This window comes from Corylus avellana, chromosome 8 (genome assembly GCF_965113065.1).
Source record: "Corylus avellana chromosome 8, dhCorAvel1.hap1.2, whole genome shotgun sequence".
NCBI lineage: Eukaryota > Viridiplantae > Streptophyta > Magnoliopsida > Fagales > Betulaceae > Corylus > Corylus avellana.
In genome coordinates, this window is record NC_142497.1 from 23,020,048 (window position 1) to 23,161,275 (window position 141,228).

General features: G+C 35.7%; 16 protein-coding genes and 3 pseudogenes across 19 annotated transcripts in view; 7 read left to right on the forward strand and 12 right to left on the reverse strand.

Moving 5' to 3' along the window:
* The first annotated feature begins 782 nt into the window (after window positions 1-782).
* Window positions 783-5,779, forward strand: LOC132163751 (mitochondrial 28S ribosomal protein S29-like protein). Its single transcript, XM_059574122.2, has 7 exons — window positions 783-1,222; window positions 1,308-1,474; window positions 2,957-3,168; window positions 3,661-3,915; window positions 4,142-4,228; window positions 4,629-4,801; window positions 5,204-5,779. The coding sequence occupies exons 1-7, from the start codon at window positions 855-857 to the stop codon at window positions 5,322-5,324; spliced, it is 1,383 nt and encodes a 460-aa protein (XP_059430105.1). The 5' UTR covers window positions 783-854; the 3' UTR covers window positions 5,325-5,779.
* A 1,923-nt stretch (window positions 5,780-7,702) lies between these two features.
* On the forward strand, window positions 7,703-10,669 carry LOC132163183 (cation/H(+) antiporter 4 pseudogene; annotated as a pseudogene).
* A 756-nt stretch (window positions 10,670-11,425) lies between these two features.
* LOC132163282 (HEAT/U-box domain-containing protein) lies at window positions 11,426-26,997 on the reverse strand. Its single transcript, XM_059573510.2, has 17 exons — window positions 26,801-26,997; window positions 26,596-26,710; window positions 26,320-26,382; window positions 26,054-26,131; window positions 25,671-25,762; window positions 25,084-25,186; window positions 24,082-24,234; window positions 21,934-22,592; window positions 21,266-21,758; window positions 19,927-20,456; window positions 18,483-19,215; window positions 16,074-16,773; window positions 14,772-15,790; window positions 14,215-14,673; window positions 13,588-13,818; window positions 12,752-13,158; window positions 11,426-11,772 (listed from the first exon to the last, which is right to left on the reverse strand). The coding sequence occupies exons 1-16, from the start codon at window positions 26,854-26,856 to the stop codon at window positions 12,931-12,933; spliced, it is 5,712 nt and encodes a 1,903-aa protein (XP_059429493.2). The 5' UTR covers window positions 26,857-26,997; the 3' UTR covers window positions 11,426-11,772; window positions 12,752-12,930.
* Window positions 26,998-28,042: 1,045 nt separating this feature from the next.
* Window positions 28,043-32,024, reverse strand: LOC132163764 (LURP-one-like protein (DUF567)). Its single transcript, XM_059574136.2, has 3 exons — window positions 31,017-32,024; window positions 30,725-30,907; window positions 28,043-28,567 (listed from the first exon to the last, which is right to left on the reverse strand). Exons 1-3 carry the CDS (start codon window positions 31,239-31,241, stop codon window positions 28,445-28,447), a joined length of 531 nt encoding a protein of 176 aa, XP_059430119.1. The 5' UTR covers window positions 31,242-32,024; the 3' UTR covers window positions 28,043-28,444.
* A 610-nt stretch (window positions 32,025-32,634) lies between these two features.
* On the reverse strand, window positions 32,635-34,567 carry LOC132164280 (pentatricopeptide repeat-containing protein ELI1, chloroplastic). Its single transcript, XM_059574766.2, has one exon. The coding sequence runs from the start codon at window positions 34,472-34,474 to the stop codon at window positions 32,840-32,842; it is 1,635 nt and encodes a 544-aa protein (XP_059430749.2). The 5' UTR covers window positions 34,475-34,567; the 3' UTR covers window positions 32,635-32,839.
* A 3,311-nt stretch (window positions 34,568-37,878) lies between these two features.
* Window positions 37,879-40,233, reverse strand: LOC132164633 (tetrahydroanabasine acetyltransferase-like). The gene is made up of 2 exons (XM_059575173.2): window positions 39,753-40,233; window positions 37,879-38,922 (listed from the first exon to the last, which is right to left on the reverse strand). Exons 1-2 carry the CDS (start codon window positions 40,186-40,188, stop codon window positions 37,964-37,966), a joined length of 1,395 nt encoding a protein of 464 aa, XP_059431156.2. The 5' UTR covers window positions 40,189-40,233; the 3' UTR covers window positions 37,879-37,963.
* A 5,164-nt stretch (window positions 40,234-45,397) lies between these two features.
* On the reverse strand, window positions 45,398-47,738 carry LOC132164543 (tetrahydroanabasine acetyltransferase-like). Its single transcript, XM_059575074.2, has 2 exons — window positions 47,252-47,738; window positions 45,398-46,456 (listed from the first exon to the last, which is right to left on the reverse strand). Exons 1-2 carry the CDS (start codon window positions 47,685-47,687, stop codon window positions 45,498-45,500), a joined length of 1,395 nt encoding a protein of 464 aa, XP_059431057.2. The 5' UTR covers window positions 47,688-47,738; the 3' UTR covers window positions 45,398-45,497.
* Window positions 47,739-54,804: 7,066 nt separating this feature from the next.
* LOC132164676 (tetrahydroanabasine acetyltransferase pseudogene) lies at window positions 54,805-56,998 on the reverse strand (annotated as a pseudogene).
* Window positions 56,999-65,002: 8,004 nt separating this feature from the next.
* On the forward strand, window positions 65,003-73,902 carry LOC132163184 (linoleate 13S-lipoxygenase 2-1, chloroplastic-like). The gene is made up of 9 exons (XM_059573370.2): window positions 65,003-65,351; window positions 66,163-66,431; window positions 67,552-67,789; window positions 68,836-69,162; window positions 69,264-69,349; window positions 69,681-69,791; window positions 70,050-70,351; window positions 72,443-72,709; window positions 73,065-73,902. Exons 1-9 carry the CDS (start codon window positions 65,003-65,005, stop codon window positions 73,822-73,824), a joined length of 2,709 nt encoding a protein of 902 aa, XP_059429353.1. The 3' UTR covers window positions 73,825-73,902.
* An 885-nt stretch (window positions 73,903-74,787) lies between these two features.
* Window positions 74,788-78,526, reverse strand: LOC132164578 (alanine--glyoxylate aminotransferase 2 homolog 2, mitochondrial-like). Of its 3 annotated transcripts, none has more exons than XM_059575110.2 (10): window positions 78,456-78,526; window positions 78,069-78,338; window positions 77,432-77,662; window positions 77,173-77,343; window positions 76,872-77,015; window positions 76,573-76,752; window positions 75,616-75,841; window positions 75,395-75,508; window positions 75,222-75,308; window positions 74,788-75,114 (listed from the first exon to the last, which is right to left on the reverse strand). In XM_059575110.2, the coding sequence occupies exons 2-10, from the start codon at window positions 78,318-78,320 to the stop codon at window positions 75,071-75,073; spliced, it is 1,449 nt and encodes a 482-aa protein (XP_059431093.2). In that variant the 5' UTR covers window positions 78,321-78,338; window positions 78,456-78,526; the 3' UTR covers window positions 74,788-75,070. The 3 variants fall into 3 exon arrangements, with proteins under 3 accessions (XP_059431093.2, XP_059431092.2, XP_059431091.2); XM_059575109.2 differs by having other exon boundaries at window positions 78,069-78,344; window positions 78,456-78,508; XM_059575108.2 differs by lacking the exon at window positions 78,456-78,526 and having other exon boundaries at window positions 78,069-78,448.
* A 1,154-nt stretch (window positions 78,527-79,680) lies between these two features.
* Window positions 79,681-84,565, reverse strand: RDM4 (RNA-directed DNA methylation 4). 2 transcript variants are annotated; one of them, XM_059575179.2, is made up of 10 exons: window positions 84,371-84,565; window positions 84,186-84,266; window positions 83,790-83,878; window positions 83,035-83,109; window positions 82,855-82,896; window positions 81,271-81,425; window positions 81,066-81,184; window positions 80,637-80,709; window positions 80,487-80,557; window positions 79,681-80,390 (listed from the first exon to the last, which is right to left on the reverse strand). In XM_059575179.2, exons 1-10 carry the CDS (start codon window positions 84,480-84,482, stop codon window positions 80,050-80,052), a joined length of 1,158 nt encoding a protein of 385 aa, XP_059431162.2. In that variant the 5' UTR covers window positions 84,483-84,565; the 3' UTR covers window positions 79,681-80,049. The 2 variants fall into 2 exon arrangements, with proteins under 2 accessions (XP_059431162.2, XP_059431161.2); XM_059575178.2 differs by having other exon boundaries at window positions 82,855-82,899.
* A 1,970-nt stretch (window positions 84,566-86,535) lies between these two features.
* Window positions 86,536-88,480, reverse strand: LOC132163187 (uncharacterized; annotated as a pseudogene).
* Window positions 88,481-89,412: 932 nt separating this feature from the next.
* Window positions 89,413-92,110, forward strand: LOC132164102 (Major facilitator superfamily protein). Its single transcript, XM_059574521.2, has 2 exons — window positions 89,413-90,844; window positions 91,488-92,110. The coding sequence occupies exons 1-2, from the start codon at window positions 89,685-89,687 to the stop codon at window positions 91,906-91,908; spliced, it is 1,581 nt and encodes a 526-aa protein (XP_059430504.1). The 5' UTR covers window positions 89,413-89,684; the 3' UTR covers window positions 91,909-92,110.
* An 11,364-nt stretch (window positions 92,111-103,474) lies between these two features.
* On the forward strand, window positions 103,475-104,741 carry LOC132164431 (uncharacterized). Its single transcript, XM_059574944.2, has 4 exons — window positions 103,475-103,602; window positions 103,885-103,998; window positions 104,111-104,284; window positions 104,436-104,741. Exons 1-4 carry the CDS (start codon window positions 103,525-103,527, stop codon window positions 104,538-104,540), a joined length of 471 nt encoding a protein of 156 aa, XP_059430927.2. The 5' UTR covers window positions 103,475-103,524; the 3' UTR covers window positions 104,541-104,741.
* A 2,966-nt stretch (window positions 104,742-107,707) lies between these two features.
* Window positions 107,708-112,674, reverse strand: LOC132163946 (Pseudouridine synthase family protein). Its single transcript, XM_059574332.2, is given in 8 exon segments — window positions 107,708-107,900; window positions 107,903-108,299; window positions 109,428-109,883; window positions 110,543-110,687; window positions 111,351-111,499; window positions 111,625-111,737; window positions 112,258-112,293; window positions 112,422-112,674. Coding segments are annotated over 8 exon segments (1,548 nt in total). The 5' UTR covers window positions 112,645-112,674; the 3' UTR covers window positions 107,708-107,871.
* A 953-nt stretch (window positions 112,675-113,627) lies between these two features.
* Window positions 113,628-122,013, forward strand: TIC110 (translocon at the inner envelope membrane of chloroplasts 110). The gene is made up of 15 exons (XM_059573546.2): window positions 113,628-114,299; window positions 114,514-114,573; window positions 114,761-114,884; window positions 114,997-115,065; window positions 115,163-115,261; window positions 115,351-115,417; window positions 115,766-115,830; window positions 115,917-116,011; window positions 116,453-116,580; window positions 116,670-116,770; window positions 118,425-118,641; window positions 118,826-118,980; window positions 120,054-120,179; window positions 120,281-121,276; window positions 121,440-122,013. The coding sequence occupies exons 1-15, from the start codon at window positions 113,782-113,784 to the stop codon at window positions 121,680-121,682; spliced, it is 3,063 nt and encodes a 1,020-aa protein (XP_059429529.2). The 5' UTR covers window positions 113,628-113,781; the 3' UTR covers window positions 121,683-122,013.
* Window positions 122,014-125,309: 3,296 nt separating this feature from the next.
* LOC132163307 (cationic peroxidase 1) lies at window positions 125,310-127,405 on the forward strand. The gene is made up of 4 exons (XM_059573547.2): window positions 125,310-125,559; window positions 125,798-125,989; window positions 126,676-126,841; window positions 126,938-127,405. Exons 1-4 carry the CDS (start codon window positions 125,344-125,346, stop codon window positions 127,321-127,323), a joined length of 960 nt encoding a protein of 319 aa, XP_059429530.1. The 5' UTR covers window positions 125,310-125,343; the 3' UTR covers window positions 127,324-127,405.
* A 5,698-nt stretch (window positions 127,406-133,103) lies between these two features.
* On the reverse strand, window positions 133,104-134,355 carry LOC132164282 (peroxidase RIP1-like). Its single transcript, XM_059574768.2, has 3 exons — window positions 134,143-134,355; window positions 133,747-133,941; window positions 133,104-133,664 (listed from the first exon to the last, which is right to left on the reverse strand). The coding sequence occupies exons 1-3, from the start codon at window positions 134,353-134,355 to the stop codon at window positions 133,104-133,106; spliced, it is 969 nt and encodes a 322-aa protein (XP_059430751.2).
* Window positions 134,356-140,421: 6,066 nt separating this feature from the next.
* Window positions 140,422-141,228, reverse strand: part of LOC132164284 (peroxidase RIP1-like) — a 1,333-nt gene continuing 526 nt past the window's right edge. The window contains exons 2-3 of the mRNA XM_059574770.2: window positions 141,067-141,228; window positions 140,422-140,982 (exon numbers count right to left, since the gene is read on the reverse strand). The exon at window positions 141,067-141,228 is cut by the window's right edge and continues 33 nt beyond it. Of these exons, the coding sequence (XP_059430753.2) occupies window positions 140,422-140,982; window positions 141,067-141,228 (723 nt within the window). The remainder of the gene's footprint in view (window positions 140,983-141,066) is intronic.

The window sequence follows — 141,228 nt, forward strand, 5'->3', positions numbered from 1 at the left end:
GTTTCGGTTTAGGTCAAGTTTCAATTGAAAAGAGACATTCTTTGTGTTATGTTACAGAATGTATTCCAATTTCAACTGTTCAGTCTCAATTAAAACTAAACTCAAGCCAAACCCTAAGGTTTAGAAACACAATTTTAATGTAAGAGTTTAAGCCATACAAGCTACATGCTCTTAATCACACTATATGATTCATAGGTAAAAACAATTTTATTTTATTTTATTTTTAAATAAAAGCTCCATAAAACTCTACTATAACTATCCAATCAATCTTGATATATATTGGAAAAATATTGATTCTGATGCTACTTGTTACAAAGATAAGTAAATATGAAACCTACAATCTTGATATTACATTAACCACTTGTCTTACTTATATTTTTTTATTGTTATGAAATTTAGTGACACAAAAACTTATATTATAATGTGGTGTTAGAAATATTACAACTTTTATTATAGTTTCGTTACATGACACTTGTCACGTGTGTCACTGAACGATTAAATTTGATTGAAATTGACGTGACAGTGTCACGTGGGCGGCCACGTTATATACTAAACAATTAAATTTGATTGTGATTAATATGATAGTGTAACTAAATTGTCATGTCAATTTATAAAATAATTGTAATAAAAATCGTATTCCTTGGAGCATTGGACCTATTACAATTCTAAACTACTTTTACGGGCCCTCAGCCCACACAAAATGGGCCGAATTCATCATTAAACTCTCTCACCCAAATGTAGCCAATACCAATAATACCCTCAAAATCATCAAAATCTACTCTCACAGTGGTGCTCACTTCTAGTCCTTCCCATTTTCACCAAAACCCCCCAAAACCTCACTCCAAGGAAGAGAAATGTTGCGGTCTATTCTGAGAACCTCAGCGTCGGGCACGAGCTCGATCAAGCCCTCGCCAATTCCAATTTCTTTGTCGTGGGCTCAGAATTACTCTTCCAAGAACACGAATACAAATGTCACCAAGGGCAAGCAGACAAAGTCCAAGGGCGACGCCAAAAGATCTGGCGCCGACGAGCACTCCTCGTCCGCCGGCGGAAAAGAAGTCGACAAGGCGCTGTCCGACGCGCAGGCCCGCGCGCGTCAACTCGCAGCAGACGAGAAGGACCCCTCGCTCGACGTTGGCCCCAACGGCCGCCGCCTCTTCACCTCCACCTCCTCCCTCTCCCTCCTCTCCCACAAAGACGCCTGCTCCTACTGCAAGTTCAGGTATACGACAATGAATACTTAATACGTATAAAACTACGCGTATATGTATAATCCTTTGTATGTGATTGGGAAATTGGTTGTGTAGTATGAAGGGATTGAACGCGGTGTTGCCGGAGGGGTTGCCGGAGGGGATGGTGAAGGAGTTCGAGGACTCGTTGCGACCGGCGCTTCTGGTTCGGCCGAGCTTTTTGGATCTTCGCGATCATTTTCGGCGCATAGTTGATCCGCCATTGAGATTCACTGATGAGAAAGGTGTGAAAGGGTTTTGATTTTCAAGTTTAGATGATTTATTAAGTTTGTTTGCAAATTTTCTTTTTAAATTCAAATGCAATGACAAATTTCAAATTATGTGTGAATTTTGAACTGATGCTGTTGTGCACAATTTGGGATTTCAAATGTTATTTCAATTTGAAGAACGGGAAATGACATAATTGCGATGATTAGAATGCTGCAAGAGTTCAATATATATATATATATATATATATACACACACACACACACAAAAATATAAAAGGATGCTATAGAGTTAATGAAGTCTTAATTATTATTTTTGGCACTGCGATTCCACAAACCAAAAGTGAGATTTTAAACCAAATTACAAAAATGTATTGTTTGTGATCATTTTTTTTAAAAAAAAAGTTGTTATTTGAAAACGTAAAAGAATCTGCATTTTAAAATCGCTCGCAAGTGGCGTGTTTTAAAAAATGCATATAATTTCAAAGGTAAAACTGCAATTTTACTAAATGCTTAACTTTATTTTTTTATAAATCACGATTTCAAATTGCTCATTTAAAATCTCTGTTTTTAAAACGCACTTTCTGAAATCTTAAACCCAAACGGACCCTTAATTAATTTGTTTAGGCTTTTCCATGTTAATGTTTACAACATGTAGAGGATCACTAATTTTCCTTAATTCATTTTATCTCACTAAGTTTTCATCTGAGATGGCAAAATCTGAATTGTTCGATTAAAAATAATACTCGGGACTTTAAGGACTCCACTGCTGTGGATTTGCCGTAGGAGAATTTTGATCCTCATTAGAAACTTTTGGAGGTTGGATTTGTTGTATGCGTGGGTTCCTTTTCTCAACAGTTAAGCTGAGCTACCATGAATCCTGATTCATGGAAATTAATTTCTTCTGAACTTCTCACCTGTTGTATACATTGGCCATCAAAGAAAAGTGTATTTGTTTGAGTTGGCATGTCTCTTTATTGGTCTTTTTGATATAAAAAATTATAAGATTATGTGTTAGGGATTCGTTACAATTTCAAAATATAGTTAATAAAAATGTAATGTACTTATCAACAAAAAAAGATTATGTGTTAGGGATGTGTAATTATGCACTGATTGATGAGAAAGATGGTGATGTGTACTTTTTTCTTTCCAAACCATGTTTGAACCGGTAATTAGTTGTTTCCATAACTACTAGGAGCGCATTACCTGCACTTAAAATAAACTTATGCATAGTTGAGAATTGAAGCTATCCAACTCTTTTGAGATATAAATTAATAATCTATTTTGATTAAGTAAATGGAAAATATAGTTACTTCCAGAAGATATTATGTGTCATTTTTTTATTTTACCTTTCTTCCTTTTGAAATTTATTCTCATAAGCTCCAAATATTGATTTTATTCTCGCTTGCATGTGAATCATAAGATGAAGATATGAGCATGTGAAATATATGATAGGTCACATTCACGAGACCCACTTATGCTGGTAAATAATTTGTTTAGGTCCCAAAGTTAGAAAGCAGATTGTCTTGGATGGTCCTGCTAGCTGTGGGAAGAGTATTGCACTTGCGATGCTTGTTCATTGGGCTCGTGATGAAGGTTGGCTGGTTTTTTATGTCCCCAGGGGTCGAGAGTGGACTCATGGAGGATTTTTCACTAAGAACCCAGATACAGGTCTTTGGGACACACCTCTTCAAGCTACAAATGTTCTCAAGGCAAGATTACATCCCCTGGCCCCTTCTTTTTTCTCTTCTCTTTTAGTGATACATAGGTGTATGTCAATCTCTTGAACTTATTCTTTGTTGGGCAGAATTAAGATAAATATAAAGATCCCTGTTCCATTTCTTATGTTTTCAACATCAATGATAAGCTCTAAATTTTAGTTGTAAAGTTTGTTGATGCGATGTGGCATATGGACCTTGGTCCATTAGTTCATTGATTTTTATACTCACTTATTATGGTTATGTTAACCATGAAACTGGGTTTTTGGATTATAGATTCTTGATAAATACTATTAAGAAAACATTTGGAAAATGTTCTTACCCCCCTCCCCCTCCGAAAAGGGAAAAAAGTTCCTGTTCCTGATATTTCTTCCACAATGGTACCTTAGAATACGTTAGCTGTTCTTGTGATTTGTTTCTTAGATGATTTTTTTAACTGTGCCATGCAGTGAGTCTGTAAATTCCTTATGAGTTATTTCTTTCCAGGACTTTCTGAAATGCAATGAATCCCACTTAAAACAATTACCTTGCCAAATCGATGATCCGATTCCATTGAGTGAGGGTGCTGGTGTTGGACGGTTGAAAGATGCTGACAGCATGGCAATGCCTGAAGGTTCAACGCTGTATGACCTGGTTAACACAGGAATCAAATACTCACAAGCAGCTGTTGCAGTGGTAGTTCGTTTGAGGAGAGAGTTATCCCTTGTGAAAAGTATCCCTGTGCTTATAGCAATTGATCAGGTGAGACACACTTTCTTGCATCAACTTCAAATGATGTATAGTTTTCAGTTCTTTGGGTATTTTTATAACTCTTGTATTCTTCAATCCTTCTTTTCTCTTTTCCTGTCTTTCTTTTCCTTTCCTTTGATTCTGTTTCCTCAAAGAGGTAGGCAGGCCTACTATGGATTTCAGGGTTTTCCCCTATGGATTGTCGTTTAAACTATACATTGCTGTTACTTGTCTCCAGTATAACAGCTGGTTTACATTCAGTGAGTATGAGGAAGCGGTCACTCTTCGTTCTCGCCGACCAGTACATGCTAGAGAAGTTGCAATGGTTAGTGCCAACTGTTTTGTTCAGATATATATTGTGTAGTAATGTGTGCAAATTTTAAGTGATTCCTTTATTTTTTTTTTTGGTTTTACATTTGGCTTTATGGTTATTTTGACTCTTTCTGGTGGACCTAGCACATGTATACATTATGGCTTACCATTTGTAGCGAACTCACTCCTTTCTCCTAAGAATGTTGGTTGTATGCTTCATCATGCAAATAAAAGTTGGGTAAGTGGTTGGTATTGATCATAGTCTCAGGAATGAAGGAGCTGGCTTTTGATTCTTAAGATTTAATCCCTTTTGGCTTGCCCATCTTATATACGTGCTAATCTCCCTTACTGATACTTCAACTCACTGTCAGAGATATGTGCATTATGTGAGAAAATTCCTCTGTAATTTGCAGGTGAATGCTTTTAGATCTATGATGCATGATGACATGATGGTTGGTGCTTTCTCGCATTCAACAGCAGTTGGAAAGCTACGTAAGGACTTGCCAGATGTTCCTGTGGATGCTCGGCTTAATCTTCCTCGCTACACCTTAGACGAAGCAGCAACTGTTTGCCATTATTACCTTAGGTATGCTAAAGATATCGATATGCTTGCTAGGATTGTTCTGTTGCTAATAGTATTATGTTTAATTATCTTTCAATTTACTTCAGCCATGATAGGTGACTGTATTTTGTTGTGTTCAAGCCGCAACCTCTCTTTGTCATATGGCCTATAAATATATCACACTTCCTTCAAGATCCTGACGTGATTTTTCTCAAATTAACTGGGTTCATTATGTTTCACTCATTGTTCGGGAAAAAACACTATTAAAAAAATAAGGGAAAATGATTTTGTATAGACTTTGTTGAGAAAGCAGAATACTTCTTTCTGGCCTTATTATACTACCTAAACAGTAAAATGCTTCCAAAATGCTTTTCTTCTGGGCCCATGTTTCAGATTCTCAGCTTTGTTTATTGTTATCTCTGGTAGGCAAAGATTAGTAGGTCATGAAGTATTCTCGGAAGAAAACTGGAAGAAGGTATACTACTTGTCCAATGGAAATGGAGCAGAGATGAGGGGGTTGGTTCCTTTCATGCGGTCATCAGCATAAGATAACTTCTCATTTCACTTCATTTTTTTTAATTGATGTGCATTAGCAGAGGTCTCATTTTGCTCTCATTGCCTCTGGTTTTTTGATCTCCTCAACGAAAATTTATGCAATACTGCTATCATTGGATTTTTGCTCTAATGCTGCCAGTGAGATAGGAATTTCCATTAACCCATGACTTGTTTGGCCAGGATCATCTTTCCTTGCCCATGGATCAGTTCCCAAAGACAATGTACCATATATAGATCAGTTAGCATTTTGTAGTTTGGTCTTGGAAGTTGATCTTGTTGTACGATTTTTTTTTTTTTTTTTTTGAGCCAGGTTTTTGGTTCACCTATTTATCTTTCTATCACAGTCTAGAGGCCGATGATCATGTTCGTCGCCACGGAATAACAAAGTTTTCTTCTAAATGGTGTTAAAGAAATTTTCTTTTAATTCAGTATTTTAAATTGACGTGTCTTGAGAGCATATGATCTTTATGTGTTTATATGTTTATATGTTTTTTTTTTTTTTTTTAATGCATGAAAAAATCACATTTTTTTTTAGACATGTCAATTTAATAGATTCTGCTAACCCATTTTCGAGCAAAACTTTATCTTTATAGAAATTGCTTTCACATATTAAGATATTTGTAGCAAGGCTGGTGGCAATTGCAAAACTGGCATTACTGTTTGAAATACATGCTACATAGCATTTGAATCTCTAATAACTACTAAAGCTGGAAGTTAACATTTCATGTAAAACTATCTACATTAAACTTGCATACATAATTTACACTAAAACATTGAAATTGAAATACTTATTTAGGTGTACCAGTCTTGTTCTTAGGCTTGGTGCTGATCCCATGACTCCATTGACTCCTATCGACTCTCAAGTTATTAAAGGTATCTACCCCCTTGACCCTCAGTGGATTATTGACAAAGGTATCCTCGGACCTTCGGTTTATTTTATAGATATCCATCCCTTAACCATTGTTGGTCTAACAAATTAAGGTATCCACCCTTTTGTCCCTCGATACTTTTAAAGGTACTCACCCTTTTAACCCCCCAATGCACGTTAAAGGTATCCACCTCCTAAACTCTCTTCAACTTTCCTTTCTTAATCTGCTTAAAAATTATTTCTTGAAACTGTTTAAAAATCTTCATCTAAAACTGAACTTAAAGGTTTCAATTTTAAATTGGATGTGAAAACTGATCTTGAAAGCTAAGATTGAAATCCTTTGTGGAATCATTTTTTTTTTCCTACTAATCATGAAATTCACTTGAATATAATAATATCATGTGAAACTATTATAAATATTATAAATATGGGCTTATGTCAATTAAATAACAGATGCCATTTCGTTTGAACATAGCATTTGTCTTGACACGTTTGAACTTAGTGATATATGTATATGGAGATTCCTCTCATTCGAGCGCGGTCCCAACAACACGATTGAACGTGACTTCCTTGACATGAATATTTTGAGCTTTTTAACTAAGAAATTTTCTGATGCTTTGATTATTCCTACAAGCCTAACGTGCTCAAATCTATTTCCATAAAAATATATCTTTAGTTTATTATTTTATCTATTATTTCCTTATTCCCATATATTTTTTCAAGCATTCATTTATCCTGGGCATTACAAATTGGGAGTAGGAGTAATTTTCAGGCCCTACGATCGGTTGTTAGGATTATGTGCAATTTGAACAGCCTCATATAAAAGAGACTATATGTGAAGCCCACCGATCTTGAACAGTTGGGTCGTACAACCGGGCTACCCAGGCAGGTGAGTCCATTAATTGTGGGTATCCTTGCTCCTAAAAATAGTCCACGATTGTAACCAACAAACCCAGAAAACAGTGACCCCAACAATTAAGAATTTAAGAAATTAACATTATTGCAGTTGTAAAACAAGAAATCTATATAAAAAGCAATGGCTTTAGAGAGGTATGATCATCTTCAATACCGTACGTTGCGTACGATTTTGTTTGTATGGTTAAGTTGCGTTAGATTTTGTTTGTATATATGGTTAAGCCAGCTCAAAACCCTTATGACTTCACAACCCACTCCCTTCTCCGATCTGCCTGACCTCCTTGCAGAATATTTATACTAATTAAGTGAATTAACCCATTATTAGAAGGTGATTAATGTTAAGCACATAAATAACCAGATTACAACCATAAGATGATTTTCTACATGCAATATGAACTTATTTAACCGCCCATGTTCTGAGAATAGATATCAGTGAACAAAATAGGCAATTATGAGTTCATGCATTAAAGGGCAAAATTTTACACAGGAAAAGACCCCAACTTGCTTGGTCTTTCCTTGTTTCTTTCTTTCTCTTTTACAATATCAAACTTTTTTGTGTGAAAACACTAAAAGAGGCAGACACAGGCATGGAAGGACGACAGGTTTTGTCAAATGCAAGCAGCATTATCTCCATATGTACAGAGTTACCTCCGATGGTCCACTCGGAAGGCTTTTGGAGCTACTTTCATTCTGGGACTATGCCCTACACGTTGCCACTGCTTCTTCTGCAGATGGCTCTCATTTTCACCCTCACCCAAGCCTTCCATTACGTTCTTAAGCGTTATGGAGTTCCCCGGTTCCCCACACAACTTCTCGTACGTGCATGCTAATCTCTCTTTGTTTCTCTTTTCTGATATGGAGACTCTCTTTATAGTAACTGAACAAATTGGGTTGATTTTATATATGTGAACCAGGTTGGAATAATCCTTGGTCCGTCTCTTCTGGGTCGCTTAAGTATATTCAACAATATTGTATTCTCGATTAAAGGTCAAGAAATACTAGGCATGCTGTCTCTTATGAGTTACATGCTCTTCAATTTTGTGAATACGGTAAAAATGGATGTAGGAATGATAAAAAGAACCGGAAAAAAAGCCTTTTTTATGGGTGTTGCATGCATATTGTCGCCTTTCCTAATTGGCTTCTCAGTCCAAGTGAAACTTGGAAGGTCTTGGCTAAATAAAGAAGAAGCAGATGTGCTTTCATTTATAACAATAGGGCATTGCATAACTCCATTTCCAGTGGTTGCTTGGCTTCTTGAGGACCTTGACATCCTGAATTCCGAACTGGGTCGATTAGGCCTATCTGCTGCATTGGTAAGCGATATGTTAAGCGTGTTTATTACCGTCACTTTCACCTTGACTAGAATTAGCCAGGATGAAGGGAGTATGCTCGCCGCTATAGATTTAGGAGCAATCGTCATCTATCTTATCGTCATTGTATTTGCAATTCGACCGGCAATGCTTTGGGTAATCAGGCAAACACCGAAAGGCAGGCATGTTGAAAACACCTACATTCATGGCATCATGTTAATGGTACTTGGCTCTGGTTTGCTTTCTCATGCATTTGGTCAAACTTTACTCTTTGGACCTTTCTTTCTCGGTTTGGCAGTACCAGATGGACCACCTTTAGGATCGGCTATTGTCAACAAGCTCAAGTTCTTTATTTGGGAGGTGTTTCTGCCAATCTTCGTGACTACTTGTGGGATGAGGATAGATCTGAGTTTAATCAAATTCGATAGCAGTTTCATGACAATCAACGGAATCCTTATTATTTTGACTTTTGTGGCCAAATTGGCGGCTTGTTTGACCCATTCCTTGTACTCCAAAATGCCCTTAAATGATGCTATGACACTCACTCTCATATTGAGTTGCAAAGGTGTAGTCCAACTTTGCATCTATACATACTATAGAGATACCGAGGTGACTATCTTTTTTCTCCATTTTTTTCTTTACAAGCAGAGTTGCCTCTTCTTTATGGTTCCGCTATGGGTGCCTCTTATATGCATTATAGCTTAATTTTTGTATGGAGTGAACATATATCCTTTTTAATTCATTCCTACGGTTCAATTCATTCCTTTCACACTAGCAGGATAGGGGGACAAAAATAAAAGAAAAATAAAATTGCCTATTGGATTTTTCTTTCTTTTTTCCTTCCTTAATTTTCAAACACCCAGTACTTACCCTGAAGAAAAATCAACATGCAGATGTAAAGAAAAGGAACAAAGCATTATAGTAAATCAAAAGGTAGATGAGTTGGTATTTCATGGTTAGAAGTATTTTAAGCATAAGCCCTAGAATTAAGAATGAAATAAAGTATTGATCTTCTGGAAACATCATTCTATATTGCAAAATACATTTTCTAGCACATAATCTTTAGTAGTACAAAACCCTGTTTTCTTGAACAATGTCACTTGATGGTGTTCTCCAACATTTTTTACTTGATTGCAGATCCTAACGGACCAGGTGTACGCTTTGTTATCTGTTGACATCTTATTGATTGCAATTTTCGTGCCACTCCTGGTAAAGTTCTTGTACAATCCTACAAGGCAATATGCAAGTTACCAAAAAAGGAATATTATGCATTGCATAGGCAACACAGAGCTTCGAATTCTAGTATGCATCCACAAGCCAGATAACATTGCTGCTATAACCAAACTACTTGAAGTCGTGTGCTCATCTAGAGAAAGGCCTGTTTTTATTTATGTCCTTCATCTTATTGAATTAATTGGTCGAGCCTCTCCTATTTTTATTTCCCACCAAATGCAGAAAAAGATTTTGTTCAACAGTTCCTATTCAGAGAATGTCATTCTTGCCTTCAATCACTTTGAACAAGACAATCAGGGTGCTCTATTAGTAGACATCTTCACAATAATCTCTCCATTCAAGCACATGCACGACGACATATGCATCCTTGGAATGGACAAACTCACATCCCTCATAGTACTACCTTTCCATCGAAAATGGTCTATTGATGGTTTTGTTGAATCAGAGGACAGTACCATAAGGACCTTAAACTGCAACGTGCTTGAACTAGCTCCATGTTCTGTTGGGATCCTAGTTGACCGTGGTCATTTAGGCTGCCCAACGGTTTCATCAAAGTCATCTTGTTCTGTTGCCATGATCTTCTTAGGAGGTAATGATGATCGAGAGGCATTGACTTTTGCCAAACGCATGGCCAATAACTCGAAAATTATCTTGACTGTGTTTCACTTTGTTGCCACTAGCAATGATGGTAATACCCACTTGGACAAATTGCTTGACTATGAGATACTAAATGATGTTAAACTTAATAGTGTGGATGATGAATATGTGGTATTTATAGAAGAGATTGTGAAAGATGGGGCTCAGACAGCATCAATAGTTCGGTGTACGATGAAGGAATATGACCTTATTATTGTTGGTAGACGGCATAATGTAGTCTCTCCACAAACATCAGGGCTTGCAGAATGGAGTGAATTTCCAGAGTTAGGGATTATTGGAGACTTGCTCACCTCATCAGATCTTAATAGTGGAACTTCTGTTTTGGTGGTTCAACAACAAAAAAATAAGACCTAGTCCTCAGCTGGGGAGGCTGGTGGAGCTCTTATCCTTCTAACCTTTATGAATATGAACATTCATCTTCTTGTGGTATAAGTATAAAATTTCACTCGAGTGAAATAGGTTGTTTATTGTTAGGTCTTTTAGGTTGTAATATGAGAGGTCTGAGACAACGGGTTTGGAGCTCTTAATATTTGCTTTACCGCATAGAGATGTAAGTTGTAACATGGTCAAAACAAATGAAGGCAGCTACAACAACATAAACTCAAGAGCAAGCAAAAGACTAAAGAGGTCAAGAAAAGTAAAAAAAAAAAAGACTAGTCTTTTGTTTACCAAGTCAACCATGCATAGTTAACTCTTTGCTTTCATCAAAAGCACTTGATTTCTCTAAAATGAAAAGAATGTGGCACACATAATTCTTAGATTCAACAGATCAAAGACTATTGCCTTGTAGGGAAGAAGAGCACCATAAGAATTAGGTTACAGAAATTAATGCCCAAGAAATATGACATTTCTGTTAAAAAAAAGGTAGCAAATAATTGACACTTATCTAAATCCAAATGCAATACAAGTAGAAGGAATGGGTCCATTGATCATTTTATCTTGGCATGAGCCATCTGCTTTTGGAGCACCTCCAAAATAACGATCATGCAAGCTTTCAACTCTTTTCATTCCAAGAAGATAAATGTCTACACATATGAAGTGACATGAGGGAAAAATTGCAAGAAAAATGCAACTAGCATTATGTTCCTTTGAATCAATGCCAAAGTTACGTAATCTTCCAAGAAATAATGAGCATTTCCTCATTTGATAGAAATTAAATTAAAAGACACATACAGAACAAGGACTAAGTTGTCAGGATTAGTGGTTAAATTCTACAAAGCACTAACATTCCTTTGTGCTTCTCACAAATGATAGAGAAGAGAATATCTAGGAACCCTATCATTTACTTTCTATTGATCTGTTGAACTTTTAACAATACTTGCAAGGACTTTCTTATCTGGCACTATCATCTTCTAAATGTGTAATATCATTACAAGTAATAACGGAGAACAAGAAGCAGGGGGAAGAGATCAAAGCTCTGATGACCATGGATTGATCCAGTATATGTCCATGCTAATCTGCACGGATTAATATGAATGTCAAAGTATTGATAATAGAACCAACCAAACATATGATGTAACAACTTGTTAATGCTTTTTAGAAGGTGTATTTTGTTTTTTGTTTGAAGTGTTAAGATGTGACATAAAGGTGAAAGTAGTTTTTGAGTATTTTGTGTTTTTGATTGTTAATGTTTTTGTTTTGAAAAGAGAAGATAGAAGAGAATGAAAAAGCGTTAATAAACAAACTCAGTTATCTCCAAATCAACAAAGCAGGTACCAATGATAAACTACTGCATAAGCACACATGGAAAATTTAATCTGTTGCGGATTTTCCTTCTTTATTTACTTGTATAAATAGTCTCTATCGTTTACCCTTTTCCTACCTCAAAATTGGGGTACAAGCTAAATTGGAGGGAATATAGAATGAGCATTTAGCAAAGGAACACTCAAATATACTTTTAAGGCTGAGCAAATGATTATAAAATAAACAATTCAGATGGTGGTGTAATTATTTCAAACTTTCAAGATTGCAGAGATTCTAAAAGGAAGCACATTTGGCTTCCATTAGCTTCACAGACCTAATCTATGTAATTAAAAGAGTGCCAAAAAATCTGGGATTTTTCTCTGTATCTGAGATCGGGGCTCAGAACTGACATTCAAAACCTCAATAAAAGTATTGTAGTTACAGTTACTGGGAGACAACATCCAACTTCATCTGAACTCGGTAAGAGTTGACAAAAGCTGAAATGCATATGCAGGTATTAAGTCCAACCACTTTCAAAGGGATTTTTATATTGCCCAGATATACAAAATCCTGCAAAACTACAAAGTACCATTTTGATTTGGTTCATGCAGAGGTGATAGATCAATGTATCTTATCTATGCTCTTGAAGGAAGCTTTAGTTACTGGCACTGAGCAAGACAAAAACCATAATCATCAATACCTGGAGCACTAAAATATTCCAATTTGAAAGCAAGAGAGAGAGAGAGAGCTCACAATTTTGCCTTCTATACTATGCTTCCCCGTTTTTTCTACTTCTTTTGCACAAAAATTTGAGTCTTTTTCTTTAGATGCACGCGTCCACGCTTCTACTCTACATTCAACCACTTCTTTTCTCCATGTGATATAGACAAGTAAATTTTGTTAAAGCTTGTGACTCCAGGCTGATGTCTAGATCAGAATAGAGACTGGCACAGAGGGCAAGTTGATTTGTGAGAAGTTGAGAACCACTTGTAGAGACAGGCTGAATGGAACTTGTGTTTGCAGGTCTTGCAAGCAAGGCGAGGAAGGCTGTGGTTGACAGTGTGAATGACACTGTAACAGATAGGGCACTCCTCAACGCCTTCGAATTCTTTGTCAAAGTTGCACTTCCATATTCCGATGGCTTCTGCTAAAGCTCCGTTCTGCATCACAGAAGCAAAGCATATTAAAATAAAAAATAAAAAATAAAAACTTATTATCTACTATGCCTCATACTAATCCTATTCATGTTATTATTAGCTTCCTCTCACAGCTGTCCATTTCAATGGAACACTAGTTTATCTTATTGTCTCATTTTGTCCCTTCTTGTCTGCAGGCAGCCCAACCCCCCATTTCTTTCCCTTCCATAGGAACTGCTTATAGAGTATCCAGTCGCAGGCAACGCTTCTTGCGTCTGATCAAGCTGCCCAACTTCACATCCGCTGCTAGGTCCGTATATAGTCAGATGACTCCATTGATCAAATCATGTCCACCAATAGCATAAAGAACAATTACATGTCTTGAACCCTCTATCAGTAGACAGAAATAAGATCAGAAATTATGAAAGGTGAACCAATATGCCTAACAGGTACCTGATTACGGACAAATGACATCATAGACATTAACCATTTCCTCTGCTTCACTTCACTAATCCCTAGGCTCCTTGTACAATCAACATCCACAGGGCGTAAAGGGTAAGATGCAGGAAGAAGGATGACTAGATCCATTCCTGTTTCATCCTTTGTATAGGTTGCAACAACTTCATTTGCTGATTTACTTACGCTAACTGAAAAATTCTCATTAGCAAATTTTGCTTTCTTAATCTGCATTGCAAAGCAATAATGTCAGAGCTATCCAGTGGTTCTCTAATAATTAAAAACCACAATGGAAAGAAGTTATTTTCATTATCAGAGAGCTGTAAACAGTCAAATCAGGGTGGCCCCTTATAATAGAACAATAATTGGGAGCCAATGTAACTTTAACATTTATTAAATGAAGTTACACAATAACTTTCCATCATGTCCAGGTAAATAGAGCCCACCCCTTATAATAGAACAATAATTGGGAGCCAGTGTAGCTTTAACATTTATTAAATGAAGTTAAACAATCACTTTCCATCATATCCAGGTAAATAGAGCCCACCAAAATAAATAGATTTACTTGAAAATCAGTGCTAATGCCATTTCCTACAAATAAAAACATGTGTCAAACAAACACACCTGGGATAGTTCATTTGCAATCAGAGGGGGGCTGCACCACGCTCTTGTAAAGGATTCAATTGCAGATGATGTAGAACGATCACGTAAATCACTAAACCACCCTCGAACATAAGCAGGAAGAAGACGAAGCATCAGACCAAATATTGCTCCAGCAAGCGAAGCTATTTTCACTTCTTCAACAGGCCAAAGGGATTCCACAAAGCACAACAATGAACCCGTTGAAATGGCACGTGTTGCTGCACTTGCAACTTCTGATATCTCAGCAGGAAGCTCTATGTCTTTCTTCTTCAGGCTATGTACCATATACAGTTCTACAGGAATGTGCTGGAAGAGGCAATCTAAAATCACTGAATTCACGGAATCTTGTATATACTGGACCAGTCTATCCCTTGCATTTGATGATGGTGGTAATGACCATAAATGTGATAGCAACAAAGACCAAGCAAGGAAGACATTTACCTGAAAATATCATCAAACGCTGACATTAGTCCTATGAAAAATGAGATTGGTGAAAAGACAGCAGGGATTATATAAAGTATGCAATCAAGCAAACTTACCCGTTGTTGTGCCACCAAATCCATTTCAAGAACCTCATAAGGTAACTTCTCAATCATGCAAGATATTTCTTCCTTCAAATGGATATCTTGTTTTGATGACAAATCCAGGCGGCTCGAATCCTGGTCACCAGTAGTATTGCTATCCAGGTAACATGCAGTGTCTTCTCCAATGATAGCCAAGTTTAAAACAGGTTCAGTTGAAAGCATAACATAAGCAGCAAACTGCAACAAATGAACTGGTCTGGAGGAAAAAAGAATAGCATACAAAGAGCTAATAGGCCCTTTGCTTAGTCCCCAAAACTCAACCGACTTCACTGCTTTATCTCTAACATGTGACGAAGAACTAACAACACTTGAAGCTATTAACTCCCAGAAGTAGGGATGTTGAAGCCGGTAAGATGCTACAATAGATGCAGCCTCATGACTACAGGAACTCGCGATAGCCTCAGCGATTCCTGTGCAAAAAAATAAGCGAAGAATACCTTCTAGAATCCGGTCTTTAATGGGGTCCAATCTTTCTGTTCTCTCTGCTTGTTGATTAACAAGAGGCCCAGAAAACAGAGAAAATGATAAGAGGGCACTTGTAGCAATATCTATAGGAAAAGGATCCGAAACCAAAACAATTTGCTCAAGTTTTTCAAAAATAACATCCAAGTTATCAGAAGTAGAGACGTTAATGATAGCGTTGTTCACGTTTTCAGCTATTTCCTCCATCATTATGACTGCTGATTGAATCCAACGCCTTAAATGAGACAACAAAAACTCCCAATCTTCCTCATTAAACTCCTTCCAGCAGTAACCAACTGAAATTACCATTAGCTCTGATAGCAACATCTGCACCTCTGGCAGCTTATTAACTGCAGCTGATGCACCAGCGCCATGTCTCTGCTTCCTAAATAATTCAAGCAAAAAAGTTTGCTCCGCAGCACCGACGTTTCTCTCCTGCTTTAGCGCTTGCATACCTTCCATTGCACTAAAAGGATAACAGGATAAAACCAACTGAAACCAATCTTCCATATCTACAACAAAACAAAGATTGGTAGAATTAACAAGCAAATACTATAAACATCACCAAAATGAACTGTTAGCACAACTAAATGACCCTTCATTGCATAGAGAACATGAGGAAGGTGGGACCTGCCACTTGATGGTCCCAACTCCAAAGTAGGATATTGCCATGAATCAAAAGGTCTTAGAACATCATATATTCTATGAACCCTTTCAATGATCCATATTACCTCTCCGCCCCTGCCCTTTCAATGATAACTTATATTTATTGATTAAAAAGAAACATGCATTTACCTTCTCCTGTTTGCCACAAAACCAAAGGTGGGAACAATAGTGTTCTTTGGAGCCAGCCTTCAATAGTATCCTGCATATGATTTTCCTCAGACAAATCAAGTTTAGCGTCTGTAGCAGATTCACCAGATCCAATGTGTCTTCGACATGATGTTCGTACAAGAATGTTCACAAGAGGAGGAAGAATTCTCAAACAGTTTCTGTTTATTTCTTCACCAATAAAAAGTTTATTCACAAGAAATTCAAACAGTGCCATAGCTTTCTCTGTTTCCCATATACCATCTGTGAACAAAGTAAAAAGAAAAGATACAAGAGCTCTCAAGAAGGGTTCTTCAATTTCCTTGACTTCATCACCTGAAGCAGGCCACACATACGAAAAACTATGTGCACTTTTTCCTCCACAAACAAGAGCACCACCAAGTAATATGTTGAAAATGGAATCCAACAAGCTTTCCTGGAAACAACAACTTCTACACTTGGCATATGAACTCAGTAAAGGCAAGAAAGAAGCTACAGCACTGCCTCCTGGCCATTTCCATGTGCACAATATTTCAGCAGCGAGCCAGGCTTTAGAAGTAACCTCTTCCTTAGTTGCTTCCTCGGGTGAAGATGGAATATGTTCAACCAAACCAAAAACTCTATCTACACCAATTTTCAAGATAAGTTTGTTGATAAAAGAAACAAACTTGTTACTCCCAGAAGCCTGCAGTTGGCATATATTGCAATTTGTTGGTCATACCGTTCTTATATCTGAATGAAAGATTTCACACAATTTACACAACTAAAAAAGTGACTTTTAACAAAATCAACTACTCTTTTTTCATGGTGCCAGGGGCTGGTATTAAGAAAACTTTGAAGCTTAGCCTAATATCAAACCCCTTTTCCATTGTTACGGGGGCTGTTATCAGAAAAATTGTGAGAAGTATAACCTAAACACAACCGTTTCCTTATTGGGTTGACAATACCTCTTATGGATCAAGCTGATAAATAAAAAAATATCTATAGTGCTTACTGGCAACTATTGGCTTGCCCAGGCAATGTATATTATTTGGCAAGTAAAAGGAGGGATTCAATATCAACTACACACAGATGTATATTATTTAAGCTACAAAAATGGACAATTGTTTAAAATGGGCATAGCTAGCAATGGTGGCATATCAAGTCAGGCAACTAGCTAACATATTTCTATCAGGTAGTCTATTTTAAATCAGGAGGGCCTCTGGATGTGTGAAGAGCTAAAATTTGTGCTTTGTTATCTGTCAGCGCTGGACAAAGGCCTGCAACAGAGGCCTATTTTTGAAGAACTTTGTCTAAAGAAATGCCTTGACAAAGGGCAGATGTACAGAACCTTTCAACGAGATAGTGCTAGCTCATAAGATTTGCATCCATACTAGATGGATCACATTAAATTCGATTAGTGCTAGTGGGCATAACTAATAACTAGAGTAATAGAAATAGCAATAAGAATGATATCCGTGCTAGAGGCATAAATGGGCTTTCATTACCTGTTTGTCCAACAATCTACTGAGATGGATTCTACGTAGGCCATAGAGTCCATGCATCAGGATTACCCTTAGAACTAGTAAAGAACTATGATCATACTTGTGAATTAACATTTTCTGGAAGAAATATGAAAGAAAAGTAGAGCATTTATAATTATCACGCAAAATGTGAACTGCATACCACAGTGGTAAAAAAGAGATAAGTCCAATAGCTCTAAGCATGCTACCATGCTCCAACTGACAGACCAAGAACCAAAAGCAGAAGACTATCATAGAGGTACTTTCAAGAACAAATTGATAATGCCAAAAGGCATCTGAGGGCTTGTTATATCACCTAGGATAGGTTGGGAATTCAGGTAAATATGTGGGGCAAGCTAGTGCTCTATGGCATTCGATTTTTAGTCGGTTTGGCTTGCATTGGGTCATGCCTTGCAGGGTGAGAGCTTTGTTCGAGAGTTGGTGGTCGGGAGGACGATCCCGGAGCGCAGTTGTGTGGAAGATGATCCCTCTGTGTCTTATGTGGTGTATATGGAATGAAAGAAATGCTAGATGTTTTGATAATTCCACTAGGACTATAGAGGAACTGACCCATTTTTTCCTCTTTACTCTTTACTCTTGGACGGCCGCTTGGCTAGCTCCTATAGAGATTAGCTTTTCTAATTTTCTTTTTCATTTCTCTCCCTCTTAGGCGCTCTCTTTTTATACCGCCCGTGTAAATGGGTTGCGCCCCTTTGCGCCTTTTCTTTATAATACATTTACTTATCAAAAAAAAAAAGATGCGGCATGTTGCATAATGTTCTTTCATGTAAAATAAATAAAACAAAACAAAAACAACAATAAGGCATCAATAACACATAACTGTCCTAATCAGATCAAGCAAGCAGAAAAAGTTCTTCAAAATTCCACTCACATGAATATCAATGGGTGCATTTTCGACATCCAGCGCAGCTGCTACCTTGGGGGTGTTAAGATCAGGATTGATCCACAATGGCCACGTATCACTCTTGCTCAGAAGCTGATCTAAAAGATTTTGTTCCTCATCTCGATCTTGGCAAAGAAATTCAAGAACCTCAAGCATCCACAAACAGCACAAAGAGGTGATTTTATCGGCATTTAGTCTATCTTCACTGAAGATGGCAGAACGAATAGACTGAATCAAGATACTCCCTAATCTCCTTCTATTGTGTATACTGAGGCTTTTCCAGAATTGATTACTTATCTTACAATAAAACCCATGCAGTGACTCACCAAAATCCAACCTGGCCTTGATTATTTCTTTGGAGTCATCATCAATTGCATCATCTATAGCTGTCCCAATGCTAAACTCCCAGTCCATAAAAAATATTGCAGCTGAAATACCTGGCAGTAGCCCATTTTCCTCTCCGAGTGTCTTTAAGCAAAAGAAGCTACCATCAAGTACTTCAAGAGCAAACTGAGCCATCTCACACACATTGAAAGAGCTTTTCAGTTCCACCCCATAACTCTTTGCCCCAGCAGCTAACATAGAACCTGCATCCCTAACCCAACTCAAAGATGACTCCAGAACAAAAGAGAGTAACTTTCTGAAAACCTCCTCAAATATCATGATCAATGTATTTCTGGACACAAAGGAAGTTTCATCCCCTTCTTTACCAAGAACAGCACTGCGGGAAAGGGCAGATGCTTAAGGTCGCAATATGTAATAATCAGAATCAAACACTCAAGTCATCAATTTCAATTTTTTCTCGTATAAGCACCAAGAACTCAAATGCAAGACAATCACCATTGAAAGAATCAAAATTCATTCAAATATCCAGTCAAATGCAAGATAATCAAAGCTTTCCTACAAATAGAACATAGTCAACTCCAAGGAAAGGGCGACTACTAAACAGAGAAGTGATTTTGGTGAAAAACAATTATGAAGAGGAGCCAGATAGTATCCATTCTTTGGCTAGGGGATTCTTTTGGAAGCAATACCTCAAAGTAGTGTTTGTGTCATTATATAAAATTCAACCAAAGGGCCGATAGGGAAGTAACAGACCATGATAGGAGCATCATATTGGTAAACCAGAAGAGATTAAGGTAAAGCAAGGGTTGATGCAGAATGTGCAAGTAAAAGAGTTACTTCGTATATGGAAACCTCAAAATGAGTGAACTACCAAAGTACCGCAGTACAGCAAGTTATGAATATGATGCATTACGAAGAGTCTATATATGATTTTTTCATAATTTTTTGTGCTATGCTTATGGTTGAAGTATAATATCAAATTAAATATTTACAGTTCATTTACTTCGCCATAAGCCATGATGTCAATTCCAGATTAAGAGTCAGACATGATCGAAACACATCATTACAAAAGTCTTGATTCACATACCACAGAAACTGAGAATCAGAACTTCTGAAGGGAGGAAGTGAACGGGCAATAGCAAGAGCAGCCAGTTCTAAATGCTCATGATGCCAGTGATCTGGTTTGACACCTTTTCGAGAACAAAAATCTTCTCCCGCTTTCCTCATTGTAATTTTATCTCTTGCTTTCTCTAACAGCACTGCCAACACTGCTATTTGGTTGGAGACTCGGTAGTCAGGCACAGCTCCAGAATGCTTTAAGTCAATTGCATATGTTATAACAGAAGCCCACTGCTCAGAGAAATATTCATCATCAAGCAAGGCAAGCAATAAATCTAGTCGAGCACTGGTAGAGCAATCATCTCCACGCAAACACCAAGGAACAAAAATTTCACTGAACATTTGTATAAACTGCTCTTCCTTCAATTGCTTATCCCTTCCATCAGACAGATAACTACAGGAGTGACCTTTATCGTGAATAAAAAGTTCTTGGAGTATCTTGCGTGGTCCAAATACAGAAACAGCAACTGATAGAAGTCTCACACTCTCTGGTGAGTCCTGTCATAAAAAAACATAGAATTCAAGAGTGAATATGTAAATAAAGAGAACATATAAAAATCACATCATGGATTCTAACAAGAATACTCAATGTATAAGACCTCTGAAATCTCAATTACCAATTGAACTCCATAAAATTAATGGATAACTAAAAGAAATAAGTTCCTCACAGAAATTAGTTTTCCTTGCATAGTTGTATGTCATGTAGAATTGCTCAAACTATAGTGTATATAGAGATTAAGAAATCACTGTTTTAAGGCCTTCCCCAAAATCAGATGCTATTGCTCCTTTATATTTCTGTTTTTTTAGATGAGTACTCCTTTATATTTCTCAAAACCTTCATAAAGTAAAATAATACATTAGAATGCAAAAACTTCAATGTTCTCATGAACACCAGCTTCTTTTCATTTCACATGACATGGATTTTCATTTCCCTTTTTTTCTTTTTTTTTGATGGCCTGGTGGGCCACCTGAGTATCACATGAATCATTCTGAGGCAGACACCAGGAAAACTGTCCCCATTAGCTAAAGATGCCATGAGGATAAGTTTTCTAATACACGACTGGTAGGACGGACAATGCTCACAGACGGCCCCCATTTGATGAAATACGACTCAGCATGGAACTCAATTGGCAGACAATGAGCACACAAGTGGTACAGTGTGCATTTCTCATGTGCCTTTTTGCGTCAATGACGTAGAAAAGTGAGATATCTTTAAAAAATAAAAATAAAATCCCACAAAAGTAGAATAAATCAACAGTACTTTCAATCTTACTCCAATCAGAAGAGTTTGCGCAGTAATAACTTACTATTGATCTTATCAACGGGAAAGACTTCACCAACATTGGTCCCACCAAATCAACCAAAAGCCAATTTTCACCTCTATGAACTGCATGTTGCTCCATTAATGAGATAAAATGAGTGACCCGCTCTAAATGTTCAGTAGCTCTTTCTTTGTCCTCTGTTTGCTGCAGCATAACCAGGCAAGTTTCCTGAAATTCAACAGCGAAACCCGAGAGCAGATCATGTTCCACTAAACTTATGCCTGAAAGAATTTCAATAATACACTCTCCCAAGTCTCTAAAATAGCTCATTGGATACTTAATAGTCGATGTTTCCACTTTCTTCTCATTAGAAGGTGAATCATTGTTCTCAGATGAATCTGCTGATATTCTGGAGAAGACTTTGTCCTGGTTATTTAAGCTGACAAAAAACATGTAGTCTTGCCACAAAAGCTTTACAAGGATATTGTCAATCAGAGTGACCTGAAAATGACGGATGGAATCCACTCCCTCACAGTATCTGCTATCAAACAGAAGACCACAATCACAAAAGCAAGGAAAAAAAACAGAATAAACCTGACAGCAAAAGAAGAATATGATAATAACAAAAATAAACTCAAGCTCCACTGAATGCACATGCAACTAGATCTACAAAATATAGGATGCCACAAGAAAAATAAGAAAGAAAAGCCAACCTTGATGCATTACGTAATCCCCAAAGAAAACATTCTTTAAATGCCCGGAAGAATGCTAGTCTATTGGCATTTGAGGAATGGGACGGATTCCTTCCTGCCCATAGGCTCTGGAAAAAGTCAAGAAAAAACTTCTCTCCCACTATTGCTTTAGGCGGCAGAGTGTCTAAGAATAGAACCAAAGCTGGGTAAGAAACCTGCTGAGATCCAAAGCAACCATTCTTGAGAAAATGCCAAAACCGATTGAGAACGATTTTTTGAACATTCAAGGACGTCCAACTGTCAGGGAATCTTTTAGAAAATAGTAACACTGCATCCCACATTGATGAATGACAAGCAGGATCCTTCTCCTGGAAAGCACCAAGTATTGTGCCAGAAAGAGTTTTTATACTTCCTTCATTAAAAGTGTGAGGAATGTTTTTTATAAAACTCCTTAACACAGAAAATGCAGCTGACCGGATAGAAGAGCTTTGAGACTTCAAAAAGTCAACAAAATATTTATTAGCACTAAACAACTTTTCAGCAAACAAAATAGCAATTTCCCTAGCCTTTGAAGCATGTTTTGGTTCGGGAGCTACGTTTTCAGAACCAGGTCTTTCTAACTGCATGCTAACCAACACATCGAGTAGTGTGGCCAGTGCCAGTAACGATCCAGATATCACCTGCAATTCAAGAATATAAGGGACAAAATTCAGAGACGATATAATAGCAAACCACCTTATCGAAAAATAATAAAGAGTAAATATTGAACACAGAGATATAATGACACTTGTACACAGTTAGAAACGTACTCCCGCCCGCACCCAACTTGGTTATCATTAGGCAACAATTACTCTTTCTCTAGCATGAATGAAACCTCAACCTTCTTATCTCTGAAACGGAAATGTTCAAAGAGAAATGTTCTAACCAATATACCACAGAGGCTACACTCTTTCAACCATTAAGGAGCAAAGCTTCATACAAAAAACTCCCATGAATCAACCGTAAACAATGTGGCATCAATTTCATCCGAATCAAACCCCACCAAGCCCATGACCAAAGAAGAACCTTTCAATTGTGTGGCCCAGATTGGAAGCAACAACTGGATACTTTTTGGTTAAACAACCAAATTTCCTAGTATGGCGACTGAATCAGAAATCCACAATGAGATTTCAATGCTTAAAGTGGTAATCTAGTTGGCAACTTCTCAAGGAAATGAAGCTTTGGGGTTCTAAAAAAAGAGTGGTGCATGATTCAGAAACATCGATAGGTTCAAATTAGTTCAAGAGTTGGGAGTGTTGGCCGATGGAATGAAAAAATACATAAAATGTCTGGTGTTTTTAGCCTCATGGTCCACAACCTTCACTTGCAGCCTGCAAGCTTTGATTCATTTGGACTTTGCTGTCAATTTTCCTTTTGACCAATAAGAAGAATGACCATACTATGAGAAACCCATCAAATTTAGAATGCTTCATTAACCATGAAGCTGTAGGCGTGTCTTCTAGTCGTCGTAAAGGAAAGGCTCACATTTTTTTAGCGTTGAGCGCTTCGTGTGGGCTTAAGGTGTTTGTGGGTTTAGGGCTTTAGGTGTTTTGTGGGTCTTTGGCAGTTTGGTGTTGGGGTGTTTGGGGGTTTTTTTGAACGTTCTAGTTAGGTATTTTCTGTTGTATACTATCTGTGTACATAGGGGCGCCTTTTGCTTTTAATAAAATTTACGATTACTTGTCAAAAAAAATTTCCTGAGGTTTTGATTGAGCTGTTAATTCAAAAGACAAAAGGGGCTAAAGTGCATGTCATGTATAGTAACTAAAGAGATCCAAGAAACTTCTAGAAGTGCGAGGGAAGCCCGTGTGGTTATAATAAAACCTGAGAGAGGTTGGAGTATTTTACCCTATCTTTCTCCTTTTGTGGTCTGAGCAGTGAGAGAGATGAGAAGGGGGTTACCAAGGAATAGAGTTGGAAGAGTAACACTAAAGGATATGTTGGAAGCTGAGTGAGAAGGAATTTACTATTCTTCCCCTTTTTTCTATGTTAGGAACCATTTATTTACACATTTTATATCTTTTTATTTTTTTATTTTTTTATTTTTATTATTATTATTTTTTTTTAAGTTTTCACCTTCACGATAAAATAATAGTAAGGGGGGTATCTTTTGCTCAAGCAAATGTTTACCTGCTGATGCATCTCTTTCAACTCGTCCGAAGCAACTGCTTTATCAGACATATTTTCTGGTGAGAGCTTTAAATTTTCTTCCAGATACATAAATATCTCATTTGTGCAAAGCATTAAAGCATCTAATCTCTTCTCCTGTGCTTGAAAGGCTGCCTGTTGTTCACAATTTACGTAAGATTAAAACCTAAACTGAATTCATAAATACAACTTGGCCGTTGATTGAATAATTGACCAGATTCTATAAATGCATTGAAAAGCTGCTTAAGAGGCTCACTTAACAGGATGAGATGAACATATTTACACTACAGAAACAGATTTGAATCTCCAAAAAGAAAGAAGAAGAAGAAGATCTGAAATGCATAGAAGGAAAAAGTTTATGACAAATTTGGCAACATTATCAGATTGACATATTGAAATTGTATAGATAGGCATTTAAATGTATTTCATCTGTAAAAGTTTATGAAAAATTTGGCAACATTATCAAATTGACATATTGAAATTGTATAGATAGACATTTAAATGTACAATTTCATCTGTAAAAAAAAAGCTAATAAACAAAAATTTATGATGAACATATCTCATATTCAACAAATTAAATGTTCATCATACGCACTCTTCTAAGCATACCCTGCATTATAAATTTCAATTCACTGGCAATTGTCAGCACCATTCACACCCAGCCCAATGCTGGAAAAGACCATCTAGACAAATGTCAGGAAATTACTCAAGGTTGACTTCAAAGTAGACGACATTCAGGCCCTGCATGTTAAATGATAATCTAGGTCAACAGGCCCAAATTGCACCTGTAGCCAATATTTTTTAACATCCAAGGCTAATATACCACCAAATAAATTATTCCAAAAAGCACAATTGAGAAATCAATAAATTGCATTACATCCTCCTGTTTCTTTTATAGTTAGGCAGACTATCATTTTTGGCAATATCCCACTACAAGACATGTAAAATTAACATTTAAAACATGGTAATTTTTATGAAACGGACCTGTAATGATCTTTTTGCAGCTTGAGAAACTTCAAAAACGGGATCAAATTGAGAAAACCACCATGGCCCCATCAAAGACTTCAGATGTGGAGCTAAATCTCTCCTGTGAAACAAAAACAAGAGTTCCACAAGCAAATTATCAATGCACTTGGGCAAAATACGGGTAATCACGGACAAGTAAAAATGATGAAAAGTGCTGCAGAAATTAATTCTATTAAATGGCAAGCTTGAATATGCTACCACTATACGGAAATCCTTCAAAAACATATAAATTCATGAATTCGAGACAAGAGATCCTTGCTGAAAACAATATAAGATCTTATTAACTTGCCGCATTGATCAGATCAGACTACCATCAGCAAACAAAAAAAAATGATAAGGAGATATTCACTCATGTTACAGCCTGCATTAGTAACAAATTGGCAGCAACCTAGTAATGTAGAGGCTGAAACATGCAGAAAAGCTACCACTATGGTAGCTCAAGCAAAAGCAATGGCTTTGTCAAGATATAACCTAAAATCAATTTCCAAACAGGTATCACAAGAAGCTGAAAAAAAAAAAAAAAAAAAAAGAAGATAAGTTCACACCCGACAGCAACTACAAGATTAGTCATTGTGTCATGAGTGGCTCGTCGAACTTCCCTATTATAGTCCTGCAACAGCCTCTTGTATTCGAATGCCTGCCCAAAAAAAAAAAAAAACACAGGGTACTCAAAAGTCTAAAATAAATAAACAATTGCCAGAAGTACCAGCTTATATAAATATTAGCCGGGCATCATGCATGACAAACTACAGTGCCAATGATTTCGATTAAAATGTTAATTAGCAATGAAATATCCAAGTCGTTACTGAGAGATGCTGATGCTGATTGCTGCATCTATAGAATGGTTAGATGTGAATCATCCCCTTTGAGTGCACTATGACCAACACATGTGACCAAAATCTAAATGGAGAGAGATGAAAAGCAATACCCATTGTGGAATAATCGGTACTATGTCCCTCGCAGGCTTCTCCTTGAGCAGCACAGATAGAGATTGCAAAGCTTTAAGCTGTTGAAGAAAAAGAAAAAGCCAATTAGTTCTTACTTCTTACCATATAGCAAAAATTAACATCGTCCTACACTTAAGTAATATTAACATCGTCCTACACTTAAGCGTGTTCGGAGAAACTTAATTTGAGAGGTAAAGTATTTCAGAGCCTTGAAAATTGGTAGATAATCAACAAAAAAAATAATAACCTTTGTAGTGGGATCCTTCCTTCCAAGCCTCTTCAAGTGCTGTGCAACTTCACCATCTATGTCCTGCAAACCCGAAAACATAAAACACAGAGAAAATGCAGAATTATCACATAGACACCATAATTCACAACGCAATTAGACTCTAATCCATGACATAAAATTCAAAGTACAGCGGTTTAACGCGAAATTCTCCAACTTTTGCATGAAAGATTACAGGTTCAACTTCTATTTTCTTCAAATTTCTTTTAGGAAAAAATCAAACTTGAGGAAGCGTACAACAAACGGGATTGAGTCGTCGCTAGCGAGAGAAGAATCGAGACGGGAGCCGCCGACATAGCCGCCGAATCCAACGGTGGCTGTGGAACCCGCCGGCACAAGCGACGCCGCCAAACTGAATAATAATAAATAAATAAATAAATTGAATTTTAATGCATAGAATAACAAAATTAGCGATTTATATTGAAGAATTCAAAAATTTTACCTGCTGCTTGAAGGTCTTGCCTTGCCCTTAGCTCCTTCTCCTTTCTGTCTTCCCATTCTGTATCTCTCTCAAAAACGGTGAGAGAGCTTTGTCTATTTACAGTGATAGCTGCGGAAGAGTTCAGAAAACCTTTCTGTGATCGGAAGCCGTTGATTGTTTCGGCTGCTCTCTCCTGCCCCAAAAGGAATTACGAGAGGTTTAGTTTAGTCTCTGCTGGCCGCCTTTGATGTTATTAAGGCTAGATCGAGCTCGTTATCACAATTACCTGTTAGGACGATATTTCAGCTGTTAAGGCGAATTGTTTCAACACCTGAAATATCAAAAAGAATTTTAAAATTTGTCTTTGAAAAAAATATAATAATAAGAATAATAATAATTTTGTGTATTTCTATTTAATCTAACTTTTAATGGCCTTTGATATATATATATATATATATATATATAAAGAAATAAGATGAAAAAAATGTAAGTGAATTTTAAAATTTAAAGTCATAGTTTTGTGTTTAATTATTCGTTTGAAATTATTTTTTGATTGTACAGAATTCTTTAGACATCAAAATATAAACCAAGTTAAAATTAAATAAATAATAAATGTTGTAATATTTCGTTGAAAACTTTTATAATTTTAGTTATAACTTTTTGATGGAATTAGATAAAGTGATTTTGGGAAGGAAAATAGATAGTTTATATCATTTATTTTCCATTAAAGCTATTGGGAATTTAAAAAATAAAATAAAAAAAAATTAAAGTGTACGTGAGAGTTATGCCTAAAGAATTTGATATTAACTGAAAAAATACATAGCCAATCTATAACATTTTGCAACCGACGCAGTCAAGCAGGTCTCTTGGGTTTGGGCTTATGGGTTTTCACCATTTACAAACTTTCTATTATCCCAAACCAACAAAATCTTATTGTTAATTTTCTTGATATTTTATCTTCTATCTACTTTGCAATTTACTATGGAGTAGTGCAAGAGATATCTATTCCCCTCTCCCCCTGTTCTTTATTGAAAAATCCCAACAAAATGAAAGGGAAGTATTTCATCTCCTTTTATCTCTTCTTTTCAAATCCCCTCTTCCACTTGTCTTCTCCTTTCCTCTCCCTCCAGACTCCCAAATATAGTCCAAGAGATAAAGGTGAACAAAGAGAGCATAAAAGCAAAACTCATGAACCTTGTTTATGACTACGGATGTCTCTGCAATTTCATAGGCGAAAAGCACAGTTTTAAACAAAATGGGCAATGGCAAGGAATCCCAATCCTAGCTCGAATTAGAAATACAAATAATTACACCATTAAGAAATTGTCTAAAGAAGCCGGATGTGGAAAATATCTAGAAGAAACTAATTTTACAGACCATAATCTTACATCATCAGTTAATGGGCTTCGAAAAAATGATTGAGATCTACAGCAATTTGCTGCTCAAATTTCAAATAACAATGAGCCTCTCCTACAAATACAAGCAAAAGAAGGGTGATAAAGAACTAAATCATACTACACAAGGCTAATATATAGGTACACAGCCCAAAGGCATATATGTGTGAACCTTTTCTTACCCCTCTGTAAAAGAATCAAGCAAACCTATTTGCAAGGTGGAAAAATGTAAATGTACGTGTGAAATATTTTCTTTAATCTACCATGTTCATCAATCAAAAAATATTACAATCAACGCTGCAACCAAAGCATGATCAGCAAATCCGGGAAATATAGTTAGTCGAAATTTATCCCTCCCTACAAAAAGCTGCCGCAACTTGTACATAAGACTAGTCTGCAAGAAAACATATCCGTAAGAGTCAGACTTTATCATACATTACAAGTTACAGTAAATTCAAACCACAAATTAAGAGGGAAAACTACATATAACCAATCTACAACATTGCAGCAGCCAGTGGTACATGACCAATCTATATGAGGCAATTTAATGTTAAGGAATGAAAAGATGCATGAAGAACAACATTAAAAATGATTAATTAAAACAAAATTCATGCATGAGAAGTTAGATGGATCTATTGAAAGATGAGCAAGACCGATATTAATGTCATTTCTGCAACACATACATATAACTTTCCAAGAAAGAGTAATGTGGTTCAAGTTTGGGAGGTTCAAGAAGATAGACAAATATGGCCACATAGGAAAAAAAACATAGTTTAAAAGTTATGTAAAGCAGAACAACAAAGAAGTCATGTAGCTTATCCAGAACTTTGTTGAGCATAGCTATAAAAGGTGTACCAAGTTTAAGTACCATATTGCTTTTGTCCAATCATCATATTTACGCAGTTGTAGTAAATCTCCATTGAAGATTATTAAACAACATAACATCTAGACAGTACAAAAATCAGGCACCCAATATGCACTTAACCTTCATTAATATGATCGACCAATATCATTTCATTGGCAAGACATAAACTTGTAATAACCCATAAAGGCGTATGACTAGAATAATTGAGGCATAAACATTGCGAAAGTCCCCAAGTGAAGATCTGATATAACATGTCAATAAACCATCCTCCCTTTAACATTTACATCTTTAGGTTTGGACTTGGACCCAGTTATCATTTACCCTTCTGACTACTACTAATTTAAAGTCTCTGGGTTTGTACCCAATTATCATTTAGTGTCCATGTGATTTAGTGATTTCAAAACATGTATTAATGAAAACGCAATTTTTAAAAATGTAGTAAGTTTGAAAAAGTCTTAATGCCACTTTCACTGCTTATTCTAAAGAAATCCAGGGCTATTGATCTTAAGGACTTGGGTTCCTATTAGTCTTGTAAGTGGAGCTTACAAGATTATTGCCAAGGTCCTTGCCAATAGGCTTCTCAATATCAAAGCCTCATAATGCTTTTGTTAGAGGTAGGCAAATCATTGACTTTGTACTCATAGCTAATGAATGTCTCGATAGCAGGATAATATCTATTGAGTTAGAGGTGCTTTGCAAAATGGATATTGAGAAGTCCTATGATCATGTCAATTGTGTAACAAACCCGAACAAACGCTAACCACATCTGTGCTATCACCCCAAAAGAACTAATCAATTTGGAGCCAGTACTCTAATACCACATGGCACTACAAGGTGGCCTAATACCATTTGTAACGACCCAGAGAACATGCTAACCACATTTGTACTATCGCCTTAAAATGACTAGTCAATTTGTAACTTTTCTAGAATCAATTATTAATCTTAGTTTCACCTACTTAGTAAGTAATATGGAACTTAGCATCCATGAGTGTCTTTATAAACCACTCACTTTATGTTGTCAAATCATCTTCTCAATATGGGACTAGAGTGTTACAATTTATAGTTCCTTCTTTATTTGTTGAGGAGGTGAGGATTCGGGGAGAAATAGCACTCTTGGATAGCTCATAGTATTTCTTTGGTGTGTTCTTCTGTTTTAGTGAATGGCAATCCATCTAATTTCTTTAGTAGCTCCTGTGGGTTGAGACAATGAGATACTTTGTCACCTTCTCCGTTTGTTATTGTTATGGAGATCTTAAGTAAAAGCTTTCTGCAATCGTTAATGGGGTGTTCTCTCATGCTTTTTTGTGGGGTATAGCCATTAGCCACTCTGGTGTGATTAACATATCACACTTCTTGTTTGCGGATGACACCATAGTCTTTTGTGGTGCCAATCCTAACCGCCTACGCTATGTGTGTGTCATATTTTTATGTTTCAAAGCTATTTCCGGTCTGAAAATGAATATGGCTAAGTCAGAAATGGTTCCATTGGGTAATGTCGTTAATGTTGCCTGCGAAATCCCGAGACCAAATGCGCTCTTACTCTTCTGACTACTGCAGGTTATTTAACCACTCACACGTATGCATACATATTCCAACCGAATACAGAATAAGATAACCAAAATCTGGACCCTTTTGAGGCTTTAGTGAGGTAATTTGCAATGCCAGTAGAGTTTAGCACATATATACCTGAGCTAGTATCTCATTGCCTTTGTAGATGGTGCATGATTTCTGGAAAGTGGAACCTTTCAACCTCAACTCAGAGGCCGAGTCATCAAGAATCACCTCCAACTCGGCCTTACCCTTCCTCTGCACCCTGAATATCAAGTCCTTTTGGTCTTCGTCCCCCTTGAACCCTTCCCACGATCCATTCTGCAACAAGATACATAGACTTTTAAAAATGATTTTCTTCAGAAAAAAAAAAAAGAATTTCCAGGAAATATTTTCAGGGGAACCAAGCCGACGCAGCGACTTTACTTACATGGTGACGGTGCATGGAAATCAGAGGATTTCCTTCGGAGTCGAGGAGGAGAACTCGCTTACGGGCCAAGGATTTGGAAGACTTACGGTCAACCTTGAAAACGATGTTACCGGAGGCGTCGGCGAACCCGAGATCGCCATGTGTAAGGCCGGGATGTTTCTTGGACACGAAGAGATCGACCGGGATCAGAACGTTAGCCGGGTACCCCGCAGCCGAATCGGCCATGGGTAGATTGGGGATTGATACGCACAGAAAGAATATCGCAAATTGGTTGGACAGTGGCGATGAAAACGAGAAAAAAAATAAAAAGGGTTAATAAGAATTGTAAGTATCTTGAAAAGTCACGGGGGTTTTGTTTCTTTTCCCCTTTTTGCATTGCATTGGACAGAATCAGATGCGTTTAGCCGACATTGATTGACTTTGATTGAAAGGTCCTGAGGTGTAAAGTCAAAATAGGATGATTCAACTGAGGGAGACGAATGTTACAGCACTGAAAAATAAAAATAAAACTATCTAAAGTAATTGGGAAGCATGCGAGGAAGGTGATTTGGCGGAAAGGAGAGAATTGGTGGAGGCTGGCGGTGGTATTGCCCATTGGGAATTTGGGATGTAAAAGTTGGTCAGAAGAATTAGTGCTGCGAAATATTTGAATTGGTCAGAAGGGTTTAAGGTGCAAGGTGGATCCATCATCCAGATTTCTTCGAGTAGGCGCCAGCCGTCATATATTTGGTGAAGACAATAAATGAAGAAGGCGTGTCAAACTTTGAGTGGATGAGCTGCGCTTGCGTGGAAGGCTTAATTGGTGTTTAGGCGGAAGGATATGGAAGAATCATCGGCTGACGTGGATGGGGGAGTTGTAGCCTGTAGGAATAATTTCGCGGGCTTTCATGTGGGCTACCTCAAAGGCTCAAAGTAACTAACCCCATTGCAATTTTTAAATCCTTTTATTAATTCCAAAATTTCCATTAACCATTTTTCATTCCAATATTATTCCATTGGCCATCAAAAAAAAAAAAAAAAACTCTGATTCGTATTGTTCATTGAGAAATCTTACTAGTATACATTATACAATATTTGAAGATCACCACAAACCTCCATTTTTCTTTTCTATACCTACCATCATATCAAATAGTTTTGAGTTTGCTTTGTTTGATGTAACGTTTTATTTCTCTTTTTTGTTTTCTCTTTTCAAAATAATAATATTAACGAACAACTTCAAAGACAAAACATTCAAAACTGATTTCACTTTTATGTCACATCAAAATACTTTTTCAAACAGAAAAAACAAAAAGCATCATCTAAAAAGCATTAACCAACGAAGCCAACGGTTTTGCCACATACTAACCAAACCAAACCAAGTTTATTTATTTTACATATTTTAGTTCTAGAGGGACAAAGTTTCGGCCAAATTGTTAGAGGAATTTCTTATTTCATAGTCTATTAAATTGACATTTGTTTTTAAAGCATATGAGTCTATGTTAGAATTACATGCTTTAAAGGCATATGTTAGTTTAATAAACCTGATTAGAAGAATTTTTCCCCAACCTAATTTTGAGAAAAACTTTGTGATTAAAAAAAAAAAAAAAACAAACAAACAAAGAGAAAGAAGAGTTTTTAAGATTAATATAAAAATGTAATGGTGAAGTTTGTGTAATAAATTATTTGTTTGTATCAATAAAGATATTTCCCAGCACAGTTTTTTAGAATTGAGTGAATTTTTCATTCTGTTATATAAAGACGAGTATGATATTCATTCAATACTATTGATCTGATGAACAATATAAAGCATATATATATGCGGCAAAGATCATCTCCCTTACCTCTCACCAATGACCTCCACAGGAGCATTCTCCGTTATTGAAATGATGAAATCGGCTCGAATCTCTTGTAACAATCTCCCTCCCTTCAATCTTTGAGATCAATGCTGTCACCAAATGGCAATCTGCACATACTCTAAGATTCTTAACTATCATTATACGGCTTCCCGGGGGTGTGCTAATTAGCCCAAGTGTAATGGCCAATTTCTCACTGTGGCCAAGAACTATCTCCTCCTTTATGTGCTCACCCACATTTTGCATAACCATGCTTGTGTTTGGAACATACCCACAATTCTTCATCTTCTGAACAAGATTTTTCAAGTAATTGTTTATCTCTTTGCTAAGGGGATGAGACCTATCTCCGGATTCAAAGCTGTGAACTTTTCTATCTATCTCTATCCATGTACATGCCTTTTCTTTTCTTATTCCCTTCTTTGACATCAATCTTCTCACGTTTTTAACACCTTCCAAGTCCCCAACAAGTCCATAGAAGTTGGAAAGCAACATATAGGCCCCTGCTTCTTCAGGTTCCAATTCAAGTAATCTCTGTCCAACAGTCTTTGCTAACTCTACATTCATGCGGGAGCAACATGAACTAAGAAAAGCTGTCAGAAGCTTTGCCTCCGGCTTTATTGGCATCCTCTCTATGAAATTATAAGCCTCTGTGAGATGCCCTGCCCGCGCAAGTAAATCAACCATGCATGTATAATGCTCCATCATGGGCGTGATGGAGTATTTATGTATCATGGTGTTGAAATTCCTCCACCCTTCTTGAACTAATCCTGCATGACTACACGCATATAAGGCTCCCAAGAACGTGATCTTGTTTGGTACAACACCCTCCGTTTCCATTGCATTAAATGCCTCAAGAGCTTCCATTCCCAGGCCATGTTTTCCATAACCCACAATCAAAGAAGTCCATGAAACTACGTTCTTGATAGACATGTTCTTGAAAAATTGGTGCGCATCATCCATGCGTCCACATTTAGCATACATGTCAATAGTAGCATTTCCAACCGCTAAATGTAGCTCAAAACCATATCTAATCACCAGCCCATGAACTTGTTTTCCATTAAGCAAAGCTGCAATATCAGCACAAACTGAAAGAACACTAGACATTGTCATAAAATCAACTTCAGCTCCCTCCACTCGCATTTTCTTAAACAAAAACAACGCCGTCCTTCCTTCAGAGTTTTGTGCCAGTCCTGAAATCAGTGAATTCCAAGATCCCACGTCGCGCTCAAACATATTATTAAACAAAGTGATCGCCTCCAACGTCAAGTGACACCGACATAACCCAAAAATCATGCTATTGTGCACAACAATATCTCTTTCGGGCATTTCATCAAACACACGGCGGGCTTCTTTGATGTCGCTGCATTTTATGTACATATCAAGAAGGGAGGTCATTAGAATCGTATCTCTATTGAACCCATGTTTGAACACAATGCAATGAGCCTGCTTGCCTTCTTCCAGGGCACCAAGTCTTCCACAGGCTCTTGCAACTGCTGAGAGAAGCAACTCCGTGATTTTGAACCTAGTTTTCTGAAGCTGATGGAACAAGAGTATGGCTTGACGATTCTGTCCTTCTGTTACAAATGAAGTGATCCTTTCAGAATATGATAAACATTTTCGGAGCATATCTTAGCAAGGGTCTTCTCGGTATCAATGTCGTAACCAGGTCTCAGCCGATTGTTATCTAACTCTTTTTATTCTCGTACGCCGAGGCTGGTGTTAAAGATTTTGGGCACTCCAATGTTTTATGCTCATTTATTTTTAAAAAGTATTGGTGTCAATAATTTGTATATATTTCTAAAATATTTTCTTACAAATTAAATAAATTAATTATTAAATTTATAGAATCTTTCCTAAAAAAAAATAAATAAATAAATTTGTGGGTTCCACCATTAACTTTTTATAGAATCCACATAAGTCTTCAAATCTAATAATTAATTTATTTGCAAGATGAGATGAGAGAAATATGAGAAAAATATTGCCACCAATTATGTCTCTTTATTTTTTTTTCTTTTAAAAAAAAAATCACTCATTTATTTTGCATTAATGTTTGCTAGAAAATCAGAACTTGAATTGTTCAATATTACACGAATAATATATAGTAATACTACTCGCTCTTAAATGATATGAGAAACTTCACAAAACCCCCATAATTTCACATGTTTCAAAGGTACTCACAAAGTTCAAAAACCCATTGTCCTTAAATCAAACTTTCAATTTATTTTAATTACCATCTTCCATTGTCTCCAAGAGATAGCTCAATTGGCTAGGAAGCAAGCCTTATTAAGTAGAGGTCACTAGTTTGAATCCCCCCCTCTTGTGTAGACATGTCAAAAAAAAAAAAAAAAATTACCATCTTCCATTAAAATTTTCCCTTAAATCTTGTCAAAATTTTCAAAATACCATTTTTTTGATTACAAAAAATTGTAAAGATTAATACATTTATTTATTTATTTATTAAAAAAAAAAAAAAAAAACATATTTGCAATATTTTTGCAACATCTTCACAATTTTTTAAGATAAAAAAGATGGGTATTTTTGGCATTTTGACAAAAATTAACTGAAAATCCTAATTGAATTAAGTAATTGAAAGAAATTGAAAGTTCAATATCCTTAATTGAGATTTTTTAAATTTTGACAAGGTAGTATTAAAACGAGTGGAAGTGGAGCTTTATGAATTGAAGTTTCCTTTAAATATTGTCAAGTGAGGCCGTGAGGGGCGACCTCTCCTTTTAAGTTTTTTTATTTTATTTTATTTTATTTTATTTTTAGGGTAAAACTATAATTTTATAATAAGTTAAGTAATCAGCTATGCATGGCACATGTCAATCAAAAATTGGTTGTAACGTAGATACTAAACACGTGCATTTAACGATTTTTGTCAAACAACTGACAATATGAGCATTTTAGACAAATAGCTTATCATTTATGTGCTTTTGATGGATTGAGATCCCCTCCAATTACTCAAAATTGGATATTCTCATGTTACGAAATCGTGACCCTTTATTTTAAATCCAATGGTCTATAAAATCATTTAAACCTCGGTAAAACAAAAGCAAGTTTAAAATCAAAATTTAATGTCTTGGTTATACAAAAGCAGCTAGCATTTTATAAACCATTGGATTTAAAATGAAGGATCACGATTTTGTAACATGAAATTCTCTAATTTTGAGTAATTAGATAGGATCTCAATCCACTTTTGATACCCTAAGGATTCCAACTTTCAATGATGGAGACTTGATCAACTGGTCTGATGTCATTTATTATGCATACAATATTTTTTGTCTTCTTCATTATAATTTGATCGCATAAGGGGTAACTTCACTTTATACCCCTGAATTACTACATGATTTGACAAGCTCTTCCTAAACTTCAAAACCTCTTAATTTGAACCCTTAAACTTTCAATTGCAGTCAATTTGAACTCCTTTGTCAGATTTAACCGTTAACTTCTAACGGAAATACCTAAAAAGACAAAAATATCCCTGATTTTCGTTTTTATTTTATTTTATTTTTAATTTGAAATTAAGGGTAAATTTGGATTCAGGGGTATAAACGTCATTGTCTCACTTTTAACGTTTAAAATTTGATGGAGGGGTTCAAATTGACTGCAATTGAAAGTTCAGGTGTTCAAATTGAGAGGTTTTAGAGTTTGAGGGAGACTTGTCAAATCGTGTGATAATTCAGGGATTTAAAGTGAAGTTATCACATGCATTGAAAGTCTTTGAGTATAATGTGTCATGGTCTCAATTTGGATAAATTAAAAAAGCGTGCACGAAACTCAGACATTCATAATTAGATCAGTAATATAAAAAATTTTAAATAAAATTTTTAGGGCAATATCCATTACAATGGGAAATTTAAAATTTTTATTTATGCATTAAAAATTTTAAAAGGAAACTTCACTTTAGACCCATGAACTACCACGCTTTTTAAGAAGACCCTTATAAATTTCAAAAACTTTCAATTTAACTACTTGAACTTTCAATTTGATTCAATTGATCCCCTCCGTCAAATTCAACCGTTAACCCCTAACAGAAATTACTAAAAAGATCAAATTACCTTTCGATTTTCTTTTTTTTTTTTCTTTTTTTTTTTTTTTTAAAAAAAAATCATTTGAAAATTAAGGATAAATTTAGAATTTTATAAAAAGAAAAAAAAAAAAAGTCGGTGTATAAAGGTCATTTTATCACTTTTAACGTTTTAAATTTGACAGAGGGGGTACGTTGCATTGAATTGAAAGTTCAGAGGGTAAAATTGAGAATTTTTGAAATTTCGGGAAGTCTTCTCAAAATGCGTGATAGTTCAGAAGTGAAATTTTTCCAAACTCAAACTATCATTTTTTTTTTTAAGAAAAAATCATTCCGGTCTCATTAATTGATGAAGAATCACGAGCATAAAACTCTTACATCACAGAGCAAAAGTTCTGAGAAAATTATAGTTGAAACTACAAGGTTACAAGTCATAGATACATACATAACCATCTGACATTCAAAACTTATATATGACGTCAAAATACAAAAAAAACGAAAAAATAGGGAAAAAAAAAGAGAGGCACAAAAGCCCACAAAATACCACTGGAGGAAGGCTGCCGAATGATTCTAGCCAAAAAGCGAAAAAACCACGCATAGGCGCGTGCAAGTCACGTTCCATTGCGAGGTTGTCATAATCATAAGCGATAGGTGCCGTTGGAAGTGGGTGGAGCCGGTGCGCGCGGTGGAGTGGCGCGTGTTGAGGTGGGTCTGACAGAGGAACGTAGATTGAACTTTGACAATCTGATATAAGAACCCCATCAACCCCAGAAAAAGACACGTCAGAAATGGTGGATAGCACACTCGGCGCAGTGGGGCTTGAGCATGTAACAAAAGAAAAAAAGGGGAGGAGAGGGGAGGGTGGAGGGGAAGAGTCGGGGAAGGGAGGGGGGAGGAGAACAAAACTATCTAGCACAATAAGAATCCATAGGATATACTTCAAATTTTTTTATAATCTTCATACACGCACCACCAAATCAATATTGTCACAAAAAATTAGCACCCAATATTCACATATTTCCCTTTCCATAAAACTACAAACCGAAAAATAACTTTATATATAGGAACCAGCAGTACTGTATAGATTAGAGCTTGCAGAGAGAGCCATCATCGCCAAGCTTGCACAGAGCATCCATCTCTTCTTCGAACTTGGCCATGGCAGCTCTAGGAAGGGAAACAAGTACCCTAACCCCACCTTTCCTCGACGGATCATCCACCTTGCTAGGAGGCAAGAACAGACACAATTCCACGTGCGCAAATAGGTTCACCGGCTGGGGGACAAAGTTCACATTAATGGCTCCGACAGCTAATTCTTCCTCCAGCAAGAAACCCAGTTGCCTCCAATCTGTCAAAACCATGGATCCACCACTAGCTTCAATTTTTATATTGTGCTCTCTAAATTTCTCAAAAATGCCTAATGAGTTCATTATGTATTCCCTGTCGGAAGCAACTTTCTTGCTTTCTTTTATAAGCTTCACCACCTTCGAGAGTGGTTCTTCATTAAGTTCCCCTCCCATTAACACAACAGTTGCGGACACAAAAGCATTCCCATAATACCCATCTGGCAAAGGCGGTGAATTCAATCGGTTCCTTATCCCCACAGCCATGCTGAAAAGAGTTTTCTGATCTGGGTTTAATTTCAGAGCTCTAAACCTTGATCTCCATACATAGGCACCAAGAACCTCGACAGTTGTGAAACTTTCATTAGTCCCACAATGTTCCTCAATCAAACTCGTTTTCAGTGTCTTTATACTTTCACTGCTTACGTAAAAGCATGCATGCAGGATGTCTGTCGTTGGCAAATATGGTGAAATTGCTAAAGAAGGAAACTGGAGAGGCTCGCTTGCAGGTGCTCTTCCCATCAGCCTCTCCCTCTCCCACACAGGCTTCACCGAGGGCTCGCTCTTTCCGCTTGCAAGCTCAGCCAGGGCTCGGAAGAACTGCGCCGCTCCAGACCCGTCACATACGGAGTGTGACAAGCTCATACCAATTGTGAAACCCCCACATGAAAATTTGGTCACTTGAAAGAGCAGAGGATGATAACCTGCGGGGCCGGAATGAGGATTTTAGATGCGAAGGTCGACGAAATTAAGAAAAAAACACAGGATCGAGATACAAATTGGATTTTAAAAGAATTACAGGAGTTTTTTTTTTTTTTTTTTTTTTTTTTAAAAAAGGAGGGGGGAGGGAATCAAACTTCTCAACTTTTTTCCAATTCTTCTCAACTTATTTCTCTTTTTTTAGTTGATTTGACACCATTAACACTTAATTCAACTCAAAATTTTTTAACTTTATTTGAAATTTTATATTCTTCAAACAACCCAAACATAATCTCAACTATTTTTTTTCTCGATATTCGCAATTTTAAATTCAGCTCAGTAGAATCGAAAAAAAATCGCAAACCCAAAAGAGTCTAAGCAATCATAACTTTAATATTTAAAAATTTGTAATGTCGGTATCTCATGTTTCTAGTCCTTTTAATTTTACCCTTGTCGTAGGATTTAATTTAGGGTTAAATCGCCCCTTTAAAACTTATAAAAAATACAAATTTATCCTAATTAAAAATAAAATAAAATTAGAATACACAGCTGGCTTTGGGTTAACCAAACAACTGAGTTTTTTTTTTTTTTTTTTTTTTTTAAAGAGGATTTTGGCATCCTCAGTTAGGATTTAACAAAATCTTAATTAATAGATGGGTAAAATTAAAAATGGCTGAAACCCGAAATACCGACATTTTAAACTTTTAAACATCGAAGTTATGATTGCAAAACCACATATATTTTAAGAGGGTAAGTGAAATTTCTCCACAAAAACAAAATAGAAAAAAATTGAAGAACATCCGATTAGCCTCTTAGTAGTTTCGCCCCTGATAACCTGAGTCATCTTCGGACGGGAAGTCGAAGACAAACTGTTTGACTACTTCAACATCAATCCCATCTAGATAATGAAGAGAAGAGAGTTGGGAATTATTGGCAGTTGCCTCTAAGAATGGCACTCCATCTGCAGTGCAATTTATTTGAAGTTTTCCATCACTGCATTTATTTAGCTTGCCAGCCAGAGGATAGTAATAAACCAGAGCCTGGGAGAGGGCTTCTTTGATCACGCATGCTGGATCTGCTTGCCCGCTCATGCTACTTGATGTGTCAACTTTTGATCGGAACACATGAACTGTTTGGCAAAGAAACTCATGGGTGGGGCTGTTGTCTATGCTAGAAAGAGAAAGAACACCTGAAGGTGTGGGTTTCGACGGTTTTACAAGCACAACATCCTTCCTATCAAGTAATAAGGGTGTATTATGGTGGTTTTCCATGGAGGAGGTTAAAGCAAATGTGGGAGTAGTACTCTTGGGTGAGACTGAAATATGGCAGGGCTTCTCATTATATAGTGACTCTCTGATCATATAATGTTTGAATTTAAGTTCTTTGACTCTGATATTGTTGGTGAGATAAACGGTATTTTGAGAATTTTTACTTATAGTACATTAATATACATATTTGAACACCACTCTAATCAAAAGCTTAAACTAATAAATTTTTGGATCTACTTATACTTATTAATTACTATTTTTCTTTATACTTTCTCAATATGAGACTCAATAATCACAAGTACAATCACAACAGATATTATGTTAAGTTATCACTTATCTCAAAAGCTTAAGTATGTAGAAAATGATAAGTTTAATAATTTAATTAACATACTAATTAATTACGAAAATATTCGCTATCATATTAACTATTGTAATTACTGTATTTCCTTTCTTTTCAATGCCTCATTTATGTTATAAATAAGTTATTCTATTGTACAGTTTCTTCCTATCATTAATATACAAGCTTCTTTTCTAATGTTCTTTAATTAGCTTGTCTTTTTCTTCCTATTTCCCTACCCACCCTGACTAAACTCCAGCAATTATGTGGACAAAAAGTGAGAAAAGATTTGACAGGATTTACATTGGAGTTTTTGGATATGGGTTTAAGAGTTGAGAGAAAACTAGCAACTTTCTGATGGGTATACTACAAGCAACTACTGATTAATTAATTATAGATTTGCACCGGAGTTCTGTGCTGGGCTCGAGTGTTAAACCTTAAAATCTTGCAGGTGGAAGTTAGAAGATAAGCATTAACAGATGGCGACCAGTAGTAAGCTACGGCCTTAGTGGTTGAATATCTCGATCGATAATGGCAGACCGTTTCAAGTGGGGTTAGAACTTTGCCCGCATCGCACTCATAATATATATAGGATGTGACCTGCTGCAGGAAGCCATCTCACCTTGTTAATACGATATCATCAACAACAACAAAAATTTGCGGTGATTCTTTTGGCATCTGCAGATAAAGACAACCTCAACCAAATGATATATAACACATAATGTAGCTTTGGTTAGTCTCGAACGTGTGGATATGTTTTGTTGTATATTCAAATTGAAATGTATTCAAATATAATGCAGACAAGTGTAAAAAGATAATGTATAATCTTCTTGTAATGTACTATCACTTGATATATCAATTCTGCTCAATCTCAAACTACATCTTCCACCATTACATATGCTCCAATTATCACACCTATTATCAATATCAATCATCACGTCACTCTCAAATTTTGGCTGGCGTGCCTTGATGGTTTCCTTATCTAGAAGGACAACAACTCTTTGGATACATATATATGTTGATGGCTCCATCGATCACTTGTCCACCTAATCTCATATCTACATCCACGGATGCTTCTACCTCATCTGCCTTGGTCAATAATCTCGAATACTTCATCTGGTTCCACCAAGATAAGCTTATCTTGAGTGCCATAATTTCTTCCTCACTCTCTGAAACTATTCGGCCGGGCAGATGTTGGGCTCCACATATCACATGATTTTTGGATTACGTACCTTAGAGAAAATGTTCTCTTTCTCATTCCAAAGCCCAAATAAATAAATTAACTCCATTTTACGTCTCCTGATCTTACTTACCGAAAAATAAGGCAAAGGGATCTATCTTAACACCCTCAAGAGAGCCTAAAACAGAAGACTTTAATACTTGCATAATAAGATATATAATTCTACATTTCCATGGGTAAGTAACAAATAGACTAATAACTAAAAAGCATCATAATAGGATCATAAGAATATCATCATGATGATATTAAATGTTTCGGTCTAAGACCAATCATTAAGTCAAATATTAAATATTAGGAGAAACTTCACTTTACATCACTGAATTACTACGCGTTTTGAGAAGACCCACATAAATTTCAAAAAACTTTCAATTTAATTCTCTGAACTTTCAATTTGATTTAATTCCTCCCCCCCCCCCCTCCCCAAATCAAATTCAACTGCTAACCCTAATGAAAATTAGTAATCATTCGATTTTTGTTTTTGTTGTTGTTGTTTTTTTTTTTTTTAATTTTTTAATTTTTCATTTGAAAATTAAGGGTAAATTTAAAATTTTATAAAAAATTTAAGGGTATAAAGATCATTTTATCACTTTTAATGTTTTAAATTTGACTGAGGGGGTACACTGCATCAAATTGAAAGTTTAGGAGGTGAAACTAAGAGTTTTTAAAATTCGGAAGGTCTTCTCGAAATGCATGTTAGTTCAAAGATCTTAAGTGAAGTTTCCCCTAAATATTTCAAAACCAATTCCAAAACAGTCGACAAATACTAAACAAGTTTAACTTGCCAAAAGCGGTAGGTAACAAACATCATCAAATGTCAAATCACGATCCTGAATAAGATCAAAGAAGGGTTCATAATCAATTGTGTCCAAATTGGTTCCCACTTAACCCAATTTCTTATACACAAGCTGCAAAGTTTAGTGAGTGGCAATGTGCCATGCAGGCAGAATTTGATGCCTTACAAGCAAACTGCACATGGGACTTTTGTTCCTGACCTCGTGACATGAATGTGATACATATATGATAAATTATATAGGTTTCCGAAGTAAAACAAAAGTCTGATGGCTCTATAAAGAAATTTAGAGCTAGATTGGTCACTAAGGAATTTCAACAACATGGTGGAGTACTAGATTACACCGAGAGTACTCTGAGACATTAATTCAGTCATGTTGCTAAGCCGGCCATCTAGCATTCTTATAATTTTTGCACTATTATGATTGGCCTCTTAGACAATTGGATGTGTCTAATACCTTTTTGCACGGCTCTCTAGAAGAAGAAATATTTATGAAACAACCCCTTAGGTTTCATAAATATGTTTACAGATTAATTAAATAAGGCAATCTACGGTCTTAAACAAGTCTTTCGGGCTTGGTTTAATTGCCTCTCACCGTCCTTACTTAATTTTGGATTTATAGAATCCCTAGTGGACTATTCATATTGTTTATCTATCATCACTTGAACATTCAACCTTTTTGTTATACTTCAACTTATCATTGATTGTTTGAAAGATGACTTTACAATGAAAGAGTTAGGGCCATGACTCCATTATTTTTTAGGTGTCAAGGTTGATTGTGATCACTCCTCCGGGTTACATCTTTTAAAAGAGTACGTAATTCTATAAATCATCTGCATCATCTCCTTCCCATATGGAACCGGATTCTCTCTAGTAAAAAATAGGGACAAAATAGCCATTTCATCTTTTTAGTGCAATTTTGCCTTTCCTTTTAAAGGAACTAACTCTTCTCTATTTTATTTGAGTTAGAGATGATCCAAATTTCTCTCATATCCCCAATCCCATGTGGAATGATCCTCACAACCAAAAGGTGTTGATTTTTTTGGTTGTAAAAATCAGCCACATGAGATTGGAAGGCTTAGCCGAGAGTGAAGGTGTGATGTATTTATTGTATATATAGATTTACTCCTCTTTCTCTAATTTCTAATTTTGTGGACCACCCATGACATCTGGCAAGGGCAAACCCACCTTTATTGGTGTGGGGTCCTTGGCAACTCAAGGATTTAAAAATGTCTCATGAATTATTATTTTTTTAATTTTGTACGTTATGGGCCTTATGGCCGTACAATAGGGCAGCCCCAGAAACGATTACTCTTTTTTTTTTTGATATCTTTACTCTGCTGAAAGCCAGAGTCGTTATACAATACAACATGTGGAATACTGCAATCACAAAGACCTCACCAATTAACTAAGGGCCATGTGCCCTTTGCATGGAATCATTTTTAATGTCTAAAATTTGACAAAGGGGTTTAAATTGACTGCAATTAAAAGTTCAGTGGTTTAAAGTAAGAGTTTTTGAAGTTTAAGGGGGACTTATCAAATTGCGTGATAATTCAGAGGTTTAAAGTGAAGTTACCCATATATTGAAAGTCTTTGAGTATAATGTGTCATGGTCTCAATTTGGATAAATTAAAAAAGTGTGCACGAAACTCAGACGTTCATAATCAGAGTATACAAAATTTTAAATAAAATTTTTAGGGCAATATCCATTACAATGGGAAATTTTAAAATTTTTATTTATGCATTAAAAATTTAAAGGGAAAACTTCACTTTAGACCCATGAACTACAACGCGTTTTGAGAAAGACTCTCATAGATTTAAAAAAACTCTCAATTTAATCCCCTGAACTTTCAATTTGATTCAATTGATCCCCTCCATCAAATTCAACTGTTAACCCCTAATGGAAATTACTAAAAAGACCAGATTACCTTTCGATTTTCATTTTTTTTTTAAAGAAAATTTCATTTGAATATTAAGGACAAATTTAGAATTTTATAAAAAAAAAAAATAGGTGTATAAATTTGACAAAAAGGGTACGTTGCATCGAATTGAAAGTTCAAAGGGTGAAATTGAGAGTTTTTGAAATTTGGGGGAGTCTTCTCGCAGAAGTCTTAAGTGAAATTTTCTCAAACTCAAACCTTTTTTTTTTTTTTTTTTTTTTTGTAAGGGGAAATCATTCCAGTCTCATTAATTGAAAAAGAATCACGAGCATAAAGCTCTTACATCACAGAGCAAAAGCTCTAAGAAAATCATAGCCGAACCTACAAGGTTACAAATCATAGATACATGTATAATAATCTGACATTTAAGACCTATCGATGACATCAAAATACAGGAAAAACGGAAAAACAGGGGAAAAAAAAAGAAAAAGAAAAAAAGCACAAAAGCCCACAAAATACCACCGGAGGAAAGCTGCCTGATGATTCTAGCTAGAAAACGAAAAAACCATGCACAGGAGTGTGCGAGTCACAATCCGTCATGGGGTTGTCGTAATTAGAAGCGACAAGTGCTGTTGGAAGTGGGCAGGACCGGTGTGAGCGATGGAGTGGTGCGTGTCGAGTTGGGTTTGATAGAGGGATGTAGATCAAGTTTTGACAGTTTGATCTAAGAACCCCATCAACCCCAGAAAAAGACATGTCAGAAATGGTGGATAGGACACCCGGCGCGGTGGGGCTTGAGCATGTAACAAAAGAAAAATAAGCAAAAAGAAGAAAAAGGGGGGGAAGGGGGGAAGAGTCAGGGAAGGGAGGGGGAGGGGGAGAACAAAACTATCTAGTACAATAAGAATCAATAGGATATACTTCAAATATGTTTTATAATCTTCATACACACACCACCAAATCAATATTGTCACCAAAAATTAGCACCCAATATTCACATATTTCTCTTTCCATCCAACTACAAACCGAAAATTAACTTTATAGGAACCAGCAGTACTGTATAGATTAGAGCTTGCAGAGAGAGCCATCATCGCCAAGCTTGCACAGAGCATCCATCTCTTCTTCGAACTTGGCCATGGCAGCTCTAGGAAGGGAAACAAGTACCCTAACCCCACCTTTCCTCGACGGATCATCCACCTTGCTAGGAGGCAAGAACAGACACAAATCCACGTGCCCAAATAGGTTCACCGGCACGGCGACAAAGTTCACATTAATGGCTCCGACAGCTACTTCTTCCTCCAGCAAGAAACCCAGTTGCCTCCAATCTGTCAAAACCATGGATCCACCACTAGCTTCAATTTTTATATTGTGCTCTCTGAATTTCTCAAAAATGCCTAATGAGTTCATTATGTATTCCTTGTCGGAAGCAACTTTCTTGCTTTCTTTTATAAGCTTCGCCACCTTCGAGAGTGGTTCTTCATTAAGTTCCCCTCCCATTAACACAACAGTTGCGGACACAAAAGCATTCCCATAATACCCATCTGGCAAAGGCGGTGAATTCAATCGGTTCCTTATCCCCACAGCCATGCTGAAAAGAGTTTTCTGATCTGGGTTTAATTTCAGAGCTCTAAACCTTGATCTCCAAACATAGGCACCAAGAACCTCGACAGTTGTGAAACTTTCATTAGTCCCACAATGTTCCTCAATCAAACTCGTTTTCAGTGTCTTTATACTTTCACTGCTTACGTAAAAGCATGCATGCAGGATGTCTGTCGTTGGCAAATATGGTGAAATTGCTAAAGAAGGAAACTGGAGAGGCTCGCTTGCAGGTGCTCTTCCCATCAGCCTCTCCCTCTCCCACACAGGCTTCACCGAGGGCTCGCTCTTTCCGCTTGCAAGCTCAGCCAGGGCTCGGAAGAACTGCGCCGCTCCGGACCCGTCACATACGGAGTGTGATAAGCTCATCCCAATTGTGAAACCCCCACATGAAAATTTGGTCACTTGCAAGAACAGAGGGTGATAACCTGCAGGGCCGGAATTAGGATTTTAGATGCGAAGGTCGACGAAATTAAGAAAAAAAACACAGGATCGAGATACAAATTGGATTTTAAAAGAATTACAGGAGTATTTTTATTTTTTATTTTTTTTCAAAAAAAAAAGGGGAAAAACTTCACTTACCTATGAAGTATTATAAACCAGGCTTGTTTGGGAAGACAATTCTTCCCAATTCTTCTCAATTTTTTTCTCTTTTTTTAGTTGATTTGACACCATTAACACTTAACTCAAAATTTTCAACTTTATTCAAACTTTTATATTCTTCAAACAACTCAAACATAATCTCAACTCTTTTTTCTCTTTGATATTTGCAATTTTGAATTCAGTTCAGGTCCTTTTAATTTTTTCCTTTCCGTAAGGATTTATGGTTAAATCGAACCGTAAACATGTAAAATGTCTCTTATGCCCCTTTAAGACTTATAAAAAATACACATTTATACTAATTTACAAAAAATAAATAAATAAATAAAAATTAGAATACACCGCTGGCTTTGGGTTAACCAAACAACTATGTTTTTTTTTTTTTTTTTAAAGAGGAGGATATTGGCGTGTCCTCGGTTAAGATTTAACAAAATCTTAATAGATGGGTAAAATCAAAAATGGCTGAAACCCGAGATACCGACGTTGTGAACTTTTAAACATCGAAGTTATAATTGCAAAACCGCATATTTTTTACGGGGCAAGGGAAATTTCTCCACAAAAATACAAAAAAGAAAAAAAATTGAAGAACGTCCAAGCCTCCTAGTAGTTTTGCCGCTCATAACCTGAGTCATCTTTGGATGGGAAGTTGAAGACAAACTGTTTGTCTACTTCAACATCAATCCCATCTAGATAATGGAGGGAAGAGAGTTGGGAATTATTGGCAGTTGCCTCTAAGAATGGCACTCCATCTGCAGTGCAATTTATTTGAAGTTTTCCATCACTGCATTTATTTAGCTTGCCAGCCAGAGGATAGTAATAAACCAGAGCCTGGGAGAGGGCTTCTTTGATCACGCATGCTGGATCTGCCTGCCCGCTCATGCTACTTGATGTGTCAACTTTTGATCGGAACACATGAACTGTTTGGCAAAGACACTCATGGGTGGGGCTGTTGTCTATGCTAGAAAGAGAAAGAACACCTGAAGGTGTGGGTTTTGAGGGTTTTACAAGCACAACATCCTTCCTATCAAGTAATAAGGGTGTATTATGGTGGTTTTCCATGGAGGAGGTTAAAGCAAATGTGGGAGTAGTACTCTTGGGTGAGACTGAAATTTGGCAGGGCCTCTCATTATATAGTGACTCTCTGATCATATAATGTTTGAATTTAAGTTCTTTTGACTCTAATATTGTTGGTGAGATAAACGGTATTTTGATAATTTTTACTTATAGTACATTAATATACATATTTGAACACCTCTCTAACCAAAAGCTTAAACTAATTGGTTTTTTGGTCTACTTATGCTTATTAACTATTATTTTTCTTTATACTTTCTTAATGTGAGACTCAACATTCGCAAGTTCACAACAGATATTATGTTAAGTTATCACTTATCTCAAAAGCTTAAGTAAGTAGAAAATGATAAGTTTAATAATTTAATTAATATACTAATTAATTACGATAATATTCACTAGCTACCATATTAACTATTGTAATTACTGTATTTCCTTTCTTTTCAATGCCTTATTTATGATATAAATAAGTTATTCTATTATACAGTTTCTTCCTATCATTAATATACAACTTTCTTTTCTAATGTTCTCTAATTAGCTTGTCTTTTTCTTCCTATTTCCCTACCCACCTTGACTAAATTCCATCAATTATGTGGACAAGAAGTGAGAAAAGATTTGACAGGATTTACATTGGAGTTCTTGGATATGGGTTTAAGAGTTGAGAGAAAACTAGCAACTTTCTGATGGGTATACTACAAGCAACTACTGATTAATTAATTATAGATTTGCACCGGAGTTCTTTGCTGGGCTTGAATGTTAAACCTTAAAATCTTGCAGGTGGAAGTTAGAAGATAAGCATTAACAGATGGCGACCAGTAGTAAGCTACGGCCATAGTGGTTGAATATCTCGATCGATAATGGCAGACCATTTCATGGGGTTAGAACTTTGCCCGCATCGCACTTATAATATATATACATACGTTGTGACCTGCTGCAGGAAGCCATCTCACCTTGTTAATACGATATCATCAACAACAACAAAAATTTGTGGTGATTCTTTTGGCATCTGCAGATAAAGACAACCTCAGCGAAATGATATATAACACATAAGCTTTGGTTAGTCTCAAACGTGTGGATATGCTTTGTTGTATATTCAAATTGAAATGTATTCAAATATAATGCAGACAAGTGTAAAGAGATAATGTATAAACTTCTTATAATGTACTATCACTTGATATATCAATTCTGCTCAATCTCAAACTACATCTTCCACCATTACATATGCTCCAATTATCACACCTATTATCAATCTCAATCATCACGTCACTCTCAAATTGTGCCTGGCGTGCCTTGATAGTTTCCTTATCTAGAAGGAAACCATCGATCACTTGTCCACCTAATCTCATATCCACATCCACGGATGCTTCTACCCCATCTGCCTTGGTCAATAATCTCGAATACTTCATCTGGTTCCACCAAGATAAGCTTATCTTGAGTGCCATAATTTCTTCTTCACTCTCTGAAACTATTCTGGCAGATGTTGGGCTCCACATATCACATGATGTTTGGATTACGTACCTTAGAGAAAATGTTCTCTCTCATTCCAAAGCCCAAATAAATAAATTAACTCCATTGTACGTCTCCCGATCTTACTTACCAACAAATAAGACAAAGGGATCTTAACACCCTCATGAGTGAGCCTAAAGCAGAAGACTTTAATACTTGCATAATAAGATATCTAATTCTACATTTCCATGAATAAATAACAAATAGACTAATAACTAAAAAGCATCATAATAGGATCATAAGAATATCATCATGATGATATTAAATGTTTGCCTAAGACCAATCATTAAGTCAAATATTAAATATTAGGAGAAACTTCACTTTACATCCCTGAACTACCACACGTTTTGAAAAGACCCACCTAAATTTTAAAAACTCTCAATTTAATTCTCTGAACTTTCAATTTGATTTAATTGACCATCTCCATCAAATTCACTTTTAACGTTTTATATTTTGATAGAGGGGGTACATTACATCAAATTGAAAGTTTAGAAGGTGAAATTGAGAGTTTTTAAAATTTGAAAGGTCTTCTCAAAATATATGGTAGTTCAGAGATCTTAAGTGAACTTTCTCCTAAATATTACAAAACCAATTCTAAAACTATCAACTAATACTAAACAAGTTTAACTTGCCAAAAGCGGTAGGTAACAAACATCATCAAATGTCAAATCACGATCCTGAATAAGATCAAAGACGGGTTCATAATCAATTGTGTCTGTTAGAATGCTTTGATAGCGTGTTGGAATAATGGAGAGATATTGAAGAGCAGAAGAATAATAGAGAGAGTGGAAGCACACAATGGACTACAATGTATTGATATAATATTCTAATAATGATAATGAATACAAAAGCCTCTATTTATAGAGAGGCAAGTAACCTAATAGACAAAGGAAAGGTAAACCTAGTAGACTAAGGAAAAATAAACCTAGTAGACTAATAATACCTAAGGAAGTAAATAACAAGTCAATAACTCTAATATAATATTGTTAACATCCCCCCTCAAACTCAATGTGTAAACTTGAGTTTAGGTAAAAGAAAAGGGAAAGAAAAATGAATTTGCTGAAAAAGCTGCTTGTGCCGAAAGAGTTGCTAGAGTGACTGCTGGAGTTGGGTGGCCAGAGGTGGTGCACAGAGGTTGGCGGCGGTAAAACTCGGTTCTAACTTGTTGGGTTGAAAATCTTGGATCCAGGTGATCTCTCAAAGACTCTAATATCCCCCCTCAAACTTAAGGTTTGGGAAAAAGAAAGGGATATATATATTTAGGTCCTTCGGAAAACTCGCCGAAGGTGGCCAAAGTTGAAAGGTCGGAGGCAGTGCACGGCGGCTGGCAACGGTAACTTATGGCTGAGGGTGGCTGCTAGATGGGCTGAAGCCTTGGATCCATTCCAAAATTTGGGTCTAAAGCCTTGAAGAAATTGGACCGATTAAATGGGCCAATATTTTGGCAAGAAAACCCCAGGACCACTAAAATAGTTGACCCAAAAATTATGTGAACCGGGTCTAACCCGATGGATCGGGTTGACAAATTTGGACCGGTTTGGAGAGCTTGACCCGGCAAAACTCAATTTAGGAACCAGTATTAGACCGGGTTGGGGAGATTCGATTTGAGCCCGATGACCTGATTGGAACCAATTTTGAATCAGGTTGAAGAGAGCTTGACCTGATGACCCGGTTTAGGAACCGGTATTGGACTGGGTTGTAGAGATCCGATTTTAGCCCGATGACCCGGTTGAAACCGGTTTTGGATCGGGTCGAAAATGGTTGAATCCGGTTCATATTGATTTTTTTTTCTCGAAGCTGACACGTGGCAGAGGAACATGGGCTGACGTGGCGGCACCTCTGGAGGACACGTGGCTGCTAAGGAGAGAGGAGAAGTGCTGGTGCGTGTAATGCACGCCCTAGGGCTGGCGGATGCGTGGCCCGCGTCAGGCTCGCGTGCCGCACGCGCTAGGAAGGTTGACTGGCGCGTGCCACGCGTGAAGCCCAGGCGCAGAAGCCCTTGCCAGAGCACAGAGGAGCGTTGATACTCCAATGGCGGCGATCTCGATGGATTTGGGATCACCAGCGACAGATCTATTGAATGAAGCAAGAACCACGAAGATCCGACATGGGTGGAGGCGCGTGGAGAAGCGGCAGCCATGCGTGGAGGCGCGTTGGAGAGACGACAGTTTCTGAGGGCGGAGCGTGGAGGCGTGTGCAATGCTGGAATAGGTTGAGAGTGCACAGATCCACTGTTCTGGTGTCGAGACACCACTTTCGGTTGTTATTTGGCCGAGAGGAGTCATGGTGGCGGCGCGATTAGCTCAGGTAGAAACTGCCGGAGGAGCGTGAAGGAGCTCGGAGGGCCTTAGATCTTCCACAGATATGTAGATCTAAAGGAGTGGAAGAGATTTTGAGCGAAAAAAAAAATAAAAATAAAAATAAAAATAAAAATCTCTTGGCGGCGTGCCAATGACTAGAATTGGGAGGTCACCGGAGGGAGCGCCGAAAAACATCAAAGATGTTTATTGAAGGCCACAGAAGGTGGCTCTAATACCATATTGGAATAATTGAGAGATATAGAAGAGTGGAAGAATAATAGAGAGAGCAGAAGCACACAATGGACTACATTGTATTGATATTCTATTTTAATAATGATAATAAATACAGAGACTTCTATTTATAGAGAGGCAAGTAACCTAATAGAGTAAGGACAGGTAAACCTTGTAAACTAAGGAAAGATAAACCTAGTAGACTAATAATACCTAAGGAAGTAAATAACAAGTAAATAACCCTAGCATAATATTCTTAACAATGTCCAAATTGGTTCCCACTAAACCCAATTTCTTATACACAAGCTGCAAAGTTTAGTGAGTGGCAATGTGCCATGCAGGCAGAATTTGATGCCTTATAAGCAAACTGCTCATGGGACTTTTGTTCCTAACCTCGTGACATGAATGTGATACATATATAATAAATTATATAGGTCTCCGAAGTAAAACAAAAATCCGATGGCTCTGTAAAGAAACTTAGAGCTCAATTGGTAAATAAGGAATTTCAACAACATGATGGAGTACTAGATTACACCGAGACATTCAGTCATGTTACTAAGCTGGCCATCTAGCATTTGCATAATTCTTGCACTATTATGATTGGCATCTTACACAATTGGATGTGTCTAATACCTTTTTACACGGCTCTCTAGAAGAAGAAATATTTATGAAACAACCCCTTGTGTTTCATAAATATGTTTACATCTTAATTAAATAAGGCAATCTACGGTCTTAAACAAGTCTTTCGGGCTTGGTTTAATTGCCTCTCACCGTCCTTACTTAATCTTGGATTTATAGAATCCCTAGTGGACTATTCATATTGTTTACCTATCATCACTTGAACATTCAACCTTTTTGTTATACTTCAACTTATCATTGATTGTTTGAAAGATGACTTTACAATGAAAGAGTTATGGCCATGACTCCATTATTTTCTAGGTGTCAAGGTTGATTGTGACTCTTCCGGGTTACATCTTTTAAAAGAGTAATTCTATAAATTATCAGCATCATCTCCTTCCCATAAGGAACCGGATCCTCTCTAGTAAAAAATTGGAACAAAATTGCCATTTCATTTTTTTAGGACAATTTTACCTTTCTTTTTAAAGGAACTAGCTCTTCTCTATTTTATTTGAGTTAGAGATGATCCAAATTTCTCTCATGATACTCACAACCAAAAGGTGTTGACTTTTTCGGTTGTAAAAATCAGCCACATGAGATTGGAAGGCTTAGCCGAGAGTGAAGGTGTGATGTATTTATTGTATATATAGACTTGCTCCTCTCTTTCTCTAATTTCTAATTTTGTGGACCACCCATGACATCTGGCAAGGGCAAACCAACCTTTATTGGTGTGGGGTCCTTGGCAACTCAAGGATTTAAAAATGTCTCATGAATTATTATTTTTTTAATTTTGTATGTTATGGGCTTATGGCCGTACAATAGGGCAGCCCCAGAAACGATTACTTTTTTTTTTTTGATATCTTTACTCTGCTGAAAGCCAGAGTCGTTATACAATACAACATGTGGAAGACTGCAATCACAAAGACCTCACCAACTAAGGGCCATGTGCCCTTTGCATGCACGTCATTGAATCATTTTTAATGACGAAAATTTGACGGAGGGGTTCAAATTGACTGTAATTAAAAGTTCAGTGGTTTAAATTGAAAGGTTTTGAAGTTTGAGGAGGACTTGTCAAATCACATGGTACTTCAGGGATTTAAAGTGAAGTTACCCCATACATTGAAAGTCTTTGAGTATAATGTGTCATGGTCTCATTTGGATAAATTAAAAAAGTGTGCACGAAACTCAGACGTTCATAATCAGAGTATAAAAAATTTTAAATAAATTTTTTTGGGCAATATCCATTACAATGGGAAATTTTAAAATTTTTATTTATGCATTAAAAATTTAAAAGGGAAACTTCACTTTAGACCCATGAACTATAACGCGTTTTGAGAAAAAACCTCATAGATTTCAAAAACTCTCAATTTAATCCCCTAAACTTTCAATTTGATTCAATTGATCCCTTCCGTCAAATTCAATTGTTAACCTCTAATGGAAATTACTAAAAAGATCAGATTACCTTTCGATTTTCATTTTTTTTAAAAGAAAATTTCATTTAAAAATTTAGGATAAATCTAGAATTTTATAAAAAAAATCGGTGAATAAATTTGACATAAAGGGTACGTTGCATCGAATTGAAAGTTCAAGGGGTGAAATTGAAAATTTTTGAAATTTGGGGGAGTCTTCTCAAAATGCGTAATAGTTCAGAAGTCTTAAGTGAAATTTTCTCAAATTCAAATTTTTTTTTTTTTTTTTTTTTTTTTAAGGGAAAATCATTCCAGTCTCATTAATTGATGAATAATCACGAGCATAAAACTCTTACATCACAGAGTAAAAGCTCTAAGAAAATCATAGTCGAACCTACAAGGTTACAAGTCATAGATACATACATAACAATCTGACATTCAAGACCTATCGATGACATCAAAATATAGGGAAAACGGAAAAACAGGGGGAAAAAAAAAAAAAAAAAAGCACAAAAGCCCACAAAATACCATCAGAGGAAGGCTGCCGGATGATTCTAGCTAGAAAGTGAAAAAAAACCACGGATAGGCGCGTGCGAGTCACGATCCGTCGCGGGGTTGTCGTAATCAAAAGCGACAAGTGCCGTTGGAAGCGGGCGGAGCCGGTGTGAGAGATGGAGTGGCGCGTGTCGAGTTGGGTCTGACTGAAGGACGTAAATCAAGTTTTGACAGTTTGATCTAAGAACCCCATCAACCCTAGAAAAAGACATGTCAGAAATGATGGATAGCACACCCGGCGCGGTGGGGCTTTAGCATGTAACAAAAGAAAAATAAGCAAAAAGAAGAAAAAGGGGGAGGGGGAGAACAAAACTATCTAGTACAATAAGAATCAATACGATATACTTTAAATATGATTTTTAATCTTCACACACACACCACCAAATCAATATTGTCACAAAAAATTAGCACCCAATATTCACATATTTCTCTTTCCATCCAACTACAAACCGAAAAATAACTTTATAGGAACCAGCAGTACTGTATAGATTAGAGCTTGCAGAGAGAGCCATCATCGCCGAGCTTGCACAGAGCATCCATCTCTTCTTCGAACTTGGCCATGGCAGCTCTAGGAAGGGAAACAAGTACCCTAACCCCACCTTTCCTCGACAGATCATCCACCTTGCTAGGAGGCAAGAACAGACACAAATCCACGTGCCCAAATAGGTTCACCGGCACGGCGACAAAGTTCACATTAATGGCTCCGACAGCTACTTCTTCCTCCTGCAAGAAACCCAGCTGCCTCCAATCTGTCAAAACCATGGATCCACCACTAGCTTCAATTTTTATATTGTGCTCTCTGAATTTCTCAAAAATGCCTAATGAGTTCATTATGTGTTCCTTGTCGGAAGCAACTTTCTTGCTTTCTTTTATAAGCTTCGCCACCTTCGAGAGTGGTTCTTCATTAAGTTCCCCTCCCATTAACACAACAGTTGCGGACACAAAAGCATTCCCATAATACCCATCTGGCAAAGGCGGTGAATTCAATCGGTTCCTTATCCCCACAGCCATGCTGAAAAGAGTTTTCTGATCTGGGTTTAATTTCAGAGCTCTAAACCTTGATCTCCATACATAGGCACCAAGAACCTCGACAGTTGTGAAACTTTCATTAGTCCCACAATGTTCCTCAATCAAACTCGTTTTCAGTGTCTTTATACTTTCACTGCTTACGTAAAAGCATGCATGCAGGATGTCTGTCGTTGGCAAATATGGTGAAATTGCTAAAGAAGGAAACTGGAGAGGCTCGCTTGCAGGTGCTCTTCCCATCAGCCTCTCCCTCGCCCACACAGGCTTCACCGAGGGCTCGCTCTTTCCGCTTGCAAGCTCAGCCAGGGCTCGGAAGAACTGCGCCGCTCCAGACCCGTCACATACAGAGTGTGATAAGCTCATCCCAATTGTGAAACCCCCACATGAAAATTTGGTCACTTGCAAGAGCAGAGGGTGATAACCTGCAGGGCCGGAATTAGGATTTTAGATGCGAAGGTCGACGAAATTAAGAAAAAAAACACAGGATCGAGATACAAATTGGATTTTAAAAGAATTACAGGAGTATCTTTTTTTAAAAAAAAAGAAAATGGGGAAAACTTCACTTACGTATGAAGTATTATATGCGAAATGGCTTGTTTGGGAAGACAATTATTCCCAATTCTTCTCAACTTTTTTTTTTTAATCTTTATTTAGTTAATTTAACACCATTAACACTTAACTTAACTCAAAATTTTCAACTTTATTCAAACTTTTATATTCTTCAAACAACTCAAACATAAATATCTCAACTTTTTTTTTCTCCTTGATATTTGCAATTTTGAATTCAGTTCAGGTCCTTTTAATTTTACTCTTTTAGTAAGGATTTAGGGTTAAATGTAAAATGTCTCTTATGCCCCTTTAAAACTTATAAAAAATACAAATTTATCCTAATTAAAAAAAAAAAAAAAAATAGAATACACCGCTGGCTTTGGGTTAACCAAACAACTGAGTTTTTTTTTTTTTTTTAAGAGGAGAATTTTGGCGTGTCCTGGGTTAGTATTTAACAAAATCTTAATAGATGGTTAAAATTAAAAATGGCTGAAACCCAAAATACCGACGTTGTAAACTTTTAAACATTGAAGTTATAATTGCAAAACCGCATATTTTTTATGGGGCAGGTGAAATTTCTCCACAAAAATACAAAAAGAAAAAAAAAAATTGAAGAACGTCCAAGCCTCTGAGTAGTTTCGCCCCTCATAACCTGAGTCATCTTCGGATGGAAAGTCGAAGACAAACTGTTTGGCTACTTCAACATCAATCCCATCTAGATAATGGAGAGAAGAGAGTTGGGAATTATTGGCAGTCGCCTCTAAGAATGGCACTCCATCTGCAGTGCAATTTATTTGAAGTTTTCCATCACTGCATTTATTTAGTTTGCCAGCCAGAGGATAGTAATAAACCAGAGCCTGGGAGAGGGCTCCTTTGATCACGCATGCTGGATCTGCTTGCCCGCTCATGCTACTTGATGTGTCAACTTTCGATCGGAACACATGAACTGTTTGGCAAAGACACTCAAGGGTGGGGCTGTTGTCCATGCTAGAAAGAGAAAGAACACCTGAAGGTGTGGGTTTCGAGGGTTTTACAAGCACAACATCCTTCCTATCAAGTAATAAGGGTGTATTATGGTGGTTTTCCATGGAGGAGGTTAAAGCAAATGTGGGAGTAGTACTCTTGGGTGAGACTGAAATATGGCAGGGCTTCTCATTATATAGTGACTCACTGATCATATAATGTTTGAAATTAAGTTCTTTGACTCTGATAATATTGTTGGTGAGATAAACGGTTTTTTGAGAATTTTTACTTATAATACATGAATATACATATTTGAACACCATTCTAACCAAAAGCTTAAACTAATTGGTTTTTGGATCTACTTATGCTTATTAACTATTATTTTTCTTTATACTTTCTTAATTAATGTGAGACTCAACATTCGCAAGTTCACAACAGATATTATGTTAAGTTATCACTTATCTCAAAAGCTTAAATAGGTAAAAAATAATAAGTTTAATAATTTAATTAATATACTAATTAATTACGATAATATTCACTACCATATTAACTATTGTAATTACTGTATTTCCTTTCTTTTCAATGCCTTATTTATGATATAAATAAGTTATTCTATTATACAGTTTCTTCCTATCATTAATATACAACTTTCTTTTCTAATGTTCTCTAATTAGCTTGTCTTTTTCTTCCTATTTCCCTACCCACCTTGACTAAATTCCAGCAATTATGTGGACAAAAAGTGAGAAAAGATTTGACAGGATTTACATTGGAGTTCTTGGATATGGGTTTAAGAGTTGAGAGAAAACTAGCAACTTTCTGATGGGTATACTACAAGCAACTACTGATTAATTAATTATAGATTTGCACCGGAGTTCTTTGTTGGGCTTGAATGTTAAACCTTAAAATCTTGCAGGTGGAAGTTAGAAGATAAGCATTAACAGATGGCGACCAGTAGTAAGCTACGGCCATAGTGGTTGAATATCTCGATCGATAATGGCAGACCATTTCATGGGGTTAGAACTTTGCCCGCATCGCAGTTATAATATATATATATATATATACGATGTGACCTGCTGCAGGAAGCCATCTCACCTTGTTAATACGATATCATCAACAACAACAAAAATTTGTGGTGATTCTTTTGGCATCTGCAGATAAAGGCAACCTCAGCCAAATGATATGTAACACAAAATAGCTTTGGTTAGTCTCAAACGTGTGGATATGTTTTGTTGTATATTCAAATTGAAATGTATTCAAATATAATGCAGACAAGTGTAAAGAGATAATGTATAATCTTCTTATAATGTACTATCACTTGATATATCAATTCTGCTCAATCTCAAACTACATCTTCCACCATTACATATGCTCCAATTATCACACCTATTATATATCAATCTCAATCATCACGTCACTCTCAAATTGTGCCTGGCGTGCCTTGATGGTTTCCTTATCTAGAAGGACAACAACTCTTTGGATACATATGTTGATGGCTCCATCGATCACTTGTCCACCTAATCTCATATCCACATTCACGGATGCTTCTACCTCATCGATCTGCCTTAGTCAATAATCTCGAATACTTCATCTGGTTCCACCAAGATAAGCTTATCTTGAGTGCCATAATTTCTTCCTCACTCTCTGAAACTATTCTGGCAGATGTTGGGCTCCACATATCACATGATGTTTGGATTACGTACCTTAGAGAAAATGTTCTCTTTCGCATTCCAAAGCCCAAATAAATTAATTAATTAACTCCATTGTAAGTCTCCCGATCTTACTTACCAAAAAATAAGACAAAGGGATCTTAACACCCTCATGAGTGAGCCTAAAGCAGAAGACTTTAATACTTGCATAATAAGATATCTAATTCTACATTTCCATGAATAAATAACAAATAGACTAATAACTAAAAATCATCATAATAGGATCATAAGAATATCATCATGATGATATTAAATGTTTCCGTCTAAGACCAATCATTAAGTCAAATATTAAATATTAGGAGAAACTTCGCTTTACATCCTTGAACTACTACGTGTTTTGAAAAGACCCACTTAAATTTTAAAAACTCTCAATTTAATTCTCTGAACTTTTAATTTGATTTAATTGACCGTCTCCATCAAATTCACTTTTAACGTTTTAAATTTGACAGAGGGGATATATTATATCAAATTGAAAGTTTAGGGGGTGAAATTGAATGTTTTTAAAATTTGAGAGTTCTTCTTAAAATACATGGTAATTCATGGATCTTAAGTGAACTTTCTCCTAAATATTACAAAACCAATTCTAAAACTATCAACTAATACTAAACAAGTTTAACTTGCCAAAAGCGGTAGGTAACAGACATTATCAAATGTCAAATCACGATCCTAAATAAGATCAAAGACGGGTTCATAATCAATTGTGTTTGTTAGAATGCTTTGATAGCGTGTTGGAATAATTGAGAGATATAGAAGAGCGGAAGAATAATAGAGAGAGCGGAAGCACACAATGGACTACATTGTATTGATATAATATTCTAATAATGATAATTAATACAGAGATCTCTATTTTTAAAGAGACAAGTAACGTAATAGACAAAGGAAAGGTAAACCTAGTAGATTAAGGAAAGATAAACCTAGTAGACTAATAATACGTAAGGAAGTAAATAACCATAACATAATATTCTTAACATCCCTCCTCAAACTCAATATGTAAACTTGAGTTTCTGTAAAAGAAAAGGGAAAGAAAACTAAATTTGCCGAAAAAGCTACTTGCGTCGAAAGAGTTGCCGGAGTGACAGCCGGAGTTGGGCGGCCGGAGGCGGTGCACAGAGGCTAGCGGCGGCAAAACCCGGTTCTAACCCGTTGGGTTGAAAATCTTGGATCCGGGTGATTTCTCAAAGACTCCAATATCCCCCCTCAAACTCAAGGTTTGGGAAAAAGAAATGGATTTTTTTTTTTTTTTAGGTCCGCCGAAAAACTCGCCGGAGGTGGCCTGAGTTGGGAGGCCAGAGGCAGTGCAAGGCGGCTGGCAGCGGCAGCTTGTGGCTAAGGGTGGCTGTTGGATGGGTTGAAGCCTTGGATCCATTCCAAAATTTGGGCTTAAAGCCTTGAAGAAATTTGGCCGGTTAAATGGGCCAATATTTTGGCAAGAAAACCCATGGACCACTAAAATGGTTGACCCGAAAATTATGTGAACCGGGTCTAACCCGATGGATCGGGTTAACAAATTTGGACCGGTTTGGAGAGCTTGACCCGGCTAAACCCGGTTTAGGAACCGGTATTAGACCGGGTTGGGGAGATCCGATTTGAGCTCGATGACCCGGTTGGAACTGGTTTTGAATCAGGTTGAAGAAAGCTTGACCAGGTGACCCAATGACCTGGTTTAGGAACCGGTATTGGACCGGGTTGTGGAGATCCGATTTTAGCTCGATGACCTGGTTGAAACTGGTTTTGGATCAGGTCGAAAATGGTTGGATCCGGATCATATTGATTTTTTTTTTCTCAAAACTAACACGTGGCAGAGGAACAGGGGCTGACCTGGCGGCACCTCTAGAGGACACATGGTTGCTGAGGAGAGAGGAGAAGTGCTAGCGCATGTGATGCACGCCCCAGGGTTGGCACCCACGTCAGGTGCGTGTGCCGCACGCGCTAAGAGGGTTGACTGGTGCATGCCACGCGTGGCCCGTGAAGCCCAGTCGCAGAAGCCCTTGCCTGAGTGTGGAGGAGCGTTGATACTCCAATGGAGATGATCTCGATGGATTTGGGATCACTAGCGACAGATCTACTGAATGGAGCAAGAACCACAAAGATCCGACATGGGTGGAGGCGCGTGGAGGAGCGGCAGCCGCACGTGGAGGCGCGTTGGAAAGACAACAGTTTTTGAGGGCCGAGCGTGGAGGCGCTTGCAATGCTGAAATAGGCTGAGATTCCACAAATCCACCATTCTGGTGCAGAGACACCACTTTTGGTGGTTATTTGGCCGAGAGGAGTCATGGTGGAGGCGCAATTGGCTCGGGCAGAAACTGCCAGAGGAGCGTGAAGGAGCTCGAAGGGCCGATGGCAGTAGATCTTCCACAGATCTGTAGATCTAAAGGAGTGGAAGAGATTTTGAGCGGAAAAAAAAAAAAAAAAAAAAAAAAAACCGGCTTGGTGGCGCACCGATGACCTGATTTGGGATGTTGACGGAGGGAGCGCCGAATTGTGAGCAAAAAACCGCTTGGCGGGGCGCCGACGACCGAAATTGGGAGGTCGTTAGAGGGAGCGCCGAAAAATGTCAAAGACGTTTATTGAAGGTCACAGAAGGTGGCTCTGATACCATGTTAGAATGCTTTGATAGCATGTTGGAATAATTGAGAGATATAGAAGAGCAGAAGAATAATAGAGAGAGCGGAAACACACAATGGACTACATTGTATTGATACTCTATTCTAATAATGATAATGAATACAGAGGCTTCTATTTATAGAGAGGCAACTAATCTAGTAAACTAAGGAAAAGTAAACCTAGTAGACTAATAATACCTAAGGAAGCAAATAACAAGTAAATAACCATAACATAATATTCTTAACAGTGTCCAAATTGGTTCCCACTTAACCCAATTTCTTATACACAAGCTGCAAAGTTTAGTGAGTGGCAATGTGCCATGCAGGCAGAATTTGATGCCTTATAAGCAAACTGCACATGAGACTTTTGTTCCTGACCTCGTGACAAGAATGTGATACATATATAATAAATTATAGAGTTTCCGAAGTAAAACAAAAATCCGATGGCTCTATAAAGAAATTTAGAGCTCAATTGGTAACTAAGGAATTTCAACAACATGGTGGAGAACTAGATTACACCGAGACATTCAATCATGTTACTAAGCCGACCATCTAGCATTTGCATAATTCTTGCACTATTATTATTGGCCTCTTAGATAATTGGATGTGTCTAATGCCTTTTTACACGGCTCTCTAGAAGAAGAAATATTTATGAAACAACCCCTTATGTTTCATAAATATGTTTACAGATTAATTAAATAAGGCAATCTACGGTCTTAAACAAGTCTTTCGGGCTTGGTTTAATTGCCTCTCATTTTCCTTACTTAATCTTGGATTTATAGAATCCCTAGTGGACTATTCATATTGTTTATCTATCATCACTTGAACATTCAACCTTTTTGTTATACTTCAACTTATCATTGATTGTTTGAAAGATGACTTTACAATGAAAGAGTTAGGGCCATGACTCCATTATTTTCTAGGTGTCAAGGTTGATTGTTATACTTCAACTTATCATTGATTGTTTGAAAGATGACATTACATTGAAAGAGTTAGGGCCATGACTCCATTATTTCTAGGTGTCAAGGTTGATTGTGACTCCTTGGGGTTACGTCTTTTAAAAGAATAATTCTATAAATCATCTGCATCATCTCCTTCCCATATGGAATCGGATCCTTTCTAGTAAAAAATAGGGACAAAATAGCCATTTCATCTTTTTAGTGCAACTTTGCCTTTCCTTTTAAAGGAACTAACTCTTCTCTATTTTATTTGAGTTAGAGATGATCCAAATTTCTCTCATACCCCCAATCCCATGTGGAATGATCCTCACAACCAAAAGGTGTTGATTTTTTTGGTTGTAAAAATCAGCCACATGAGATTGGAAGGCTTAGCCGAGAGTGAAGGTGTGATGTATTTACTGTATATATAGATTTACTCCTCTCTTTCTCTAATTTCTAATTTTGTGGACCACCCATGACATCTGGCAAGGGCAAACCAACCTTTATTGGTGTGGGGTCCTTGGCAACTCAAAGGATTTAAAAATGTTTCATGAATTATTATTTTTTTAATTTTGTATGTTATGGGCCTTATGGCCGTACTATAGGGCAGCCCCAGAAACGAGTACTTTTTGTTTTTTTCTCTTTATATATATATATATATATCTTTACTCTGCCGAAAGCCAGAGTCGTTGTACAATACAACATGTGGAAGACTGCAATCACAAAGACCTCACGAACTAAGGGCCATGTGCCCTTTGCATGCACATTCTACAATTAGACTTAGAAACCCACCAGCCATCAAGCTTTTCATGCTTTTTTTTAAAACCATTTTACCTCTTAGGCAAGGGAAAAAAAATAGAGCGGATCCTTTTGGATCATCTCGATTCTCGCATACAGCTGGAGAAGCACAAAGGGATGATAAAGAGAACACGTGATGCACACCTTATTTTTTAATATTTTTTAATATTAAAATAATATATTTTAATATTATAATTAAAAATATATATATTAAAAAATATGGGCGTGCATCACGCCGGTGTTCTCTCTATCATCACTCAGAAGCACATCATGTGATAAAAGATATACCAACCGGCATAATCATCAATAATTCAACACCCAAGAAGGGAAAACAAAAGTGGACCCGGCCGGGCCAGCTGATTCATCTCAAATGGAGACCAAAAAATCCAGATCCCAGTTGATTCATCCAAATGGATTAGATATCATATCATCATGCAATCCATATAATAATCTTTTGGCCTCTCCGCGGACAGCTGTACGTTGAGAAGATCATACTATAGAGTTGAATCTTCATAACAAGTTAAAATTGCCACATTAACTAATATTGTTAAATAATTATAAAATAAAAAAATGCTATAATAACTACACTCGTTTAAAAAATAAATAAATAAATAAATAAATAAAAAAAAAAAAAAACTACACTCGTTTCACTTGTGGCGTTCAGAATGGGTTGCGGAGGGTTTTTTTTCATCCATAAGTGATAAAAGATATATGATCGGGTGTTTTCAAAATTGAGCCCTTTGTTATTTCAAGCTCGTGTCAACTTATTATTGGAAGGCACAAACGACTTAATTTGTATTACGACCCTATGCAAATTATTCTCAAGCAAATATTATATATATATATCATCTGGTGTTTTCAAATAATAGAGCCATTTGTTATTTCATATGGCCGACCATCAGCTGTTGTTTCAAGCATCACTCGAAAAGTACTCATATCCTTGAGTATTTTCATAATTGGATTGATATGAGAGTGGGCCGGGGAATCTTAATTAACCATATATGCTTGGAAATTTTGGTTAGAGGCTAATGCAGTAGGTAGGCATTTTTGTATGGCCGAGGTTGACTATTACGTTTGTATCAATTAACTTTTTGTCGGCTCAAATTTTGGAAATGGTTTATGTTTGTTAAAACAAAAACTATCTTACGAAAAATTTAATAAGGGTTTTCTGGTAAACCGAAAATGTTTTAAAACTTTAGTTGGTTTTTTACAAGTATTGATTCAATGATTATTTTTTTTTAGAAAACTTCACTTACTATCCTTAATATTTTATCACTTTTGTAATCATACCCCTTAAATTTTAAAAGTGTCAAATTAAGATACTATCTTTTAGAAGTTTGCAATGTCAATCATCCAATTAAAATTCAGCGTTAAATCAAACGGTTGATGAGTGAAATCTCCAAAATATCTTTAAGACGTTTATAAAATTACAAAAATACATTTGAATTTGGATGAGAATATTTTGAGAATTTCACTTTTTATGTTAAGATTTAGCACTAAATTTGAACGGCAAGGTTGATATTACAAACTTCTAAAAAATGGTGACCCTAAATTAATAATTTTTCGATTTTTAAGATATGATTGCAAAAATGAAAAAAAAATTAGAAGTATAAGTGAAATTTTCTCTCAATTTTTATACAAAACTTGTACAAGATACTATTATATCCTAGCCTTCTAGCTAGTTCTAGCTCAATGAGGATAAAAAGCATAAAATTTAGTTTGACGATTTGAGCCTCATTTTCCATTGTTTTTTCACGTGCAAATTAACGACTTAGGGCTTGTTTGGAATTGCGTTTGATGGACTTAAAAGTGCTTTTAACACTCAAAAAGTCCGTTTGAAGAAAAAAATATTGGTTTGGTAAAAAAATTTAAAACAATTTTAAGGGTCCAAAAAGCACTTTTGACAAAAGTTTAAAAATAAAGCTTTTGTCTAAAAGCGTTTTTTAACTTAAAAGTTATATTTTTCAAACACAATCTCAAACACGCTCTTCCTCATATTTATCAACATCCTGTTCTAGATAGATCACGTGCTCAAATTGGCCAATAGCCACACATAACTCCTATAAAACCTTAACAGCTATAGGAGCTTCTCTAACTCAAAAAGATGTTGATGAAACCACAGCTAACTCAAACCCGAACCCCCTTCCTGTTGCTCAAGCCCCCCATCTATGCCGGCAATCATGGCAATGCTTCAGCACTACTACTTCCAATCTCAAGGCACAAAAAGAACAATAGTGTTCGAGCCCGCTTCATCCCCAGCAGCATAAAAGCTGTAGCAAGTACTGCTACTGATGATGATCAGAAGCCCACTTCTGTTAAAGCCATTGTAACCGTGAAACTTAGTGTTGGTGGCTTCCTCTCAAACCTTGGGATAGCCAGAGGCCTAGATGATATAAAAGACTTACTTGGTAAAACACTCCTATTGGAGCTTGTTAGCACCCACCTTGATCCTAGTAAGTAATCTCTCAATCTTGGAAGAATTCATGTATTTTTTTTTTTTTTTTTTGGTTCTTTGAACAGATTATTATGCTAGCTACAACTTAAATTACTCTCTTGGAAGCCCTAAAGCTTATTATTCTTTGAGATGTGATTTTGAGTCCTCAGCCTAATTATTGAGAAAGGAAAAGATTATTACAACTAACTCACTCACCCAAGCGATACAAGAACATCTCCACCACTGATGTAGGAGGAACGGGTGGAACTACTCCTACGGACTTGAATGACGAGGACATGAATTTAAGGACGAATTCCTTCTAACCTGGAGAGGATGATGTATGTAGACCAGAAAGCTAAGGATTTCATAAAAAGGGTTTCGTCTGCAACTTCGTCTGAAGCCCGTCCCAACGGTTTTCGGACAAGACTCTAGACGAGGCTCTTGGAAAGACACTTCACTCTTCTCGTCCAGACGGGATTTAGACGAAGTTGTAGATGAAACCCACCTAACACAAACATCTCCTTATCACCAGCATTTTTGATAGCCTTCTCTGCCTTTGAAAATTTCCTGTGAAGCTGTGTCTAGTTTGGTGGCAAGATTTGATTTTGTTTGTTCTTGCACTTACTCGCATAAAAGAAGAAGCAAAAAACAAAAGTACCAAGAAAGGAGGAAATGATGAATATATGTAAGATATGCATATTTGATATAAATGTAGGTCTGGATGTATGTGGGTGATGGATCCAAACCTCCATTATTGAACAATATGGATATATGCTGTCATATTTAATTTCTGTAAAGTAGTGTATCTAATATATTTGTGAAATTTGAAGGGACGGGATTAGAGAAGGAGACAATTAAAGGGTACGCACACAAGACGAGCCAAGAGGAGGAGGAAGTGAAATACGAGTCAAGTTTTGAAGTTCCAGCAGATTTCGGGGAGGTTGGGGCCATTTTAGTAGAGAATGAGCACCACAAGGAGATGTTCCTCAAGGATATTATCCTCACTGGCTTCTCTAATGGCCCTGTTCATATCAACTCTAATTCATGGGTTCATTCAAAGCATGACAATCCCCAGAAGAGGGTCTTCTTTGCAAACAAGGTCAGCATGATCTCCTCTTTGTCCTCAAGTGTTTATCAAACATTCAGATCCTCGATCGTCAACAAATGTTTAGTTAAAAGATTTTACATTTTTTATTTTGCCACCCACATTTTTGAAACACCCATATTCAGCAGCTTAACATAATGTTTTGGTAGCTAGAACATGCATGAAGAGATTGATTGGGGGGGGGGGCTGTGGGGGCGGGGAAAGGTGCACGTTAGTGGATGAGGATAAGCCTGTCGATGTTCTGATGTGACTAGCTCATGACGATATATAAGTCGATCATTTAATTTGTGGTGTGATGATTCTCTTTGTTTTAAATAAAATAAAAATATCATTTTATAATTAAAATTTAAAATAAGCAATTTAATAGTGTATATGATTTTAATTTTTTTTTAAAAGTAATAATATTAACTTCATATACACTTTTATAAATTAAATACATTAACTTTAAAATATTGTCATAAAATAAATATTAACAATCTCATTTGAATATTTTTCTATTTCACATTTTTCCCATGCTTTTGGCCATCTCATCCTTTTATATATATATATATGATCGATGAAAGCCAGCAAGATGCATGGACCAGCAGAGATCAATTTGCGTGCATGCAGTGTCGAGTAGTTATCGTGCATGTGAAATAAGTTGTCAATATTTTATTGGATTAGCATCTATCACAGATTCAAAATTGGTCCCGTCCGAAATGGAATGTGTCCTCTCAACCACTCATTAATCCTTAATATCTTTTTTCTTTTTAATTCTTAAAAAAATAATTTTTAAGAATTAATTAATTATTAATTCTTAAAGAAGTTCTCTGTCGTTTCTGATAATTCTATAATTAATTCTCCAAAACACTTAAAATTTGAAGGCATATATTGCACATTATTATTTCAACTATTTTTTCCTTAAATCATTATCATTTTACTAATAAAGGACATACTATATTGTCCTATTTTATTTTGGGATGGGAAATAAAATAAAATCACATGTATGTCATAATTTAAGAACAATGGAAGGTTAATATTGTCTCTTTCAAGACTTTCATATCGATTTTCTTTATTTTTATTTTTTATTTTTTTTACTTCGAGACTTATGTTTATTCTGTGCATGGGGGAGCAGTCATACTTACCATCCCAGACACCAGATGGGCTGAGGAGGCTAAGAGAAGAAGAGCTTGTGATTTTGCGAGGCAACGGCAAAGGAGAACGCAAGAGCTTTGAAAGGGTGTACGATTACGATGTGTACAACGATCTTGGAGATCCTGATAGCAGTGCAAATCTTAAAAGATTAGTACTTGGCGGCAAACAACACCCTTATCCCCGACGTTGCAGGACTGGACGCCAGCGCACTGAAAAAGGTGCAAAGTTAGTATGAATTTTACGTTTTATTAACTTAAAACTTTAAAATAACGGGTCAAATATATTGTATTTGGGTTAACCCAACTGGACCTATTCAGTAAATGGGTTGTGTGGGTTGGGTTAACCAATCTAACATGTCATGCTGTCACTTATTTAATATTATCATTTATCTAAAAAGTTTAAGTTCATAAAAAGATGTAAATTTAGAGTATGTTTAAGATTGTGTTTGAGAAATACAACTTTTACGTCAAAAAACGTTTTTTAGCAAAAGCTTTATTTCTAAGTTTTGGCCACTTTTAGAGTAAAAAAGTCAAAAAAAATACTTTAAAATTTGTTTACTAAACATGCTAGGCTACTAGCTTTTATTTGACACACCTTTTTAGGTATAGTACTAAAGCACCTTTTAAGCTCTAAATGCAATCACAAGCATGCTCTTAATCACTTAATCAACACTTTAATACGCTCTATCATGTGTGGGCTCAACTTCTCATTTAATAGATGAGGTCTAACATGTGAAATGTTTAATTTACATAGGGTGATTTGACGGAATTAAGGTTCAATCACAAATGACTCTCATACCAAATTAAATCACCACTTGTGGGTATTTAACATGATATCAGTGCTTTTAGGATAAGTGGAATTCAATATGGTATTAGAGCCAAAAGTCTTGGGATCAAACCTTGACTCCGTCAAATCACCATCCATTTAAATTAACATTTAATTTAGGTTTAAATTTACCTATTCCTACCAATTTAAGCTTTTGATATAAATAATAATTTACATATTTAAGTTAAAGAGTAAATAGATCGTTTAATGGTTGGCTCTTAACAAGTTCTCAGTCGACTCGACACACCAACCCAAATTGTCGGCGCTTCACCTGCGATGGTTTTCCAATTTCCTAGGGTAGAGGAAAATAAAGAATAAACAAATAAAATATAATATCAACGGCTTCATGCTTTTATATTTTTATCAATAAGCTTCATTTAACAATATTTGATGATTTGTATATATATATATATATATATATATATATATATATACATAGATCCATTGTCGGAGAAAAGAAGCAGCAGCGTGTATGTTCCTCGGGATGAGTGCTTCGCGGAAGTAAAACAGCTAACATTCTCAGCCAACTCAGTATACTCAGTGTTGCATGCGGTGGTACCATCCATAGAGACGGCAATCATCGACGCTGACCTTGGATTTCCCTACTTCACCGCCATCGATTCGCTTTTCAACGAGGGGCTTAACTTGCCTCCCCTCAAAAACCAAAACAAAGAATTCCTCCGCACCCTCCTGCCCAGGATTCTCAAGGCCATCACTGATTCTGAAGAAAATATGTTGCGCTTTGAGACCCCTGAGACAATGGATAGTGAGATGTTAACATATATATCTCTTCTTTCCTTTTTTCTTTTTATGCCTCTACCTAGCTTTTCTCTAAATGCTAGATTTTTTGCACGTGCATGCATGCAGGAGACAAGTTCTTTTGGTTTAGGGATGCCGAATTTTGTAGGCAGACTCTTGCTGGTCTCAACCCCTGCAGCATTCAGTTGGTTACGGTATGATTTTTGGACTTTCAATTAATAAGCAGGGAATTAAGGGGATAAAAATCCGCTCATAACCCATGTGGACGAGCATATAGCAAATATAAGGCATTTTTTAACCGCCCACCTAAACATCTTTAGCCCCTGCCTCGCTCTATATAACCCCATCTGTTGGATTGGACTTTTGCCCATCTTATCTAAAAATTAATTGGTGTCTAGTGAGAAAAGCCAAATCTTTTTATGACATTCAAAATTGCATCTCGCAAGGCATAAGGGTCATTCTTAAAATCTTTGGTCTAAATGAAACAAAAAAAAAAAGAAACAAAATTGTATGAAATTTTTGTAGGAATGGCCGTTGAAGAGTAAACTCGACCCAAAGATTTATGGCCCCCCAGAATCAGCAATCACTACAGAAATGATTGAGCGAGATATCAGAGGTTTTATGACGGTCAAGGAGGTAACTTATAAATAGTCGGAAAATGATCATTTTCATTTCAAATCCCCTCCATTTCCTCCCATTAGTGCATTTAGAAAGGCAAAATTGTCCAAATTTTTTTGAGGTTAAAATTTTTGGAGAATTTTGCTCTTCTAAATGCACTAACTGGAGAAAATTTGGAAGATTTAAAATGAAGAAGATCATTTTTCCTAAATAGTCATCATCATTTCTCTGTCACACATAAATTTGGTATAATTAATTTCATGTGTATACATGCAGGCCATAAATCAGAAGAAGTTATTCATTCTAGATTACCATGACCTATTATTACCATATGTGAGCAAAGTAAGAGAGGTTAAAGGGACAACTTTGTATGGATCACGGACGCTGTTCTTCCTAACCCCAGATGGCACCTTAAGGCCATTGGCCATTGAGCTGACTCGGCCACCAATGGATGGAAAGCCACAGTGGAAAGAGGTTCACGTGCCTAGTTGGGATGCTACAAGTATCTGGCTATGGAGGCTTGCCAAAGTTCATGTTCTTGCCCATGACTCTGGTTATCACCAACTTGTTAGTCATTGGTATGCTCCACTTCTCAATTTTCTTTCCCGTTAATTTGTTCATCTATATTGATGCAGGTCGCAGGTTCCCTGGTTGTGCGATCGATCGCACTATACCTGCGATCGATCGCACACGGAGCTGCTTATGTTTTGTTTCCGCGTTTTAATTAGGTTTAGCCGTCTTTATTTCCTTGTTTTAGTAGGATTAGGGTTTTGGGAGCCTTTATTTCGTTATTTTATTAGGTGTAGGGTTTTGGGGATATTTATGTCATATTTTATTATGTTTAGGGTTTTGGGGCTATAAATATATGCTTATAGCCTCTAGAGAACGCAGTTGTTGTTTATTATTGATTTTGATTAATGAGAATACTCAGAGTTGAGTTTATTCTTCTTTTCCTATAAACTTTAGAGAGTATCTATTGTTTTTAGAAGAATTCTTAGGTCTTTGATAGAATCTAGATCTGGAATTGTTTATCCGTTCTTTTATTGTTGTTCTTCGCTGCAGCCTACTAAGTCACGCTGCATCAGTTGGTATCAGAGCTCAGTCACGTTCCATGAATGGGGAGGAGCAACCGCTTTGCAGACATGAACGAGGTGTACGTGCGCACGGAGACAGCACATAAGGAGCAACCGGCGATTCGTTTGAAGCACATGAGTGGTGGGCTGAACAATTGTCGTCGCCAACCAAGACCGCGATTCGCGGAGGCGGAAGGCAAATCTATCGCTGAACGTTGGCAACTCAAGGAGGATCAATTCTGGGCTATGTGGTATCAACTCGAAGACCTCACTACCCAAATATCCAACTTGTGTCGTCACAATGGGAATGGATCTAGAAACCCGTTTACGGAGCGCCGAACGCAGGGACGTCAGCACCTTGCGCAAGCTCATGCTAATCAGCGGGTGAGTAGATTCAAACTCGATACACCGGAATTCCAAGGTTGCTTGCAACCCAAAGAGTTCACGGTGGCAGAAAAAAATAGAAAATTTCCACGAAAAGAAGTACCTAGGGAGATGGCGGATGTGGTGCCTAGAGAGGCGACGGAGATTAGGAGTCAACCGATTGTGGTGGAGGAAGAAGATGGATTTATTAAAGAAGATTGCTTGGTAGATTGGGCCTCTCCACCAATCTATGACACCTATCCCGACGAAGAGGTGAGTTATATGCACCAAGTGTTTGATGAAAGTCCTAAACAAGAATTCTTTGATTTGGAAGTTGATTTCCTTGGAGTAGATGTTATCTTATCAAAAACTTTTAACCAAAGTTGTGATGAGATCTATGGGGCGGAGGCGACTTGTCTATCAAAGAGTGAAGGGGTTTTTGTGAATACTTTGGGGATTCTCATAGCATCTGGGAAGGGAACGGCACGGCAACAGCATGGCAAGCCTACACGACAAGGGGAGGCACAGGGTCTTCAATATAAGTGTGGCAATGTGTTGATGAATAAGGCCATCACGTTTCTTATGGGGTGTGGCCTTGTTGTGATCTTGAGCAGAGGAGAATGTAATGAGTTGACGGGGCATCCGAAGGATCGTGGAAAGAACCGGTGGAATTCGAGGGCGAATTCTCTCCAACAAGGGGAGGATGATGCAGGTCGCAGGTTCCCTGGTTGTGCGATCGATCGCACTATACCTGCGATCGATCGCACACGGAGCTGCTTATGTTTTGTTTCCGCGTTTTAATTAGGTTTAGCCGTCTTTATTTCCTTGTTTTAGTAGGATTAGGGTTTTGGGAGCCTTTATTTCGTTATTTTATTAGGTGTAGGGTTTTGGGGATATTTATGTCATATTTTATTATGTTTAGGGTTTTGGGGCTATAAATATATGCTTATAGCCTCTAGAGAAAACAGTTGTTGTTTATTATTGATTTTGATTAATGAGAATACTCAGAGTTGAGTTTATTCTTCTTTTCCTATAAACTTTAGAGAGTATCTATTGTTTTTAGAAGAATTCTTAGGTCTTTGATAGAATCTAGATCTGGAATTGTTTATCCGTTCTTTTATTGTTGTTCTTCGCTGCAGCCTACTAAGTCACGCTGCATCATATATATATAAGGCTAAAGATGAAAATTATTGTATCACACTATTAACAGGAAAGTTTTCATCTCTTTTGCAGGCTAAGAACTCATTGTGCTACAGAACCTTACATAATCGCAACAAACAGGCAACTCAGTGTGGTCCACCCGATCTATAGACTATTGCACCCTCATTTCCGGTACACTATGGAGATTAACGCTCTTGCTCGAGAAGCACTTATTAATGCAGGAGGGATCATTGAGACCTCATTCGCACCTGCCAAATACTCCGGGGAGTTGAGCTCCGCTGCTTATGACCAGCAGTGGCAGTTCAACTTGCAGGCATTACCAGCTGACTTAATTAACAGGTGATTTCATAACTAAACCAATATCTTTTTCTCCAATATTAGAGGACTAATATATAAATGATAAAAATTCATTGATTTCTACCCACATAAGTTTTCAGAATAACTGATGATTTAACTTATGCTCCGTTTGTTTCAACGTAAAATGATTTCCCAATTTTCGATGTTTGGTAAATCGTGGTCAAACCAAAAATATTTTCGATTGACCAAAAAAACCTTCTTTAATTATCGTAAAATGGTTTTTGTTTTTAACAACTGTATACCAGTTTTCGAGTTTGAGCTTTTTTTTCTCACATGAACTCTCTCTCTCTCAAATCGATGTTGACCAAATTCTTGATTTTTTCTACTTAACATACAGGGGAATGGCTGTTGAAGATCCAAGTGCTCCACATGGCTTAAAGCTCACAATTGAGGATTACCCTTTTGCCAATGACGGTCTCCTCCTTTGGGACGCAATCAAAGAATGGGTGAGTGACTATGTGAACCACTATTACCCGAACCCAAGCCTTATAGAGTCTGATCAAGAGCTACAACAATGGTGGACTGAAATCCGAACATTAGGCCACGCTGACAAAAAGGACGAACCATGGTGGCCAGTTCTAAAGACCCCAAAAGACCTCATCCAAATCATCACAACCATTGTATGGGTTACATCTGGCCACCATGCTGCCGTCAACTTCGGACAATACACTTACGCAGGTTATTTTCCCAACCGACCGACCGTCGCCAGAACAAATATGCCCACTGAAGACCCTTCTGAAGAATTTTGGAAAAACTTTTTGAAAAAGCCCGAAGGCGCACTCTTACAATGCTTCCCTTCACAAATTCAAGCGACAAGAGTGATGGCTGTTTTGGACATCCTATCAAATCATTCTCCTGACGAGGAGTATTTAGGAGACACAATAGAGCCGGCGTGGGCCGAAGACCCGATCATTAAGGCGGCCTTTGAACGGTTTAACGGGAGGTTGACGGAGATTGAAGGGACTGTCGATGAGAGGAATGCTAACAGGAACTTGAAGAATAGGAGCGGAGCTGGGGTTGTGCCATATGAGCTTTTGAAGCCATTCTCCAAGCCTGGAGTGACTGGAAAGGGAGTTCCCTATAGCATTTCCATTTAAAAAATCTATTCTCATTTTGATTCCACGAATAATTATAACAATAACCTCAAGTTATGACATTTTATTTTGCTATTGCTTTCCCTGTGGTTTGTCCATAAAATATTTCAGAAAACCCCATTACATACCAAAGAAAACACCTGTTTCCCAAAAAAAATAAAAACCCCTAAAACATCTAAAGGTCATAACTTTGTGATCACACATTACAATTTTCAAATCGCGTCGAAAGTTTCAAGATGTGCTAACTTGAGAGCACATTCGATTGCTAAATAGGCCACTTTTCACAATGTTTTTGAAAGTATTCCCATTTGTTCTTCTTTTCTCTCCTTCATTCGGATTAAGGGTGTGTTTGAGAGTGCATTTTTTTAAAAATAATCTGCGATTTTAAACCAAATCCCAACTTTAGGGTTTTTGGGATTGCGATTTTAAAATCGCAAAAAAATCTGCGATTTCCATAAGCTGATTAGAGGATGCTTATTTGAAAAAGTGCGAATTTAAAACAAAATCACGATTTCTATTAAAAAGATATTTGGCGCAATAGTTACCTTTTTTAGAACGGGAATGAAAAAAAATACCAAGAATACCCACCTAAAATATATTAAAACCCTTCTTTTCTCTTTTTTTTTTTTTTTTTTTTTTCTTCATCCTCTCTGTCTTGTTCATCCTTATTAGTAATTTGGTCATGAAACCGCAATTATATGCTAATGTAATCCAAACACTCAATTGATAAAAAAAATATTTTTTAGTATGTTTTACCAAATGCCTGTGCGATTTTAAAAAGTAGCGATTTTAAAAATGCAATTTTTAAAAACGCAATTTTTAAAATCGCATTTATTGAAATCGCACTCCCAAATAGGCCTTAAGAGTGGGAGAGACCCACCTTTGTAATCCTTTTCCCCTTTGATTAGAAGCAAAAAAAGAAAACAAAAAAAACAAAATTACAATTTTCAGATCTACGCACTGGCAAATTTAAAGTAAGATTGAGTATTGGTCTTTATCTGAGATCAAATTTGACATTTGATTATGAGAAAAGTCCAGGCTGCAAAAGAAGAGAGAGACAACGAGGTGGTGTCTCATCAGCTTCCAGCAAGACTAGAGCATTTTATTCCATAGAAACCGGAACGTGTATGAACAACTTACATTACCAGCAGACGATCAGATAGATACACATAAAAACAATCCATTATATTGATGGTTAAATAGAGAATCATAATGCATAATCGACCTTGACACTTGATCCTTGTAGACTTCACATCTTTGAAAGTGTGTAGTCCATCACGTCCACAAGAAAATCTACAACCACAGAGATAGACAATTGCTTGGTTTAGGAAAAAAGAGAAAAGATATAGACAGCTGCTTGGAATAGCAACAAGGCTAAAACAAAAGAAGAAAAAACCAACCAGCATCTTCCTTGGTGAAGCAGAGGGGAGGTGTGATCCTAAATACATTTCCATGAAACCCGCCCTTCCCGACCAGCACTCCCAACTCTGAGATATCAGAGTAAAATTTTATCAATACAAATTAACTGTGTATGTACACACGGAGAGAGAGAGAGAGAGAGAGAGAGAGAGACCTTTCATCTGGTCCATAAGATGTAAAATTTCAGCCTTTGCTGGAGTTTTTAGCTGACGGTCGGTTACGAGTTCAATTCCAAGCATCAAACCTCTTCCCCTCACGTCCCCAATAACTGCATATATATACAAGAGGTCTTATGCAAAGAAGAGAAACAATCAAGAAATTTTTAGATGATGTTCAGATCATGTGATATTTAAAACAAATAGAGAGGAACTATACTTTCGTGCTTGTCCTTAAGGGAAGTAAGACGCTCTTTCAGATATGACCCGACAACGAATGCATTCTGCTGAAGCTTTTCCTTCTCAATTACTCTCAGAACAGCTAAACCACCAGCAGCGCATACAGGGTTTCCCCCAAACGTGTTAAAGTAAGTGCGGTATGTCAAGACCTTTGCAATCTCAGGAGTTGTTACCACTGCACCAATGGGAATGCCATTTCCAATTCCCTGGGGAAACAATAGAAAGAGAAAGCTCAACTTCTGAAACTAAAAGCATTACATACCCAAGCATATAAAGTGCATAAAATTGTCACAGGCAAACACAAATGGGCCTTTTAAAGATCTTCTAAGAATGTCTAGCAGAACTTTTAAGTATTCCGCAGTAGATGAAAAAAGTGCCAAAGTTGGTTTTACTTGAATCTACATTTTCCATCTCTATACTTTGTGCAAACAAGCAATTGGTCTCATACAAGAATTAAGTATGAATGCATCTGGTGCAATGGGGAAGCAGTAAACCATGCACAGGATGTGAAACAAACCAGTGAAGATTGATTTACTCGCATCCCGTGTTTAATGGATTATCATTTGTGGAATCTAACAATTCGATGATATTTAAATGTAGCAGAATTAGGTGGAATAGTAAAGGGGAAGAGAGTCATGCACCTTCTCTATTCACCATCTGAACAGTAGGGATGGTATAATTTGCCAAAGATAAGCTCAGTTTTCCAATGGCAACTCTCTTTCACATCATTTTTATCTCATAACATGACATGTTTAATCAGGTCTTCATTAATAAATACTTTCTATTTTATAAACTAGCACAGCACAGGCAATCTCTCAAAATGATGCTATGCTTGGATATTTCTGTTAACTCCCTAAAAGCATTGGGCAAGGAATGCAAATAGAGGTCAAAGATGATTGGGAAAAGAGGGATGCCAGCGGCGGCCAGGAGGATCTACCTTTGCCATAGTCACAATATCAGGCTCAACATCATGTGCCTCGAAGCCCCAGAAATGACTGCCTGTCCTAGCAAATCCTGACTGAACCTCATCAGCTATACAGAGGCCCCCTGCCTTTCTAATACTACTATAAACAGCTGGCAGGTAACCAGGAGCCAACTCCAGAATCCCACCTACTCCCTGTCAAGCATGAAGCATCCACTTAGAAATGAACAAAATGAACCATCTCTGAGTTAGAATCACACGAAAGCAAGTCTGTGTGTGTGTCCCGTGTGTCTGCGGTTTATTGGCAATATTACCTGTATGGCTTCTGCAATAAATCCAGCTACGCGACCGCAAGTTCCATAGTCAATTATCTCTTGAACATCCTCAGCATATTTTACTCCATCTGAACCAAACACCCCTCGATACTGGTCTGGGTTCAGGGCATGATGAACTCCAATCTGTTGCCATAAACATAGTATCAGCATTAAAAATGAGTGGAAGTTGGATTTTTGCATGTTCATTCTTACAACAATATAACAAGCATTTCTATGCATATATTAAATACTTGGAGACATCTCAGCAAAATGCGAGACTGATTCAATTGTGAAAATATACCTGAACAGTATTGAATTTGTAATTACTTTGAGCAGTAGTACCCATCGTCCCAGCTGCATTCCCATGATACCCGTTTCTAAGTGAAATGATATCATGGCAGCCCGTATACAACCGCGCCATCATCAAAGCCAGTTCGTTAGCTTCAGTCCCAGAATTTGTGAAGAAAACAACCTAAAAGCTCATCCAAGTTCATAAAGCCAGCACAAACATTAACAACGTAAAAAATGGATCATCTAGAGCCAGAAGCCAAGCAATATACCTTGAGATCTCCGGGCAGCTTAGATGCCAGAGCCTCTGCAAAGTCTGCAATGGCATGATTAAGATACAGAACCGTGGAATGCTGCAAGCGCTTTGTTTGGTTAATAATTGCTGCCACCACATCCGGATGACAGTGGCCACAACACACAGTGGCTATTCCACCAAAGGCATCCAGATACCTACGGCCATTTTCGTCATACAAATACTGCATTTTCCCATCAACCAAATTCAACTGTAAAACAAAACAAAAACTTTATCACTGGCATTCCAAGATCACCCACTTGTCCAAATCTCTAAAAAAAAAAAGTAGTATTGATTTGATTTCTATGTATCTACATCTATCTACCAAATTCAACTGTAAAAACAAAACACAAACTTTATCAAATACCAAACATCACTCGCATTCCAAGATCACCCACTCGTATAAATCTCCAAAAAAAAAAAAGGTACTATTCCATTGATTTAGATACATCTAAATCCATCTACCAAATTGAACTGTAAAACAAAACACAAACTTTACCACTACCGAACGCCACTAGCATTCCAAGAGCACCCACTTGTCTGCATCTCCAACAATTAGAATTGCATTTGATTTCTATGTATTTCTATGAGATAAAAGAAGAAAGAATTGAACTTACAGGGTTCTTGAATAAGTGCACTATGGAAGGGCTGAGGTACTCCTTGCGCTTCTTCGAGATCTCAGCTGCAGATGGGCCAGTATAGGGTGGTGGAGTGTAATCGAAGTGGGGCATTTTGGGTATGAGAAAATCATCGTTCTCTTTGAGAGCGCTTTGGGTATGTGAATGGGCTAGCTGGGAGAGGCAGCGATGCCTCGGGTGGTAATTTCTGTGAGATAGTGTGCTTTGGAAGATCCTCTTCATCTTCTCCATAGCCAGAACTTTTGCTCTCTGCATCTTGCAAAAAGGAAGCAAAATTGTGTTTGAGTTGAACGCCCGGTTATCGTGGAAAGTATGACGGATATGTAGATGAGATCAGAGGAGATGAGATGAGAATCATGAGATTACCTATCACCTGTTGGTTACTGGGGGTTCGCCACTTTTCTCTCTATCTAAACTTTCTATGATTTTTTGAATCTTTGATGCACCACGTGTAGAGTTTAATTTCGTTTGTTTTATTATTAAAAATAGACAATGACTAGGATAGTGGAGGGTGTGAAAATTGAAACATGCCAAATCCTAGTAGTTCGTTCATTTAATAGACCATGATTATCTCATTGTCTGCGTACGGTTGGATTCTATCTCTTCTTTGCCTGTGCTCCTTGGACCTGTAATAATGGAAGCTCAAAAGATAAAAGGGACTTAAAACAATTAAAAACAATTATGTTATAAATGAATGTGAAGTCTGACGTTATTTTTTTGTGAGACTTTGATTTGAACTAATTAGACTTAATTTTTATGATGCAATAGCAACCGAGCTCTCTCTTGATTTACATTAATAACTGTTTTTCAATGTCTCCCTCTTTTTGGATTAAACCTTATTGTTAGGGAACTCGCATCCGCTCGCTTGTTAGTTTCTTTGTAACTCTTTCTAGTTGAATAAGAAAAATAAAACCGTCATAGATACCTAAAATATGTTGCATCATCAATACTTAAAATAAAATAAAAAAGACTAAAATATCAACGGCCCTTAGATTGTTGGAAGATGGTCAAACAACTCTTAAGCCTATTTGAGGTTTAATCAACCACCTCTCTTAGTTTGGACGATTTAAACACCCTTATTGGTTAGTTTAAGGATGACCGACCACCTCAAAAATTATTTAAAGGAAATCAATCAACTATGTTGACTGCTTTAGGATAGCTATACAACCCATCAACTATTTACGATTTGGTGAATCAATTCAAAATTGGAAACATGTTACTAGTGGCGTGAAAGAAAATATCATAGCTTTGCAATATAGTTTCTTTGATAAAGACATGGCACGCCCATAATTTTTGCCCTGAGATGGTTTAAAAGATTATATATAATCAAGTGGCATGTGCTGGATTTTTGCATTTCTCAAATGAATAATTCGGGCCACCTATTTCCATAAATAACTTATTGCAAACAACTCTTCAACCCTAAAAGAAATGAGGATAGAGATCTCAACAATTTTATTGTCAAAATTGATTGTAATTCGAGAAACAAATGTGATAGAACACTTGCGAAGCTACTAATAATTCAAATGTGATGATGATACTTGCCCAATACATCTACTATTTCTAACAAAATGTTTTCCTCAGAAGATCATACTGAAGAATGTTAAATTTTCTTTTAGTACCGACATAACTCCAATCACATATTAACACGTGTCCGCAAATTACTCTTTTTCAGAGAAGAGTAACAGATAAAATTGAAAATACATAAGCAGCCATAATTCATTGTCTCAAGGAAGATCCAAGAGAACAAATCGGCAATGTCCATTAAGCACCCTGAATTGCTAGGCCCATGTCAAAAGTCTGTACAAGTTTATATTCCTAAACCTCGAACTCATTAGACTACCTTCCTAACAACTCTTTCAGACTTCGGAGCAGTAATCACAGCATTTTCAAGGGCCAAAATCACAAATCTTTGCAAGAACAAGATTGGTTTTCCATCAAAGCTAATGCTCATTCACAAAAACTATCTCCACCCTTCATCATCATGACCATCATCATCATCATCATCATCAGTATAGTCAAAATCATCACCGCCATAGTTAAAATGATCATCAATCTCAGAGTCATGCTGGTCTAAATCCTCAGGTTTCAAAGATCTATTATTTTCAATCTCACTTTCCTTTTCTGACTCATTTTCTGAGAGTTCTGCATCATCTAACAAGCCATGCTGGTCTAAATCCTCAGATTTCAAAGATCTATTATTTTCACTCTCGCTTTCTTCTGACTCATTTTCTGAGGCTTCGCTACTCTCCACTTCCTCTTCAGATATCTCATCCGGATAATCGTGTCGAGGATTATTTTCAGCTGAGAACCACCATAAAAGAATAAGCAAAAAAAAAAAAAAGAAGAAATGAAGGCATTTTGAATTTAGGAAAGAGAAGGAAGAGAATCTAAAATTACCATTTGAATCATCACTATCATATTCTGATTCGTCAGGCCCATCATAAAAATCGTCCTCATCAACTTGTACACTGAATCAAGGATATATATTAACTTCAGCAAGAAAAAGAATAAGTGGAACTAAACAAATCCAGAATATTTGATACTTACAGAGGAATTGGAACATCTTCATGAGCTATGACCATGTCATCCCTTGTAGTGTAAAAGTCGTATACATAATCATCTGTAGATAATGTATAACACAGATGAAGGATTCACCCAAGTGTAATGAAAAACATAAACAAAAAGAGAGGGTCAGTACTAATATTGAGAAAGAAGGCTTAAATAATAATTAATCTTCAAGAGGATTGACCTAAAGAATAATCAAATTGAACAAAGTTGACACACACACAAAAAAAAAAAGAAGATATTTATTTTCTTGTCTCTTTTAAAGAGAAGATAAATAATTGCTGCAAGAGCTAACAACATCCTCAATCATTATTCTCTCTCGCTCTCTCTCTCTCTCTCTCAATTGATATCGGTTTAAGCTGAAGACAGAAAAGCATATAGAAAGTAAATAAAAGTTGCTGATGAAATGACCTTGTTCGGACATGCTAACATGCAAGTCAGATTCAATCTCTGAAGCAGCAGCTGGAATGAACTCTCTTAGTAGAGGCAGATAACTAGACAAAAGCCTCTGATCCTCCAAAGATATATCCCTGCAATAAGATTAGAGGGGTGATCGTTATCAACAATAATTTTGCAAATATAACCTGACAAGGAATTTCGTGATGACAAAACTTACTCCTGTTGTTGCACCTTATTGGATCTTTCCTCAACATCAACTCGAACAACATCATAAAACCGACACATTTCATCTAATGCTTTATTATGTGTTTCCTCTTTGTTTCCTCTTCTGCTCCTCCATATTTGTTCAAACCGAGCATTTTTTGCTAAGACCTAAAAGAAGAAAGAAGATGAAATATAGTCTGGAAAAGGAATTTAGAAATAAAAGTTTCACCAAGTACACATTAAATTGCTGATTTTACCAAAATTGAATCATTTACAGAAACCATAGAATAGATCCATATACACTAGGAATAAACTCTTTTGGATAAAAACTACAGCCAAAAGGGGTTGTAAGGTGCTGAGGTCCAGGATCAAATTTATCTCAAAACCAATTGTGACCAAAGCTTCCATCTATGATGAGCACAAGCTGAACCATGGAGCTTGGTGATTTTTGAGTAGTAAGGAGCCAAACAGGTCAAGTAATGTTCTGCGAGAACTTGGTTAGAGCACTTAACAAGCTCTAACATAAAAGTTCAACTTATTCCATTGATTTTGTAAATTATCTCAACAACCCTCCACCAAGCGAATCTCAAGTCAAGACATTGAAGCATATAAATGTCATTCTTTGTCCCATGAAAACAATGGTGCAAGAAGACTATACACATGCCATCCTAGTGCCTCCTTATAACTTTAGACTAAAAAAACTGGAAGCTACATACATACTCTTGTGCAACTCAAGGAGGTTGTTGTCCCAACATATGGTTAGGGGTACTAATGTGTTATATGGTTCCATCATAGCATTGAGTGCACACCTAGGAAGAGAAACAAAATAGAATTGTAGGAAGCCAGGTACTTAAAGTATGTCAACAAATACAAAGATGAATTTATGGCTACCACTTGTCTAAATAATTATCCCTTAGTAGTCCTATGTAGCCTAGACCCCAAACATCATTGAGGAGTGGCATGTCTTCCTGGTTCCTCTCGTCATTTCATGCACTGAATGAAGATGCTAATAGAACATGAAGCATTTTTGTACATTTATCCTAAGGAAATCAAACATTATATGAAAAATAATCCAAATGCATGTAATATCAATAAAAAAAATTATTATAAAGTCTCATCAAAATAGGCCTTTGGCCTTATCACTATTTTATGAAATCCAGACAAGTCTCTTAATCTGAACAAATTGTCACATGAATCAAATTGATAAAGATCTCACAAAGAAACTACCAGAGCAGTTACAATTGCATGGTTCTAACATGAAAGGCAGATGCAACTTAAAGAGCCGTCTGACAATACTTACTATTAAAAAAATCAAATTGAACTATAGAATACATGGACAATGAGAAATACGAATAAATGGACAACGAGAAATACTGCAAAATGATCACCTAACAAGGTCAACACGATTCATAACGAACTTTAACACATATCATCATCTCAAGAATAGAAAGAAAAAAGATGTCATTTATAGTACATATGTACATGTTACTGAAAGTCCTAGATGCAAGTACCATTTCAATTTTATTGAATGTCCACAAATGGACTTGATGCAAGTAATAATTAAATATACATGTGCGTATTCTGCTGTGTAAAATACCTCCTGTTCTTGTCTGGCTTTAGATAACAGCTGACCTTGTCTCTGCTAAACAATAGACAGGAAGTGAAAAAGTGTTACAATAAAGGAAAGTAATTAAACTCTTTAAACATATTTGAGACAGTGAGCTAAAGCATGGTTCCATGTGATGTGATCTGTGTGTCCTAGAGAGAGAGAGCTTACATTTTCCTTTTTAAAAGTGCGCTTTCGCTCCTCAAAATTTGTTTTACCTTCAGATGCATCAACGGAATTGGGCTCCTAAAGCAACAGTGAAGTAAGACACCATCATCCATATTCTTAAGAACTTAAGACAAATGAGAATTGCACAACATGGTTTTGCACAAGAAAAAACTAACTTCCTATAAGCGGGAAAAAGAATGCAATTCAAGCAGCATGCTTTGACACAACAGTGTGGAGCACATGAAATGAACAGAATTGTAGAAGAAGAGAACTAGGCCCACATGTCACTCACACGAAAACGAAAAACTCAATATTTATAAAGAATTAGTCAAGACAAAAAAGCTACTAATGCACAAAAACACGGCACAATTATGTTATGCATGCAAGACAAAAGGCAAAATGTAAAATTTCTTTTCTACTATTCAATATTTATTCTCCAACAAACTCAAGTCCTTTGCTGAACAAAAGGTTTATGAACCCAATTGTTTCACATTCTCAGCAAGAAGACAAGAATAACAAATATAACCTCAGATTTCCACTGAAACAGACACTAATCATCATTCCTTTCAGCATAGAAGCACTCATCGATAGCTTCAAAGTCTCATCAAGACAAGACATCAAAAGAAAACCCCATATACAAAACTTGAACAAAATCAAACTATGATGATGAAACCATGACAACTTCATTTCAGCTTACGCTGATTAACAAAAGTAAATAAAACCCATCATTTAGTTAAGACACAAACTGCCGTACTGACCACAAATGACTGGACAACATCAATGGCCGTCTCAGAGCTTCTTACTGTCTCCACATGCTGTACCAAAACCTTCTTAGTCTTGAATTCCTCTAACACACAAAAAAAATAAAAAATAAACAAACTCAAATTTTCCCCATAAATAAATATATAAAAGAATTAAGAAAAATGGATGACTGTAAAATTAATTTGATTAGGATTGCCAAATTCTAATTCTCCTCATAAGTTCCAAATAGTGCAGTTTTTACAATCCGTTAGCAACCACTGCTTCAAAATGGTTTATTAAATACTCAATTCGACAATAACAATGCACTAAGCAAATCCCTAGTTTTCGTTATCCCAAACAAAAATCAAGTCCAAGGAATCGAAATGCGAGTGGAAAACGACTAAAGTAAATACCTTTCCTAGATGAATCAGAGATTGATAAATTCTCAAAATCTAACAACGGACGCTTCAGCGGTCTCTCACTGATTTCAAGCCCTAGATTACACCAAGCATCCACATATATAAACCCAAGTTTCAATTTTTATGAACCAAATTTGAAGGGATTGGAATTGAGAAATCGAAGGGAAACCCTAACTCACATAAAGCGTCGAGACGAGACTGAGAGGCTTTGCGCTTAACCCTGACGACCACCGGCTTGTCGTCGTCTGCGGATTTTGGCGGAGAACAAGAGCTTTCGCCGACGGTCGTCATGTTTAGAGAGCTGCACTTCAGAGGTCTGCAACGAGGTAGAGTGCTTGGAGCTCTGGAGCGAAGGACACGTCACACACCGTCTAAAAAATTCCTCTAAACAAACGGTCGCAAATATATACAAGGGGTTCGTGATCGCGTGAAATACTTTATTGCACACGATGGAATACCTTCAATCTGGGCCATTGATTTTAAAATAAACGGCTGATAAAGAGCAGCATATTGAAGAGACAAAAAAGGGGTGGCGTGCAAGTCACCTGAGGATCAAATGGGTGGTTTGGCCTTTCCAAAGGCCACATTGGGAGGCCATAAGAGGCGGTCAAGTCACCGGCCGCATGATTACTTCGGCCATTCAGCCAATTTGAGGGTGGTTCGTATCAAGGGGTGAATCGACCATCCCACTGTCTTTGAGATAGTTAAACCATTTTTTTTTTGTCACAAAAGTAATTCTACCCCAAAAGAGCATCTTGAGAATTCTTAAGGAATATGGTATCCTAACCAATAAATTGTTTAAATAATAGTAATGTTATATATATATCACATCTATGTTACAATATTGATGTGTTCGTCCTAACTTTCAATCAATTGGTGATTATTACTTCTTTAACAATGACATGTTCGAAAGGTTAGTGAGGATTACCCGATCAACATTGTGATATAACTATAAAATAAAAATGAAGTTTCTAGCATTACTCCTCGTCTCAAATATTTGTCGCCTTAACAACCTAAAATGTTACCTCTATAATTATCCTTTATAAGAAAACAAATATTTATAACAAAAATAATTTGTGATCATAGGAGTCCACTAGCCATTACATTCCTAAAATGGTTGGCCCTCCCTTGGTCTAATTTATATCCTTCTGGCTCTAGAGGGGCCGTTCCTGGAATGCTTACCGATGCTTGGTCGGTTTCAATATGGCCCATCAAGACATTGAATTCAAGATTGTATTGACTAGAATTGAAATACCTGCAAAAAAATAAATAAATAAATAAGAGTAAACAAATAAATAAATCCTCTTCTAATTTTCATTGTACCCTGGATGGCTTTTGTTTTGCTTCATGTTAAGTGAAAATGCTGGGTTTAGCAGGTGAGATTTAGCGGGTGGAATCGATTGTGCATCAATTTATTAGGGTCGATCTGCACGCTAGAACTGGACTGAAGCTAAAATTACCGACTTCAAATAACAAAGAAATTATTTCTCTTAATGTTACCTATCTAGAAAGTAAAGCAAAGCTAAAGACATGAAAATTATTATTTTTCTTTCTTTCTTTCTTGTAAGATCGAAAATTATGAAACGAAAATGTGATTTATAACATTAGTCTAATTATATCATCATCACGTGATTAGTTTGGCGAACTACCCAATGTCTACACCAAATATCACGGCCATTTGCAAATGTCAAAACCACAAAGTAAGGCATTTAATGAAAGCAATGTCTATGACTCTACTATGAAGGAATTGTACGAGTCTAGGAGAAATAAGGGTTCCATTATATATAGATAGTACATTGTTCATGGAAGTACCTACTAGTTCGGTGTTTAATACATAATCTTAAGAATATTTACTCTGATTCTTCTTTTATCTTTCTTCATCTTTTTTGTTTTTGAAAAAAAAAAAAAAAAAAAAAAAAATCAGCTATTGAATTCGTAGGATTCATACATTCACTTAAGTGAGTCATACAAATTAATGGTCGATATTAGGGGGGGAAAAAAAGTACAGAATTATCTAAATCTATTGGGTAAGTTAGAAACAACCCTTGTCAGGAATACCAGTTTGAACATTATTTGTTTCATTAAATAGTTAAGATTTAAAGTTCTTTTGTACTTCAACATTGTCTACTTAAAAACTAGCAAAAATTTAATAATAAAATTAAGGGTTAATAACTTTTTTTAGTATCTCAGTTTTCACTTTTTTATTTTTTTTTCTCCTAAGTTAAAAAATAGGACAAATCTAGTACCCAACCTATGAAAAAAGACAAAATTAATACCTCTGTTAGTTCTGTCAGTCCCAATTAACGAAATATACACATGTCACTCCCATAATACGCCACGTGTCCTAAATTTTATGGGGTGCGTCAACCCCACCACAGTTTCCATCTGCTGTACGGTGCAGAGGGAAGTGAAGCAGTAGAACTGGACCAGACCCCTATGAATGCTATTCTCTCTCCAACCAAATTTATGGTCTGTCTCCCTGCCACCCTCATTCATTGCTTCTGTTGGGCCTTCAGTTCCCATTTGCAAATCCACACACTCTCCCTCCACTACTTTCTCAACACCAAACCGTAGTTCATTGTCCCCACAAAGCAAAGCCACAGCATTGAGCGAGACGAAGCTGATGTTACTAATCTCAAAGGCACCACAACACGCCGAATCCAGTCCTGGGAAATTGCCAGCGACCCACTTAACCATTTTCACATTCAACCCTCTACAATCTCCGACGTCCCTGTCACCGAGAAAGACATGAAAGGGAAGACCCAGAAACGGGCCTAACAGTCCCTGAAACTGGTGGACCACAGAAACCCATTTCCCTCTTGTTAACTCTGAACCTCTAGCCGAAACATCTCCCAAAACTAGCAGCATATCAGGCCTAACACTTTCGAACGATTTCTGGTGAGCATATTAGCAAATTTCAGAAATCAATACATCAATTTCAAAGAAGAAAATTCAACATGGAAAGCTTGGAACTGGTCTCTAAAATTACACGAAAGAACTTAGACATGTAATAGTGTCTGAAATAAAAATAAATTCTTGGCAGCTCGCGTTTTTTTTTTTTTTTTTTTTTTAATTTTTAATTATTTTTACTTTTTAGGACACGTAGCGTATTATGGGAGTGACACGTGAAAATTTCATTAAGTAGGACTGACGGAACTAATTAACAGAAATATTAATTTTGTCTTTTCTCATAGGTTCGGTATTAGATTTGTCCCGTTTTAAAACTTACGGGGAAAAAAATAACAAAGTAAAAACTGAGGTATCAAAAAAGTTATTAACCCTAAAATTAAATCCAATGTGAAGCTAATATCTAAAAGTAGATAAAGACAACCTTAGTCTATGTTTAAGGCCTGGGCTTACCCAGGGCCGGCTCAATGGCTAGGCCATTGAGGCGGTTGCTTAGGGCTCCCAATTATGAAGGCTCAAAAAATTTTTTAATAAGGCCTAAAATTTTTTTTAATTTTATTTTAATTTAAGGCATAATATATATATATATATATATATATATATATATATATTAAATAAGGTCCAAAATTTTTTCTCATAAAAAGTTTAGGCCTCTAAAATAAGGCCTCAGTATAATAAGCCCATTGTAAAATAAGATCAATTAACCCAAAAAAACAAATATGCCACATCAATTTTGTTGGGCAACTAATTAAAAGTTAAACTTAAAAGTCATGAAACAACAATGAGAATGAAAATAATAATAATATTATAAGAATATAATAATATTATTAAAATAAATATTATTTAATTAATATTTAAATATTAAAAAAAATAAGGTCCAACTTCAAAATTTCGCCTAAAGCCCCCAAATACATTGAGCCGCCCCTGGGCTTACCATCCTCAATGGGTAACTCAATCGGCTGGAGATTATGCCTCACGAATCTCCCTCTCTCTTCTTGTGCAAACATGTTAAAAAAAAAAAAAAAAGGCGGCCGGGCTTACCAAGTAGCATACGTACATGGTACACTAGAATGCTCATACGAAAATATTAAAAGTCAAAAGTTTTTCTAAATGAGAAATGCTACTCAACAATTACAAGTATTTATCTCTAAACATTCTTATTTACGTGGCACATTCACATCGATAAGAAAACAAAAGAAGAAAACAACAAAGAAAGTACTAGAAGATAAATACCTAAGAATCTTAAGTAACATTTCAGATGCATGTATACATGAATTTCAATTTTAAGGTCAAATTGTTAGATCTCATTTCAAAGTGCATGGACCCATTGTGCCGATATCTCAGAATTACCTGACTGGTGACTGCCCTATACATTGTATCATGGATGATGTCAATTAAAATAAAGCAGAGTCTCTTTCTATCTCATACCCAAATATTAAAGCAATTACATCATCAAAGAGATGGCATTTTCCTTATTTCAGATGAACATATCAAAGAAATAATGGTAAAGTATGGAAACAATAAACAAGTCCAAAAAAAATTTAATTTGATTCCTTTCTGTTCTGATATTTTTTCACTGTATACAGGGGTAAGTTTTAAATATCCCATTTTACACGCAAGACAAACCCTGAGCTTGTCATAATCAACTTATAAATTCAATTAAATCCTCAACCTTTACATAAATTGTTTTAATTTAGTTTATAAAATTATCATACGTGTCTTTTAAGTTATAGCATGCAATCGAAAAACACATTTAAAAAAATAAAAAATAAAATTAAAAAGGGTAGGCGGGATAGACTATAGTAACACATTCATTAGGCGTGGTTCCAGTCGATTGAGCTACCTGTTGGAGACAATTCTATATGATTTTTAAAATCACTAATAGATTAAAATTCGATAATGATTATTTCAAATTTAATGCTAATTTTAAAAGTCACATTAAATTTGGAAAGATTCAAGGAAGACAAGTACTCCCTTACAGATTCAAGGAATTTAATGATGAAACATGGTTTATTAAATTCTTTGAGGATAGCTTCTTCATTAAATTTCTTCATTAAAGGCTGAAAACATGGCTTATTTTAAACGCTTAGATGAAATGAATAGCTGAGATTTATGAATTTAAGAATTTCAAATTTTAAAAAAATTCTAGGAGATCTCAATTCCTTCCTTCTAGCATTACTCATTTTTTACGACAATTAAACAAAATCCATTCTAATTTATTGAGTTTGGCCTCACTCTAAATCCCAGTACTACCCTCTACTCTCTATTATCTTCCTTTTCCAAACCCTCACATTGATATGCTCTAATAACTCACTCACACCCACACAAAAATACCATTAATGGCGAAGGTGGTGGTAGACAAGAGACCACATTTTAACTTGCGCAGCCACACCGAGGATCGTGTCATTCTCTTCGCCAGCACCGATCCGAATCCGTTTCACACACACCCCCACCCTCACCCTCACCCTCACCCTCACCTCCATGCATGTCCCTTTCACAATTTGCTAACAATCAGGCGCCCAACCGACCCTTATAAATTCTCAGCGGTGAGCGTGGCTCAAACCATTTCCCTCCTCCCCACCCACCATGTCTTCATCAAGATCTCTTCAATGGCTAAGCCTTGTGGGAATCATATGGCTCCAATCCATAAACGGAACGAACACAAACTTTCCCGCTTATTCTTCCCAGCTCAAGCACCTCCTTTCCATCTCCCAACTGCAACTCAACAACCTCGCCTTCGCCTCCGACGCCGGAAAACTCCTAGGTTGGTTTTCCGGCGTCGCCGCCGTTTACCTACCCCTTTGGCTAGTTCTCCTCATAGGCTCTTCTCTCAGTTTGCTTGGTTACGGCTTGCAATATCTTTTTGTAACAAACCAAATCTCTTCTCTCTCATATGGCCATATTTTTTTCCTCACTGTTATAGCAGGAAACAGTATTTGTTGGATCAACACCGTCTCTTACGCTGTTGCCATACGAAACTTCCCGTCCGATCGCCAGGTTGTCGTGGGGTTAACAACTAGCTACATAGGATTAAGTGCAAAGGTTTACACAGATATTGTAGATGCTGTTTTTCCTCCTTCACCCCATGAAAGAGCTAAAGCCTATCTTCTTCTCAACTCTCTTTTACCTGTTATAATTTGTGCAATAGTTGCACCCCTCGTCAGAGAAGTTGATGTTGGAAGGCCTAGAGACATGAAAATTGGGTTCATTGCAATGTTTGTGATAACAATGGCTACTGGGGTCTACGCTGTAATCAGTAGTTTGGCGTCGATTTCAGGTAAATTATCGTCATGGAGTCATGTCATTGGTATTGGCGTGTTCTTATTGGCTCCATTAGTTATTCCGGTTGCAGAAAAAATCATGGAATTGGTAAGAAAATATTGGTATATAAGTACAGAAAGAAAAGTGTATCATTTTACTATAGATGAGAGTGAAGGTAGTAGTACTGTAGTAGAGAGAATGGAGAATGGAGTGAAAGAGAGAGAGGAAGCTGGTGAAGTTTGTGATGAGGTTGGTATTATTAAAGAGGAGATTGGAGTGAAGGTGATGGTAAAGAGACTGGATTTCTGGTTATATTTTTTTGTGTATTTGTTTGGTGCGACACTTGGCATAGTGTTTTTGAATAACTTGGGACAGATAGCTGAATCTCGTGGGTATTCAGGAACATCTTCTTTGGTCTCTTTGTCTTCTTCATTTGGGTTCTTTGGACGTCTCATGCCTTCCCTATTGGACTACTACTTCTCAAGGTAACTATCTCTTTTTCATCTCTATCAAATTTACTCATTAATTAGGGGGCATTTGTTGGTGCATGCATTACCTAATCTATTTAATGCAAATAATGTGCATATATAAATGTGTTGGTTGATATAAATTCTAGTGTAAACTAGCTTACTTGAATGACCTTTTTATCTGCCCCAATTTTGGGTAATATGGGCAGAGAGACCCTAAAGGTAGAGGAATTAGGATCCTCTCAAATTTAAATAAATTTGAGACTATCTAGTTAGTCATAGTGTAAATGTATTTTTGTTAAAAGTGAAAAGACAAAAATACCCCTCCACTATAACTGTAAATGAACTGAAAATGATCTTGTTCTAAGGTCGAAGTGCTTGGACTGCATGTCCGGTGGGCCCTGTACTCTGGGTTGTTTGGGCAACTTAGAACCTGAGATCTCCTTTGATAACATTTTTTTATTTCTCTTTTCAAAACAAAAACATTAATAGTCCAAAACACCAAATTAACATTTAAAAACTACTTTTATATTTATGTCCCATCGGAAGATGTTTTTCAAACAAAAAACATCTAAAAAAAAAAACATTAACAAACAAACAGAGCCAATAACATTTATATATGTACAAGATTGTAATTTTGAGTTTGGTTTGAATTGTCCAGGACCAAGCACGTGATTTCAAGACCAGCTTCAATTGTGGCATTAATGGGTCCAACAGCAGGAGCATTCTTCTTCCTTGTCAACAAAGCCAACCTTTCCCTCAACATCAGTACTGCCGTCATAGGAGTGTGTAGCGGGGCAATTACTTCCATAGCTGTATCCACAACCACCGAGTTGTTTGGGACAAAAAATTTCTCCATAAATCATAATGTTGTGGTTGCAAATATCCCAATAGGATCCTTTGTTTTTGGCTACCTGGCAGCTCTTCTTTATCACAAGGAAGGAAATGGAGATGGCAAGTGCATGGGGATGGAATGCTACAGGGAGACCTTCATCATCTGGGGTTCATTTTGTTTTTTTGGAACTTTTTTAGCTTTAGCTCTCTATGTTAGAACTAGAAAGCTTTATTTGCGAAAAGTATAAGATAATATATATATAATCCATATATAATTCCAATGACATATACTAATTCTAGCCATATAATTGAAGAAAAACAATGATTTAATTAACTCTAAAGGCTATAGGCATCAGTGTATAGGACAAGTGTACGTTGGATTATGCTCATGGTGATCAGTAAATGCTTTTACTTTTATTAATTAATAGAGTTTTTATTGCCATTCATTTTTCTATCGAGTATGATTTTTCTTTTTCTTTTTTATTTTTTATTTTTTATATTTTTTATAATTGATTATTTAAATTGCAATTCGAGCAATTTTACATAAAGAGAGCAAGTGCGATTATCCCACGTATCCTGAAATGTTTTAAGTGTATACATGATATAGCTTTTTTGTTTGAAACAAGGGAATCACATACTTGCTTTGTTGAAGGTAAATTGGTTACGGAATTTTTAATAAGAGTATATTAATATACATAATTGAACATAACTCTAACCCAAAAATTTAAGTTAATGGGCTAAGAAATATAAAAGAAAATAATGTTTAATATACCTAAGTGGACCTTAACCTATTAACTTAGGCTTTTGGACTAGAGTTGTGTTTAACTATGTATATTAATGTACTTTGGGTAAAAATTTTATAATCGCTTTATCTCCCAACAAATGGTATCGGAGCCATGCTTACTTTCCTGGGACGGATGTCTGGACGCGTCGGGTTTAGAGTTATGTCTCCATCCGTAACTCTTGGCGTGAGACACTCTTGAAAATGTAAAAGGACTCACAAGCGAGGGAGAGTTGGGTCAATGTGAAGAGGCTTACAAGTGAGGGGGAGATTGTTGTGAGTACATTTGTGAGTGTTGTGTCCCACGTTGAAAAAATATAAAAAAAAAAAAAAAAAAAAAATAGTACTTAATATATCTAAGTGGACCTTACCCCATTAACTTAAGCTTTTAAGTTAGAGTTGTGTTCAATTATGTATATTATGTATAGTTTGACAATGTTGTGAAAATCGTTGTCATGTATTAGGTGTCATGGTTGTTTTCACTTTTCGCCGAACATAATTTAACATCATTCTGATGTAAAATTGACATCATTCTGGTATGCAGTATCATACATTCATACTATCATTGGTGAATTGCCCATTGCCTTTTTTTTATGGTTATCCTCTACTGCCCATTGCCCGTTTGTATGGGAAACTATTGACTTGGAAGAGAATGATGATGCTGACATGACATGACATTCACGCATCGCCGTATTCCTCATACAATCATGATATACGATAAGGACAACAATGGTTTTTTTTTTTTTTTTTCAATGGAGCTCGTATGCAATAAGGATTTTCTAACTATTTTCTTTTCAAATTGTTCTTGACGAGAATCTTAGCCACGAGGTTTATTTGTCTAAATAAATAGTTCAACAGTTTAAATTTTATACTTATTACCTCGTCATGATTCATACACGAAAACAAATTACCACAAACGAGCCACTTATTAATTAATTAATAATCAAGTTGGGGGAAATGATGGTGCAGCTGGAAGTTATGTTTATTAGAGCATAAAATTAGATGGATGGATGTATAGAAAGCAAGTAGCTATAAAGTTATCTTGATGTAAGGATGATGAGTGGGTTGGATCATGCTTAATTAATACATGTTACTATCAAACTAAAAATATCCGGCTTCGATTCTGTGCTCCTCCAGCCTACAGGTGTTCGGCTTAAACAAGTCTCATCACCTTTTAATTAATTACCCTTGTGCTGTGTGCCTGTGTCTTCCACGAATCCTTCCCAGTTGCCTACCATCGCCTTCGAGTTTTCTACTCTCATTATTATATAATTATATATAGAAGTCTAATATAAAGGAGGATAACGATTCTAAATAAGATAAGAGCTGATTGTATGTATCCTAAAAAAAAATATCTCTTTGTTTTATTTTATTTTCACAAAATTTAATGATTTAAGCATAAGAGGTTCTTCCGCCGGCCGCCAGATGAGTAATTCTATATGTCACTCTTTTGTTTTTCTTGTGTCACTTCATGAATGAGGTAACTTTTAAAATTATCTCAATAATAATCAATTACAAGTGTAATGATGATTGAAGAAACAACATCATTTTTTAGAGTGACACAAAAATGACTTCTGACATTACTTCCATCGGATAGCTCAACTCTAGTGATTTTCACAAAATTTAAAGAAATTTTTGAAGGATTTGATGTGGATGCATATATGATTAATGCCCTTAGAGTGTTAGCATCCTGTCCTTCAAAATTTTCTTCAAATTTTGAAGAAAACCCTCAATTTTTTTCTCAACATTCCACTGTTTTCTCCTTCTGAAAAATGTTAATTTTTATTACAATATCCCTTTTTTTTCTTTTTTTTTTCTTTTTTTTTAAAAAAATCTCTTTGAAGAATCGGATGCAAATTCTCTTCTTGGTTAGATATAAATGTGCATGTCACCATCTTCATATATGAAAGTTACTTTAGCTGTTATCTGCTTCTTTTATTTATTTATTTATTTTTAGTTATTATTTGAGGTATTTATTTTATGACAGTTTTCTTTTAAATTGAGTTGGAAGAACTTTCTTCAACTCAGTCTATAAAAATGACATGGGTCATTTGAACATGTGAGATGTACATATTTTTTTTAATAGCAAAAACAAAGTTAGAATAAATAATATTAAAAATTCATGTACATCTCATATATTATTAAAAAAATATATATATATATATCATTTTTATAGACTGAATTGAAAGAAGTTCCTTCGACCCATTTAAAGAAAACTCTGTCGTCCACTCAATTTTGGTTACTTGTGATTTGTGAAAGGAGTGTTCAAGGCCCCAATTGCATGGTAATTGCTAACCATGAGTTTCACTTCTAATGAATCAACACGTGGGGCCAGGCAGACTTAAATGCACAAATCTTTAGCTAAAAAAATACCACTTTTGACTAATTGTTCCAAGTTTTAATTAATGCTCTCCCTAATTGCATGGTAATTGCTAACCACGAGTTTCACTTGTAATGAATCAACGCGTGGGGCGGCCAGGTGCAGACTTAAATGCACAAATCTTTGGACCTTTAGCTAAAAAATACCAGTTTTGACTAATTGTTCCAAGTTTTAGCAGTTGATGATGTTGATCATCTTTCGTTTCGTGTTGGCAAAAGACAAGAATAAAAGTCCACCCTCCTTTCCTTTCAATACCCTTTAACCGTGTACGTGGTAATGACGTAATAATATATACATATTATTAAATATTTAAAAAATAATAATATAAACCATAAAACAAGTCTTCTCCATTTCACTTTGTAGAGAGAAAGCCCAACTCAACAAAGCCCAACTCAAAGCCCAACTCAACTTTCTGCTTTCACAATTACACGAGTGCAAACTGTTACAATGGTAATGGCCCAAAAAACGGTGGGCTGGAAATAAGCCCAATACATTTTATGTGGAGCCAATAAAAATAAAGTGAAAAAATGTTCTCTTTGGGCGCGCGGGGGGGGGGGGGGGGGGTGGTGGTGGTGGTGGTGGTAAGTGAACAATTATATAAAAATAGGAAAACTACACAACCATAAGGACATTATCTAAAACAATATACAAAACAAAACGTTTAAGATGGGAGGAAGAGTAGAAAGAGCTAGCCTCAGAACCAACACGAGAAACAGAAATCTAAAAGAGGCTACCTTAATTTGCAACCAACGATAATTCTGAAAAGGAGTATAAATTTGACCCTAACCCATGTTTAAATATAAATTAAATATTTAATTTTATTCTTTTCTATTAACTTAATTTTTTTGAATAAGTGATAATTTGACATAGTATCATATATCGTAATATCGTAGTAGACATTAATTACAAGAGATTAATTGTAAGACTATTTAGAATTAGTGAAAATGACTTTTGAGTTCAACGTGAGATGGGTGCATAGAGTCAATGTTAACGTACTCGAGATCCAAATCCCTCTCTGTGTGTAGTTCTGTTGAAGGTTTGGTATAACGTACATGATTAGAAATGTTAAGGGTATTAAGAGCTCGTTTGGAAGTGCAATTTTAATAATTGTGATTTTAGTAAAACATGTTAAAATCACATAGGATTTTTTCACGATTTTAAAATTTGTGTTTTTTAAAATTGCAATTCCAAACACTCAAAAATTGTGATTTGGTTTAAAAACGCAAATTATTTCTTTTACCGAGAGAGCCTTATCAAGCTGACGTGTAACTTATTTATTGGTATCCGTTACATTTTTCGTAATTAATTGTTTTATTCCTCTCCAATAAATGAGTTATACATCAGTTTGGTAAGATACTCTTAGTAAAAGATTTGCTACCTCTAACATTTCTCTAACATGATATGCTTTTGATGCTTATCTTTTGTTTTTTGACATGTTCGCACAAGAGGAGGAAGATGATTCAAACTAGTGACCTCCGCTTTATTATCCTTTGATGCTTATCTTTGTTGAAGGAAGTTAATTTTTATATGGCCGGACTAGCAATGAGCTACTTGCAAAATAAAGAATATATATCATCAATGGGTCTATCGGTTTTTAGGGGGCAGAAGATCTAATACTTAAATTAGCATAATTTTTTTGGGTAAAATAAAGTAATAAAGCAGGGTTTTTTTGAGAGATTCCCATTTTACCTTGCACTGAAAAGGATGGAATCTGAACTGGAGTGTGTGGTATACCTGAATCCAAAAACCTTGGGATGCGTATCCCTCTTCATGAGAAATTCAGATGGATACAATTTGAGTGGAATTTCTCGAGTGGACACATGGTGAATTTTATTTTCCAAGATTGGCATGGATCTGTATAGTCTATAGGTAGGTTACTGGTGAAACTTCTTCTTGTCTTTGAAGCTTATCTTTTCCCTATAAATTCTTCGGATGCCTCTCTCTCTCTCTCTATATATGTATGTGTGTTCACTATATCTACAGCCGCCCTATGTCATCATATTCTTTTTCTTTGTTTTTTTACTATATATCCATCCATTAATTTGCATAAGAAAGTATTTTAAGTAAGTTGATAATTTTTGATACAATTCATAAATTAAATTGAAGGCCAGTTAAGGTTGAAGAGTTTGATTTGTTTAATTAAATAAGTTGGATTAGGGTTGACATATCTCTTATACTTATACCTCGACATTATACATGTGACATAATGGAACATTTTTAGCATAAAAAAATGTCATCCGTAATTTTAAGGATTCGGCTTATGTCGAGTTATAAAAAAAGTTATTATATATTTTTTGTGAACAATTTGGACGACCAAAATTCAGCTGGGAAAATAAACAGCTAGCTCTTGTGCACTTTGCAACAACTTCAGCTAATTCAGGGGGCGGAGCCACACTATTGCTAAGGGACTTCAGAATTTCTGAAATTCTCGAAATTCCTTAACATTTAAGGACGGATTTTAGCTAAACATATAGATGACCACCCCACAAGTTTACTTAATTTGGGAATAAACCCCATAAATCTGAATGCCTTCAATCTCCTCCCTAATTAATAAATCCAATGGTAAAATCTTGGCTGAGAGTTTTGTTTTAAGTGAACATTAACTGAGAAAAATATACTGTTATTATACATAGTGATCGAGATCTCATGAAGACAAGGGCTTGGTTGTTTTCTTCAAGCATTAATTATTCACACATGTACACCTTTTTAAATGAATAAAATCACATTATCACCGCACTTTTATTTCACTTTTCTAATGCGACACTACTAATCATCCCTTAATTTTTTTTAATAAATGGTTAATTTGTAGTGCTACATCAGAAAAAAAAAAAAAAAAAAGTGATAAAAGTGTTGTGTATAGCATTTTTTTTATTTTAATTAGTTAATTATCGAAGTTGAAGCTTAGAAAGGAAATCACTCTGTATGAGTTTTGCACTAGCTCATTTGTCTGGTATTATATTGTATAGTACAATAATGAAAATGCTTGACTGATTTGAGGCCCCATCAGTGTCGTGCCTGGGAATAAAATCATACATGCAGCAGTGGCCTGAAACAGTAACGGTTAATACCTATCCATCGCAGTTCACGTGCTTTTCTTTATTTTGTACAAATGTGGTGAATATGGTACTTTCACCCAGACTTCCAAGTAACATCATCAATCCTTCGGATTTATACATAGAATGTAATGACAAAGAAGAAAAGGTTGTCCAAAGAGACCAACTTTAATTTCCATATATTTTATGTTGGAATGATGGAATCTCTCTTGATATATTAATTTGTTTGCATCATATATATGTCTGAATCCTCTACGTACATTATATTTCCTTATTTGCTATGTTTTAATTCCTTAATTAGATTACATTTTCCTTATTTATTTATGATGCTGGACCTAATTAAGCCTATAAGATCAGTTCAGAAAAGGATCAAATTCTTGCCGTTTATTATGATAGAAATTTAGGTTTTAGTTAGCAGTGCCGAGTTTTGATATAAATTTAATCAGTTAACTAATATTTTAACTGGTTCTCTCACATGCAAAGCCATACGACATGAGATATATTTTAATTGATTTAAATATGGTATAAATTGTAGAATCAAAATTCAAACTCGAAACCCGGAAAATAGTAGCATGCATGTGTTAAGGATGGGAAGGGACAAGTAGGGAGCAGGGAAAATGTTGATGGGACATCGTAGGCATCCAATCTCCAACAGGCATATGGTTTGGCTGCAACGCTTAATGAGCACTCATGTGAACGGATGGCTTCCTGATTTGTCCATGTTGAATGCAGACAAGTTTCAAGGCAAGCCCACTAGCTAGTCTCATTGTCATTTGGACTACCAATGTCACTAGTTAATCAAAACCCTACAAAAGATAACCTGTTCGAATATGCTATGGGTGATTGCACAAACTTTTTTATTACTATAGTCACAATTAATATTATATCTAATTAACTACGTAATATTTCCTTCCACAAGACAGATATTACTTTATTCAAGCTGAAAATATAAGTTGCTGGATTGAAAAATAAGATGGGGTTAGCTAGTTAATTAAGAGAGTGGGCAGGAAACAATTTTTTTTTTTTTTTTTTTTTTTTTTTTTCAGTAAGGTAAGATATTTTATAAATCAACAAAAACCAAACAAAAGCAATGGAAAATATACTCCAAAAAATAAAAAAAATACATACAACTCTTCACATTCTCAAGTGGGTGATGAGGATATTGATTCCTGACACCAAGTCAACATCAAAACAGACTATAATTAAGCAAGTACTATAGATCCGAACCTACATATATTCTTCGAGATATCCCAAGATCTCTGAAGTCATATGTACGTTCTCTAGATGAAGTGTAAGATGATCATGTTGGGTATTACACCCAATTACTCTAATCCAATACATGTCACGACTCAAAAAAAGTGTTGATGATCACATCTAGTACTTATTATCCATTGGTATGCATATAACGGAGCAATCAGCCCCCTTCAACATCTCTCATAACGCCCAAAAGGACTAGTTGAAATTATAAGTGGAGCGTTCTAAAATTACTTATAAAGATTAATTTCTTTCACTTAGCGAAAACTTAATGTGGGATTTAACACCTATTTAACACATGCACAAACTATCATCTAAACGTGGGACTAACTATTTAGGGTGTTATAATCTTCTCTACTTAAATTCTTGACATCCTCGGTGCAATAGTTATTATTATATGATGTTATTAAGTTGGTTCTAATACTATTTGTCACGAGCTAGCGAAATAGCTAGGAGTGATCAAATTCCCAACTACCCAACTTAATTACTGATCCATTACCAACCAAAATTAGGTTGAAGTTATACTTATAAGAGCTCATTGTAAATCACTTCTATAAAGATAATTTTACCGAATAAATAACTAACGTGCACGTGGGACATAACAATTAACATCCATGCAAAACCTTCACAAACTACCCACACAATGTGGGATTCACTTTTTAGGAGTAATGATATACTTCACTCTTCATCACCCCAAAATCTATATGGCACAGTCCTCCTACAAAAATCAATTTTCATGCACCAATTAAATGGTATGGGAACCGCACCATATAGGCTTTGGAGGATGAAGGGGGGAGGGGAATTGATCTGCTTATACATAACAATATTACTCAATTTTCTAACTAGGGTGTTAATTACAATCTCCTTCTATTACTAGGTTGAGTGTGATATCAATTTTTAGCTACATTTGTGCTATTATCCTAAAAGAATAGTCAAAATTATAATTAGAGCTCCATGAAGTTATTTACAAAGCTCAAATTCACTAACAAAAAACCATGAGGAACTTAGCACAATTTGTCCACCCAAAGTGAGATTAACTTTCTGGGATGCCATAATACATAATGTCATGATGAAATACATTAGAAACATACTGGCCCATAAAATGAAAAAAGAAAAAAGAAAAAGAAGAATGAATTCAAAGAAACTAATTATAGTACTGTTTGAATAATGCATGATTGTTTCCCCCCACACAGTCGCAGTGAGGTTCTGTGTTGATTTAGATAGAGTTGTGTACACAGATTTACAAAGGAAAGATACAACGAGTCAATGCAGCAATTTAAAGGAAAGAATACAAAGATAATCCAATAATTGTTTCTCCATTATTTATGCAGATTCCTTTGTATATATGGCTGCATGAGAATCCCGTACGTACGTGCCTGCTGGTGATTAGCCACATATTCTGGTGTATCTTCAACAGAAACAAAAAGCCAATGAAATGTATTCTCCCATAAGAGGATTCATGTTATAGCCGAAAGTTATGGTATAAGCTTAAGGGCAAAGTACCTATAGAATTGCTTTTCAGGTATAGTATAATTAGAAATTAACAAAATTAGGATATATATATATATATATATATATCACAGATTCATTTTTCGATGGATTAATTATGTGGACAATAATATTTAACCCCACAACAGTATATCTTGTTCATGCATGCTACTATAAGCCAAATGGCTTAAAATTCAAGTACATCAATAATGTGGGGATTTTTGTTGGCCCTGGCCCCTGACGTACGTACAAATACAATTACATTCATGCTGTGAATCTGCTTCTCTGCTGAGGATATTTTACCTGCAGCCAGCTGTGCAGAGCTGTTATTTGCTTAATTTGGCCGCATTCAAGCTTATATATATATGTTTCAAAGGTTGTGCTGTGTAACTAATTAACCTCAAACCAGGCATCAGTACTTGTCTTTAATGCCAACATATAGGAAAGGAAACAATAAGATCAGGCTCAAAGTTTTTAAAACAAAAGCATTCAAAAAATTTCATATTTTATATTTAATGTCTCTTTCATAATTCTTATCGACCCATAACCCTAGTCGGTTTATAACTGTAAGTACTATGCATTAAATTCATCGTTTTCTATCGGTTTAAACGGTAGTCTATTCTCTCAGCAGCTTGGAGAACTTTTTTGTTTTGTTTTTTTAATCTCAATGCATGTCCTGTGGGGGGTGTGAGAAAGACCATACAAAAAGAAACGACACAAATCTGAAAAGTTTTTGCAGTATTGATTTTGAGGAATAAAAAGCGTTAGCAATAATTGCAAATTATTTAAATGGAAAATTGAAGCAAAGTGGCTGTTTCTGGGGTAGATAGGAAACCAAGGGTGGAGAGAGAGAGAGAGAGAGAGGGTTATAATTCCTTCCCGTGAGGAAGGCTTGGAAGCATTCTAAAAAAAACAGCGACTGATAATCCTTTGACGCTTCCTTTGCTACTTTCGATGGTGTCCCAATCACGAGTAGATTCCCTCCCCTCACGTTAACCCCACCATCACCCTCACTCTCCCATGCAAAATGTCTGTTTCATATATATTTATATTTATTTATTTATTTATCTTTCAATTTCTATAATTTCTCTTTCATATTCAGTGGTCTTTCCATCTCTATCATGCATTATTCTGTACTCTTATGACATTGAGGTACAAACAGATAGGTCCCATGAGAAGCAGATTGAGATGAAAACTCACACTAGCTAGCTTGGATCCTCGATCTCTTATGTACTCTGTAACGACATAATTCATATTAGCAATATCTCAATCATATAATTTTATGTGTGGCCATGGCTTTTGCACTTAAAACGAGATTGATATCATAATTCAGATTTGATTCCACTCCCACGCCATTGCCTGCATTGCATTGAGAACACGATATATTCTTTCCATTTCACTTATTAAATAAAGAACAAGTCATTTCATGGTCGGAATTTAACATTGTTACATGAATCTAACGGTTTAAATTAACAATGTGACATCATTTAAATTTTTCGAGTACACCATTAAATATATGCATCAATTTTAAATTTTGGCTATTTTGTTGAGCTAGATGTGAGTACGTGCTTGGTTAATGCAAATTTTACTCTTAAGATAGTAAACAAACAGAGTTGTTTATAAAGAATTCACGCTCGACTTAATTAAATAAATTAACTTCACTTGGGTGCAAATAAATCAAGAATAAACATGAATGTAAGCTCATTTATTGAACGAGCCAAATTTGTACTCGACTCGACCTCGATAGGCTTATATAAAGTCGTTTAACTTCATTTTTTATTATTTCTATATATAGTATTTTTTTAACTTTGTAATTAATGAGAATATTTATAGCTTAATCCTTATGATTATGAATCTTGATATAAATGTATGTGTGTGTATACATACATACATACATACAGTATGAAATATATTTATATAAACTCAAAATTGGATTATTTAAGATTGTAGCAGGCCATATATACAATATAATATAAATAGTCTATTTTATGATATAAAAAATTATTTAAAATTCATTACAAATATATAGTTAGTGAAGTGTCAATTTTAATTTATAAGTTCATTAAAAATGTTTATCTTATTAACTCAACCGATATAATGTTAAAAATAATTAGATAAATAAAGCTTATTATGGATTTACAAAAACAAAAATACATATGAATAGTGATACTATTAACTTTATATGAGAATAACTTAGTTAAGCATCTCATGAACAAATTCAAGTCTATTCAAAATAAATGAACGAAACTTAATTAAACATAATATAGCTAGTGAAAAGCTCAAGCTTGACTCATATTAAAATAAAATAAAATGAACAGTATTTGAACTTTTAATACTCATTTTGACTGGACTCAATTACAACCATAAGAAAATGATATTTGCCCTTTCAATTTTAATTAATAAAAATAGCATATAGTGGATCGGGTCTCTTTGGTCCCCTCATATATAATATGTTTGTGCAATTCTCTTGTTGGTTAATTAATGTCAATAAAGAAAATATTGAAGAATCTTTGAATGTAATTTTAACCTTCAATAACCAGTGGAAAACAAGATGCCCGCGGCTAACATGCATGGTCATGGTGATGATGATGATGATGGGTTTCAGATGGTTGAATAAAAAATTTCAGATTGAAATTCTTCCTTTCATTTAGGTCGATCTACTGTACGTGTTGGATGACGGGACGGCTGCAACTTGCCAGAAAGCAAATTCATTAATATTAAAAATTATTTCCTTTGAGTAAGTTTGAAACGAAAAGGCATATTGGTAATTTTAGGAATTGAATCCCATAATGCTCCTTTGTTGTTGCGACAACACCGAGTTCGATCTCATCCCTATTTAAACAGCTATATATGTCAGGCCACCTAATAATATTCACACAGAGAGAGAGAGAGAGAAAGAGAAAGAGTCATGGTTTCTAGGAAGCACAAGAGAGCAGCCATTTATAAGAAGCTGGAATTGCTTCGTTCCCTCACTAACTCTCATGGGGTAATTCTCTAATAATATTGTCTGAAAGATATATATGTTCATCATTCTATCTTCTCCTCAATGGAGAATATTTTGGAACAAATTAATTTATCATTGTCCTGATCACAGATTCACAGTCATCATCATATTCTTGAGCTTAAACCCTTATCTTTAATTAACTCTGATAGTAATCATTCATATTCTTGAATTATCTGTGGCATCTCCTTTTTCTTAAATGAAACTTGAATCCCTTTTCTAACTAATATATATATAACAGTACTATTGGTGTCTCTATGTGTGCAGCACGGTAAAACCTCGATCATATTAGATGCAGCAAAGTACATAGAAGATCTAAAGCGAAAGATAGACGTAATGAATCAAGATATTGCCTCCGATGTCCAAGCTCCGTTTCCTCTGGTAGAATATTCTGAGACAACTAGCTAATTTCATGGGATATTGTTGGTTAGCCATATATATATATATATATATATATATATCTTAATAAATAATATCGCTATATATATTTCAGCGGCTTAGAGTAGAAGCCCAAGAAAAGGGTTTTCTGATTGAGGTGCTGGCTGAAAGGAGCTGTTGTGGGTTGCTTGTTTTCATATTGGAAGCCTTTGAAGAGCTGGGACTTGATGTTCGCCAAGCTAGGGTTTCTTGCGCAGACAGATTCCATTTAGAAGCCATCGGAGTCAGAGTAAGAGTTGAAAGAATTGATCATAATTAACACACGCACGTCCATACTCACATCTCTCTCTCTCTCTCTCTCTCTCTCTCTCTCTCTCTCTCTCTCAGCATGTGGTTTCATGCATTTGAACATGAATTTGATGATGATGATGATGTTCCAGGAAAAGCATGGAGGTGATGACGATGATGAGATTGATGCTAAAGTGGTGAAAGAAGTGGTTCTGCAAGCTATTCAAAACTGGAGTGAGATTAGCGAGCAAAAATAGTAGTAAATTAAGCGAGATCGATCTTCTTAATATGTTGATAGATCAGTTTGGGTGGTAGATGATGATCATCAAGTTCTGTAGCGTAGGGTTATTATTTTGCTTGCATATGCTTCTCGTGAGCTGTTGCTGATTGCCAATGATCGATATATCCAGAGGAAATCCAAACGTACGGCAGACATACAATGTCGATCATATTGTCAACATGTGAGTTAATTTGTTTTCACGTGCCATGACAACCAACAGCATGAACAAATTAAGGTTAAAAAATAAAAAATAAAAAAATGGTGGTTACTCTACCGGCCTTTTTCTGATTTCTTTAATGATCAATTGTCCCAAAAACTTAAGTTTATACGGTTGTGGTCGTCGGACGTTTTTGATCAAACCATGACGGAAGCACTGGAATGCTCGATCGGTGCAAATTCTACTTGAATGTGTGTCTAGACTACATGGTACTATAGAAATGAATGTTTTTGTATTTGTCGATTAGATGTTAGCATGATTCACTATCAATTAATTGAAGGTTAAAATTTGGGGTTTGAACTACAACTTAAAAGATAATTGGAGTAATTTAGAATATGTTAAAATATTAATTAAATTATTAAATTATTTTTAATTTTTTATCAGCTTAAACTTTTGAAATAAATATTGATGATTTAATAGAATGAGATGTCATTTGGTTGGATCGTTGGAGAGTTGTTATTTTGGTGGTCTTATTTCACAAATAATTAAGATGCATATATGGTTTACATGATCTTTAGGTCTAGGCATATTTGAATAGCATTTAAACAAGTGCATAAAGATAATTCAAGATCAAGTTCCAGAATGCCTTGATTGTAGTCACGATCGCAAGATCGTTCGAACATATCAATGCTCAAAACTTTAAAATTTCGAGTTCCAAAAAGACTCGATTACAAGGCAATTGTACCTCGTTCAAACAAAGTTAAATCACATTTTTTCACAGTAACTCTCAATTGCTACCATTTTTTAATCTCGTTCGAACGTGATAACCATAAATCCAAACAGAAACCCTCTATTGCAACCTTGTTTTAACCTCATTGAACACTATTATATATGTGATCTTTGTGAAACCTGAGTTTATGTTCGAACAAGACTCACTCTCGTTCGAATGTGACAACCTTATCCTGTTTTATTTGTAATTTGCTTGACCTTTAAAACATCAATTTCCTCCCCTCCCCCCATTTAGATAGGCTTCATAAGCCACGATTTTCATTAGACCTAGAAACCATAGTTTTTTTGTTCTTGGAGAGAGACTTGTTCTCCCTATGTTCCCATTAATATTCAATTCTCTCCTTGATTTTCATTCAACCACACAAAATAACTTTCAACCATTGGAGGTTCGGGTTGCAAAGGAGACTTTGTATAAGAAAAGGCTAGAGTTTTGGAAGAAGATAAACAATTCATTTGTTAGGAACAAATAAGGTTTTTACTTCAAATATTTTGCAAGTATAAACCGATTGTAATTGTTTCTTTTATAGGTGATAAGTTTACTGAGGTTGGTTGCCTTCAGACTAGTTTTACTTTTAAAGAGTTCTTTAAAAGGTTTCACTTCATCACCAAAATTATTGTGTCTAATTTATATATTGTTTTCCTTAATTTTGGTGATCGTGAATCTGGTTTGGAAATTTTATTTAGCTGTGATTGTTTGCAAACACCTATTCCTCCAGGTGTTGATTAGGTCAATTGGGTCCTATTGTATTTTTCATGTTTAAAATCGTTTCACATAAATAATAAAATAAATAAATAAATAAAACATTGGATAAGAATTAAGAAATAACAGATATTCATTTTCTTCAACAAGAAAAATGGAAAAATGGAACTAATTTCTGGTTTATTTTTCCTTTTTCATTATTAGATGTAGTAGCTTTATTAGGGTGAGCTCTTCATGTCCGTACACTATCTTGTTTCCATAAACGAATGAAAGTTTGAATAAAACTTAATGAGTGCTTCTTCAAATACGTTTCCAATGAAACTTCCTAGATCTTAATATGGGTTCGTTTGAGATTACAGTTTCAATAAGTACGACTTTAAAAATTGCATATTTAGAATCGCTACTTTTTAATATCGCAAAAGCGTTTGGTAAAACATGAGAAAAAAATAATTTTTTATCTAATATTTGTTATATGAAATCATGATTTTGATTTAAATTCACATTTTTTTTTCAAATAAACACCCAATAGCCTGCTTAAAGAAATCACAGATTATTTTTTTTATTTTTTTATTTTTATTATTTTATTTTTCTATTTTAGATTAAGTGCTTTTTAAATTGCAATACCAAATACTTTATGTTCTGCGATATCTTTTAAAAACGTAAATTATTCTTACAAAATCGTAATTCCAAAAACACCCTACTTATAGTATTTATATTCATTACCGCTCACATCCCCCTGTGCCTATTTTCGCAAAAGTTTAATCTAAAACGATATAGTTTATGGTTATCTTATTAAATACACAATGATATACAGAACATACAAGCACTGGTCCACCAAATGGTCAAATCGCAATGATGCCTATAGGTTGTAGCTTAGGCTGTAGCTGAAAAGATGACAATTTGACCCTGCAGCTAACGCTGTATTTTCAGCAAAACATCTCACGACATTATCATGCAACCTTTTCATTTTTCAAACAAATAAGAAGATAGGAGAAAATGATAAGGTGGTGCCAAAAAAAAGAGAATGATATGGTAGTCGAAAACTGGTACATGACTACCTACAAGTACATTATTGCTCTATTGTAAGACTGCAAAAATTTGAAGAAGAGTAAAAGTCCAAAATCCATATATAGTTTATTCCTATTATAGTTAATATTCTAGTGTTTTGAAGAAGAGTAAAAGTCCAAAATCCATATATAGTTTATTCCTATTATAGTTAATATTCTAGTGTTTTGAAGAAGAGTAAAAGTCCAAAATCCATATATAGTTTATTCCTATTATAGTTAATATTCTAGTGTTAAAACTCATTTGTTAAGAGATAATATTTAATCGTCTACGCAAGCATTTCATCGAGGGGTGACAATTTGTGTTCACATGTGAGATTCGGATCGTATCAAGATATGTATAAGACTATATAAATCACTATTAATTTAGCCTGCTAATTTTATGTTAGGTTCGGTTGTGTCAAAATTTCCTCTCATTTTACCGAAATGGTAGGGGACATTCTGCTGATCATTGAATTTGGCAAATAACAGAAGCACCCTTCAAAATGTGATGCGGCAAATATAGAGTAGCAATTATTTAATTGAATTGAACCGGATAACCCAATCCTAGGAAAAATAATTTTACATTTGAATCAGAGAGTAGCAATTTACCTCAATTTCATTGATTTATGACTGATGCAACAGTGTGCTACTCTGAAACTTTTCCTTCCACAACTTCCAAGCATTTCTGACTTCATCCAATTGTGCATCTGGAATGCTTGTATGCTCATCCAATTTTTCAACCCAGTCCTTCCAAGGAGAACTCGAAGGGTCCAAAAACTTTGAAACTTCAGGCAACATTACAGATGTGTAGAACTGGTCAACTGCTTTCAAAATTTCTTCTGATTCAACTATTGTCACCATTTCCGGCCTCTTTACATCTCCAGGTTTATTTCTGATAGAGAAACTATTTCCCCTCAAAATCAAAACTTCAGATGGGGCAAGGGGTACAACGATCCGTGAGAACTTGGCAAGTGACAATGTTATAATATCTCTAGGGAGTAAGCTGCGCTTTACTGCCACAGCAGTCCCAACCATTTTGCGGATCTATTGAAATGAATAATGACAAATGTTAAAAGATGTGGAATGAATTAGTAAAACAGGATCAAATTAGCTTTCTTTATTGTAAATTTCTTCATCAAGTACAAGGCAACCAAATAATAGCTAATGAATAAGCAGGAGTTCCAAGTCTGTCTGAGCTAAAGTACAATCAAATGACTAAAATGAGCAAAGGAGAAAGGATCTGAATCATGTGGCCCATAAATATGTAAATAGATGAGGGAAAAGGTGTCCATCTAGGACCATACCCATTACTGTAAGCTGGGAGATATCACTTAGATCCAAGATGGTAATTTTTAGAACAGAATGATTCGACACAATACAAATTAAATGGGTATCCGGAAGCAGCTTCAAGTAATAATTACACCAGAAGGCATTTAAATCATATACATTTCCAGAAGAACAGCAGTTGAAAAGATAACACATGCTACAGAGCTTCACTGAACTAAATACCTATTAATATCTCCTAAGAAGTACATGGTGTGAGGTTTAATCCATAGGGAAGGGTGTTGATTAGCAATCCAAAAGAAGTAGATGGTGATTGTTGCTTTCAGTAACTGCTTTTGAACTTGAGGTACTGCATGTAAAATTAATGGTAAACACCTATTTTAGTCCCTACAAAATTCACAAAATTCCAACTTGATCTCTAAAAAAAGTTTAATATTTTTCTTTAAAATGGCTACACCATGCAAATAATTGGCCTAGGATATATGTTAGGTCAATATAATTACTTTGACACTATACACTATCTTCCATCAAATTTGATCAAAGAAATGACTGAATTGCGTTTTTTAAAATTTATTCAAGGACTTGATTGTAACTTTTCAAACTTTTAGAACCAAACTAGAACTTCGTTGGTACTAAAATAGTCGTTTGCCCTAAAATTAATTACTGAGAAATTCTTATCGAAAGAAATAGGCAGATCCACCCTATATAAGTCACAATCACCTTAAGTCGCACCCAAATGTAATCAGAGTAAATATTATTTCTACACTTCCATGTGTATACTTCTACATTTCATTAAGTGGTATCTGAAACAAGATTAAATGGGATGTGCGAAAAAGGGATAGAAAAAAAGATAAAATAATTTCCTTCAGTTCTATTGCAAAGCCTTACTTGATGTAACATGAAAGACTCTCCCCATATAGAAAGCTCAACATAAGGAAATCCAAGTGATTTCTCCAGCTTTCCAGAAGAACAGCAAAAGATCTTTCTGAAGTGGGAAGCACTTATCCTGTCCTTCTCATCAGGTTCGTGTAACCATCTTGCAAGGACAGCTGAATTGGTAGTGTGAGCCTTCTGATCTTTTTCATGCTTATTGCAAGTGTCAGCTAGATGTTCATGAAAAACGTTGAATTCTGAAGAACTTTTGCTCATCCTCTCAGCATCTAGTGCAATTGCTTCATCAATCACAAAATCTTCATCTCCATCACTTTCCTCAAACTCACAGGCTGATGCCTCACTGGATGATCTTGCTTTCCCAGGAACATTACCATTTCCAAGTGATTGTTTTGCAGGAAACTGTTTCCTGTACTTGGACCGTACTGTATAATTGTGGAAAGGATGTTCTCCCTACAAATGGCATTCCCAAATATAAAAATTGGCTTACAAGTGACCTCTAGCATATAGGAATATATACGGTACCCATGGATCATAATTACAACAGACTACTCTCCATAAAGGCCAGAGCAACAAAGTTTAACTAATCATTGGAACCAGGCTTCTGTGAGGGCCCCAAAGAAGATTTAAAGAATTCTTAAATGAACAAATATCCAATGTTAATAATATGAGTAATAATATTGTCTTCCTCCCATGCATCATATCTTCTTTCACCATCCAAAAAGTGTGAACACCAGATGAAACATATGAAAAGATCTGAAACTAAGTTAAAAGCACGCCAGCATGCTTATAAACAAAACGTGGAGTGTAGCAAATAACTTGGGAGGCTGACACATGACTGTGTCAATAAAAGGACATGCAAAATTAAACCTTCCCTTACAAGAAAATCTGAATTCATTGTAGAGAGCAGATTTTCAACTTAATTGCTTACGAGTTATGTGCACTTAAAGACCATAGAAAACAACTAATAAGGCTGAAACAGAATGCGTGAACTAAAGTTCATGCAAAAAATTGTTAATTCCATTATAAAAAAGCAACTCGATTAGGTGTCAGCACTTCAAAACCAGAGAAACATTAATAAAGAAGAAAGAAAGAAAAGACAAATACCACACCTCAAACGCATTTAATATATTATTGAAGTCTGACAGATGATAATCAACCTCAGCTGTGCTAAAGTTACTTTTGATTCCAATGATTTCTGCAGGAAGGAGATAAGAATACTTCCGGAGATTACACTCCCTTCTAGGATCAAAGCTCCTAAAATATAAAGACAGATGACCGAAACCAAAGGATTAGAAGATAGAAAAGGACAGTAGCGAACACTTGTGAAAAAGAACTTCATGCCATGAGTAACTCTATATTTCACAGACTTTCAGGTAAACTAAAATCGTTAACCTATTTTGGGTTCTTTCCACAAACAATGAGAAAAATAATTTCTAACTATAAAGCAAATACCTCAAGGTCTGAACAATCACAAGTCAACATTGAGGCCTTCATCTAATAATTTGGTATAATAACATTTGAGAAAATCTTTTCTTTGCTTTTATTAAATGATATCTATTTCTGCCCTTCTTAGTAAGGCATGATAGGAATCATAATTTGGAGGCAGAAATAAGATATGACAAAAAGGAAGAGCGAGCCAAAACAAGCCAAATCATGTCATATACAGAAACAGTTTGCAAGTGATTTAGTAGCCTAAAGACGGTCCAACTGAGGAAGTAATTACAATAGATTAATTCATTAACAACTCTTACCCCAATTCATATATGCAACAAGTGAAACGAGTAACTTTTCAAGTTAAAAAGGAGCACATTTTCATGATCCTAATCCATCATCAAGATATTAGAAATCCTCCATATTTAACAACATTATTCACAGGATTTCTAATACGAAGAAAAACAGCAAAATCCAAGGTCTTACTTCTGTGCAGGCAAAATGCTAAAGACTTTTATATTTTTAGGAAGATGAGAGTTGATGTAATTTGCAAGAGCCATGCCATAGGGATCTTCTTTCCATGCATTTTCAGGGATTTCCATTTTCAATGATATAGTCGTTGCCAAGGAGTGCACCTAAAAAGTGCGTAAATCGCCACGAAACATGAAAAATAATCAGCAACCTCATGTTGTACGCAGATAAATAGTAAAAACATAATGCAAAAAAAAACTAATCCACAAAAACTAGTTTACAAAATTACTCCTTTATCAGTACGGCTACTTCTTGCCCACGCAATTTTGTAGAGATTCCCGTAATTACTATCACTAATCCCACCAGCCTTAAATATGGCCCCCTCCAATTCTCCTTCAATTGCTACATATCAAAAATTGTAATGCTTTTAGCAACAACCATGTTAAATTACCAGTTAATCCTAAAAGCTTAAGCTGATTCGATCATTTAATTAATATTCCAACACTTTTCCTTCACACATAGGCTCAAACTCTTCCATGATAAAATGATGTCCAACACATGAAATATTTAATTGAAATGAGCGATTCATTACGAAGATAATGTTCAACCTTAGGACCTTTGTTCTCATACCATGCTAAATTATAAATTATCCTAAAATTTAAGCCATTAATAAATTGTGAATTTAATTATTTAATTAACATTCTAACAAATCTTTCAAAAAAAAAAAAAACATTCTAACAAATCCCTTCGAGCTATGGCAAGCTGATTGAACTAGTATTTATTCTACATAGTCAATGTGTTTAAAAGATAATTTGAATAACAAGCATAAAAAACAAAATCCAAAAGTAAAATCAAATGAACGCGTTGAGGATTTCTAATTAAGCAACAATCTACAGAGTCGAAAAGAAACGAAGAATCTTACTGGATAATGAGGAATCGTGTCGTTGCATTTGCAGACCTGAACGAAATGTATGCATGGTAGAAAAAAAATAAAAAAACAAATTAAATTAATACACTAGAAAGAAAAATAAAAAACCAAAAAATAATAATAATAATAATAGATAGAGAGAGAGTAAAAGAAGTGACCTCTGTAATCGGATCCGACGTAGCCGACCCGAATGACGACTTTCTTTTTGCGGAAAGGTTGCCATTTGTGGGGGGAGGAAGAGGAAGAAGAAGAAGAGGAAGAACAGTGTGGTCGTAGGGGTAGTATTGGGATTCTGAAAAGTCTGAAGTTCGGGGTAGGGGTTGAGTGTGGGTTTTTGAGGAGGCATGGGGAGAGCGGGAAACGAAGAGATGAGATGGCCATGCGGAAGGAGCGAGCTGAATCGAGTGTCTGGCTGAGGTGTGAACGGGTTGGCTTGCGTGTAGCCCCCTATGGGTGGGTGATTAGGTCCCCAAAACGACCACCGTTTTAAGTACGGATTAGGTCCCCAAATTTTATGATAAAGTTGTGTAGAAAATTAAAATTTAAATAATGAATTGTGATTTTTAAGAGATACATCAATATTTGAGGGACACAATAATGACTTATAGCATTATTCATAATGTGTTGAGCTTTTGTTCAAGAGAGTTGCCACAAAGTATTTTTTGCATAAGGGAATTAAACCTTAAACTTTATGTTTTATGATGTATCGAGGTCAAGTAACCTATCACTCAACTCAAACCAACCCCATGAGATTAATGTTAGACATTTTTTAAAAAAAAACACTTAAAACGTGTCAAGTAAGTTAGTGTAAAATGAAGGTGAGAAATAAGCGTGAAAATAACATTATTATATTAGATAGATAGTTCAGATCGAAAAACACAAATTTGAAATACAAAAAGAGAGGTGTTAGGATAGCCAAACATTACTAACCGCCCATCAAAGGCAAACCACGCTCTTTTTGTCCAGGAAAATAATCTTCTGCATTTCAAAATTTTTTTTTATTTCTTTTATTTAGTACATTTTAAAAAATAGTATTATCTAAAATTTTTAATAATGATAGTGCATTTAGCGCACTACCTTACAAAATGCATTAAATAAAATAAACAAAAAAAATTTAAAATAGAGAGAATCATTTTCCGTCTTGAAAAATGGTAACTTGACCGCTACTAAACTTATTGAGAATAGCTAAACTTTTATTATTATAAAATCGGCCACCCCACCTTTTTTCTTTGAATTAATTTGTTGATTTTTCTTTTTCCTGAATTGCTTAAAAAAAAAAAAAAAAAAAACCCAATAGGTCCATGGCAATGATGGCACCATTGTGCGATAAACGCATTAGAATACCAACATATCCGTTTCCTATAATTATTTTGTCGTTAGCAATCTATCTGCTCTTCTCCCTATCCTCTTCTTCTTTCACTCTCACTGTCTTCGTTAAACCCTAAAGAAAAACCTTCCATTTCCTTAGCACACTCCGCCCACGACGTCGTTCCGGGACCTCCGTTCGTAGAGGGAGCCATGAACCCCTCTACTCTCTTCGCTTCTCCCTCTACTCCTCACCGTTCCGTTCTCTACTCCCCGTTCCTCAAACCCCTCCCCCTCCGTTTCACTACACACTCTAAAAAACTCACCCTCAAACGACGCCTTTCCCGAGCCTCAATCAATTCCTCCGCCGAAGATCAATCCGCCCCCTCCACGTCACCACCCCCTCCCAACAATGTCTTTGGCGGCAAGAGGGAGCTCACGGGGATTCAGCCTCTGGTGGCCACGTTATCACCGCCAATTAGATTAGCTAGCTCGGCTCTGATCCTCGGCGCGGCGATCGCTGCTGGCTACGGCTTGGGGTCTCGGTTCGGCAAGTCTCAGACGGCGGCGCTGGGTGGCGCCGTGGTGCTCGGCGCAGCCGGTGGAGCTGCCGGGTATGCTCTTAATGCCTGCGCACCGGATGTCGCCGCCGCCGATTTGCACAATTACGTGGCCGGCCACAGCGACCCGCGGGCCGTGAAGAAGGAGGATATCGAAACGATTGCTAAAAAGTCAGTTTGATTAAGACTCTTATCTGGTTGATTATCATAATTGATTAGTGTAATTGACGTTTTAGATATAGTTTTGTTAGTATTGGTGAATTCGTTTCCATTGGTTCAAGAACTCTAATATGTAATTTATATTGAAGTTCTGACACATTTATCGACTTAATTTTGTTGTAGTTTCGCCATAGTAGCTGTTCTGATTTCCTTATTTGATTTTCAGATATGGAGTGAGCAAGGAAGATGAGGCATTCAATGCTGAGCTTTGTGATATATATTGCCAGTGAGTCGAAATCAATTTTTCGTTTTTTAAATTAAGTTGTACACATATATGAGCAAATGAAATGTATACAAATTTTGTGTATATGCCGACTATTTTGTATGTGAGATGTGGTTTGAGATTCCTATATGTTTAGTTGGTTTATCTTGTGAATTTCTTGGTTAATTTTCTATTTGGATTGGATGTTTAGGTTCGTGTCTTCCGTTCTTCCTCCAGGAGGGGAAGAGCTCAAAGGTGACGAAGTTGATACGATAATCAACTTTAAAAAAGCATTGGGCATTGATGACCCAGATGCTGCAGCAATGCATATGGAGGTACATCTTACATTTTATTGTGGCATTTATTTCAGAGTTTGAGAATGCTTAAGGTTTTATGTGAACCAGATTTCAAATATTACTGGGGTTGATGCTGCTTGTGGCTTTGCAGATTGGTAGGCGAATCTTTAGGCAACGGCTTGAAACTGGAGATCGAGATGCTGGCATAGAGGAACGTCGGGTAGGTCATATGTGCTAGTTTTCTTGACTATTGTCTACTAATCTCAAGGATTTGAGTTGAAGATATGGAGCTTGACCATTATTAATCTCCAGTGCAGGCATTTCAGAAGCTCATTTATGTTTCAACTCTTGTGTTTGGAGAAGCATCGTCTTTTCTTTTACCTTGGAAACGTGTTTTCAAGGTCACTGATTCCCAGGTGATTGATCATTAATCCTTAACTTTAGTTTCTTAACCATTTTTCTGTCATTAATTTACTGGGTGGGCAATAATAATCTTTTCTGCCAGGTTGAGATTGCTATCCGCGATAATGCCCAGCGGTTGTATGCTTCTAAGCTAAAATCAGTTGGCCGAGGTAAATACATTATGCATTAAGGTCTTTGTGAGTGGCTGGTAGGATTGTTGTATTGTCTTAGCTGGTGTTTGAGTTAAGCAAGATTGCAAACACTGATCAGTTTACACAGTACTGATTACTTTCTTAAGCAAGGTGCCAATTGTATTTGATATACATCCAGTTTCTTGAACATTAACTATTGACTATATACTCATTACTTTTCTTTTCCATGCTAGGTTATTGTTTCATATAGTTATATGGTTGAATACTTTGGTGAATGATTTCATTTGTGGGTTTCTACTTGCAATATTTAACGGTCATATTTGGTTTAAACTCTGAATACAAAGAAATGCTTATATATTGCTTTAGATATCGATGCGGAGCAGCTTGTTAGCCTTAGAGAAGCACAACGTTCATATCAAATTTCTGATGAGGTATCTTTTCCATTCTTTTGTTGTTGAGAGGATTTATGCAGCTGGTTTGTAATTGTTCTCTATGTGATATGTCCTATTCATTGCAGCTTGCCATGGACTTGTTTAGGGAGCGAACAAGAAGACTGGTTGAGGAAAATATTTCAGCAGCACTCAGTATACTCAAGTCCAGGACAAGATCAGTGTATGGTCACAACTGTTTAAAATAATTCATGCTTACAGATGGTTTCGTATATCACAAAATCAGCCATGTTTTTTTTTTTTTTTTTTTTTTTTGATATAACTACATTTTGTCTAACAGGATGGTCTTTTCTTCTGAACTCAAATCATAATAATATTTTCCTAACCACTTCTGTATACACTTGTATGCCATTGTGTGCCCCTTCCCCCCTCCCTTTTTTTTTTTGTTTTGATAGATTCATTTACTCATCAATTTTTATCTCCTTCAATAATTTTATCTAAGAGTGTGCTTCTGTTCCTGTATATGCTTTCTGTTGCGAGTTTTATTGTAAAAGGATCTTCTGCTCCTTTTTATTTGAGTCTTATTGGAGGTTTTGGTTTGCTATATCATTAGTAGTTTGTTATCTGTATCATTTTTACCATCTAACAAAAATAGGGTTTCCAGCAGGACTGTCACAGAAGTTGTGAAAGAGCTTGACAAGATACTAGCTTTTAACAGTTTGCTTATCTCACTGAAGAACCATCCGAATGCAGATCAGTTTGCCTCTGGGGTTGGTCCGGTTTCTTTACTAGGTATGGATCCTAACTCTGAGCTTTTGCTTGAATGGTCAGGTTGGACATTATGATTTTATGAGCTGGTATTGATTTGTATCTTTGGCTAGGTGGTGAGTATGAGGGTGACAGAAAGATGGATGACTTGAACCTCCTTTATAGAGCATATGTTACAGATTCTTTATCTAATGGTCGCATGGAAGAAAATAAGGTGAACAAACACTGATAGTTCTCTTTATGTCTCGACTTAATACTATATTTCCTTTTATTCTTTATAAACTAGAAATTGAATGTCAAATTATTGTTGCAATGAAAATATTCTTTTCTTTTAAGCAATTTTGTACTTATTTTTGTGAGAATGTGATTACCAAGATTACTTTAAAAAAATAATAATAATAAAATAAATAAATAAAAAAACAAAAGAATGTAATCGCCAAGCTTGTTTTCTTGCTCTTTCTTAGTTGACTGACCCAGTTTTATTTTTTTGAGCTAATAGTGCCTTTTAAAGCATTCATAACAAACCCTCGAATTTCTAAATTTATTCTTGAATGTTCTTAATGTTATAATCTTACCTAAACCAGTCTTTGGTAAACCCGCCTAATTCTTTATTATGCTGCTGGAAGCTTGATAGATGCTATTTCCTTTTTCTTTTATCTTTTTTTTTTTTTTTTCCCTCTCTTTTAATAAGCCAAGTCATAGGTTGATCTCTAAATTCATCATTCTAATGCTGTTAACAACTTGGTCATTTATCTCTTATCATATTGTAATGGGGAGTCAGCTCCATTCCTCTGTTTGGTATTAACTTTTTCAAGATTTTTTTTTTTTTTTTTTTTTCATTCTCACAGCTTACAAAATGGCACTATAAAAAGAGAACTTCTAGATAATTTGTTTTTTGGTCCTATTCTAGAAAACTAGCCATATAGAACTTATTCTATATAGATTTCGTGAAGTTCATTCTAGCTGAATAGAACTTATTAAAAGTTCATCTAGTGTCTTCTATTTCTAGCATTTTCTTTTTGCGGTCTTTCATTAAGTAGATCAAAGGGTGGTTCATTTAACCTTCGTATTTAGAAGTGGGTCCTTAACAAAGGTAGACGCCATAGCCTAATCCTAGGAGGTTGTGTGTCATGAGACCCGATCGCGCCAGATTGAATACTTTGAGGTGCACAAAATCAATATTTAAGGACAATGCTATTGCTTGAGTATATATCATTGTGAGATATTTCCTTGCTCTAATTTTATTCTCTTGCATTCTATTTATTTTATTATTAATTTTTGGATTAATATTATTTAGTATCAACAAGAACTTTGAACTTTTTTTTTTTTATTAGTAATTGAGATATCATTAAAAGCATAAAACGCTCCTAAGTACACAGGAAGTATACAAGAGAAGCCACCTAGCTAGTAGGAGCAAAAAGAACAAGAAGAAAATCATGATAACTAATCATCAAAAGAGAAATAAAAGCAGTTGTCCAAAGATACAATGTGCTGAAAAATAAAGACTTAATTTCATAAAACATCCTCTAACTTAATAGACGAGATCAAATTTCATCTCCTTATTAATATTGGGTTGCGCCTTTTGCGCTTTTAATAAATTGTAATTACTTATAAAAAAAAAATATTTGTCTATTTGAGTAAAGACACATGTATCTGCAACAAACTGTGATAAATAATAAAATGTTTATAAAACTATAATTGGTGAGTGAATCTCATTTCTTGGTGTTGGAGAGAGAATTTTCTACGATAGTGTAAATAATATGGTATTTCTTATAACCAATTAAAATAATGCTTTATTGTTTTTGTGCTTTATTCAGGTTTATTCCTAATCCTCCTGTTATTAATTCATACGTATGTTTTGGATGTAGCTTGCTGCGTTAAATCAATTGAAGAATATATTTGGTTTAGGCAAACGGCAAGCAGAAGCCATCACACTAGATATTACCTCCAAGGTATACCGTAAGCGACTTGCACAGGCTGTTACTGGTGGTGATTTAGAAATGGCAGATAGCAAAGCAGCCTTCCTTCAAAATCTCTGTGACGAGCTGCACTTCGATCCACAAAAGGCCAGTGAGATTCATGAAGGTAATTGATATATATATATATATTGCAAAAAGTTTTGTCTAGGTTTCTGTATAGTTATGCAATATGTATCATTCAAACTTGATTATTTTGTTAAATGTTCTATCTGCTTCATTAATTGCTAGATATGTCTTTGTCTTTATTGTTCTTTTGGCAATAGTACCTGACATATCTGTTTTGTCTTAAGAAATTTACCGGCAAAAACTTGAGCAATGCGTAGCTGATGGAGAACTTGATGAGAATGATGTTTCTGCCTTGCTGAGGTTACGTGTCATGCTCTGTATACCTCAGCAGATTGTTGAAGCAGCCCACTCAGATATCTGTGGCAGTTTGTTTGAAAAGGTAACATTTTTTTGGTTTCATTTATCTTCTTTTGTCATGTAACATACCTGGTTGTCAAATCATAAGTATATGTTTACTGTTCTGTGTTGTATTATGACATATCAACTTGAATCCATCGGTTTCCCTATTCATGGTGCACCTCCATCCCAAGTCTTATACATTTACATGGGAGTTAGAATTATAGAGGTTGATGGGATGCTGGAAATATCTTATGTTTTTATGACTGGGCACTGAGCAGTAATATTAGCCTGTTGTTTAGAGCAGGGGCATTACCAGATTATGCCTTGAAATGCTTCAAATTTCAGTTGAGGACAAATTTTAGCAAAACATATAGTGGCTCTCCTAAAGCCCCCCAAAACTCAAGTATATACAATCCCATCCTTAACTTGGTCTCCAATGCAAAATTTCTGTTTCTGCCCCCTAGGTTTAGAGATTGATGTGGGTAAGCGGTGCATCCTTCTCATTGCTGGATCAAATTAATTGGTTATCAAAGGCCAGTTCTATTATTTTCTTTTGCTGCTGTTAGTATGGTAAGTAGAAAGGCAAGCTGAAATTTTGATTTTATGGAGGATTTAAATCGATTTGTGATTCCAAATGGTGATCAATATGGTGCACCATGTTTCAGCCATTGCAACTGTTTCTTGATCGCTAGTACCAGAGACAAATGCTCTGGGAATTTCTCGAGGGATGATTCCATCTCAAAGACATACTAAGTCAGACATTGTAAATGGAAATTGTTGCTCACAATACCAATAATGAAGTTATTTTGGAATGAGTTTGTTTAAAACCAATAAAAATCGTATTTTTTGGAAGCATTTTGTTTGCTAGTTAGACATTTAGTTTGTGATCGGACAGTGTTTTCTGGTTTCAGTTTTTGTATAAATTAATTTCTTCGAAGACTTGTTGATTGCAATACAGTAAAATAAATAGATGCTTTGATATGAGTAAACATTACGTGATTTTGTATTTTGTTTGTCTACCTATCAATTTTTTTTTTTTTTTTTGTACCACAAAATGATGTAATTGATAGTATTGTTGTTGACCAATATGCTGGATTATGTATTATTTTCCAGGCAGTGAAGGATGCAATTTCAGCTGGTGTTGATGGTTATGATGCTGATGTCAAGAAATCTGTGCAAAAGGCAGCACATGGCTTAAGGCTGACTAAGGAACTTGCCATGTCTATTGCGAGCAAGGCAGTAAGTATCCACTTTGAGAGCTTCACATTGACGGTTTAGAGATGAAGTTCTGAATCCATATTTATGCATGTTCTCCTTTTCTTCAAATTACTTTTATGCAGGTCCGAAAGATTTTCATCAACTACATAAAACGAGCACGGGCTGCTGGGAGCCGTACTGAGTCAGCAAAAGAACTTAAGAAGATGATAGCTTTCAACACTTTGGTTGTAACTGAGTTATTGGCGGATATAAAAGGGGAATCATCTGACACCCCATCAGAAGAACCTGTAAAGGAGGAAGAGAAACCAGTTGAAGAACAAGTTGAAGAACAAGTTGAAGAGGATGAGGAATGGGAATCTATTCAGTCGCTTAGGAAAATAAGACCTGGTAAGGAACTTACTGCTAAGATGGGGAAGCCTGGCCAGACAGAGATAACTCTCAAAGATGACCTTCCAGAAAGAGATAGGACTGACCTCTACAAGACATATTTGCTTTTTTGTCTTACTGGTGAAGTGAGAAAGATTCCATTTGGTGCTCAGATCACAACAAAAAAGGATGATTCAGAGTTTGTTCTACTAAATCAGCTTGGTGGGATCCTTGGTTTGAGTACTAAGGAGATCGTGGAAGTACATAGGAGTCTAGCTGAGCAGGCTTTTAGGCAACAGGCTGAGGTGATTTTAGCTGATGGACAGTTGACAAAAGCCAGAGTAGAGCAGCTAGATCAGTTGCAGAAGCAAGTTGGTTTGCCTCCACAATATGCACAGAAGATAATAAAGAGCATAACCACTACGAAAATGGCAGCTGCCATCGAAACAGCTGTTGGTCAGGGAAGGCTTACTATAAAGCAGATAAGAGAACTTAAGGAAGCAGGTGTCGAATTAGATAACATGATATCTGAGAGCTTGCGAGAGAATCTCTTCAAAAAAACTGTTGATGACATTTTCTCATCTGGCACTGGCGAGTTCACTGAGGAAGAAGTCTATGAAAAAATCCCATCAGATCTCAGCATTAATGCTGAGAAGGCAAAAAGTGTTGTTATTGAGCTTGCACGAACTAGATTAGCAAATTCTTTAGTTCAAGCCGTGTCACTGCTAAGGCAGAGAAATCGACAAGGAGTGGTATGGAGTTTTATGAACTTATTATTCCTGTTGTTTTTATTGATTTGTTTCACAAGGAATTCTTATCATATTTATACTTCGATGGTGGTCATTTAATGATTTGTGCTAATCCTGTAGTGTTGTGTAGAAGGATATGTTTGATGGCTTCTTTCTTCTGGTGCAGGTTTCCTCTCTTAATGATTTGCTGGCGTGTGACAAAGCTGTACCTTCCAAGCCGCTGTCATGGGAGGTGCCAGAGGAGCTAGCTGATCTATATGCTATATACCTCAACAGTGAGCCAGCACCAGAGAAACTGTCTCGTGTGCAGTATCTGTTGGGGATCGACGATTCAACGGCGGATGCTCTCCGGGAAATGGGAGATAGAACACTTTCTGTAGGTTCAGAAGAAGAGAAATTTGTATTTTGAGTGTGGTAAGATAGCAAATAGCAAATAGCTTTGTTAGGCGGCACCATTGAAGGGGCAATAAGCAGCTGCCTGATTGGCTCACTTCATCTGCTAGCTTTTTTCTTCGAGTAAGGAAGAGAGAATCATTATGTTGTTGTGAAGACAAGTTTTTGGCGTGAAATTAGATGAAAATCATCAGTATAGCTACTTTTCAATGGCACATTACCTGAAATCCGGCATAGCCACAGAAGAATCAATAGATCTGCTTAGTATATTTTGACACAGCTGTCTCCAAGCAAATCTTGAATATTTTTGAGGTTATTAATATGTTTTAGATCACTCGTTTTAACTATTTGGTTACTCGGGCTAAATTATTGGCTTACAGCATCCATTTCTAGGTCTTGCTTATGTTCTTAAAGTTAGGATTGAGAAAATTCTTTCAATTCAGTCTATTAAGTTAACATTTGTCAACATGATTTTCACATGTTCTTAAGACATATCAATCTAATACCAGTTTCGTAGGACGTATCAAGGCATGAATATAAGACTATGTAAGTCAACTATAATAACTTGTTATGTTCGTGTCGAATTTGCGAATTGTGGTTAGATTTAGGCGCCGCAAAGAGGCAAGTAGGCGGGGTTCTTTTTGTCTTGTTGACTATGCTAAGCTTAAGTATAGGTTCAATAATTAATGTACAGTGTTGGCTCTGCATGGTCATAAGAGGGCTTCTGGAGCCTAGTCCGAAGATACCAGAATCTAACTATGCGTTAGACTTTGGCATTGTGGTACCTTTTAGTCGGTGCACCCAGCAGTCAAAAATGAAGTTTTCTCGCCATTCAACCACTCAACCATTATCCAAACTCTTTTAGTATTTTCTTTGTCAATTGTCACCGCTCTTCCACCAAAGAAAATAAGTATAATTCTCAATTATTTCTCACATTCAATGATGTTAAGCAATATGCACTTCTAGAACTATTTCCATATCATTTTAGGAACGTTGTTAGCTAGGGGTGTTATAATTTTTATTACAAGTCTCTTACAAATTGACGTGACAATCTACATGTTATTTGTTACATCAGCCACTAAACAATTAAATTTATCTGTCAAATTTTGTTGCTTCAATTTTTTTCATTCATGTGGGTACCACATGACCCTCATAGGGATTATCCCGTGAATTTATAAAAGGTACTATAAAAGTTATGGTATTCCAAGCATTTTTCTATAGTAAAAATCATAACTATCCAAATATTTTTCCTCATTTTAATGATGAAAGTTTAAAATACTGCTCTTATAGCACCTTGGTGTCAATATCATGACTTCGTGTAGGTTGACCACGACGAACAACAAAACCATCTTAGGAAACCAGGGCGCATGGCAGTTTTGTTGACCATGATGCCATGTTCCTACCATTATCATTTTTGCTGCCCGAATTTGCGAGGGCTTTGGGGGAATAATACAAAAAGATGCCAAGGCGTGGGATACATCATGCTTTCTTGCCATCTTTATTTGAGCGACAAATATTAGAAATTATATTTTTATTTTATTTTATTGATGTGACACTATCAATCAATTTTTAAATTAGTTACTATTGAAAAAAATGATTCATAAAATTAATTTATAGTATCGCATCAATAAAATGAGATAAAATTAAATAGACATACTTTTATGAAACTAAACTGTGTTTGTGCGGAGCGAGAAGAGAAGAAAAGGAAAACATAATGAATTAAGTTAGCGTTCCTCCTTTGTGATTGTGGATGTATTTTTTAAGGGAGAAATGATTTCTAGAGTCTTGTAAAAGAAGAGTCCCACATATAAAAGAGAAAAATATGGGCGCATGCACCAATACATGCACGTGTATGACTGTGGGCTTTAGGACGCATGAAGCATATCGTGGGACTTTAATCGCGCACTTGGCACTTGGAACGATCATTTCTATGAATAGCTCACTCCATGAGTAGAAAATGCATATATACTCTTTCTCTCTCTCTCTCTTTCTCAAGGCTTAATAATTTTGGCCAAATTTAGGTTTTTTTTTTAATTTTTTTAATTTTTTAATTATTGATTAAGAGTATTTACGTCTTTAAACGACATTACAAATTTTTTTGGTAATTTCGTACTAATTAAAAATTTGAGTGAACATGTTACATTTGGTGCAGCATTGAAAAGTTAAGGAAAAGTTTGCTATGAGTCCCATCAGAAGGACATCAGACGGTTGAAGAACTCAGATGTTATCTTTAATTGTTTGACCTTAGATAAGGCTGAAATGTCAAATACGCAGCTCTCAAAGGGAGAAAATTTCCTCCACTAACCCATTCTAGCAACTGTAATATGAATCTTTCAGACTTTGTCTCCGTTTACTTTGCAGAGATTATTATTTGTTTATTAGTACCCTTTTGAAGCTGCCAACTCCTACGAGTAGTTGAAGGTTCTAAAGTTTGGGGGATTAGCAGAAAATAACTTCCAGATCAAGACCACTGCAAAGGTTCAATTAAAGCAGTAAAATGGGTATTTGCCCTAATTAGGTTTGGTTGACTAATTAGATTCCTACGCCAAATGTGTTCACATGCTATTAATTCAACTACAACAAAGTTTGTCAAAAGTAGCAGCTTCTGGCCCTTGGCTTTTCCACTTTTAGTTAATTCCCTAATTAATTATACAACCGGCCACCAGCCGTTGGCCGGCACAATTTTGGTGGCTTATTTTTTGTCTTGCAGTAAGTGACCTGTCGTCCAGTCTGACCGTCCAAAAATCTGTAATACAGATATAATGAAAGAGTTATGTTCAAAGAGATATTTTCTACAATGTTGAAGTTATATAGATATATGATAGTCAGATCCCATGTGCATGGTAAGAGTTACATGTGGAAGAACCATGACAGAAATTAGTCTCCCATGCATTGTCCCAAAATAAGGGCTAAGTGACCTTGTGCAATTAGAATAATATGCTAGATAGTCTTAAATTTTTTAACAGTTTTTCTTAAAATTGGGTTGGGGGTTGGAACCAGTCTATTAAACTTACTGACATCGATCTATCTTCAATGCATGTAATTCTCATATGCATTTTTAAACTAACATCTATTAATTCTTTCAAAATGCATTCGTAAATCTAGAAACTTTGTCCGGCCTCAAAATCTGATCTAATAAGGCCTAAAACCAAGCATTAATGATGTTAGGAAGCCGTTTGCTACATTGAGGTGGGTTAGGAACTTAGATAATCTTTAACATGATTTAATTTTGACAAAGACGGGATTTGAGTTGACCTATTAGAGTATATCATGTTAAATCACCAGTTATCTCAAAGACTTAACCTTATAGGAAGAGATGAATTTAATCACTTAACCATTACTTTTTAACACTCCCTTTACGTGTGGGCTCAAATTCCCTTTTAATAGGTGATGTTCAACACGTGAAATATTTAATTTAAATGAGAGGTGATTTGACGAAATCAAGATTCGATCTCAGGACTTTTAACTCTGATTACTATCAGGTCACGAAGATAGTTTCATCAATTTCGGTGGATGCGTATGTAGGACACCCTTCTTCCCATTTTCCAATTTTTTAAAGAACCTTTGACCTAGACAGTCCAAGTTTTCGTCTATATATACATGCAGTTTCATCTATTATTCTCAACCAAAGACCAAAGACAATATCTCACAAGCTCTACTTCTTTGTCGTCTTAAAGATGGCATTTCACAGCTCACACTCAAACATACTCTGCTTCTCTGCATTTTTGCTTCTGTTTGGAGCAGCCTTTGCGCAATTATCTTCAGATTACTACTCCTCAACGTGCCCAAAAGCCCTATCCACTATTAAAACTGCAGTGCAGAATGCAGTTGCCAAGGAGCATCGCATGGGGGCCTCTTTGCTTCGTCTCCATTTCCACGATTGCTTTGTCAATGCATGTTTTCTCCTCTCTCTCTCCTTCTCTTGCACCATGCATGTGGTCATGAAGTTATTTATAAATGCCTGCATATATATATACAACCTAAGATTAACCACACACATTATCCCATGATGTTTTATATGATAAACAAACATGCATTCATGTACAATTTTAAGGATAAAAGTGTAGAGATATCAATATCATGATTTGTTTTTCAGTCAATTATTGATGGATTTGGTTGTGGCTTAAACAGGGATGTGATGCATCTGTGTTATTAAATGACACTTCCAGCCTCACTGGAGAGAAGACAGCTGCCCCAAACGTAGGTTCATTGCGGGGGTTTGATGTAATTGACACCATTAAGTCTCAAATGGAGACTCTCTGCCCTGGAGTTGTTTCTTGTGCAGATATCCTAGCCGTTGCAGCTCGCGACTCTGTTGTTGTAGTAAGTACAATTCTTAAAAATATTAATTAAACGATTAAAATTCTTACTTTTATATGCTTAATTAAGTTTTAGAGAAACTTCACTTTAAACCCCTTAACAACTATGTGTTTTGAAAAGACTCCCTTAATTTCAAAAACTCTTGATTTAACCTCTTGAACTTTTAATTTGATTCAATTGACTCATTTCTATCGGATTTTAAATTTTAAAAGTGATAAAATGACGTTTATATCCTTAATTTTTTTTATAAAATTTTAAATTTACCCTTAATTTCAAATTAAAATAATAATAAAAAATGAAAATCGAAGGGTAATTTGGTCTTTTTAGTCATTTTCGATAGAAGTTAACAACTAAAACTAACGAAGAGTATAAATTGATTGAAATTGAAAATTTATAGGTGTAAATTGGGAGTTTTTAAATTTTGAGGGGTCTTCTCAATACATGCATGCAGTAGTTCAAAGATTTAAAGTAAAGTTTTTCCTGAAATTTTCGTAATAAATATTAATTTGAAAAGGTCTTAAAGAAAACGTTATGAATTCGGACATTTTTTCTACGAGCGGATTCACTAGGAAGCCAGTGTTTATAAATCAATGAACACTAACAAAAGTCATCACATATATATTTTTCGTTTTTACTAATCATGTAGTAATTAATCTCTTTGTTTTTGCTGGTACTGTCTCTTTCACAAGTTGGGCGGCCCTTCATGGTCAGCTCTGTTAGGCAGAAGAGACTCGACCACAGCAAGTTTTACAGCAGCAAATAGCGACCTACCATCTCCAACAATGGACCTTAAGGACCTTTTAGCTAGCTTCTCGAACAAAGGATTTACAGAAAAAGAAGCTGTAGCCCTCTCAGGTAAACCAAAATAAAACATAATTAATAATATTATTATAATTAGCATTACTTTAATTATTATTTTTCTGAATTATGCACAAATATATATACATATAGGAGGTCATTCAATAGGGCAAGCCAGGTGTGTGGTGTTTCGGGACCGAATCTATAACGAGACGAACATAAATACAACATTTGCAACATCATTAAAATCAAACTGTCCAAGCACAGGAGGTGATGAAAACCTTGCTCCCCTTGATGCGAGTACCAATGTAATCTTTGACAATGGTTATTTCAAGGACTTGGTGAATAAAAAGGGCCTCCTCCATTCCGACCAACAGCTCTTCAATGGCGGCTCCACGGACTCTCAGGTCACCACCTACAGCACCAACTCTTCAGCTTTCGCTTCTGATTTTGCCAGCGCCATGCTCAAAATGGGCAACCTTAGCCCTCTCACAGGAACCAGTGGCCAAATTCGTACTGATTGCAAGAAAATTAATTGAACCTTAATTATTAGAATATATCTATATATATATATATATAGTAGTATTTCAATTCCTGTGTTTTGTGAAAGTAGATTTAAGAAATGGGGTTTGCCCAAGATGATCATCAATATAATATAAAGTTGTACGTTTGTGGTTTACAGTATTTGAATTTACAGAGCAAATAAAAAATAATACAAAGTCTCTATTATCTCTTTCTCTAGTGTCATCTTTATCTTGAGTTTGAATTTGATTGAGAGTTTGTCGTAATTGAGCTATCTTCAACATTCTGTTTATGTAAAACATCATCTTGAACAGCAGATTCTCGACATTCTTGGATTATCTACAAACCAGTAGAGGTGGAGGTTCATAGGCTAACCAATTTGATAATTGTGTAGCTTCCTTTTATGCTCTATGCACCCTATTAGGGGTGGGTATCGGTTTGGTCGATGTTGGTAGGGGCATTTTCGTCTACTGATTTGTAAAAGTCGGTTAAGTTTATTAATTAACCAACTTCATACCCACGAGGAATAGTTTTGACTTTTTCGATTAATTGGTTAGTCGGTTAATAGGTGATCGGTTACATCAATTAATTGTAGGTTACAAATTTTTATGTTAAGACTTGTCAATTTTTTTATAACTACAAAATTAGTAAAGAATATGTTTTATAAATGAAAAGAAAAAGTAAATTCGTGGAACATTGACCAAAATGACAACAACAAATCAGCTAGACAAGCACAATAAGAAAAGTTTCCAAATAAAATTCAAAATTCACTTGAAAAATCGGCTAAGTCGATTAATTGTTGGTTAACCGATAAAAAAAATTTCTACTGCCTACTGAACCGAACTGATATCGAAATAGTTTTTTTATTCTGCCTATTGACCGCCGAAAGCCGGTTGTCGGTCGGCGACGGCCCTACACCCTATAAGGATTTGTTGAGAATGGGCTGTGTTGGGCCTGTTAACAGAATATTAGAGAAGCCCTTTTTTAAGGAACTTAAATTTGTAACACTCAAAGACCCAATTTCCCATGCAGAAACCTGAGATTTTTTTTTTTTTTTTTGACGTGTCCGCACAAGAAGGTGAGGGAGATTCGAACTAGTAACCTCCACTTCATTAGACGTAGTTCCAGCCGATTGATTTACCTCTTGAAAACTTGAAATCTGAGATTTAATTTTAGCTTATAGGAGAGGAAGGGTTTAAACTTTAAAGGAAGATATAGTTGAATCTCCCATGATGTAGCCCATAAGCCCAATGGACCCAATAAAATGGTCCATGGGTTTGTGACTTTGTCTCTTTCAACTTATAAATACAAATTTCCAGATCATTTTCATTAATTAAGCTCATGAGTTTAAGTGATCATATCCTATTCGCAAACGCAGAGTTGGAGTTCATCATGAGTGCTGAAGAAAAGGGTAACATGTTCTGCTGATAAACCTTCTTATATATATACAATATGCATGACCATGTGGATGGATTATGACAAGATAAGCTTCTTTGTGAATCAACGTGCATTGACATTCTTAATAAAAGCTGCTTTGTGGATCAACGTGCATTGAAATTCTAAATAAATAATTCATTCTGAAAATTGCAAAAGAAATTAATTCGGTGTGCTGTAACACGTACATGAATGGGCAGCACAAAGTCAGAGTCAAATAATTGCAAGCAATGCAAATATATATGGCATAAACTTCTATGGCTACCAATAATAGTTTTGGTGCCAAAGGACTTGGGTTTTTTTTTTTTTTATAAATATATAGAAACTTGTTCTGAAATTTGTTGTAGTGTCACGCTATATGCAGCACAAACTCAGATGTCAAACAACAAGAGTCAATGCAATCTCATTAATTTCTGGATACCATTATTATTATTTAATTCCATTCCACATGACAATTACCTCAAGAGTCTTTATATGCTAATGGAAACTTTAGTTCTACACTTAATTATTTAATAATTTTTCTAAAATTTTCAACGACTGAATTCTTTTACTTAAAATAGGAATTGTAGATTATTGGAGATAAAGTTGCTCTAACATGATGATAAATTACTATTTTTTCTAAATATAAACTAATAAGAAAGATTTAATTTAATAATTTAACTCTCATTAGTTCAGACTTAAACCTATTGATTTCTAACATGGTCGGGGATAAGATAATAGGCGACGACACATGTACAGCAGGACCAGCTTCAATACTTTAGCCTTTGAGACATTACTTATTAAGTCGAAGGTCTATAAACCGAATGATCGGCTTATAAGGTGGGTGTTCGGCAGATTGAGATTGGGGCAATACCTAGGATATTGTGCCACACCACATGTGCAATATTATCTCTAATATCGTTGTTCATTTAAAATGAATAGTAGTCTAGATTTTGCTATTTCAGTCAACAATCTTAATAAGTACTCTCTTTTCACCAATTGTAGTCATCGATCCTCACGAGCACCAGCAACTTATTTGGCTACTTAGGAGTGATTGAACTACCTTGTAGTCAAAATGAATAATCCGAACATGCATCCTAAAGGCCAATTGGGGGCGGCCGAACCATCTCTTTGAAAATTGTTAACTATCCCTAAATTTTTATTAGGATGAAGACTATTCTTTTTTTATATAAACTCAATAAGCATAGCTTAATTAAGCCACAAATTATGTCATATTTTCTTCCCTATATATGTTAAGACATCTTATACTTGAGATGTCATGCACGTGCAATTAGCAAATTTTTTTTAGGAGTAATTACCTTTTGTCTCCATAAACTACAGCGCTTTGGCACTTTTTCCTCATGAATTACTAACTATGACACCTCACCCCATCAAACTATCATTTTATAACAAAAAGCCTCCTTCTGTCAGTCCAAGGGGTTAAAATTGACGATCAACGGTAATGTGCAAGTCATGTGCCATTTTAATTTTTTTTTATTCCACTTTTGCCCTCATTTTAAATTGTTCACATGTGTTGGATTAGGGTTTAGGAGGGTATAAGCGTCATTTTCTCGGTATGAAGTGAGGGCAAAAGTGGAAGAAAAAAAATTTAAAATGGACTTGCATATGACCGTTAACCGTCAATTTTAACTCCTTTGACTGACGGAAGTGAGCTTTTTGTCATAAGATGATAGTTTGATTGGGTCAGGTGTCATAGTTGGTAGTTCATGGAGGAAAAGTGCCAAGACGCTATAGTTCATGGGGGCAAAAGGTAATTACCAATTTTTTTTTTAGTAATGTTATTTATATAATTGGCGTACAACATGATAATGTGTCAATAAAAATCAGCCTAAATTGACTTACCTAAAATAAAAAAACTTTAAAATTGCATAGGTTTTGAAACTCATATATGATATATTCCAACACTTAAACCATGGATGATATATTCCAACATTTGGAACAAGAGAGAAAGTCATCACCTCCATGTGAAACTTAAACTTGAGTGATCGACTGAGTCGTTGTTTCAAGTTTCAATCAATTATAATAAAGTTTCACTAATATAATATACAAATATTCATTAAGTTATTATACTAAAATTATAAAAGCTTTATTTGAACTATTCTCCTTTAAAACCCAAATTATATTGCGCCGCCCTCCTGTTCATATGGCCCATGTTACCCTAAACACTCACCAAATACCACTGCATGCGCGATCAATTAGGATTATTCAAAAGGACTTTGTGCCCAAGGAAGGAAGGTTGCACTAACTTTTGCTTTTGTTTTGTGCTTCTTAATGTCAACTTTCAAAAACAAACTATATATGGACCGGTGATGCCTAAACATATCAAATGGATCAAGAAACACGTTTTCAGTATCACCCACACCACATGTACATAATTAAACTCATATTAAAGATATTTTTGGGTTTAAAAACGTAGTTAAATATTTGGTAAAATCGCATTTTAACCTTTAAAATGGTACTTATTTGCTACGCTCATCTCAGACATACAAAACCCTATTCTCATTAGTAAAAAAGTTTTAGCTTTCTCCATTAATGGTCACCTTAAGAGAGGATCAAGGAAATGAAGGCTTAATTAGCTGCTAATTAATAACATTTTAGCGGCACACCAGATCGATTCAACAAAATCAATGAAATGACTTTAGCAGATATTTCTAAACTCTGCAAATTATAATATAATTATATGTTTATTTTTTAATTTTCTGACGTATTTATTATAGAGTTATAACATATTAGTTACGCCATTAGCAGCTTTTGATATTATTTTAGTTAATTGAAATGACGATTCTTAATAGAGAAAGCTGATCTTGTTTTATTCATCAAAAACAAAAAAGCTAATCTTGTTTATGTAATTAAACATTGAGTAATTAATTCACGCAATACAAATCGTTTTTTTTTTTTCTTTCTTTTTCTTAATTTTTTTTTTTTTTCCGGATGAATAAGAAACACATTTCCTATTGCTTAATTTCTCAGTAATCCAATTCCAGGATTACTGAGAAATTAAGCAATAGGAAATGTGTTTACTGGTCGGAAGAGTAGAAGCAACAACAATAAAATTAAATTAAGCAATAGAAATTAAGCAAACACGTTTTTACTGGTCGGAAGAGTAGAAGCAACAACAATAAAATTAAATTAAAAATAAATAAATGAATAAAGCTCAATATATAACTTTCCTGATTCAATATTTCATTATCAAAATGTCTTAATTTTCTTTTCGTTACATCAGCACTCTTTTAAATAGTGAATTAAAGCTTATAAGAAATAATTCTAGCAATTTAAAGATGGAAAATTAAGGGATATAATTAGGAAACTCAATGCTAATTATAAGAAAACCAAAATCATTAACTCTAAATTGGCAAGAAATTTGAATGCAAAAGTCTGAATGAAAATTGAGTTACGATTCTTGCGTGCCTCTTGGGGAATTAATCCTTTCTTATTTATACTTCCATTATCAAAGACCGAATGAAAATCTGTTCAAACCGCGCTTTCGATCTGGATCGTTTCGATTCATATTTATCATTTCCTATTTATACTCTCATTTGATTCAGCAAAGTCCCAAGGGCATCTCAGTTTGGACAACAAATGATAAAGCTATTGTCTACATAAGTGATCAACAACAGGATCATTGAGCTGTTAAAATCATTCGATATTCTAAAAAAATTAAGTTGATAAGAAATAGTAAATTTAGTCATTTAATTAATATTCTAATATTTCTCTTCACCTGTGAGCTCTCCACAATAAATGGAGCTGATCATGAATACATTGAATATTAACTAAATGAAAAATTCCAATACCATGTTAACAGATAAAAAATAACAATTTTAATCATTCAATTAAACACAAAATACCCAATAATGTTTTAAGAGAAAAATTTATAATTGCGCGTATACCTACATGTTCCATTCTCCCTTTGATTGATCTTGCATTTTTGATGATTAAAAAAAAAAAAAATTATCTTTTAGTTTCTTTCTTATTTCATTTGAAATTGAGATAAACCGTTTTATAATTCAAATTAGATTTTACAATACTTACCAAACGTGACAATGTAGGCAATATATACAAAATTAGATTTCGTTAAAAGCCTTGTAAAAAAAATTTATAAGCACCGTTCATAAACCATAAAACCTCACAGAAAGTAGAATCACAATAAATAGCACTATAGTAGAATCACAATTTTGCTCTTTCATTAACACTGAATAAGTAGAGCAAATCACAACAATATGCAGCAGCTAGCTCCAACCACATCGAAAACATATTTGACCGGTTAACATCACATCTTTATATAGGAGTTAACCAAACCAAAGAGACACGAAAATGTTGAACAACAAACTTCCAGGTTAATTTCCTTTTATGGAAAGGAAGATTTCTAGTTGATTCTCCTGCAATTCAACCTAACCTCTCCTTCAGTACCAGTGAGAGGCTTGATGTTACCCATCTTGATCATGGAAACACCAAAGTCTTTGGCGAAAGCAACGCCGTCGTTACTGTATTGGCGCACCAGCAGATCACTTGCACTCCCATCACCCTTGAAAAGCTGCTGATCGGAATGGAGGAGACCCTTTGATTCCAGCAAGGATTTGAAGTAAACTGTATCAAATCTCGTCGGAGTCGCATCAAGTGGCTGCGTGTTGTTATCTCCTCCAGTCAAAGGGCACTCTTGCTTCAGGGAGGCTGCAAAGCCGGGGTTAATATTGGTATCGTTATAGATCCTTGCCCGGAAGGCGATGCACCGGGCGAGTCCGATTGTGTGGCCGCCGGAGAGGACAACAAGGTCTTTCAAGTTGAGTCCATGAGATTGGAAGTTAGAGAGAAGTTGAGTGAGGTTGAAAAACGGGGGAGGAAGATCGTTATTTGCGTCAGTCTTGCTTGCATTTTTTGCATCTTTTCTGCCTAACAAAACTTTGTAGCAATAGGAAGGACCTCCCAACTAAAATACAAATTAACAAAAAAAAATTAGTAAGAATATTTCAATTAGGAAGTAAATAAGTGGAAGATTGATTGACACTCACAATATCGACAGAATCACGAGCAGCAACAGCCAAGATATCTGCACAAGAGACCACACTGCGACCGCAAACTTTGTTGACAGCAGTTTTTATTTCATCAACCACATCGAAACCCCTGAGTGAGTTGAAATTTGGTAAGGCCGTCTTCTCTCCGATGAAGTTGGCGGTGTCATCCAGCAGAACTGATCCATCACAACCCTGTGAACATTCCATGTGACCATGCATGCATGAGCATATTAGAACTTATAATTTAGGGTAAAGAGATGACAAGAAGGAAGTGAGACTCAGAGAGAGTTAAGGTGGTTCGGCTTATATTCTATGTCCACACATGGTTACAAATCTTTTTTACTTTAACGTTAACAACGATAAAATTAATTTATCATTTGTAATGAAACTTACATTGACAAAGCAGTCGTGGAAATGCAGGCGTAGGAGTGATGCGCCGATGCGTGGCTCACGAATAATAGCACTCTTGACAACTGCTTTGATGGCGGGGAGTGCCTCAGGGCAAACTTCGTCGTAGAAATTGTAGGTGAGTGCCGCACATGTAGGGCTCACAATAACAGCAAAAGCAACTATAAAACACACTACAAACGACTGGAAAGCAGCCATGATTACTGTAGCTCGATCACGTTTCTAAACCAAAACTGCTCTGCTAACAAAGCTGGGAGCTTTGAGTTTATATAGACGACTAGTCTTGCACCATTTAGTTTGCCGTTCCCGTCATTTTTGACAATATTTTAGTTGATATGATAATTCTTATACAGGAAAGGATCAAAAGTTTGATTTTTGATTATATATTTTAGTCGAAGGGAGAAATACTATAACTTGCTCGTAAAGGCCGGCATGATCCGTGCAGTTTGTATATATGTATATTTTTACAGGAAATCATGGGATTAATTTACATTCAATATCATTGACCCAGTAAAATCATTTTTATCTTTTATTCATTTCCGGATTAATAAGAAAGAGCCCTACTCTTAATAATTTCTTAGGGGCTAGTGGCCATGTAAACCCAGAGCTGAATGATTGCATGCTTTGAGAGCAAGATATGCAGAAATTAATTAATATGGTTTTAGAATTGGTTTAATGGGGTGATTAGTGATTAGTAAATCGAGATTTTGTGTTTCTGAACTAAGTCAGATGACTCAGATGTGATGGTTACTGCGATTAGTTTTTAGGATTATTGTTAAGCAATCCTTATCGATATATTTAAAAGTCAATATTAATATTGTGACAGCTTATAATGTAATCAATTAAGTTGCAGAAGTTCGGTAGGAACCATGGCCAATCCAGTTAATCACTTGGAGGTCAACTCAATTGTATATTCCCATTGTCATCACCCATACGCTCGCATGTCTACTAGCCCTATCGCTTGCCCTAGCTGTGCTTTTTTCCGCATATGGCTGCCATTGGACTAGCAATTTTGACACAACTCAACACTAAAGTTAAAATGTCGTTAAATAAAATAGGGTCGGGTTAGGTTGGTTTATAAATTTTTATACCCATGCATATTTTGACACGACCTAAACTCACACGTAATATAATGGTTATTTTAAGGACTTGGTGAATAAAAAGGGCCCCCTGCACTCCGACCAACAGCTCTCCAGCATTATCTACTAATAACCAATTTGATTGTGTAGCTTCTTCCTTTCATGCTCTATGCACCCTATAGAGATTTGTTGAGAATAGGCTGAGTTGGGCCGGTTAACAGATTAGAGAAGCCCTTTGTTAAAGAACTTAAATCTGTAACACTTAAAGACCCAATTTCCCATATTGAAATCTGAGATTTGATTTCCGCCTATAGGAGAGGAGGGGTTTAAACTTGAAACTTGAAACTTCTATCTCCCATGGTGCAGCCCTTAGGCCCAATGGGCCTACAATGGACCCAATAAAATGGTCCATGGCTTTGTGACTTTGTCTCTTTCAACTTATAAATACAAATTTCCAGATCATTTTCAACCTTATTAATTAAGCTCATGAGTTTAGGTGATCATATCCTATTCCCAAAAGCAGAGTTGGAGTTCATCATGAGTTGCGAAGAAAAGGGTAACATGTTCTGCAGATAAACCTTCTTATATATATACAATATGCATGACCATGTGGATGGATTATGTCAAGATAAGCTTCTTTGTGAATCAACGTGCATTGACATTCTTAATAAAAGCTTCTTTGTGGATCAACGTGCATTGAAATTCTAAATAAATAATTCATTCTGAAAATTGCAAAAGAAATTAATTTGGTGTGCTTTAACACGTACATGAATGGGCAGCACAAAGTCAGAGTCAAAGAATTGCAGGCTATGCAAATAAATATATGGCATAAACTTCTATGGCTACCAATAATTGTTTTGGTGCCAAAGGACTAGGGTTTATATATATATATATATAAAGAAACTTGTTCTGAAATTAATTTGTTGTAGTGTCACGCAATATGCAGCACAAACTCAGATGTCAAACAACTAGAGTCAATGCAATCTCATTAAATTCTGGCTACCATTATTATTATTTAATTCCAATTACCTCAAGAGTCTCTATATGATAATGGAAACTTTACTTCCACTCTTAATTATTTAATAATTTTTCTAAAATTTTCAACGACTGAATTCTTTTACTTAAAATATAGGAATTGTAGATTATTGGAGATAAATTAAGTTGCTCTCTAATATGATGATAAATTACTATTTTTTCTAAATATAGACTAACAAGAAAGATTTAATTTAATTAATTATTATTGGTGCAGAGTGGAACCTATTGATTTCTAACATGGTTGGAGATAAGATAAATAGGCGAGGACATATGTACAACAAGACCAGCTTCAATACTTTAGCCTTTGAGACATTACTTATTAAGTCAAAGGTCTATAAACCGAATAGTCGGCTTATAAGGTGGGTGTTCGGCAGATTGAGATTGGGGCAATACCTAGGATATTGCACCACACCATGCACATGTGCAATATTATCTCTAATATCGTCATTCATTTAAAATGAATAGTCTAGATTTTGCTATTTTAGTCAACAATCTTAGTAAGTACTCTCTTTTCACCAATCGTAGTCATCGATCCTCTTATTTGGCTGCTTAGGGGTGATTGAACTACCTTGTAGTCAAACTAAATAATTCGAACATGCACCCTAAAGGCCAATTTGGGGTTGGTCGAACCATCTCCTTGAAAGTGATCAACTTCCCCTAAATTTTTACTAGGATGAAGACTATTTTTATTTTATTTTATATAAACTCAATAATTAAGGATAGCTTAAGCCACAAATTATATCATATTTTCTTCAGTTTGAAATATGAAAATAAGTCAAAGTTGAGTTTTCTCTTTTTTAACCTACATTACTATAGGAAGAGTTGTTGATCTTGTGCTATTTGGTTTTTCAATCTACCATACCTATGCTACATCAGTGACTGGCACTCCCCTATATATGTTAAGACATCTTATACTTGAGATGTCATGCACGTGCAATTAGGAAATCTTTTTGAGTAATGCTATTTAACATGCTGTTATGTGATTGTCGTACGACATGATAATGTGTCAATGAAAATCAGCCAAATTGAATTCCCTAAAATAAAAAACTTTAAAATTGTATAGGTTTTGAAACTCATATATATAATGTCACCTGATGTGAAACTTAAACCATATATGATATATTCCAACATTTGCAAGAAGAGAGAGGAAGTCATCACCTCCATGTGAAACTTAAACTTGAGTGATCGACTCAGTCGTTGTTTCAAGTTTCAGTCAATATTTATAATCAAGTTTCACTAATATAATATACAAATATTCATTAAGTTATTATACTAAAATTATAAAAGCTTTATTTGAACTATTCTCCTTTAAAACCCAAATTATATTGAGCCGCCCCTCCTGTCCATATGGCCCATGTTACCCTAAACACTCACCAAGTACCACTGCATGCTCGATCAATTAGGATTATTCAAAAGGACTTCGTGCCCAAGGAAGGAAGGTTTAATTTGCACTAACTTTTGCTTTTGGTTTGTGCTTCTTAATATCAACTTTCAAAAACAAACTATATATGGCGATGTCTAAACATATCTAATGGATCAAGAAACACGTTTTCAGGAACACCCACATGTACATAATTAAACTTATATTAAAGATATGTTTGGGTTTAAAAACGTAGCTAAATATTTGGTAAAATTGCATTTTAATCTTTAAAATGGTACATATTTGCTACGCTCATCTCAGACATACAAAACCCTGTTCTCATTAATAAAAAAGTTTTAGCTTTCTCCATTAACGGTCACCTTAAGAGAGGATCAAGGAAATTGAGACTTAATCAGCTGCTAATTAATAACATTTTAGCGGCACACCAGATCGATTCAACAAAATCAAGGAAATGACTTTAGCAGATATTTCTAAACTCTGCAAATTATAATATAATTATATGCTTATTTTTTTAATTTTCTGACGTGTTTATTATAGAGTTATAACATATTAGTTACGCCATTAGCAGCTTTTGATATTATTTTAGTTTGAAATGACGATTCTTAATAGAGAAAGCTGATCTTGTTTTATTCATCGAAAACAAAAAAGCTAATCTTGTTTATGTATAGAGTACTGATTATATATTTTAGTTATTACGGGCTGCGTGCATTTATGTATCATTCTTATTAATTCTATCGGGAGAATAGAGAGGGGGATTAAACATTGAGTTATTGACGCAATACAAATCATTTTTTTAATTTTTTAATTTTTTTTTTTTCCGGATGAATAAGAAACACATTTCCTATTGCTTAATTTCTCAGTAATCCAATTCCAGGATATATGGTCAAACACGTTTTTACTGGTCGGCGGGCGTAGCGGATAGGGTGATAAGAAAGAGTAATGTTAAGTATCATCTTTTTATCTTTTTTTTATCCTTCTAAAGCTGATGTGGCTTTTAAAATCACAATTAAATTTTAGATGAATCATATTTGAATTTTGATCTAATGGTGATTTTGAAAGTTACGTCAGCTTTAGGATGATTTTAGGAGGATAAAAATATAGTACCTAGCATTAGTCGATAAGAAAAGAGTAGAAGCAACAACAATACAACTAAATTAAAAATAAATAAAGCTCAATATATAACTTTCCTGATTCAATATTTCATTATCAAAATGTCTTCATTTTCTTTTCGTTACATCAGCACTCTTTTAAATAGTAAATTAAGCTTATAAGAAATAATGCTAGCAATTTAAAGATGGGAAATTAAGGGATATAATTAGGAAACTCAACGCTAATTATAAGAAAACCAAAATCATTAACTCTAAATTGGCACGAAATTTGAATGCAAAAGCCTGAATGAAAATTAAGTTACGATTCTTGCCTCTTGGGGAATTAATCCTTTCTTATTTATACTTCTATTATCAAAGACTGGATGAAAATCTGCTCAAACCGCGCTTTCTGGATCGTTTCGATTCATATTTATCATTTCCTATTTACACTCTCATTTGATTCAACAAGGTCCCAAGGGCATCGATCTCAGTCTGGAAAACAAATGATAAAGCTACTGTCTACATATGTGATCAACAAGAAGATCATTGAAATGTTAAATCATTCGTTATTTCAAAAAAGAAAATTAAGTTGATAAGAAATAATAAATTTAGTCATTTAATTAATATTCTAACACTTCTCTTCACCTGTGAGCTTCTCCTTAATAAATGGAGCTGATGATGATCAATGCATTGAATATTTAACTAAATAGGAAATTCCAATGCCATGTTAGCAGATAAGAAATAATGAATTTAATCATTCAATTAAACACAAAATACCCAATAATGTTTTAAGAGCAAAATTTATAACTGCGTGCATACCTACACGTCCCATTCTCCCTTTGATTGATCTTGCATTTTTGGTGATTAAAAATAATAATAATTATCATTTAGGGGAAAATACAGTTTACACCCCTAAAGTTTTAGGGGTTTTTTAATTTTAACCCCAAAGTTCAAAAATTGGCAATCTACCTCCCTGAAGTTTCAAAAATTGGCAATTTAAACTTTCTGTTAAAAATTTCCGTTAAATTGGACGGAAATTTTTTTTAAAAAGCCCGAGGGTAATGATGTAATTTCATAAATTTCTGTCCATTTAGACGGAAAAATTAAACGAAGGGTTTAAATTGCCAATTTTTGAAACTTCAGGGGGTAGATTGCCAATTTTTGAACTTTGGGGTTAAAATTGAAAAACTCCTAAAACTTCAGGGGGTAAACTGCATTTTTTCCTATCTTTTAACTTCTTTTTTATTTCTTTTGAAATTGAGATGAACCATTTGATAATTCAAATTATATTTTACAACATTTACTATGTACATAGTATATATCATAGTGCCAAACGTGACAATGTAGACAATATATACACAATTAGATTCCGTTAAAAGCCTCGTAAAATATAATTAGAAGTGCCGTTCATAAACTATAAAACCTCACGTACAGAAAGTAGAATCACAATAAATATTATTGTTTCATTATTTTTTTCAATACATAACAAGATATATAGAGTAGAATCACACTTTTGCTCTCTCATTAACACTGAATAAGTAGAGTAAATCACAACAATATGCAGCAGCTCCAACCATAGAGAAAAAAAAAAAAAAAACATTTGACCGGTTAACATCACATCTTCATGTAGGAGTTAACCAAACAAATCCTGTTTTCCTTTTATGGAAATTAAGGAAGATTTCTAGTTGATTCTCCTGCAATTCAACCTAACCTCTCCTTCAGTACCAGTGAGAGGCTTGATGTTACCCATCTTGATCATGGAAACACCAAAGTCTTTGGCGAAAGCAACGCGGTCGTTACTGTAGTGGCGCACCAGCTTATCACTTGCACTCCCATCACCCTTGAAAAGCTGCTGATCGGAATGGAGGAGACCCTTTGATTTCAGCAAGGATTTGAAGTAAACTGTATCAAATCTGGTCGGAGTTGCATCAAGTGGCTGCGTGTTGTTGTCTCCTCCAGTTAAAGGGCACTCTTGCTTCAGGGAGGCTGCAAAGCCCGGGTTAATATTGGTATCGTTATAGATCCTTGCCCGGAAGGCGATGCACCGGGAGAGTCCAATTGTGTGGCCGCCGGAGAGGACAACAAGGTCTTTCAAGTTGAGTCCATGAGATTGGAAGTTAGAGAGAAGTTGAGTGAGGTTGAAAAACGGGGGAGGAAGATCGTTATTTGCGTCAGTCTTGCTTGCATTTTTTGCATCTTTTCTGCCTAACAAAACTTTATAGCGATAGGAAGGACCGCCCAACTAAAATACAAATTAACAAAAAAAAACATTAGTAAGAATATTTCAATTAGGAAGTAAATAAGTGGAAGTTTGATTGACACTCACAATATCAACAGAGTCACGAGCAGCAACAGCCAAAATATCTGCACAAGAGACCACACTACGACGGCAAACTTTGTTGACAGCAGTTTTTATTTCATCAACCACGTCGAAACCCCTGAGTGAGTTGAAATTTGGTAAGGCCGTCTTCTCTCCGGTGAAATTGGC

Excerpts from the sequence above, each read along its gene's own strand:
- LOC132163751 (XM_059574122.2), top strand. The coding sequence starts at position 855 with ATGTTGCGGTCTATTCTGAGAACCTCAGCGTCGGGCACGAGCTCGATC. Across the intron at positions 1,475-2,956 it reads GAGATTCACTGATGAGAAAG|GTCCCAAAGTTAGAAAGCAG; the intron begins GTGTGAAAGGGT and ends TAATTTGTTTAG. Across the intron at positions 3,916-4,141 it reads TGCTTATAGCAATTGATCAG|TATAACAGCTGGTTTACATT; the intron begins GTGAGACACACT and ends ACTTGTCTCCAG.
- LOC132163282 (XM_059573510.2), bottom strand. The coding sequence starts at position 26,856 with ATGGGAAGACAGAAAGGAGAAGGAGCTAAGGGCAAGGCAAGACCTTCA. Across the intron at positions 26,132-26,319 it reads GGAAGGATCCCACTACAAAG|CTTAAAGCTTTGCAATCTCT; the intron begins GTTATTATTTTT and ends TTTCTTCAACAG. Across the intron at positions 15,791-16,073 it reads TTTGTGGCAAACAGGAGAAG|ATATGGAAGATTGGTTTCAG; the intron begins GTAAATGCATGT and ends GTTTTGTTGTAG.
- LOC132163764 (XM_059574136.2), bottom strand. The coding sequence starts at position 31,241 with ATGGCCGATTCGGCTGCGGGGTACCCGGCTAACGTTCTGATCCCGGTC. Across the intron at positions 30,908-31,016 it reads TTTCCATGCACCGTCACCAT|AATGGATCGTGGGAAGGGTT; the intron begins GTAAGTAAAGTC and ends ATCTTGTTGCAG. Across the intron at positions 28,568-30,724 it reads GCAATGAGATACTAGCTCAG|ACTAGTCTTATGTACAAGTT; the intron begins GTATATATGTGC and ends GTTTTCTTGCAG.
- LOC132164280 (XM_059574766.2), bottom strand. The coding sequence starts at position 34,474 with ATGCTCCGAAAATGTTTATCATATTCTGAAAGGATCACTTCATTTGTA.
- LOC132164633 (XM_059575173.2), bottom strand. The coding sequence starts at position 40,188 with ATGGAAAACCACCATAATACACCCTTATTACTTGATAGGAAGGATGTT. Across the intron at positions 38,923-39,752 it reads CCCGTCCGAAGATGACTCAG|GTTATCATCCTCTGCTCTTT; the intron begins GTTATCAGGGGC and ends CCGGCCCCGCAG.
- LOC132164543 (XM_059575074.2), bottom strand. The coding sequence starts at position 47,687 with ATGGAAAACCACCATAATACACCCTTATTACTTGATAGGAAGGATGTT. Across the intron at positions 46,457-47,251 it reads CCCATCCAAAGATGACTCAG|GTTATCACCCTCTGTTCTTG; the intron begins GTTATGAGCGGC and ends CCGGCCCTGCAG.
- LOC132163184 (XM_059573370.2), top strand. The coding sequence starts at position 65,003 with ATGTTGATGAAACCACAGCTAACTCAAACCCGAACCCCCTTCCTGTTG. Across the intron at positions 65,352-66,162 it reads TAGCACCCACCTTGATCCTA|GGACGGGATTAGAGAAGGAG; the intron begins GTAAGTAATCTC and ends TGAAATTTGAAG. Across the intron at positions 66,432-67,551 it reads GGGTCTTCTTTGCAAACAAG|TCATACTTACCATCCCAGAC; the intron begins GTCAGCATGATC and ends ATGGGGGAGCAG.
- LOC132164578 (XM_059575109.2), bottom strand. The coding sequence starts at position 78,344 with ATGCAGAGAGCAAAAGTTCTGGCTATGGAGAAGATGAAGAGGATCTTC. Across the intron at positions 77,016-77,172 it reads ACAAATTCAATACTGTTCAG|ATTGGAGTTCATCATGCCCT; the intron begins GTATATTTTCAC and ends TTATGGCAACAG. Across the intron at positions 75,115-75,221 it reads CTTCACCAAGGAAGATGCTG|ATTTTCTTGTGGACGTGATG; the intron begins GTTGGTTTTTTC and ends CTGTGGTTGTAG.
- RDM4 (XM_059575178.2), bottom strand. The coding sequence starts at position 84,482 with ATGACGACCGTCGGCGAAAGCTCTTGTTCTCCGCCAAAATCCGCAGAC. Across the intron at positions 80,710-81,065 it reads TGTTAGCATGTCCGAACAAG|ATGATTATGTATACGACTTT; the intron begins GTCATTTCATCA and ends CATTATCTACAG. Across the intron at positions 80,391-80,486 it reads TGATAGTGATGATTCAAATG|CTGAAAATAATCCTCGACAC; the intron begins GTAATTTTAGAT and ends GGTGGTTCTCAG.
- LOC132164102 (XM_059574521.2), top strand. The coding sequence starts at position 89,685 with ATGTCTTCATCAAGATCTCTTCAATGGCTAAGCCTTGTGGGAATCATA. Across the intron at positions 90,845-91,487 it reads TTGGACTACTACTTCTCAAG|GACCAAGCACGTGATTTCAA; the intron begins GTAACTATCTCT and ends TGAATTGTCCAG.
- LOC132164431 (XM_059574944.2), top strand. The coding sequence starts at position 103,525 with ATGGTTTCTAGGAAGCACAAGAGAGCAGCCATTTATAAGAAGCTGGAA. Across the intron at positions 103,999-104,110 it reads TCCAAGCTCCGTTTCCTCTG|CGGCTTAGAGTAGAAGCCCA; the intron begins GTAGAATATTCT and ends TATATATTTCAG. Across the intron at positions 104,285-104,435 it reads TAGAAGCCATCGGAGTCAGA|GAAAAGCATGGAGGTGATGA; the intron begins GTAAGAGTTGAA and ends ATGATGTTCCAG.
- TIC110 (XM_059573546.2), top strand. The coding sequence starts at position 113,782 with ATGAACCCCTCTACTCTCTTCGCTTCTCCCTCTACTCCTCACCGTTCC. Across the intron at positions 115,418-115,765 it reads GCTAAAATCAGTTGGCCGAG|ATATCGATGCGGAGCAGCTT; the intron begins GTAAATACATTA and ends ATATTGCTTTAG. Across the intron at positions 116,771-118,424 it reads GTCGCATGGAAGAAAATAAG|CTTGCTGCGTTAAATCAATT; the intron begins GTGAACAAACAC and ends TTTTGGATGTAG.
- LOC132163307 (XM_059573547.2), top strand. The coding sequence starts at position 125,344 with ATGGCATTTCACAGCTCACACTCAAACATACTCTGCTTCTCTGCATTT. Across the intron at positions 125,990-126,675 it reads CTCGCGACTCTGTTGTTGTA|TTGGGCGGCCCTTCATGGTC; the intron begins GTAAGTACAATT and ends CTCTTTCACAAG. Across the intron at positions 126,842-126,937 it reads AGAAGCTGTAGCCCTCTCAG|GAGGTCATTCAATAGGGCAA; the intron begins GTAAACCAAAAT and ends ATATACATATAG.
- LOC132164282 (XM_059574768.2), bottom strand. The coding sequence starts at position 134,355 with ATGGCTGCTTTCCAGTCGTTTGTAGTGTGTTTTATAGTTGCTTTTGCT. Across the intron at positions 133,942-134,142 it reads TCCACGACTGCTTTGTCAAT|GGTTGTGATGGATCAGTTCT; the intron begins GTAAGTTTCATT and ends GAATGTTCACAG. Across the intron at positions 133,665-133,746 it reads CTCGTGATTCTGTCGATATT|TTGGGAGGTCCTTCCTATTG; the intron begins GTGAGTGTCAAT and ends TTTGTATTTTAG.